Genomic DNA, 144,179 nt, shown 5'->3' on the forward strand with positions numbered 1-144,179 from the left:
TTCAAACCATTAAGTCCTGAGACCTGTCAGAATCAAGAAGGTAACTCAGGACATCCCTGAGATGTATTGTGGTTTTAGTACGCCAAAGAAGATTCTGCCCCTTCTTCTCTGTTCCTTAGGGGTACAGAGAAAGCATGTATATATATATATATATATATATATATATATATTCATATATACACACATACATGCATACATATGTACCTACATACATATATATTTTACTGATATTAAAACACGAAAAGAAAGTCTTCTGGAGATTTGTTATGTAAGATCATCTCTGCCTCCTCATCTGTAAAACAGAACTTTGGACTAAATTATCTTTCAGAGTTATATTTTAAACATAAATAAGTTAATTAACTGGCTGAAAAGTTTTGGAGTTTTTTCATTTTGGAAAAATTCTTCTTTTTAGTTTAACATGTGAAGGGATAAAGCCTACATATCTTCTAGATTGGTAGTACCTGGCATTTCTCTGTTTCTCGGCTATGAAGTTTATGTTTATTTCCCACTAGGATCATATCATTTCTCTGTAGTAGGCATATTAAGTGGATGCACCCCCAAGAGGCTGACTTAGAGAGAAGAAGTATTTGGTTGTCTCAATTGTCTGGGTATCATAGCATACTTTACATGGTGTTGCTCTAGATGATATGCATTTATAGAGGAGGCATTTAATTTGTCATGGCATATGTGCTTTTAGAGAAAAATCCTGATAATTGTGTGACTGGTTCTCTTGACTGTTTCAAGAAAGGGTTACCGAGTGAGTTGTGCAAAGTACAGCTGTGCTTCCTCAGCTTTTGCAAATACTGCTTCCACTTTGTCCGCGACCCAATTTTATTTTATTTATTTTTTAAATTTGAGCTTAAAAGAGAAGTACTAGTTTTGAAAGGGAAGTAAAAGTAAAGGTCGGAGATGATTCTCTTTTGCTTGGTCTTCTTAATTTTGGAATTCTGTTTATAAGAAATATTTGCAAAAGAAGTTTGGAAAGGTAATCGTTTAATTTCCCCTCTCTTCCAAAGATGTGAGATGAAGTAACTGTGTGGGTTTTACAGACTCCAGTTAATATTGTAATTTTCCTACAGTACACACATTTAATTGATTAATTAAATTAATTGTTCCTTATTTTAGTAAAAAAAATCATGAGTTAAAAAAAGCATCTTGGGGGCACCTGGGTGGTTCAGTCAGTTAAGTGTCTGCCTTCAGCTCAGGTCATCATCTCAGGGTCCTGGGATCGAGCCCCACATCAGGCTCCCTGCTCAGGAGAGAGTCTGCTTCTTCCTTTCTCTCTCCCTCTGCCTCTCCCCCTACTCATTCCCTCTCTCTCTCTTTCTCTCTCAAATAAATAAAATCTTTAAAGGAAAAAACATCACTGTGGGTGAGTGGGTGGCTCGGTCGGTTAAGCATCTGCTTTTGGCTCAGGTCATGATCTCAGGGTCCTGGGATCAAGCCCCACGTCTGGCTCCCTGCTCAGTGGGGAGTCTGTTTCTTCCTCTCACTTTCCTCCGTGCTCGCCCTCTCTCTCTCTCAAATAAATAAATAATATCTTTTTTTAAAAAGCATTTTAGCCGTTTGTTTAGATTTATGAGACACTCTGCACGCCTACTGTGTAAGCAAGTTTATTTTTTCCTCTGTTTAATTTCCTTAATCTGTGGACTCTTAATAAATTCAGGTCATTGGAGAAATTATAGGTGGAGACAATAAAGTCTAAGAGTCAAATAAACAGAAGCCCAACCCAGAAACTCAAATTAGAGATAAAGAATACGTGAATAATATTTAGAAAATATTTTCCTTTTGGGGGCCTCCTTTCTCCCTCTTTTTCATGATCTTTTAAAAATTTTCTTTTGTTGCCTTTAAGCTAAACAATATATTTCCCCCATATACCTCTCCTAAATGAGAATCTGCCTTTGGAAAAATAAAAACAAACAAACAAACAAAAAAACCAACAACCCTAGCAGATTTACTTCTCTAATTTGCTTTGTAGATACTTTATATTTATGGGAAGTTGCTTATCTTAAAAATAATCCTAGTGCACAGGGAAAAGCCAATGACTTAGGCTGATTATCGTCCATCTGATTCTACAATCTTCTGTGGGAAATCTTAGATCTTAAGAAAAATCTGTGAGTTCAGAAGGTAAAAAAGAAAAAGTGTGGAAAGAAGTAAAGCATGGATGACCCCACCTTAGGATGGGGCAGTATCAGAGACGGCTGAACAGGAGCTTGGACCTGCAGCCTTACTCAGCCCTAAGGAGTACCTTTTTCCCTCCCTGTCTGTTGGGAATTCAGGAGGTTCACCAGCTCCCAGCTGTGATAAGGTTACTTATCATATCAAGAACCAGGAAAACCTCAACTTGAATTAGGAAAAAATAATCAACAGATGCCAACACTGAGATGACAAAGGTGTTGGAATTATCAGATAAGGATTTTAAAATGGCCATCATAAATAACGTTTCAAAGAGCAATTATAAACAGGGCTTGATACAAATGAAAAAATAGAAAGTCTCAGCAGAGAAATAAAAGATATAGAGACAAATTGAAATTTTAAAACTGAAAAAGTATCCAAGAAACAAGACAAAAAACCCCCAAAAAACATGCAAAAATTTTACTGAATGGGCTCAAAAGGACTATGACGAGAATAGAAGAAGGAATCAATGAACTTTAAGATAAAAACAATAGAAGTTACCCAACCTGCACATGAGAGAGAAAATACACAAGAAAGAATAAACAGGGGCTTAGCTACATTTGGGACTGTAACAAAAGAGCTAACATTGATTTTGCCAGCATCGCAGAAAGAGAGATGAGAGAAGGGAGCGCTGGGAGAGTATTAGAAGAAATAGTGGCTGCAAATTTCCCAAATTTGGCAAAAGATATAAACCTAGAGATTCAAGAAACTGAAGAAACCCTCAACAGTGTCACCCAGAGAAATCTTGGCCAAGACACATCATGATCAAAGTACTGAAATCTAAACACCAGGGAAAAACTTTAAAAGCAGTGAGAGAGAAATGATTCATTACCTACAGGGAAAAAATAATTTGAATGACAGAGAATTTATTACCAGAAATCATGGAGGCCAGAGAATGTGCCACAACATTTTCAAGTGCTGAAAGAAAGTACCTGTCAACCCAGAATTCTATATTTGTTGAAAATATCCTTCAGGAGTGAAGGGAAATTAAGCCATTTTTCAGATGAAGGAAAACCAAGAGCATTTGTTGCCAGCAAACCTACCCTAAAATAATGGCTTCAAGACGTTTTCTAAACAGAAGGGAAATAATATAAGAAGGTACCTCAGAACAATGAAAATGGACAATGGGAAGAATAAAAATATGGTCTGTACAATTTATATTCCGCCTTCACCTGAGTTTCCTACTTTATTTTTGGTGGTTTTCAATGTCTGATATGGCTCTCATTGTATGTAGAGGAAATATTTAAGACAATTCCCTTATGAATGGGGGAGAGCAAAGGGACTTAAAGGGGGTTAAGATTTCTCCTTGTCACTTGTACTGTTAAAGTATCAACACGAAAAACTGTGAAAGTTATGCATGTGAAAGAGTGTAATACCTAGAGCAACTACTAAAAAGCTGTACATGAGATGCACCCCAAAAGCACTGTAGGTAAGTCAAGATAGAATTCTGGAAAAGGTTCAAACACAAAGCAAATGAATAAAGAGAACCATTGAAAATTATTCAAGGAACATTTAAGAAGATAACAATTATTCACACATAATGGAAATGATCAGTCAGTTATATTGCTTTCTTCCTAAAACCCAGTTAGAGGGTGCTGCATAAACCGTGTGAGAATTTTACTGGAAGTGGGATAGGGAGTAGGTAGGTTTGGAACTGAGGCCACTTGGAGGCAGAGGACTGGCTTCCTGGGAGCTGTTAGGGTGAGGTGCTTTGTGAAGGTTGAGCACGACTCTAAGCAATGGAGGAACAGGGCTGGAGACATTAGATGGAAAAGAAACACCCAAAGGACCTGTAAGCAAGGGGATTTTGCTTATTTCACATTTTTGCCTGGCAGGAGACTTTCACCCACATTGGAAGGAAACTTCCTTTCTATTCCTTCTTGTACTTCTTGTATTTTTACGTGTGTTATCATTTTCTACTTTCTTAAAATTCAAAGGTATTGTACATTAAATTATATTATAGGCTAAGTAGATTATTGTGGAGGGACTGTGGGCCAAGCTGTCATGAAAGCATTCCTTTTTTTTTGCTAAATAAGTTTTGAGTTCCAAACAACAGACTTAACACTTCTCTTTTGGATCTGCTTTTCTCATGGTTGGGTTCTGCTGAGATTGATGCTCAGCACTAATGTTCAGAGAATGTCCTTTCATGGGAATTTATCAGCAAGGAGGGAGCAACTATTTCATTTAGATGATTATAATGGAGAGTCGAGTTAAAGATAGTTTTCACACATAGATTCAGTGGCTTCAGTGTTCTGTAACATATTAAAAGAAAAAGCCAAATCTTTGTCTTGGGGTCCAGGGTTGGGGTAGAGGCAACCCTTTGCATTGAAAGAAGTGGATCCCTCTGTAGGCTAAATGTAAAGAGGAAGTAAAGAAACACACACGCACCTCTGATGAGGATAATTTTTCTTTTAAACTACTTTGCCCACCAAGCGTTTTTAGCTTAAGTAAAGTGTACAATCACAGAGAACAGCTGTAATTTTCCTTCTCTTTTTCTTTCTTTCTTTACTTCTCCCTCCCCCTTTCCTCCCTTCCTTTCCATTCCTTCCTTTCTTCTAAGAGAAAAGAGGCAACACCATTTTCCCAATCTATGGCTTTGGATCTTGGGTCCAGTTTGCTTTTTTGTAAAACTCAATAGGTGCTTTCTTGGACTTAATCAGCTAAAAAAGAACTTTAGGCCTATAGCATAGTATGTCCATTTATGTTGAAATCCACTTATTTCTCTGCTATCATTAATGACAACTGTCCAGTAAACTCTATTATTCTTTTTAACTGAAAAAAATATTGTGAATTAGTTTTCATATGACTAAGATTCTATGTATCAATATGAGTATTTTAGTCTTATTTCAATCTGGATTTTCTGCTTGAATTCCACAGTACTAGAATGACAACTAATAAAGTAAGGAAAAAGCAGAGTATAAAATATTTGTGCTCTTTGTGGCCTTAGAATCATTTAACAAAGCACAATTTTTAGATATACAATTACTATGAAACTTACTAAATGAATTTCTTTAGAACACAAACAATCATTTTGTCCTGCATATCTGAGAAGCCCAAATAACATAATTAGTCAGTCCTAGGTAATTTCAAAATAAGAATGTTTCAAATTGAATAGAAGAGAATCACTGTCTTGAATAATGGGTGTGTACAATTTCGGTTTCTTTCAGCATAGAACCAACCCTGGAGAAGAAGTCCCAGGGTGTACCCTTGCATTTACACTAATTAACTCCTTCGGCACTAGTGCCCTGTTGGCTTCAGATCAAGTTTGTGACTAAAAAAGGAAGAGATTGTTTACTAATTATGCCAGGCCAGACATCTTCCCGAGAGGGGCATGGTCTTGTTTTGTGAATTAATCTAGAGATGAATTGTCCATAGTCTTCCTCAGTATATTGTCTTTGAGTGGTCTTGGGCACTCAGACCATAGTGTTGAGGAAGTGATTGGCAGGATACTCAAATATTTTAAATGGGTATTTTGTATGTACATTTGGGACAAATAATTATTTTCATATATTTTGAAGAAGTTCACTTGATTCACAATGAATAATCACTAAAGACACTGCACAACTGAGTATAAGTTGACCTTTTGTCAAGTTCAGGGTTTTTAATATGGGAGAGGACTTTGATAAGGGTGAGAGCTAGACCTTGGAAATGCTAGGAGAACAGTTAAAGAATATGGTATATTACATATTAATGCTTCCACTTAAAAGACACATGCATTTCAAATTACATTTTTGAAATATAAACTTTTAAAAGGTAGTTTTGTTGATGGAATTGTAATGGCTCGTCAAAGTGTAAGAAATGGGTCAAGCAGGTTCTGTCTGTGCCCATTGCACAAGCTTCTATACACCCTGTATGTTGCATATGAAGTAGGGATTTGGTTTATGCTGGTTGATGTGGAGTGAAGTCCTGTAAGAACTGTGAGGAGGAGGTCTTCTTTCCTCATGCCAGTCATTGTAATCTACTTATAGCAATTTTTCCTCACCCGAGCCCCACCCTTGTGGGTGTCGGGTGTCATGTTATGAGTATGATTTATGAATACGATTTGAGTACTTCCTAAATCAGATGAAGTGGAAAACAAGAGAATTTGTGAGTCAGTGAAGAAGAATTCATTTGCCTGTAATATTACTGTCTTCTAATCAAAGTCTTATATTTAAAATGTGGACATAACATCAGCGACACTCCAACCATTTGCTGCAGCTGTTGCTATGGCCATGACTGGAAGTGGGCTCTGACACACAGGGGCTGCTGAGTTAGCAGGGGCATAACAGCCTCTCACCTCCCCCCCTGCCCCCTGAGGAGAGAGGTAACACTGTGTTCCTCCCGCTTCCCCCTCCCCTGCTCTTGTAGGGAGTTCGCTTTATGTTTCCAAAAATTCAAACATGCTTCTTTTCCTGGGGGCAATCTCCTTGAGTGAGAAGTGTAGTTACAGGTGTGGCTATAGCATCTGGGTCGGAATGTGCTACAAACACAACTGAGTATTTTTTTTCTCTTCCTACCATAGGATTGGTATTCGTTTAATCTTTTAAAACAAAGCTACAACATGGTTTTTGATTTTTCTTTAGCATCACCACATGTGATAAATGACATGGTGAAAATGTAAATGTGTTTGCAGCGGCATTAACTTTTTAATTTTAAGTAATAATGAAATTTGTTTTGCAGTCACTAGTACATGCAGGGAAATGGTCTGGACGAAGATATTTTGCTTGAGACTCAAGAAACTGATAATAGGTGCACAATTTAAAAAGTGTTGGTGCATGTCTCATTTGGAATGAGTAAAAGTGAAGGAACTGGGAAAAAAATTAATGCAATTAAGCTGATTAAAATGTTGTATCACCCTCTTTTAAGTTAAAGCCATTTGTTCAAAGAAAGAAATATTACCCTGTGAAGAGAACGGGCTTCAATAAATATTTATTGAACTGTAATGTCCCATTTGATAAGAGTATCTCTCAGCCAACCTCAGCATTTTAAAGGCTCTACTCATAGCAGAATCACTTTACTATGGAAATGTAGCAGGTGAATTGTAATTGTCCAGCCCAAGTTGGAATCAGTTCAATAGGACTCTCCCCCATGTTTACGCAATTGCAAGTAATGTCAAGAGGTGAGGTGTTTGATGAAGGAGATATGATTTCTCATCTATGAAATGCTATTCTCATTTGTTCCTTTGGGGACTGTAGCTGTCAAAAGAAAAAAAAAAAAAGACAAGCTGAAAAAAGAAAATCTTTATCCAAAGAGGACCACAGAAATGTCTATTTAACTCATATTTTTAAAACAATTTTATAAATCTTGACTTAAAAAATATAAGTACCTCATCCTTTTTTAGTCAGCCACGTGTAGTAAAATATAGCATTGGAGTGAGCAACAGGTATTCTGTGAGTAACAAGTTGGTATCCATCACTCCTTATGAGTGCAGTGGACTGAGAGCTTTTGGGTAGTCACATTTCATGGAAAAAAAAAAACACTGACTCTTACTTTTTTCCAGCCTCCCATCTATAGATTTAGCCCCCTGGTAGCTCTAGAGTGTCTTCTAGCCCTCTTAGTTTTCCAGTTCTCACAAAATACTTTTGGTGTTCTCTCCCAGGTGAAATATTTTATTTTACAAAATTGTATGCTTCCAAGATGATACTATATTGACAATGGTAGAAAAAATACGTGTGCAAATGTTATCTAGACAGCTCAGTTTCACAATTAGCTACAATCAAATGTACTTGGTGTGTGAGCTATAATTAATATTCAATAACACTGAAAAAACACACTTTTAATGTCTAATCTAAAAAATAGTTTTAGTATTTGGATCCATTTAGAAAGCAGAGACCTACCTAATTGTTGTGGATAACTATTTTTTTTTTTTGGTAATTTTTATTAATGATGTAAAAGATCACCTAGGCTAATGTTTATTTATCTGGAGGACTTTTAGCAATTGATTATAAACACACATTTAATTAACAAATAAATCACATGGATAGGATTTATGCTGCCAAAGGTTTTTTATTTTAATCATTTTCAAGTCATAATACAAAGCGTTTAAAGTTTTATTTAATTCTTTGCTGCAGTTTTGAAGATAAGTGTTGGTGGCAATGATGGTTAAGCTTTTTAACTGGCTTGGGTCTGGTGCATGGAGCAGCCCCACAGTAATTTCATATTGGAATTGTGTGTGTATGAGTGTGTGTGTGTGTGTGTGTGTGTGTGTGTGTGTGTGTGTGAGAGAGAGAGAAAGAAGGAGAGAGCGAGAGAGCAAGAGAGAGATGAAGCCATTCTTGTCATTTGCCTTTTGAATAGCACTTTATTCTAGTCATCAGCAACAACACAGTAAAAACAACAACAACAACAACAACAAAAAAACATTGAATGCTAAAGGAAGAAGACATATGTTCCCTGTTTTTATGACTAAGTATTCCAATAGCGAACTACAGGGTAGTTCACAGAGGTAGCTTCTTATTTGTATCTTTAGGACTATTTAGGTGCTTTCATAATATATTCTGTAACCACAGCAGGGGGTCTTCATCTCCCTATTCCCTGGAACTTTTCCTTCATTTTTCTGTAACTGACTAAGCCATAAATGTTAAGCATACTTTAAAATATTAGTAACCTAAAAGATGGCCATTAGATCATTTCTCCTCTGGGTAAGGTATGCCCCCCTCAACAAATTTTTTTGATTGGATGAGGACATTCAGTGAGCTAGAACCTTCTTATGGGTGATCCACTCCTGAGGGAAAAGTGGGGAGTTCTGTAAATTGTAAATTTTTTTGTTTATGAGCAGCCTTGTTTAGGGTAACAAAGCAGTGATTGGATAAAAAAAAAAGTGAACACAATCTCAAAACACTTTCTTGTGCAGACTCTTTGTAAGCAATATGTTGGGCAAAAGATCAAACACATCAAAGGCATTTTATCCCTTCCCATTAAGAGAATAAGCTAGGAAACAAATAACATGGGTTTATCTACTTATTCCTATTCTGTAGTCAACCTCCAAGGACTGACTTTTTTCTAGTAATGTTTGGGTTTGGCACAGCAGTGAATTCTATAACAACCTTATAATTGGGCAAGGCATCAGGAGGAGGCAAGAAGTGAGGCAGAGGACACATACTTCATTGGTGGGGAGAGCATGCGTCAGGCTGGTAAGGGTGAGCTAACTCTGCAGGGCATGGGGTTGGGAAGTGTTGGGAACGAATAGAACAAGTAACTCTCTGATAGTGTTTAAAGGATTATATAAGAAGCATGGAACCCAGCTGTTCTCTACTTTATGAAGGCCAGACAAGAAGGAATGGACTGAACTTGAAGTAAGAATTGACAAAGGAGGTTCTTAAGTACTGGGAACACTCATGAAAGGAGGTTCTGTGCTTGTCTCTTCACACACACATACATGCTCAGCTGTTAATCTCAGTTGACAGAGACCAGGCTGCAAGACCTTTTGAGGCCCTTCACAGTTTTATAGAAATTTGAAAACTTACTGAATTGGATTATGAGACTCCATGAACAAAAAATTCTGGTAAACTATTCTGCCTTTCCAAACCCCAGGTCTTAAAGTCCTTTCAAAACAGTCGGGATATGTATAGTATCACTGGAAAGATAGTCTTCAGAAGTCTGTTAATTTCCTCTATTGTGAGCCAAATAGAGCGTTTACAGTTACTACGCAGACATCTGGTCATTTGCAATTAGGAGCAGCCATTCACTCATCCATTCTTTTATTCATTTTCTTTTAAAACATTTTTTTGAATGGTTATTTGGCTGAGAGAATCTAGCTATGTATCAGTAGTATCAGCAAAAAAGTGAATAAACATTTCTAAGTACTCGCAATTATGTATACACATATATTTTATAAATTAAGATTATTTTCCTCGTTTGTAAATAGCTGAGCTCTCTGTCTCAGTTAATGTAGATAAGCCTAGAAAGAAAGAAATGGATGAGCATTTAGGATTATGTTATATGGAGAGTTTTGTATTTTAATTTGTTAACATAATTTTTAACGCATTGTCTATTTCACCAAACTGACATTGAAAACAAGATTTTTACTTGGTGGATACTAATTAGTGCTTTTCTCCATGTTAGAGATTAAGTTGCTTTCATTTTTTTCACTGTAATGAACAGTCCTTAGAATAGAAACTTAGAAGGAGAGTTGCTAAACCAAAGGGTAAGAACATTTTTAATGCTCTTAATGCTGCCGGATTGTTATCCAGAAATTCCATCAACAGTACCTGGGAGTATCCTTTTCATTGCACCTTTACCAGTCTTAACTGTTGACAGCACTCAAGGTTTGGAATAACATTAAATGCTTTCTGCTTTGAATTGGATTGATGAAATGATTAAGATGCAGACATGTTATCACAGGCATATGGGACTACCTCCCAAGCTTTACAATGAAATAAATCCTTCGAAAATGTTTTTGACTTCATTCACTCACATTCATTCACTAATTTGACAAATATTATGTACATATTCAATAAGCTCCTACTATGTGCCAGGCTATGACCTATATTAAAAAAATGGGTGGTGAAATTTCTACACTGTTTAGCTCACGATAATGTCGTACCTTGTTTACTGGGCCAGCTTTTCTTGTGTACTCCCTGGATTCATTCTTTCAGTTTTTAACATTTGCCACTATGATGGTTAATTTTGTTTGTCAACTTGAGTTGGCTATAGGGTGCCCAGATATTTGGTCAAATGTTATCCTGGTGTTTCTGTGGGGGTGTTTTTGGATAAGATTAAATCAGTTGAGTAAAGCAGATTGCTCTTCCTATATGGTTTGGCCTCATCCAATCAGTTGAAGTTACAAACTGGCTCATCAGCCCTCAGCACCTCAGAATAAGAGAGACTTTGTCCCGCTGAACTACCTTTGGCTTAGAGCTACACCATTGGCTCTCCTGGTTCTCAGGCCTTTGGACTTGGACTAGAACTACATCACTGGATTTCCCAGGTCTTTGGCTTGCAGAAAATGGATTGTGGGACTTCTCAGCTTTCATAATCTCATAAGCCAATTCCTTATAATAAATCTGTCCCTCTGTCGTCTCTCTCTCTTTATAAATACACGCACATGTCTGTCTTATTGGTTCTGTTTCCCTGCAGAACCCTGACTAATACAACTAGTATAGCTAGAGTGATCTCTCTGCAAAAATCTAATAATTCTGCTTTCCCCTTTGAAATTATTCAGTGAGTTCCCTTTGCCTTGCAAGGAAACTCCAACTTTTTAACATTGTTTCCTTCATGATTTAGCCCCTGCTTTCCTCTCCAGCCTCAGTTCTTTACAAATTTCCCTATCGTTATTATAAATTTATATTCCTGTGAACACTCCATGCTTTACGCTATCCAGCTTCTTAGTCATGCCATTCCAGCTCCTTAGTCATGTTCTCAGTGTCTTTTCTCTGCCTCATTTCTGCTCATCCTTTAGGTCTTAGCTTAGAATGTCTTCTAGGAATCTCTATAAATCTCTTAAAACCAGTGAAAGAGCCCTACCTCCTTTCCCCACGATAGCGTGTACTATGGATAACACTACATATAGTTGTACTATATATAGCACAACTACAGACCATAGTTGCCCAGTTCCTTACCTGATATTGCCATTGGCATTGAGAGTCCATGAAGGCAGGGATGCTTCCCTCACTTTTACCCTTGAACCCAGCTTCTGACACAGTGCCTAATGTAGTCTAGGCTCTTAATAGACACTTATGAGGGGTTGCAGTTATTGAGATTTTAGGGTTTCCTTTATTTGCTATATGATATTGTTAAGTTTGCAAATCAATTACTTTTTGCTTGGTGAGCCTGGTAACTCATTTAATAGATATGAGTCCTGCCATTGACATTGCTCACAATATCAAACACATACAACTGTAGAAAATTAGCCCCCTATCTGGTAGGTGGATTGTTTAGGTACAGTATTCAGTGCATTCTGCTGTTTACCTGTGATTCCTTTTCTGTAACTATGGTCTATTGGTCTATATCAGTGACTCTAAACTCTAAATGATTTTATCTCCCAGTGGACATTTGGTAATATCTGGGGACATTTTGATGGTCATGGCTTGTGTTTGGAAGTGGAGGTGCTGCTGGACTCTAGTGGGTAGAAGTCAGGGATGCAGCTAAACATTCAACATGGCACAGTGAGGCCCCCACAACAAAGACTCATTAGATCCAAACTGTTTATGAGGCCATGGTTGAGAAACACTAGTCTGTGAGTCCAGAGAAAGTTTATGAAGAGTAAGCTGCCCCATGTGATGGTCATGTGGTAGTTGCTTGATACCTGTGGTCTTTCCTGGTTACTGCATATTATTTGATCATCGGAGGAAAAACAAAAGATGGGGACCAGGCAGCCAAATGATACACTGTATTATTGCATGGGAGCTGTTTTGGTGCTGTATTTTAACTCATTAACATTTAAAAATTGTTATGCAGCAGAAAAATAATTATGTCCTTTTAACTGTTGAAACAGAATCCATTTTTCCCAGCATACTTTTTTTTAAGGGTATATTGCTAAAACACCAACTGTTTTACAAGCACAGTAATCACATTGCTGTTGAGTATATTGTGTTTTGTTAGGACACACTTTATAGTGTGGAAAATGCATTTTAAAGTAATTCTTCTGGGCACAGCTATGGAAAAGAACAAAGGTGTGCTTTATTTTAGTAAGTGAACAGTTAGCTGCATAGTGACCCCCTCTGGCAAATGAAATGTGCAGTGGTTTCTCCAGGTGGTTTCTGGAAAGTTCAATATCTGAGTCTTTGACCTTCACTTGAAGGAATGAGGAAGCTAAAGAAAGGAAGTGGGAAATGGAAAAAAATTTAAGAGGCTCCGAATTCTTCAATCCCTTTCAAGAGAATAATTTACCTTGTTCATGATCAATAGTTCTGTTGTGGCCCTTCACATGGACCTACATATCCACATGTGGAATTTCAGGGGGTTTCTGAATCCCTGGAAATGTATACAAGATTGGTGTGTATGTAAATTTAGGAATTTTTCTCAAGAGAGGTGTTCACAGCTTTATTAGAATTGCAAAAAGAGTGTGACTTGAAAAAGTTTGAAAGAGCTCTTTGGGAAATGCATATACCCTACTGTAAATGCAATTTCTGTATTTGGGTGGCTTTAGGAGAAGATGTGGAATGTTCAAAATGGAGCTGTTTCATCACTAATGAGGTCTTATTGTTACTCCCCAATTTGTAGAGCTGGTGTGGGATGCCTGGATGTAAGATTTGCTTTGTCCTTCTTATTCTATTACTACACAAATGGACCTGGAAAGTCATAATTCCTACACTGATAGATGACTTCCACACTTCTACTTCTCTGGTTTGCCAAAGATGAGTTATAACTCACTCAGTCCTGCCTTCATCTGATTTTTCAGCCTTGAAAATAACCTCACTTAAAATAACCCATAGCTTTCTTATATTGACGTAATGTAATTTGGGATTAAATATAAGGGAAATTTAGTAAATAAATTTTATTAAAACAAAGCTAATAAAAAGAGCAGTGCAACTTCATGTATCCTTCCTACACAAGGAAATTCTGGTCTGGTCTTGATGACATCGATGGCCTTGGGCTCATTCATATGTTTCTTAAAGGGTTAAAGCTGGTCTCCTTCCAGCTTTGTACGGTCAGGTGCACTGCCATCTCGACACATTATCAGCCTGTGTGTGGCACAGAGGGGAAGGCAACGCTGGCTCCTGTTGTTTACTTTGGAAACGTGCAAATTATTTTTTCTCTTATGAGATAATTACACAATAACCAGACATGTATGAATCCTCAGTTTCCCTTTCTTTAGAAGTTGCTGCTGTGTCTGACTCTGAATTCTTGTGCAACTTGAACAGTCACGTTCTCTAGACTGCTTGCATTGGGGGTGGGGCAAGGCAGAAGGGACTGCTGTGTTATTAATATAATATTTTCCTACCCTCGACATTTCTGTGTTCTTGAGAGAGGATTATGTGATTTAAGTTTGTATAGTCACAATTCAGTGAGGGCTCCTAGATTCATAAACAGGTAAACTCTGGTCAACAGAATAATGAAAGGTGGCAAACATTTTAAAACACACTGATGTGGAAAGGCCCTAAAAAATTATATTTTGAAACGGATGCATTCTACCGTGAGCAATATTCATTGTAGATAGGAAGTACTTATCCATTGCTAAACTCAGATTTTTTTCTTCATACATATTAGTTTCTGATTATAAATCATGGATTCACAATGTTTGATCTATGCAGAAATTTAAAAAAATATAAATATTAAATTATGATGCTCATATGGTATTATATGTCCTCAATATCTTATTAAGGAAGTTTCTTCTCAGGATATTGGAAGGTCAAGGACCAGATATTCAATGGTCTAACATGAAACTGAGAGTTAAATGTGGGCATCAGCATGAGAATTTAGATGCAATCTTTCTTTTAACTTAAACATCCTTTAAAAAAAGCTTAAAAAAAAACAATTTCTAGTCATAAGGACCATGGTTCAGAATATTTTATGGGTCCTGTAAAGTTTGAGGGGACTTTTGTGTTTAAAAGTGACTTTAGCTTAGGACAACATTGGAGCTTTGGAGAGAGCTTGATCCACCTTTGGAAGCACTTGGGAGCAAAGGTTAATTCTGGTAATAGCTGCATCACCATCAAGTAACAAGTAATAATGTTCCACGTTGTCTTGATTGTTCTACTGGGCATTGCACCAAGTTGGTTAAACAAACGCAAATGGAGCCACACCAAAGTATCTACTTAAGGTCAGAACTTTCCCTTTTGATGTATAATTTATATCAGTGAAAGTAGTATACCAAGAACATACTAGTTGTAGCAAAATAGTACTCTTAGTCCTTAGTTGGGGTTCATATTGCTTTAAGAACACCTTCTTTCAGATCACATTGTTCTTAAACGACACCTACCTAAGGAAAACTTTTTTGAAATCTCTTCTTTAATGTATAATTCAGCAAATTCTTTAAGTATTCATTGAATGCTCCTGATATGTATATGCTACACAGACCGTGGCGGCCCATGGAACTTGCTTTCTGAACAACTTCCCAAGTAACTGGAACATACACCGTGAGAAACTCAATAAAGCAACACTTGAAGGTACTATTTAAGGTAACAGTCTTTATGATGACAGTGCAAGAAATGTGACAAAGTAAGACATGCTTAAGTGCCATGAGGATTTCAAGGATGGAGAGGGAGAGAGCTTCAGGCTATGATAGAGAAGATTTTTTTGGTGTGAGGAGGTACATTAGAATTTACTTTTGAAGAGTGTGTAGGCTCTCAATAGGCAAAGTATTGTGTTTTTTTAAATATTGATTGATTGATTGATTTTTAAGGTAGGCTCCACACCCACCATGGGGCTCGAACTCCTGACCCCGAGATCAAAAGTTGGATGCTCCACTGATGGAGCCAGCCAGGCAGCCCTTGTGACCTTTCTGTTTTAGAACAGTTTGTGCAAATGACATTGCACCATGTGTTTGGAAGACAGTGACGAAAGGAGTTTCATTGCAGTGAATAATTTCTGAAGCTCATTCAGCCAAGGTAGACTGGATTCTGGCTAGAGAAGACCTTGAATGACAAGGTAGGGTGTTTGCCGTTTAGCTTCCATTCAATTCTGAGCCACTGAAGATTATTCAAATTTCCTATGCCTGCTGGTGTCATTCTCTTGGCCACCTTATGCATCTCAATGTCTCTTCTTGATACTGGAATATAGACCCAGAGAAAAGTACAAAAATTGCTAAATTAAATGAAGTTAGGATTCCATGTCAGCAAGAAATAACAATGAAATTACTTTTTCCTAATCTAAAACACTTGATAGCATATCCTTCCCAGGAATGAGCTAACTATGGGTTCGCTGTTCTCTAGCAATCGTTGTCTAAACACACCACTCCATTCACCGAGGTCTCTTGTGTACACAGTGCTGGTTGAGGTGTTTGTTTTATCCCACAGTTAACTGCACATTACACCTGCCATCAATCACCAGTCATAGGTGTGTCTCTTAATTGCCATTTAAAGGTCTTCTGATTGTTACTTATATATATTATTTTTCTCCTTTTTTCACAGGTGACAATCTTTGTTTAGAGTCAGAAAAGGATGTTGAACGTGGACCATTACATTCTTTTTAGAGTTGCCTCCTAATTTGAAAGAATCAAGAGTTGTCGCTGCCACTCTGGATTACAGTTACGTTTGTGAGGGCTTGTGATATACTTCCTTAAAATAGGAGGATCAGTGTTTTTCTAATGGTAGGGACCAGATGATCTCATGACTTCATGTCTGATTTTTTTCATAAACAAGAAGATGAATCCTCCAGATTATAATCTGGTGACTACGAGGTTATTCCTAAGCAAAATTCTAGAATGACTCATTCAAAAATAGTTTTGTGAGTGTTTAGAGGATGAGCCCTTGATCACTTTCAGCTAATTTACTAGAAATGCCTTATTGCAGACTGATCTTACAGACTGTTTTTCTTTATTGAAATCTTCTTTTCTGGAATTCATTTATTTACTTAACCAATATTTGTAAGTCCAACTCCATAATGGGCTCAATACTAAGACCCTTCTTGCTATATATCTTGTTGCACAAAAGAGGCAAGGGCCCTGCCCCCATGAAGCATATGTTTCACTAGGAGCTAATGAACTCAAACAAACCTGAAAACAAACAATAAGAGCGCCCTGCAGAAGGAGACATGTGAAGACATAAAATAATTTTAAAATGCCAATGATGTTTGCAAAGGAACCAAAAAAGAATGAGGAAAATGTTGATAGAGACCTATATGTGTAGGTGCTCAAGATCATTGGTCTATTGAAACCTGCATGTTATTTAGCGTCCTTCTTAGGGTAAGCTGGTTTGTGGTAATAAATGGACTAAAACGTCTTAGGTTTAACACAGCAGGAATTTATGTCTAGCTCTGGTAATGGTCCTGGAGAGTGCTTAGGCGGGCAGGGTAGCTCTGCTCTGTGTAGTCACCCCAAGGACCCAGGTTCATCCAATATTAAAGCTCTGTTATCCCCTAAAATGGTGTTTCTCAATCTTGGCAGTACTGACTTTGTTTTGGGGGCTGTCCTGTTCATTGTTGCATGTTTAGCAGCATCCTTGGCATCTAATCACTAGAAGCCAATGGCACCCTCCACTGCCCCTTCTTGACAGTCAGAAATGTCTTCAGCCATTTCTAGATGTCCCCAGTGGGGCAAAGTATCCACTGCTCTAAGGCCTCATTACCATTTGCATTCAGCAGATGGAAGGTAAAAGAACACAGAAGAGACATACCCATTCTCTTTCAAGCTCAGATCCAGAAATGGGAGATATCTTTTCCTCTATATTCCTCTGGGGAGACCTAAGTCATACAACCACCTTGAACTTAAAGTGGGGCTGGGAAATATGGTCAATCATGTGCTCAGCTACAATCTTGTTAGTATGAAAGAAAAAAAAAAACACATTTTGGTGGCTACTAGTGGCCTTTGAAACACATTTCAAAAAATTAAAAGCTATAGTTATCCCACAGTTTGGGAGCCTATGAACTAGCTGTCGCTATCAGCTTGTTATGCTTGTGAAATAGTTGTGTTATACTTAATGGATGCACAGCCTTGTCCTTGGATCATCCATCGTTCCTGTCTCTTCACAGTGTTAGTGAACGAAATCACATGGAGGCTACAGGCTTAGTGAGGGTCACCGCAATCCTGAGGGAGCTCTCCAGAGTGTGTGATGTGGTACTCTCACACTGCTTACAATTTTACTTTGAATAAGTCTGGTTTTAACTATTGCATTTTAAAGATACACAGAGAAAACGATAGAAGGCTAGAGGAAAACAACAACAAGCATTACAGGAAAAGGAAATAGGCTCACCAAAGGAGGTTAAAAAAATCTTTGGATAGTTAGCTAGTAGATATCTTTTGTTATGTAAAGGAGTTATATTTTTTTAAAGCTGCAGATGTAAAAGTACTCCTCATGGAAAACTAAAGGATGATACTTACACAAATTTTGGAGTAAGTAGAATTTTTTTGTTAGATTTGAATGAAGACTTTAAACATTGAGGCAATAAAATACTAGAGTGGATCATATCTGAGAACAGAGAGAGAGAAAGCAGAAGCAGCAGAAGCAGGAGGAGGAAGAGGAGGAGGAAGGAGAGGAGAGGGGAGAGTGTCTCCTTTGATGGTATGTTTGGCTATTTATCAAGGCAGGACTGAGCTCATTCTTCCTTATTCCTTTCTACCTTCCTAGTATAAATAGGGCACACATACAGTGACTCGAAATGGAGTTAAACAAGTATCTCCATGCTGGTCTTTGTAATCAAGCCAGAAAGTTGGTTCCTTTGAGAAAAATAGACTGTCCTGAGGGATTTGGTGTAGTTCCTGTGCTTTCGAATCAGATTTCTTGGAATTAGACTTTCCCTTCAAGAAATTCTTCCAGATATAATTTTTAAAAATATTAATGGAATTTTATCATGTTTTTGTCAGGTAGGTTGTAGGACACACTCTTAACTAAACATTTGGTGTCTTTTTAATAATAAAAATGTAAATTTTGGCTAAAGTGGCTTCATTGTGCATTTCCAAAGAAAGATTTCACATCACATATGTTCAGACACTCATGCGCCAGAACTTCAAAATCAACCTCTATTCCACTTTTGATTTAGTATGTTCTCTTTGGCAATTTGCTTGCTCTAGAAGCCTACTTCCTAGATCTGCTCTTTCATCTGGAACTAAGTTTCTTATTATGAAACTGTGCTACAGACCCACCATTGGAAAACATCCCTCTTTAGGGCGTAACTTGGCACCTGCAGACTCTTGTACAGCAACAGGATGTGACAATTTAGGACGAGAAAACAATGGTATATATTGTCCTACAATAGAGTTCGACATGACAGAAGCAATTTGAAGGGGCCAAATGTAGCTTGCCAAGACTTTTGTTCTCTAAGGAGTCAGCACTGACTTTCCTGATACACTGGTAGCACGTTTAATTAAAGCAAGAAATAAACACTTGAGTTTTGTCTTTAAAGTGTAGTAACTGGTTACAGTTTTTAAACCTCTCAATTTGTAGATGAAGAATGGGTACAAGTTAGTTCCTAGTCGCAGAGTATAAACTTCAGTGGGCTAGCTTATTATCCGGGATATTATTTATCTAAAGATTTTGAAAGCAAATCAGGATCTTAAATGAAGGCCGGAAACACGTGGGGAAAACTACCTTCTTACTGGTGGGAATACACAGTGATAGGAAAGTTCCCAGTTAAAATGACTGTAGTACTCTTAGCTCCCTTAGGCCATGTTCCACATTTTCTCACTTGCTTCAAGACCCCAGCCTGTGCTCAGTGCCTTCCCCAACTCCGTGTCCTCCCATTCCAGCTCAGCTCCCCCCGCCACCCGTTTTACACCCTTGAAATTCATTTTCTCCCTCTTTTTTGGTCCTGAGCATCAAGTGTTTTCCCCTTAATCCCCTTATTTGTGTTTTTAATGTTATAGTGAGTGCATCTGCCAGGCATGAGCGCTGTTAATTTCTCTTTTCAACGGTCTCCCCCCATCCTACAAGATGGGATGTGGAAGATTACCTCAAGTCCTTTAGGCAGACTTTTCAAGTTACTCTGCCTTCTCTCTCGTTCTCTTCTTGAAGTTTGCAGCCTCCAGTACCACATCATTCAATCACTTCTTAGTCTTTGCAAATGAACTTCTAAGTGGTACCCTCCTAGGTTTTTTATACACCTGTTAACCATTGTTTCATTCCTTTTCCTCTTCTATATCTTCAAAGTAGGTGTTTTCCGAGGTGCAGGTCTTCATCATCATCAGTCTCCTTACTTCTCCATATCGACAATATCAGGCACACACAACTCTTACCTTGAAGTCGATAATTAGTGATGATGTTATCGTCATGCCTCTGTCTAGATGGAGATTATGTTCTACGTTGTCAACTGCCTGTTGCAAATCTCTAAATGTGGTATGTTCCAAAATAATGAAAACGCACCTTCCTCTCCATCTCCCCAAACTGCCTCATGTTTCCAACTGTCCCAGTTCTTACAGGCAGTCAATTGCTAAGTTCTAAAAAGTTTACGTCCACTACTTTCCCATCATCCTCTTCCTTTCTCTTGGCACCTCTTAATTAGAATCAGTACTATTTTACTAGTGTTCTAAATAATCTTTATGCCTTCTATAATCTTTTTCTTTGAAGTTATTTATTTGTTTTTTACTATCATCATATTAGATTCCAAGTTGCTGTTTCACATCAAAACTTTCAGTGGACCTTTCTTACATACTGAGTGTATTTCAAAACCTCTTAGCTTGGCATCAAAGTTGTCCCTTCGTGCTACAGTGGGAAAGAATAAGACTTCTTAAGTGTCCTTAGGAGATTAACTGACCCTCTGTGAAATCAGGAAAACGAAAATTTGAGTTGACTAAGACTGTTTTCTCTTCTTGCTCATGTGGAGTGGTTGTTGTAATTTGGCTTTGAAATACTTTATAAAACTATTCGTTATAGAATTTCAGGTGAAATGGATGTCAGTTTGGTACAGATCTTCAGTGTTCATCAGTTTAGATTGACAAGTTTTCTTACTGTTTGCCCTCAACCATAATTGCATTTTATTGCTACAGTAACTATTTAAATTCCTTTTAAAATATAAAAACAAAACATTATCTGCTCTAATTAGGACGGCTGTCTTCATTTGAAATGAAATTGCAGCTGAGATGATCATTGTCTTTCCAGGAGAATTAACAATGATGAAAGTAATGAATGATACTCAGATTAGGATCAGATGATTTTTCTACCAGTTAGAATGAGTTACGGTTTTGGTAACTGCCATATTGCCATTTAGAAATCAACTAATCCGAAAGCTAGAAAATGTTTATGGGCCCATACAACCTTCACTGCCTGTTTATTTCGAAAGCAAGAGCTAATGGAGGTCAATTAGAAAAGACAATAATCACCATCACTTCAACAGCTTTCGCATCCTCTTACCCACCAAACGTCCTAACCAGACAAAACTAAAAATACAATCTGGAGAGGAAGCCTTTTCTAAATCAAATTACATGAAGTATTTAATTCCCTGCGTTTTTTGGTAAATGGGTCATAACATTTGCCTCAAGCGGTCACACCTTGAAAATGTACTTGTCCTAGACAAGGTTGCTGATGTCACGCTTAGGTGTTCATATCCTAGGAGAGGTTTGCTGTTGAAGCTGAGGTGCATCTGATTCAGCCCTGAGGCAGCAAAACTGGATGAAGCAGTTTTTTCCCCCCTTCCCCTTTATAGTGTGTGATTTGTGCAACAGCTTTGGCTTGGCAAACAGGGAAGTGTCACCACTAAATCGGCTTTACTCTAAGGGCACAGTGTGCCTGTTTCTCAACTCAGTGACATCCAAATCCAGGACCATTTTACTTCAAGTGGAATACACACACAGAGCAAACATTCCCAAGGTCAGATGTGTGTGTTCCTTATTTTCCACTGCAAGAACCATTTCCCTGGTTCAGCAAGAAGCACAGAACTCATTCATGCTACAGAACAGTAAACTCGGGCAGGGGGAGGGGGAGTTCAAAGGATCACTCTTTTTTAAAGAGACGATATTAGGCAATCAGGATTTATGGGATAATCCAATTTGGAGGAGGAGGGGGGCAGCCCAGGTTTACCTTCCCGAGTACACAGTTGACAGTCTATCTGGGGGACAGCCAGATGGCTAGGGCAGAAGGAAGAAGACAAGTGAAGCAAGTAACTGTGCAATTCCAGCAATATGCCATGACTTTTCAATTTCACTAGTTCAAGCAGCGGTAGGGTTGGGAACAAAGTCGTTCGGATTATTCCTTCCTTTCCTACGTTCTCTTGATGGAATAAGGAGTTGTACAATGATGTGCATTTTGTGTGTGTGTGTGTGTATGTGTAGGTGCTGTTACTATTATTTTGCAGTTTTCACAGCTTATTTGTGTGTAAACAAGATTTGCTCAAGGGGACCCTAATTGTCTGGATGCCTGTTGGGGAACGGACAGTGTGGATTTTTCTTTTCCTTCAATCTCCTGCTTGTAAGAGACAGCATCACAATTGCAGATAGACGGCTCAGCAAATACCTCCGGGCTCCCCTCCACTTCTCAGTGATGAATGCTCTCCTATGGTTTCCTTTCGGGTTGTGCCCCTCCGTATCTCTTACCTTTTTTCGCCTTAGTTTTATGTAAATTGTGTGTGGATAATGGAATGAAATGGTTTCCATGGAGCTGAACAAATATAGGTCATAGTGTAAGGAACTCTTCCTCTCTTGAAGTACACAGGTGAATTTGCATACAATTTTAATTATTCAGTTCTATAAGTAGGACTGAAACCGTTGAGCTTCTTGTGAGGTAGACCTTCATTTTCCCTCATAAAATATGTATGTATAGATACAACAAAAAACTCTCACTACACAAAAATGTTAGAACTTAGTAGAGAAAAATCAGTTGGGGAATCTGTGTTTTCAAATATATTTTTATGACCTATTAGCTGAGTGACTTTATGCTTTACTTCTCAGTGCATCAGCTCCAAAACTCTAAATACACTTGTCTTTTTACGCCTATCATACATCTAGGCTACTCCCCTTCATTTATTAATGCGCTAATTAATTCATTCGATAAATGCATAAGCTTTGGAATCGGACAGACCTGCAATTTAATCCCAGTTACACTTCATACTGGCTTTCATTTGGGAAAGATAGTGAAGCTCGCTGACTACGAATTTCTTCAGGCGTGAACATGGGATGATCATTACTACCTTACAAGGCTGCTGTGATGCAGAAGTAGATGTGTGTATACCCTACATGATCCGGGGTCTACCACCTGACAGGGACTACAGCGGCCGTGAGAAAGCAACCCACAGAGTTCCAGCAACAGGGAACATTTCTGATCAAGAACATCAGCTTTGTGATCTGAAATTCATGAATGCATGGGCAATGAAGCCATGTGTAGGCTGCTCCCAGCCAACGACTGTGTACATCAGGGATAGTAAAGCAGGGTTATTCCTGGAAGACAAGGGCCTCCTTAGCATGGGTTGCTTTGGCTCAACAACACCTTGATCTTGGTCTTGAACCTTCCTCATGCTGCAGGGCAGCCTTGGACACTTCCACATAACCTTCCTTCTCTTTTACTTGCATTGTGGTCTGAAGGCTCTCCCAGACTTTCCCAGCTCCTTCCTCATGTTCTCTCGTAGATGTTTCTCCTAATAAAACCCTTGCATCTTGCTGTCTGCTCCTTAAAGAACCCACACTAATACAGGTGCTCATTAATAATGGCTGTTTTAAAGATTATGCTTATTACCTGTTATGTGCAAAGCACTTTCTTGGGCTTAGTGTGGGACACAAAGCTGAATTAAACATATTTCACTATTTCGAATAAGTAGGTTCATGATACTGATGAGCTGTGTAATAAGGCTAAAAGATATAATATTGAAAACTTTTACCCCTTAGATGAGAAGTACCATAAAAATTAATGATGGACAAAATAAAATTAAAGGGCACCTTTTAAAGTAGTCATTTAGAAATGTGACACCAGTGCATTTCTAGTCTCCTAATATCACTTTGCTCTAGCATAATGCCTCAGGCTAATGTTTGAGACAGAGATATACAATAAAGGATTTACAATATGGGCTTAATTTACTCTAAGATAGGCTATGTAGTTTGGTAATCATAGCGCCATCAGAACTATGAACAAGTTGGTAGTGGAGAGAGAAAGAGGCTTTGATTAAATAGACTTCTCCCATTATTGTGATCTTGGGTCCTTACACTTCTTATTTGTCAAAGTAAGTTTGAACCAGATGAGCAAAAGATCCAACATTCTCTGAACTAGGTTCAGTAGCTCCACACCCTTTCAGACAGATTGATAAGGTGACGATTGGAACATTGAGATGCGTCATTTTATGAAGGCTTCCATAACTGAACCAACCATCCCCACTGCTAACCTTTGGAGAAGAGTTTCTGGAAGGAAAATTGGCTTTCTTCTTCCTCTCTTTGCTGTCTCTCAACAAGTAAAGATATGTGTATATGTGTATGTGTTTATATTGGCATGGATGTGTGTGTCTGTTTTGGAAATAGAAGAGAATTTTGTTTTTAGTTAGAAAAGAGTTATCAAATACTGCTTTTAAACTTTCTTTATGTTTTACTTTTTAATAATTATTTTAAAAAACCTATAGACCACTGTAGACATAACTCATTAATTTTCACTCTCCCAGGCAATGGGACAGGGAGGCATATGTTATTATTACAGTTTTACAGATTAAGATCTTAAGAAACCCAAATTTGAATCACTTTTTCAGCCTCAGGAATAGATCTAACACATGCTGATTTCCAATTTCCATTTGACTCTACAGATATTTCCTATAATTGAGGAAAATTTTATTAACAAGTCCAAATATCTTGAATTTTTGCCTTTCATCACAATTCTGCTGGATACCAGAAAAAAGCATTAATAGCTTGACTGTGTAATACACATACCAAAGGGTGGATTAATGAGAATTATCATCCACGAGACAAAATAATTCAATTCAGTTATTTCAATCAGAGCAATGATTCTTTCTTCATGTAAACACCAAAGTTCATAAATAAGCTGTTCAGTAAATTCATGTTGGAGGCAGGAAGTTTTCAATTTGTATAACTTTCCTGTCTTTTTCTGCAAATCCAAGGTAATACTTTGCATAAAATCTGAGATCATTCCTGCTGCTTTGGTTACTGATGACAGTTCTTAGGACTGCTGAGTCTGGACTTGAGTACATTTCAGACTTACCTTGCCTAGTGCATTCCTCCTGACCAGACTTCACGAGGCCCACGGACCCTAGATTGCCTGCCTGCTTCTGTCTGCATCATCCTTGTAGATTCTGCTTGGGTTTTTTCACAGGATGTACACTTTTTTTTCATACTGAATGTTAGAGTTTTGTACTTCCCATGTCCTCCTCCTACTTTTCTGGCCATGCTAATATATAAAGTGTCTATGGATTGATGCTATCCCCACAGCACTGATATTTAGTTCCTGGAAGCTCTCTCAATAAGTCATTTGTGTAAACCTGAGTTGTTCTTAAATATGTCAATATTTTTTTTTCAGTGAACGTATAAACCAGAAATACACCTGAGGTGCTACTAGCTTAATTTTAATGTGGAATTATGTCCCTTATTCTTTAAGCCTGTGGTTCATTCCAGAACTTTTGTATATTCTTTTCCTAAAGTTCTTATATCCACCTTAAAGTTTCCAGCATCCTTCTGCTCTTATGCTCAATAAAGCTCCAGACTTTTCTTCCATCAATATGTACACAGAAAAGTGATAAATATAGCCTTTTTCAATTTTAAGGTTTTTTTTCTATAAATATTCCTTAAACTTGTATCAGCTGCTTTTGCTTGAATTTGTGTGAGACAAGATCTGAGTTGGCACAAAACTGCACTAGTCATTTGAAGTTTAGCATCTCAACAATTTCTGGTGTTCCACGTAGAGCAATAACTCTGGAGCATCTGTTATCTGAAGGGTGAGGACCTCTTATTTGGAGAAGTGTGCCTCCCAATTTATCCACAGTCACAGACTTGACACCCTTCTCTGAATATCTACAGGTCAGCTCTTGGGATATTTCAGGGGGAAAAAAGCTTCCATGGCCAAATCATTGTAAGAATTGTTGTATATTTGAACTCTTCAGGCCTTTGTTTTTTAGAGGGACCTGCCCTCAAACTTTGATTAGGAAAAAAAAAATTGTCCACAGCCTATTTTCCACCATTTGGGGAGAGAAGTTCCCATGGACTCCTTTTGTAATATTGTTCAGCATCTTAGAAAATTTACTGACCAGAAATTCTAATATTTGATCTAAGCAGCCCCTGTTTTGGACCTATTGTTGACTCCAATTTGCCATTGATTAAATGCTGTTATTTAAATTGTTAATGTCTTGAGGGAAGAAGGAATATCTTTACATGACTTCTGTGGCATGTTGACATACGTTAAATATGTAAATAAAATTGGTACTTCTATCAAATACATTGGTGTGAACCAAATAAAAATAGAATACTCTTGTTATATATGTAGCTACTTGGGTAATGGGAAAGGCCAGCATCTCTTTCTAAAGACCCTATGCCTTAACATGGGAATTTTTTTTTAAAGATTTTATTTACTTATTTTGAGAGAGAGAGAGAGAGAGAGTGCAGGCAGGGGGAGGGGCAGAGGGACAGGGAGAGAGAGATTTTCAAGCAGACTTCTCACTGAGTGCAGAGCCTGACTCGAGACTCTATCTCACAATTGTGAGATCATGACCTGAGCGAAAATCAAGAGTCACACACTTAATTGACTGAGCCACCCAGGCACCCCTTAACATGGGAATTCTTAATCCTGGCTGTGTAATAGAATTACTTGGAGTGATTTTAAAACTTGTGATGCCCCACAATTACATTGTCAACTGATTTTTGACAAAGCAGGAAAGAATATCCAATGGAAAAAATACAATCTATTCAACAGATAGTGTCAGGAAAACTGGACAGCAACATGCAAAAGAATGAAACCAGACAACTTTCTTGACCATATACAAAAATAAATTCAAAATGAATGAAAGACCTAAATGTGAGACAGGAATCTCTCAAAAGTCTAGAGGAGAACACAGGCAGCAACCTCTTTGACCTCGGCCTTAGACACATCTCTGGAGGCAAGGGAAACAAAAGCAAAAATGAACTATTGAGACTTCATCAAGATAAAAAGCTTTTGCACAGGGAAGGAAACAATCAACAAAACTAAAAGACAACCTACAGAATGGGAGAAGATATTTGTAAATGACATAGCAGATAAAGGGCTAGTATCCAAAATCTAGAAGTAACTTATCAAACTCGGGGCGCCTGGGTGGCTCAGTTGGTTAAGAGTCTGCTTTTGGCTCAGGTCATGATTTCAGGGTCCTGGGATCGAGCCCCCACATCGGGCTCTCCCCTTAGTGATGAGTCTGCTTCTCCCTCTCTCTCTGTGATCTCTCTCGCTTTTGCTCTCTCTCAAATAAATAAATAAAACCTTTTAAAAAAAAGGAACTTATCAAACTCAATACCCAAAACCCAAATAATCCAGCTAAGAAATGGGCAGAAGACATGAACAGACATTTCTCCAAAGACATACAAATGGCTAATAGACACATGAAAAGATGCTTAACATCACTCATCATCAGGGAAATATAAATCAAAACCACAATGAGATACCACCTCACACCTCTCAGAATGGCTAAAATTAACAACACAGGAACCAACAGATGTTGGTGAGGATGCAGAAGAAGGGAAACCCTCTTACACTGTTGGTGGGAATGCAAGCTGGTGCAGCCACTCTGGAAAACAGTATGGAGGTTCCTCAAAAGTTAAAAATAGAATTACCCTAGGGGCACCTGGGTGGCTCAGTTGTTAAGCGTCTGCCTTCTGCTCAGGTCATGATCCCAGGGTCTTGCTCCGTGGGAAGCCTGCTTCTCCCTCTTCCACTCTGCCTGCTTGTGTTCCCTCTCTCTCTGTGTCTCTCTCTGTCAAATAAATAAATAAAATCTTAAAAAAAAATAGAACTGCCCTAGGACCCAGAAATTACCCTACTAGTTATTTATTCAAAGGGTTTAAAAATCTGATTCAAAGGGACACATGTACCCCAACATTTATAGCAGCATTTTCTTTTCTTTTCTTTTTTTTTAAAGATTTTATTTATTTATTTGACAGAGAGAGAGAAACAGCATGAGAGGGGAAAGGGTCAGAGGGAGAAGCGGGCTCCCCGCTGAGCCGGGAGCCCGATGTGGGACTCGATCTTGGGACTCCGGGATCATGACCTGAGCCGAAGGCAGTTGCTTAACCAACTGAGCCACCCAGGCGCCCGCAGCATTTTCAACAGTAGCCAAATTATGGAAAGAACCCAGACGTCCATTGACTGATGAATGGATAAAGAAGTGGTGGTGTGTATATATATATATATATATATATATAATGGAATATTATTCAGCCATAAAAAAATGAAATCTTGCCATTTGCAATGACATGGATGGAACTAGAGTGTATTGTGCTCAGTAAATAAGTCAGTCAGAAAAAGACACCCTATGATTTCACTCATATGAAGAATTTAAGAAACAAAACAGATGAACACAGGGGAAGGGAAGGAAATAAAATAAGATAAAAACAGAGAGGGAGGCACACCATAACAGACTCTTAATGACAGAGAACAAATGAGGTTTGCTGGTGGGTGGTGGGTCGGGGGATGGGCTAAATGGGTGATGGGCATTAAGGAGAGCACTTGTTGGGGTGAGCCCTGGGTGTTATATGTAAGTTATAAATCACTAAATTCTACTCCTAAAACCAATACTACACTATATGTTAACTAACTTGAATTTAAATGAAGTCTGGGAAAAAAAAAGAATTTGTGGGGATTTCAATTCTGGCTAAACCTTCAGGTTCTTACCTCAGGGGACATCACAGTGAGAGCTGAGGTTTTTGTACCCAGGCGGTTTTTCCCCTTTGAGTAAAATAACATCAAAAACAAAAACAAAAAACAAAACAACAAAATGTGATGCCCTGGTCCCATCCCAAACTAGTTAAATCAGAATCTTTGAGGAACAGGAGGATATGGGGCCCAGGCATCAGCATTAAAACTCCCCAGAAATTCTAATGTACAGCCATTGGTTAAGTAGTGAGCCATTTGTTGGTGAAATATGAACTCATTTCCGATGATTTTCTTTATGAAAGTTGGTGCCAAAGAGTTGGATTTTTCTGCTTAAGGGTCATCTGAGGAATTGTTGTGGACTCCCGGGACTTAAATTTCCCAAGGCACACCTTGAGGTATGAGATGACCTCTGTGTGTGCTGCCAAAGAGCTGACTTGACCAGCTGGGTAAAAGCCAATCCATGGGCAAACAGAGCCTGCGATTACCCCATGGTAAATGTTCTCTGAGCTTTAGGTTCCCAGGATGGAGAGAAATCAGTTTGGACTCCCACAGGCTTTAATGTCTGAATAGAGTTAAGAGAAAAGAATTTGTGGGTCAGCTCCCTGCTTCATTCACATACTTGCAGACACCTCTTTCTATAACCCCAGGGTCCAGGCCACTCATTTATTTCTCAACTCCCTTTGGCAGTTAGGTCTGATCAACATCTATTGGCCAATTGAAGATACAAGTATGGTTTGCCAACATCATAAAGCATTAATGACAATATAATATGTTTACATGCAAAAAACCAAAACCATAAAAAAAACCCAACCCTGCAATCCATTAACACCCGAGTAACATACATTTGGGTGAGTAAGCAATGGATAGTTTCTGTCAGATCACCCCCTGTGAAATCACCATCTTCCCCCCGCCCCCATGCTGTTGATTTCTTTCTCGGTGCCTCCATCTTGGTTCTGAGTGTGGGGGACCTGTCTACCTTAGTCTGGTCACAGGGACCTGTCACTGTCTTGTCTCTCCCCACATGGGCAAACACCCAGGTCACATGGTAGGGGTGGCTGAGTGGTCTGTTGAGATTTTCATCTCCTCGACCTCCAAGGAGGCTGGATGGCCTCGGGGTGGCAGATGACACAGGGCAGCCTCCTCCTGGTACTTCAGTATGTTCTGCAAATATGATCACTTTCTATGTGTCCCACGACATGAAAGAGTTTGGGAGGTATATGTTTTCATGTCCAAAACTGAATTATTTTTTTTGATTTGAGAATATATATATATAGGCATAGATAAAATATTATATCTACTTAGTAAATTCCATTTACAAGAAAATAAAAGTCTATATTTTATTATATCACTTAAATCTTGACATGTATTGATTATGTGTTGGGCCATAATGAGACCTAATTTCCATGAAGGAATTTCTTCCAGACATTTCTCAGGTAATTTGTCCTTTTTGAATCCTCAATCTTCAGAAAAATCGGTTGAGAATTCAGGAAAATTGGAAGAGGCATTATGATTCTCCTGTGAAAATTAAAGCTTAATAATCAAGAAGTTATTGGTTTGAAGGAATCCACTGATGTTAAATCAAAAGCAGGAGCAGAAAACACTGACAAGGGAGTTGGAGTGTCTAGAAACTGGAATGGGAGGAAGGGGGAGAGAAGTGGTCACCATCTAATCAGCCAGTCTTGCTTGGAGTTGTTGCCTGATTGTGTGTGTTTGTGGCCTTGTCTGCTGCTGACACAGCCAATCTTGCAGATGAAACAATTATTAATAAGTCCATGCACATAATACATTTTACACAAGTCCTATGAGTGGTCCTTCATGAGATAACAAGTTTTGGAAGAAAATAACTCTTTAAATTGGAAATTTTGACATGTGAGACTGTGTAGTGCTGTTAACTTTGCTAGGTGATCCAAATGTTTCCTTCTTTTAATACTACCCAATAATGTACTCTGTAGTTTTCCAGCATCTGAATATTTGCTGGAGGCTACAGTTCCTTGTAAGTACTTTAGCAGAAAAAATACAAGGAAAAGAAGTGAATTCAGTACTCAGATAAGTAGGCAAAAACCAATCTAAATCTAAATTAGAAAAAGCAATATCAATTTCAACAGCAAAACCAAAATCAGAGCAAGAAGACAAAATATTTTCATCATTCAAAAAGGAATCAGTTCATATGAAGTAATTTGCACCCTAACACCCAGCTTGAATGTACTTTTGGATGTACTCTTAGCATTGCAAAATGAAAGCTTTTCTACATCTTTAATATTTGTCATGGAACAAAGGTCAAGACTATTGGATAAGGTAATTAATGCTTTGTATGTTTAAAATTTCATTTTAAGAGTAGCAGCTCTTAAATATTAAATCTTTATGGTAATGTTTTTTAATTTTTTAAAATGAATTTTTATTGGTATTTTTGTACTACTGATTTCTTTTAATGTTTCCAACTATCAGATGTTTATATCAGATAGAGATCATTTTTATGTTACTGAATTCTATAATATATATTGTTTTATAATGCTAACAAGCCATGCCTTTGTTACAGCATGTTTTGTTAACAGAAAAACCTCCCAAAGTTTAATAGAAAAACTCAATCAGAAAAATGATTTGCTATTTGTTATTATGGTCACTCTTTTTTAATTAAAAACACATAAAATGTTATGAAAAATACATAATGCTATGATTTGGGGAATCCCAGGGAACTTTTTGTGTCCTAGTATTGAAGATTAATATCAATAATTAATATCACTAAGATATAAATGTGATATCCTAGGGACCAGTACCAGGGAAAGAGAAGAGTTACATGATGCTCCGGCAGGGAAAAGTTGGAGGGTTAAGCCAAGTTCAATTACAGGGTGTCAGGACAGAAGCCTCTAGGAGCAGAATGGCGTGGACACCAGAATTGGAATCCTGAAGACACATCAAAGTCAGGAAACATCAGAGGCAAATGAGGGGGCAGAAGGGGAGTTAAAAAAGAAACTAATTCCAGGGGTCAACATCTTCTGGAATCAAGATTGCTTTAAAATGGCTGAGCATGGATCTCTGTGGTCCTTGAGGCAAGAGATCTTAAAGGAACAGCCTATTGTCAAGTGCTGTCTCCTGCAGAGTTTAAGGATTTAAAGATACACATTTGATAAATTTACCTTCTGGTAATAGACCAGTGAGAGATGGTGCTAGGAAAGAAATCTATTTCTATAATCAGAATTTTCCTCACACTTCATGTGTTATGCCAAATAATAACCTCTCCCCTTTCCTAATTTCTAAGCAGAGGACTAGGGGGAGCGGGAAGATAGAGAAGAGAGGGGACAGGGCTGATGGCTGAAATCTGGGGAAGTGAAGTCATTCATTAATCTGAGCAGGAGAGAGAACTGAGGTTTTTATTCTTTTTCTCTTCTCATAGGAGAGGGAAGGGAAGTATTCTTTGTCCAAGTTAAGTGAGAGACCTTGACACAAACAATGAATCATGGAACCCTACATCAAAAACTAATGATGTAATGTATGGTGATTAACATAACATAATAAAAAAAAAAGCGAAGGACCTTGAATATACTTGTAGAAATTGGAGGTGCCTAAGAGAAACAAAGATTGGCCTCCTGGTCCTCTTTAGACTTCTGTTAATATGATCTCTGTGACTACTTGGGCAGGAGGAAAAGACAGTTAGAGAGAAATGTCAGGCCAAGAGAAAAGATGAATAGCCCTGTGTGGTGCGGCACAGTGGTTGTCTGCTCCTCTGGGCCCCTGCAGTCTATACTAAGTGGCTAGACCTGATCTGATTGGCTGAAGACACACCTAAGAGGACTGGAGGAATAATCCTCCTGCAAGAAGCAGGGAGGAAACCTACCCACTAGGTTGGAAAAGGTTGATACAGGGACATCTCCCATATTGGGTGTCGGTGGAAGGGGGGATCAGCTGCACCTGTGCCCACATGGAGCTCCAGCACTCATGTCTAGGCCACCGGCAAGTCTTCAGTTACCCAAATCAGCAGAGCCGATTCCAACTGCACATCTAGGGTCTTTCCTCTAGTTTCTTCTAGGCAATCATAGTCCAGAGGTGTTTCATTGTCATTCCTGCCTTTCCAATTGTATTGATCTTTTCAAGTTCTTTAAATACACCACACCTCTATTTGTTTCTGGACTTCTATGTATGCTGTTCCATTTGCTCAGAATACCTCCTCTTGCTCAGTGACTAACAACTCTTATTAATTCAAAGTTTAGTTTAAATGTTGCTTCTTTAGGGAGGTCATCCTTAAATCCCTAGTAGTTTTGACCGCCATAAGATATGCTTTCTTACCACCCTGAAATTCCACTTTTTAACAAATATGTCAAGGATCATGCCTGTCTTGTTCAAAACTGCATTCTAGGATCCACTACTGAGCTTAGTGGTGTATGGGTAATTAATGTACATTCTTCACCTCAACAAACGAAAGAAAGTAACTATAGTCACAAAGGGAAGAATGAGAAACCAGAATTCATACTATGAATAGAAATCCGTTGTATACTATAAACCACTTGCACTTTGGGAACATTATAATGGCCTGATAAAAAGTCAGTTAAGTTTTTGTCTCTAGCCATTTACCTATAGGCCATCACAATTCCTATATCAGCATTAACAATACCGACTTTGATTGTTCTGTCTGTCTATCTATCTACCTACCTACCTACCTACCTACCTACCTACCTACCTACCTATTGGCATGGCGCATGGTTGGGAAGGAAGTTATGATTACACCCAAGCAGGTCTTTCACAGAGATGAAGTGAGCTGTGGTTGGTTTATATGACATGTGCTGCAGCATCTTGAAGCATCGCTTACCTTAAAGATCTCTACCTCCTTAGTCCTCATTGTGCTAGAAATCCCACAACTCAATTAAATACTCCTTTAAAGTGAAGGTACTAGGAAGAGATGCATTGTGGGAGTGTTGGGGTTAATATGGATTATGAAGCAGGTTTCCTTTGGTCATCTTATGTTCACGTACCATTTCTCCTCAAGGTCTGAATCTTTCCTGAATGGTGAGCAAAGGGGCCCTGAAGGACATTAGGGACTCCTTAGCTTCTTTCTTGGGTTCGTCTCCATTAGCTTTGGCAATCCATGATTTCACCTAAAATGGGTCAAAAGATCGAGTCTTTTGTCATTAACAACCTTGGGGAGTGTCTGGGTGGTGTAGTTGGTTAAGCATCTGACTCTTGATTTTGGCTCAGGTTGTGATCTCAGGGTTGTGAGACTGAGCCCTGCATCAGGCTCCATGCTCAGCGTGGAGTATACTCAGGATTCTCTCTCCCTCTCCCTCTTTCCCTCCTGCTTGTGCTTTCTTTTTCTTCCCTCTCTAAAAAAAAAAAAAAAAAAATCTTAAAAAAAACCCAATCTTGGATGTCTGTTAATTTCTCTGAGGTACAGTTTATTCCTCTGAAAATTAAGGGTTGTAATTTATGATGTCTCAGGACTTTTCCAACCTTATCATTTAGTAAATGTTGATAATTATTCCCAATAACAGAATATAAAGTAATGAACTTTGAAAATTCTCTTATAATAGTGCAATTATTCCATCTATTCATTAAAAGCATGGGCAATTGGTAATAAATATATTTTAAAAAGGAAGAGAGAAATTTATCTAGAACCCACCAAAGTGTATTAAAGAAGAAATCTCCCAAACATGATTTTTTATTACAATGTCCAGCTTTCCTTTCAAGGAAATCAAAGGAAGCACCCAGCATTTGAGAAAGATGATCCAAACAGCAAAGTCTCTGGCTGGTTAAGAGAAGGAGAGGGAAAAACAAGATTACCTTTATGAAACACATTTAAGAGAGAAATTCTAGATGACTTTGGCTTTGACAAAAATCTCCCCAGGAGTTAAAGGTCATACAAATTTCTCCAATAGATCTATGAATGGATTGATGTGTTACCATATTTCTATTACTTCTTGAGTGAACCTCACAACTCCAGGTTCTTTACTTCCATATTAGGAGTTGAAAGGGATAAGAGGGATTAAGAAAAAGTTACCCTTTTGTAAACATTTCAAACCAAGTTTGCTCCCACCATGTACAAAGAGGTATTAGCGAGGGCTTACTCCCTGTGTGAGAAGTTGCTGCATGCTGCAGAAATCTGTGGCTGGGTTCTCAAGATGTCTCGTTTAAGCCAGAGGTCCCGTTTCTCCTGAAATGCAAAGGTTATACTTTTGCTATAGGAGAGAGGCACACAAGGAAATTCCTCCACAAAAGGTTGGGTGTTGGCCCTTCCTCTGAGACAGATACCATCACAGGGCAACAGGGGGTCTCAAGATCAGTGGATTGAATTGCTAGCCTCTTTTTAGGGGCCTTCAAACTTACAACAATTAATCCTTTTGATTGACTCTGGCTTTTAATCTTGAAGATAAGCTCAGAACATTTACCAGTTTTCAGCACTGCTCCCCAGGCCAAGTCTTAGCACCAAATTATGAATTTTGTCATCAGTGACATTTCCAGTCTTCCCTTTTTACCTGCCCACTTGGTAGCTCAAGTCGTCCTCCTTCTTCCTCCGTGGAAATTTATGTCAAAGTGTTCAGGATTGTCAGGGATTTAAAGAGATCAAGCCATTCAGTCATTTCATTTTTGGAAGAGAAAACTAAGATCTGAAGATGTTAGGTGACTTCCCTAAAGATATGTTTTTAAATCCTCTTCAGGGTTTCAACATAAAGTGTCTGAGTTAGTGACTGACATTGGGGGAATCATTATTCATTGGTTTGACATGTAGGTCACAAAAATTTTAACTTGGTATCACCTATCATTTCTAGATATTCAAGTGCCAATGCAGGCATGTTTCAAAATAATTTAAATATCTTTGAATATTTAAATCTTCTCCTGTCATTCATTTTTACAGCTTCTTAGCAAAAACGCTTTTGGGATATAAGTGTTCTTTGCTACTATTTTGAAAACAGTTGTAAACTATGAATTAAAAACTGGTTTCCACTTAAAGAGCATCGTATCTAAAAGAGAAGGGGTAAATACAAGAGCAGTTTGTGAGCCCACATTAATGAGTGACTTTAGTGATTCCAACACAATAGAGTAGGAAGACTCACATCGGGTGGAACCCTGTGAAACTCATGGTTATTTGCTTCTCGGAGTAAGCATGTAGGTAGTCTTCTTGGGGCTAATATGCAAGGATGAATAGACTGGAAGGCGGAGGCATCTGACCTAGGATTTCTTTTTTTTTTTTTTAAGATTTTATTTATTTATTTGACAGAGAGAGACACACAGAGAGAGGAAACACAAGCAGGGCGAGTGGGAGAGGGAGAAGCAGGCTTCCCACTGAGTAGGGAGCCCGATGCGGGGCTCGATCCCAGGACTCTGGGATCATGACCCGAGCCGAAGGCAGACGCTTACCGACTAAGCCACCCAGGCACCCCCTGACCTAGGATTTCTAAAGTGCTATAAATCTTGCTCAAGATAGCTATTACCAGGATCTCAACACTTTTGTAATCCTGCTTGATGCAAAATGGTTCCCTGGAGACTTGCACTTGCCAAATGAAGGTCAACTTCTTTATAGAATCGCTAACATCAAACATCTTATGAGTAGGCAATCTCAGTGGAACATTTTGTCATAAACAGATTGGCTTCACTGCTTTGGGCTCCACCCCCCATCCTTATTCTCAATGTAAAAATTTACCCACCTGCTGCGTTACTCTTCTCAAAGGTATTTTGTCAGCGTTGTCAAAGAGAGTTATGATAGATTTTTAGTGTGGAAAAAAATTGTCGGTCTTTTAGGTAAATGACGTGTCTATGGATATATTCCCAGTAAAATATTCCAGTGCTAAAATAAACAAAATTGTATAACTTTTGTGAACTTAACATTTCCCTCTAGATGTCAAATATTATTAATTTCTTAATATAAACATTGAAACATCTATAAGTTACTAAAAACATGTTCTTAAAATAATGAGAGGTAATAATTTAACACTAAAGAAAATATTAAACTTCAGCACAGTATGTGATTCTTTTAATTTAATGATTATTTTACACTCATTTTTAATACCCCTTTTGAAAAAGCCAGCATAAAAATTGTTGGTTAACATTCTAATCCTGAATGGAATACCAGAACACTCAGGCCTCTTGCTTTTACCACATCTTCTCTTAGGGCACTTTTCTTTCCTCAAGCACAGTGGGCTAGAAGATGTAGCTTCACAGTAGAACCTTTTTCTGGTTGCTTTGCCCCCCGTCTGCTATTTACAACCTCTGGTGACTCCTGTACCCATTTTCAGAAGTCACCTTTGAGGAAATCATATTTCTTTTTTTTATGGAATAGAGACAATTTGAAAAGATAAGTAAAGCCTACCAAATAAAACCATGGACTTTCTGCTTTTGGTCCATATCTGTGAGGAAGTTACTCTCCCTTCTTTCTATTCTTGCCATGAATGGGATGCGCTTGTATTACAGGTAGTTGTATTACTTTCCTTGAAGTCATCTTCTCACCCAGTTTCCTAGAATGTATGTGGTGCCCATGCTGGGTCTGATGCTACGGGTTCACTGCTGCACAGACGACCTTGCTCTATTCTCGCTGAAGTACGAGAAGATAATGTCCTGTGTGCATCCAGGATTGAGAACAATAGAAGGTTAGTCTTCTCTACTGAAGGGGACTTAAACATCAATCCATGGACAGGAGGTTTCCAAACTTGGGACTGCCAGGGACCAAATGCTACCATCTAAGACCAGAAAATCGGGACATGTTCCATTAATAATTGACTTCAATGGTGCTGACTCTCCATCGAAAGGCTAATGAAGAGGCTTTCAGAAACCTTGGTTCATGTGGGACACCAAAGTGCCAGTGAGGATGAAATTAATAACTCAGGCTTTTTCAGGAACAATGATACCTTATCAGATCTTAAGCCCTGGACCACACTCAGAACTCTAAATATGAAGGTACCTGGGTAGGCTTGGGGACAGGGCTTCCAAATTCTGCTTTCTGTATTGCTGGCTATGCCACACTCATTGCATCCATCCTGTGTGTGTGTGTGTGTGTGTGTGTGTGTGTGTGTGTGTATTTCTACTTCTTTCTCTGAAACTAGCCTCTGTAGCATTGTTTTTCATATAGTGCTCGGAGCCTTTACAAGGGAAGAAAACCAAGAATTCTGAATAATTTGAATTTCTTCCTATATAGTAGGTACCTTCTGGCGATTCAGTAGTACCCACCATATGCAAAATGCCAAGTTGAGGCAGAGTTAGGGGTCACGGGGGAATAAGATAGCCCAGTGTTTGGGGGATATTATCATCTGGGATGGGGAAACAGGCAGATCTATAAGTATTACTTGTGCAAGGCAGACCATGCTGACCGGTCCAAGAGAGGTAGGGATAGCATTTAGAACATGAGCTCTGGCTTCAGAATGTTGTGCAAATCCAGTTGTTGTTGTTGTTGTTGTTGTTTGAAGATTTATTTACTTTTTGAGAGAGAGAGAGAAAGCAGGAGCAGGGGTGGGAGGTGGGGTGGGGTTCGGAGGGGCGGAGGGAGAAGCGGACTCCGTGCTGAGCAGGGAGCCCAACTCAGGCCTCGATCCCAGCACCCCCATCCCAGGATCCTGAGGTCATCACCCGAGCCGAAGGCAGGCGCTTTAACTGACTGAGCTACCCAGGCGTCCCATAAATTCAGTTTTTATTGCTTAACATGCATGTGATTTTGGAAAGATTATTTACTCTCTAGCAGCCTTAGTTTTTTCATCTGAGTAACTAACGGTTAAAATGGGATCTACCTCATGGAGTCATTGGGAGGATAAAGTGAGAAATTACACTGAAGTTCCCTTTTTAAAACCCAGTACCTGCCACACAAGCCTTACAGCTCAGTAAATGTGAGCTGTCATTATAAACAAAGTCCCATGGAAATAAGGGGGGAGATAAAACCCACATATCATTGAAAGCATTAAAAAAAACCTATCTCCATAGAGGATTATAATTTAAGGCTACCTAGAGGTGGCTTTAACTTACACATACTGGTAAGTTATGCAGGTTTTACATGTCTGCTCAGTCTGTTAATTCAGTGACAAAATATGTACTTACAAAGGCAATTAAAGCAACTTAAAGTAACACTGTAATACATCATAGAATACCTCTGTAAGGAAACACAGTTGCTATAGATAATTTTAGATGGTTATGATTTTATGAACATTTTAAGAAGTAAAAAAAAAATCAGTAAGGTGTAGTGCTATTATTTTTAAACACAGACTTCAGAAATCTAAAACTGTGTCAAGGAAGAGCTCTAAAAAGCACTTTTAATAAAGGAAGATGTCTCACTGCATGAAGGATTTACCTTTGAGTACACGGATTCCTGGATGAATGGAATTTGGTAACATCTCAAAAAAAATACATCTCAAGCATTGTTTTTAATGTTTCAATAAAAATTTGCAGATGTTAGCTTTTTGTACATGAAGGTCATAGCCAGGCTGAAAACACAGAAGGACAGACAATGTTGAGATGATATGAATAAATACCTGTTTTTGTTTTTGTTTTTTTTTTAAAGTTTGCCCAGGGAGAAGTCCAAAAAGGAAGTCTGACAGTTACACGGACTCTATCACCACAGGAATTGCTAGTGATAGAAGATGCTAAGAGAAGTAGGTTTGTTTTCGGTTGTGGTTGAAGCAGAGGAACTCACCTTCCTCAGAAATTAATGGAGGCTTTCAATCTTGCTGGCACTGCTACTTTATCATTCATATGACTAAACAGACAATCAATTTAGCCGCAATGTATGGGAATGAAGGGAAGTAGCAAATAAGCTATGAATGATGAGAACAGAAAAATCAAAACCCCCTTCCTTATTCTTTTTTAATGGCTAATACCAACAGGGACAAGGCCAGTAAAAAGAGGTTAATGAATTGCAAAGATTCTTTAGAAAGTGATTGACTGGTATTGAAGCACAGTCAAATCAGTCATAAATATTTACTTTTATTAGCAACAGTGGGTTGCCTGTTATTTTCAATTGATTTTTAAAATGGGCAAAAACCTACCACTGTGACTATTATCAAATGTTCCCAATTTTGTCAATATTTCTCTGCTCTAAACAATTCCAGAACACACATAGCCTCCTAGACCCTTATTTCAAATGTTATTGTTTTCAACACCCTTTCCAAAGGATTACAAATGACAAGTTAAAGTGAGTTTCCCTATATCATTAAGAATAATTCTAATCTTTTCATTTTTACAGGTTTTTCAAGTGGATAGAATGGCGGCAGTTGTGGGATGAACGTTCTTTGAGAATCTATATTCTACTAACATTGACTTGCTAACCTGCGGTCGTGATATTTGCTTTACCAAGTGAGAATGAGCCATAAGAGAAACCTTTTTTTTTTTTTTCCTTTTTTAATTTCCAGCGACTGGGAGAGCTACAAGAGTTAACAGGGCAACATCGTTCCAGTTCTGAACAGTGTGCGATACTGCTGTTTGTTTACATCACTGGATAAAATGCTGCTTTATTTTGTAAAATCCAATCCAGTATAAGGACATTTTCCTGAAACTTGCTGTCTAGACCATGAAAAAGATGGAAATCATTTTTAACAGGGCGTTTGTAACATGAGGATCCAATAATTCAATTCAAAGGAACATAACAAAAGGAATTTCCTACAGATAACAACAAAGAGTTAATATTTCCCAGGGCAGACAAGTTTCCAATTCAATTAGTTTTAATGAACCTTCTGCTCACTGGTTACTGAACTAGAAAGAACAGCAATAAATGCCCAGAGGAAAGAGGGAGAGGATATTAAGGGAGGGCCAGTGTATAGTATATAAATTTCCAACTTGACTAAAAGAGTAGCCTTGATGTAGTTTTGGGAGCTAAAGACAGAGAATCAGATCCCTCTTCCAAGTTTAGTGTGCAGGGAGAGCAAATCTCAGCCGGTTCTGTGCCATGAAACAAATGTACTAGTTCATCCCCCCGTCTGATGCTAAAATAGATAATAGAATAGATAACACAATCATACAGTTTCTTAAAAGAGCTGAGCATATTCTATATGGAAAATACAAAATGAATTCTTTACCAATAATCGGCAGACTGGATTTGTTACTTTATAATAACAAATGCATATATGTATATATGAATAAATGTGTATATATATCTTCCAATATATTTTTTTTCAAAGAATTAAGGTAGATTATTTTTTCAGTTTGCATGTAACAAAAATTATATACTCACTTGTATAGGGAACCATGTGGACATAACACTGTGAAAGTAAAAACTGCCATCCACAAGCAATTTCCTATTTGAGATCCTGAGAACGAGTTTTATCTGAAGAATGTAATGGATTTCATATTTTTATTTGATTCTGATAGTCACCTTAAACCTGTACTCTAGCATGGCAAACTTATATTTCCAGGATCAAGCTGCAAGTCATACTCTGTGGTTAAACATGACTACCTTCACAGATCTGATTGTATAAATATACAAATCCACTCCAGTTAAATATTTGAAATAAAGAGTAGAGTCCAGTGAGAGCCTCCGTGTCGATTATTGTTTCAAGTAAGCATTGTCAGCTATTTTTCCATTTCTTACACTTCTGAAACATTTTTCATTCCCCATCACACCCTTGTTATATTGAACTATGTTTTTATTTTTAGTTCCAGCCTAGTTCCCACCCATGCAGTGGAAATCTTTTTCTGGATGCTGACTCTGGAAAGTTCTGAATGCATGGTACTAAATGGCCCCGATGTATCCCATAAGGTGCACAAGGATCCACCTAACCCTGGTGGGGCCCACTTTTCCTGGTGTCAGAGTTAAAGGAGCACAAGTGCGTTGTAAAGGTGACCCCCAGGTTGCATCCCTGTCAGCTTCCTCAGGATCGCACTTGAGAATCTGGCTGCAAATCTGAGTAGCGGCTACAACATTTCAATGACGCATATTCTTCCTTGCAGATGCATTTCTCTTTGAGTTTAAAGTCAAGCTTGTGTTTGTGGATGGCTGCTTTGTCAGTGAGGGGTTGGATTTTGAAAAGATAGCACCTGGGTTGGTTTTTGAAAGAAAAATGATTTTCAGCTCCATAATCATACGTTTAACCAACCCCTGGACAAAATTAGGGTACAATGCGACCAAATTGAATGCAAAGTTTTAGTTTTATAGCACAGCGTCTCTCTTTAAATGTTCTTTAAGGAAGCTCATCACGTAATTGAGAGAAACATCGAAACAGGTCAACTTCTATCTGCAATGCTATCGTCCAGTCCAAGCAAAGACTGTTTTAATACTTTAAAAGTTGTTATCAAATTGTTGCTGTTATTCAATGGCCTTCATTTATTTAATTTTAGTATTGCATTTTTAACATGAAGAGAAAATATGCGCTCATTGCATAGTTCCTAAGAGATGACTTCTTTCAGTGGGATGAAAGTGTCGAAAGAAAGGAAATGATACGAAATACAGAGCACTAATTTCCAGTACGAATCCTTTGTCTTGCGATTATCTTTGTCCTGGCCAGATAAAAATTATTATAAATAATCAAGTGACCGCTAGCTAGTTAAAAAGTAGAATATGATAGGGCTAACCTCTTTGAAAATATTCATATTCGTATTTATACGAAGAGGGTTAATTCTAGGGGCGAAGTTTAAAAATTCATTTTCAGTTTGGACAAATGTTTTACTTTGTCTTAAATTCATTTGAGGTTCTTGTTGTACATAAGTGGTTGGGTGAGTTTTTAGAGCTTCCGAAGGAAAAGGGTTTGGGGAATATAAAATTCATTTGCACTTTTGGTAGTGGCATAGGAAATGACACTTATGGGAAAGGGCAAATTTTTTATCAAATGGTAATTTGCATATGAAGTGTGATTATGAACACATCAGTGGAAAAACAACCTTACTTCCACGTGAGGGGGCCTCAAGGTAGTGGGATTCAGAGCCTACTGTTGACTGGCAAGACAAAAGCAGAGGAACTCTTTCCACAGTACAATAGAGACACATGAATTGGCAGAAGTAAGCACAAAAGGAAACAGATATTAGATGAAGGCATTTAATTGCAAAATAAGAACACAAGTGTGCAAAACACTAAAGCCCTCCGATACCCAGTTTTCTTAAATAGCAAACAAAACTCTAGAACTTTGCCTCTGAGGTATTACAAGAAACTTTGTCAAGTTGCACATGAGAAAATAGAGCCCACAGCCATATAGTAAGCAAAAAAATTCTGTTTGAGTATTGACATGACAGTTTTTGAAAGTTCAAGCAGAAAACCAATTATAATGAGCACTGGAAAGCCTGGAGCCCTGCTGTTCAATAAATAAAAAGTACAACAAACTATTTTCCAAAAAGGTTCTAGAGAGTTTCTTCTTGTCCCACTACTTACAATCTGATTACATAAATAGTCTCTATTTGCTGTTGAATTGCCAGGCAGCTGTATTAAAGTACAAATCAAATCAAGTCAGGATTAGAAAGTAAAAGAGCATGGTTTAAAGTAATCTATCCCCCAGGAACTGTGCTCAGATTCATCAAACAGAGCTTAAAGTACAGTATATCTTATACCCTCGTGTTTCCATGCTGCATTGCTGCAAAACCAGTTATTATTTTTGATATCCAGAGAATGTTGCTTGTTGCTGAAGAAGGCTCACTTGCTTATTTAAAGGTACTATCCGAATGTGCCACTTGTTTATTACTTCTTTTGGTTCAGATTCGTGGGAAGGACATAAATACCAAAGACTAGTAGTCTCTTTATTGACCATATCCTATCTGCCTCAGCTGTGAATTGTCATGAATATTTCTTGCAGACAGAAGGATGACTAATTTATTCCAGATTTGGAGTGATACACAATTGTGATGATATTAAAGAAAAGCCGGTCTGTCCTTAGATGCTATTGGCTATTAGGTATTATGTACACCTGCCCTTGCAAATCCTGTTCCATCCAATTATTACTGAAGGAGAAGACGATTTAGTCATTTCAACCCGTGATTGTTTCTGATGGAGGGCTCTATATGTACTTGTCAATGGACTCCTCAGTCTTTGGTATTTACAAAATTGTTGTCACCTTCAAGTAGAAGGAACACAATTCAATGAACTTTTATCCATGACCATTTTCTACTTTCCTGATCTGACAGGACAAACTTGTTTAAATCTACAAATATAAGCTTATATTTCACCACATTCCTTGTATTTATATAATGGCCAAATATCTATTCAGAGATGTTATATTGGCTTCAGTTATCATATTCAACATTTATCTCCAAAGGGCATAAAAGCAGGCTGTGAAGATAGCTGGATATTGATTTATAGTGATAAATTTATATTTTATGTGTAACATGGAGGGGGAAAACAGACAAAAGTGTGATTTCTGTGAGCTGAATGGCTTCAAGAAAATGGGTAATGTGTGTTTTAACCAGCCAGCCCAATGATCATTTTTCTTCCCACATCCCTAAGCTAAGGGAGAAAAAGTCGACGGTTGCCATTAGTTAACATTTCTCATGTAAGTAGCTCTACTTGCAAATCATGCCACATTAAAACAAGCATTCAGTGTCATCATTGGGCACCAGCATATTTGAAATGCTGGCACCTCTCCATTGCAGTCTGAGGCTCCTCAGCCCAATTTAAAGTTCAGTTCCCTGCACTTTGCTAACCTGATCACTACCAGTGACGCAGAGCACCTGCGGTGAGAGGTAGCCAGGTGACCTGGGCAGCGATGGGAGGGGACGTGCATTCTTACGGGACTCTTGGAGGTTTCTCTGTACGGGACAGAGATTCCTGTCGGAATTGTTTAGAAAAAAATGGGGAGGCTTAATAATCTTCCCTTCATCATCCTCTTCTAGGTTTATCATGAAAAGGTCAAAACCGGAATTTGCTATTTATTGCCCCTCGAAAGCCCATATGGTGAGTGAGGACCTTGCCAATTTACCAGGGAGGTGACTGCAGACGAAGATCTCCTACACTAGGTATTTGCGAGGCGTTTGTGGTGCTCGCAGAGTCAGGCCGGACCTCCTTTCTGAGAAACCGGCTGCCAAACCGGTTTGGCTCTGCGTTTGAAACAAACAATTTTTGAAAATCTTTTAATGAAATATTGATTTTATCAAGCACATCAAACTAAAGGCAAATGCACCATGGTGTCATGATTAAAAAATAACAATATATTACAGGTAAACTAAGATAAATGAGTTAAGTGTTCAGTTTGCGGTGCAAATTGAAACCATATATCACCACCTTTCATTATATTGCATTACTGCTGGAGTACAGAATATGGAAGTTGATTGAATAGTAATATCAAATTAGTAGGGAGCTTTACCCTGCTTCGGTTGATGGAGGACTTTGGAGCTAAAAGGGGATTATTTCCATAACAAAAGTTTCTTAAACATATTTTTGAAGTGAATGTGACTGATAATCAGGAAGACTATGGCATTCTGAAATTGCCCTTCCCAGATCTCACATGAAGAAATGAAGGGGTCTGTATTAATTTTAAAGCTCCCTTTGATTGGGTGAACCTGTCTCCGTTTTGTATGACATTGTTGCCACAGGTCATTGCCTGGTGCGGTGTACCATGAAACAAACAAATAGAAAAAGGCACCTTCTGGCACTTTAAGTCTCCCTGCCATCTGACTACTACCCTAGTGGTTCAGAATGATGAAAAGCAGAGGCTGGGAGAAATCTTCCTATGGTTAGATTGGGAAAAATGAGCATGATGATCACATGGGCTGGGAAGGGCAGGAGAGACAGCCGAAGTCATCTCAGAACTCAAGAGAAAAGGAGAAGACAAGAGGTCACAATTATATGCTAGTATCAGACTCCTTTTCACAGAGATCTGATATATTCAGTTTGTTCTTGTATGGTGCTTAGGGAAGTTCTAATTAAGGGAAGAAAGAATTTTGACACATGTGAAGCAGAGATCAATATTTAGCACTATAATCAGCAATTCCTGATGGTTTGACAGTGTCACTATACACATTGTAACTATCCATTATTTTCTCAGGGAGGAGAGCCAGGCAGAGGCTAACAGGCTTATGGCAAGCTATCATGAATCACATAAAGCAGTGTCTCATTCGCTTCTATTTGTCTTGCTTTTCATCTTCATTCATCCTTATAAAGGAGGCTGTGTTGCCATCAGCCCCGAAACGCCACCCTACCTCTGAACTGCAACAACAAAAAGCAAAAACAGTTTCTAAAATTGTCTACTGTATAAAGTACAATAGCTACCTTCCAGAGAGATTTAAAAAAAAAAAAAAAGGAAGTGTTGGCTGTTTACCCTCTGAAAACATGCATGGTATGCTCCCTTCATGTTTAACCTAAAGGGACTCTATTAGCCACTAGAAAAATATTAATTTAAAACACTTTTGGGGGAGGTTATGTTTATAATAAGTTACAGGTTTAGAATATATTGATCTCATTTTTCACCCAGACTAAACAGTGTCTGTTCTACAACAAAGAAAATCCCACCATCACAGAACTGAACCAAATTCTGTATCAAATTTTGGGTTTGGCTCTTGAGATGAAACTGTAATACAATATCAGAATAGCTAGTCATCTTAACTTGAGGGGTGCAAGCAAATGGTAGAGCTCTGTGTTCGGGTTTTTATCCCGCGAGAGATTTGTCAAGCTGTAAATCTTTCTTTATGTTCACCGATGTGAAAAGTTTAAGTTGATAAAGCTCAGATTTTGGCTAAGAAGTTTGTTAGTTACCTAGTCTACCCAGATTCAATTTGATTTCTATTTAAGTTACATAGATGATACCATGATAATCAATGATCATTTTAGCACATTTGATACCAATGCAAAATAAAATGCAAATCCCAAGGCTATTGTTCAGTTGATTTTAAGTTAATTGCATTCCATCGCTCCAGTTAACTAATTATAAAGTGTTAGTCTCTGTGTTTTTTTTTAATATTAAAAAATTGTGCCAGGTCTGTCTGGTTAATTTTTAGGATTTCGTTGCCAGCAAGTGAGTTCAAAATTTATCTTATTTCTTTTTGCCCATTTGCTTTTGATGGAGAACATGGACCGGATGACTTAAAGAAATAAATACCCTGTAAGATGTGATGGAATAATTTGACTCCAATTTACATACAGAACATTATTTCCAACATTTTTCCTACCATTCACAGGCATGCAGCATGCAATGTATGACTGTAGGTGGAAGTGGACCTGGTGTCTCGCATCTCAAACTGTCAGCTGATTCTCACTGCTCTATTCCTGTTTAAGTGAGATGCTGACACAAGCTCACACACTGACTATCCCAAGTAGCACTAATTAAGGGCTGTCCAACTGTGCTTTCTGTTGAGCAGTTTGCTCCAGTGGGTGACAGGAAACAGCCTGAGCTCTGTCTGCAGAATGACATAACAAAGAAGGTTTAAAAAAAAAAAAAGAACACAGATCTGGTGGGCTGGATAAAAAGACCTAAGAGAGAGCTAACTTGCCTATTTGTTGCTATGAATATATAATTTTGGACGAAGAAAACTTGCCAAGTCACTGTTTATTGTCCATTTATTAGGGCACTTCTTGCTAGAATTAGGAATAATTATAGAAGAAGAATATGGATTAATAAGGAACTTGGGGACAGAGCATTCCTCTTATCCAAAAGGTTATCAATAAATCTCTTTTTAAAAATGGTGGTCAAATGTTGTCATTATGGCCTAATGGCATTATTTGTAACTTGGAGAATTTAGCTTAAAAAGCAAAGACTTGAAGGGAATGACTCCCTTGGGTATGACTGTGAAAGTTAATTTATTAACAGCCAGGTTGATTAGGAATGTGTTATTAAAATAAAAGAGAGAGAGAAGAAAAAAAAAAGAAAGAAGAAAAAAACAGAACAAAACAAACATTCCTACAAATGAGGAAGTAATGAGCAACGTTAACCTTCAGTTCCTTCCCTCCATTCGTTTTTCTTAAAACTCCAGTGAATTCGAACCCGAGATTCTGTGTTTCTCTCTACTGGCTCTAAAAATAACCCCATGTAGAGTCTTAAGAAAAATATATATAAATGAGCCAACTGCTCCCCCCACCCCGCCCCGGGGTATTATATCATTACTTGAAAGTATAATAGATCAGCATGGGTATATGATCGAAACTCAAGGGGAGGAAAAACACCGACTTGTGTTCTCAAGGTGTTACTGTGTATTCTCATGAGGATATCATCACCATCCTCATCATCCACCAGCAGGCATGGGACTTAGAGCTGAATGCATTCGATTTCTTGACAGCACTAAACGGTAACGCCTCCTGGCTGCTATGGTGTGCTTGAGGAATTGGCTGGCCCACCACTGTCCTTTTACAATGGTTTCATTTAATTGTAATCCAAAGATCAAAGGTCTGTAACTCTTTAACCAAATTCCAATGTCTGCCAAATTCAATAGCTGTCATTCTTATAGAAAAAGGCAGTGTAATATGTGTGTCCTGATCTAATTTTATAGAAAAAGACCCAATTTACATACTGTTTATTTAGTTAAGTCCCTAAAATCAATACCTTTGTCTGTACCTCTTTTGTTTAAAATACATCATGACATGGCAAACAGCTATATAAATGAATTTTTCTAAACCACACGCATTGTTAATGTTTCTCTATTGCACACTCAAAAAAGAATAGTTGAAATCAGAGCATTTTATAGATCAACCTAAATGTATTTTAATATTAGATTACTAAAGAATGTTAAGTTTTACATTTCTAAAATTATAAATTTCGTTTGAAAAGGTCAGTCATTTTCCTGAGCCACATTTACCAACAGGAGAACATATTTCAACCATTGGAATAAAAGGAAAAGTGATTATGCTCACTATTAAGAGAAAATAATTCTTAAAAATGTGTCTCTGTAACAAACAAGTAAAAACCCAAACAAATATGAGCTCCTGAAAAAGTTTCAGGATAGAATGGCAGGATTCTAAAGGAAGAAAAACCACTTTCTGTTGATAAGAAATAAATCCATTCAAATAGTTATCTTACAGATTAATCCATAATTCATTACACCTAAGAAAAGCATGGTTTTGCTTTGTGTTACATTCACAGACATCCCTTTACTGACATTCCTATGGTCACGGTAATATTTCTTTGAAATGTGAAGCAAATGACTATCTTTAGAACAATTTTTTTCCCAACTCTAAGAATAGCTATTTGTGTGTTAATTTTGCATTTTTAATGACATGTGGCTTTTATATTTTGATTAGCTCTTTAGAATAATTTCCTTCCTTCATTGTCTCTGGTGTGTAACCATAATTAGTTGGCAAGGTTAAGCAAGATGGATCTAAGTGACACATGCCCTGTGGTTAGGGGTAGCGATCACGTGACAGTGAATACTTAAATGTGTGTGTGAAGACCTGAACAGTCTCTCCTTTAGTGAAATTTGGTGATTTTGTGCTTTAAAAATGTAAAGTTTTCTGTTATTCCCCTTTCAATTAATCAGAGTTAAAAAGCAAATGTATTTATATATTTTCTCTTTTCACAAGAGAAAATCGGGACATGTTCCATTAATAATTGACTTCAATGGTGAGCATTTAGTTTCCTGTCAACTTTATTTTTCTAGGAAGGATTTTTCCAAGCTGAAATGAGACTAAATCTTTTAGGACAGGAAACCTAAACCATGTATTTTCCACATAAGGACAATTACTAAACCTAACCACCCTGCTTTTCTCATGGGAGGGAAAGGACTTGAAGGCTCTTGGTGAAGGGAGGGGCCCCAAGTCCGAGGTCTTAATGTTTCCATTTATACTTCAGATTTGTAATTGAATTACTTTGCACTTAACCTTGATAAAACAGCGCTGCTATTTTTTAGTTCATTTTCATAGATTCTACACCCTCACTATATTCTAGTCCCTTCATTTCAGTGCTTTAGGGTTTCTGGTGTTTAGGTTAATACTCTGGCTCGAAGGTATTCTGTAGCTTTGTCTGGAGAGCAGAAATTTCTCCATCTTCCAATAGGGAAAATCTTTTAGGCGTTTCCATGCTTCAAGAAAGAAAGTTTGCCTGGGAACTGAGGAATGTAAGTCATCTCTCTTAACTAAAGGACATTTCTAAGTACCTGTCATTGCCACAACTCACCCATGAATATTTGCTTAGCCATTCATCTTCCTCCCTGTCCCTCCATCTCAACTAGACTGAATCTCTTCGCTGTGTCAGGGACCATGTTCAGAGCTGCAAAATCAAAGATGCTTGTGTAGCAAAGCCGCTACTTTCGAGGAATTCCTGCTAGAGTGAAGGAGACAGTCACATAAAAAACTAAACCAAACCAGAACGACCAAACAACCCCCACTTCCAGCTACAGCTATGTTTTCATGTATCTTAAAAAGAGTTTCTATCTTTTGGTAGCCGGAAGTGTCAAACCTGTCTGAAACCTCGGGCATACACCTCCTTCCCTGAATCTGAAATACTGAATGATACTAATGTGGAGAAAAAGATGTTAATGGTTCATTCCTGGCTTATGAGTTGACTTTGGGAAATGAATATCTCATGGTAACTTGAGTAGGATAGTTGTGTCTAAGGATTCCAACAGGTTGCTGATTTCCCCAGCCTAACATTGGAGGAAATGATCCTAATACTGAATAGCTGTAGTGTTTATATTTCACGTTCATTATGTCGTTTGCCATTTGTGCTTCCATATCACTTTTCATAACAACAGTAAGGCCCTCCTCCCTCATCAACAGCACTGTGCCCTCACCTCCCCTGCTGCCCTTATATGCCATTTCCAAGGGCAGTCTCCCGAAGCCCATCTTTTCTGTGACTGTCTTAGGTGATGTGTGGCCCCCTCCAACTTTTAGCAAACAACTGCCCATCCCTGATCTCCTGCACAGTCTGCAATATGGGACCTACTCTGTTTCTTGTTACTTATGACCTTGTTTAAAGAAAATAAATATCTTCCAACCTTAAAAAAATTTCCTGGACAAATATATTGTCCAAATAGTTGTGCGAATACATGGACAATTGGCAAAACCTTACATCATTTAATGATGTGCTAAGAGTCGTGCAATTGTCTCTGGCTTTTGATTCTATTCCCTGTGACATACATATGCTTTGTTTAAAACATTTTTCTAGGAAAACTGTCAGGGCACCAAATTGGAAAAGGGGTAGTTCTTGCCTGCTGGGTTCTCATACTCTGTGAGTAATACTGATAAATCCTCCTAAAACAAAGTAGATTAAGAAAATGCAGATGATGCCATTTTTATAGCATCAACAAAATATCAGAGTATGCTGAAGTATTTCTTGATGAGTCACTTATATCCCAATCTCCTTTTCAGACCCTGGAACATGAGCAGCACATGTCTCCTTCAATGTCACATGGCAATGGCAAACTCTCCCTCCTATACTCAGTGCAATGTTTCATTCATTAGACCACATAGCCTTCTTTTTGTGATCCAGTGCCTTCTTGCTCCTGCTCTTCCTCCTCCTCCTTGTCTTTCTTCTTCTTCTCTTCAGGGATCCATGTTCTTTTTATTAGACATGTGCTCAGTTCCTTGGATTTTTTAAAACTTAATTGGTGAATTAGTTCTTACTGCTTGTTCTGGGACCAATCCATCACATGATTTGAGAGCAATTCTCTTCATTCCCAGTAGGCAATAAGAATGAAAGAACTAATACCACTGAAAATATTTTTTTCTTTGGAAATTAATTCACATTTTAATTTTGCATGATATAGACTATTTTGTCCATTACTTTGATATAATGCTATCATTATTTGGAGCTTGACTTAATGCTTGAAGTGGGCAATAGAAAATTGGATTTACTGATCTAACCAGGAAGAATTGTTTCCTGTTGCCATTAATAATTCAAAAAAGAGGACCATGTTAACTGAGAAGACATTCCTCTGAGGGTGGAAGAAGGGCAAGTTGGGGTCTGAGTGTCCCCACTTATTTGATCCATTTGACAGATTGTTTCAAATCTAAAGTCTTGAGACTTTGCTGATTATAAGCTCATATTCAAGCTGGAAAAAAACGTTTTAATTTATATCTTAGATGCTGGCACATGATTATTGCAATATAATTACATGCTGCACTATCTTAAAACAAAGAAGGAAGGAAGGAAGGAAGGGAGGAAAGGAGGAAGGGCAGGAAGAGCAAGTCAACCATTGAGCTGGGCATTTCACAGGCATTATTTCTAAGCAAGGTTAGATATTATTATATTCATTTTACAGATTAATAAAGAAAGACTAGGTAATTTAAGTAGTTTGCCCCAGATTACACATGTAGTAAGTGCTGAACTGAGCTCTAAAGTTAGGTTTGACTGACTTAAATCTGCATGCTTTTTTTTTTTTTTTTTGGAAGTAGGATTCATGAGTAAATGCTTTGAGAGACCTGGTAAGTAAAATAGGTGTGTGAAACACTCAAACCAAACAAGAGACCCCTAGTAAGTTGCAGAATTCTGCATAAAGATATTTGGTTTCAGAAATTTTGACAGTCCTATGCTGGCCAGTAATTAAATCCAAATAACTGCAATAGTCACCAGATGGGCAGCGCGAGTGAGTGAGCAGCAGCTGTGGGAGCCATATTCTATATTCGCGGTGTCCTCTGCTTTCTGCTAAACTCTCCTTTCAAATGACTACCCTGTTTTCTAGATTTTTATTTCGGAAACTCATAACTGGAGGATATACTCATTGCCTTTCAATAATATCTGCTTTCACTTGTGGTATAATTTGCTATGCGTTGGAAAGAAGTCAGAGATGGCTTGAGTCCTGTGGGGATTCATAGATGGAAGAGGAGGGACAAAGGGCAGATGTGGCAAGTGGGGGAGAGAAGGATTATTTTTTCTTCCATTTACATAACACCTCAGTAATTCCCATTACGCTTTTGATCTTGGCTTAGGCATAACTTCATTCAAGAAGCGTTCCTTGATCCTGCTAAGGTTGTATTCTTCTGTAGCACCTTATTTTTTCACAGAATGTTATATTCTCTATTCAATTGCCTATATATTTGCTCTTTTCTCCTCTTACTATCAACTTTGTTGGTAGGAATAACACCTAACTTGCTCATCGTTGACTCTCTAATATTGTATATGGCATCTCCAACAGAGCTGGTGCTCAATAAAATATTTGTTGAATGAATGAGGGCATAAGTAAATATTAAATGTTATACTTTTCTCTTTATGCACATTTATTTATATTGCTTTGGAAAACATTTAACTCTTCCCATGACTGCTAATTTGTAGAAATGAGAGCCTTGTACAATTTGTGGAAGCAAAATATCCTGTGTTTATTCTAAGTAAGCTGTAGGACATTCAGAGCTTGGGTGTTACTAGTCAAGGTTTGGTCAGGAAAACAGCGCTTCAGGTGTTTCAAACCAGGAAGGGTTTATTTTGTTTTACATTTTTAGGAAGGGTTTAAATTCAGGAGCTTAAGATCATTTGGGAGAGCTGAGGATGTGGTAGAAGTCATGGAAAGCTGTTGCTAGGTTTCAGGAAATCAGAAATTTGTGGGAATTGCAGATGCCCACTGCCAACGGGCCTCGCTGCCTTCAGCATGAAAAGCTGAAGTATAGAACAGGTCCTAGGAGCCACTGCCAAATCCTCTGTGCCTGAACATTACCGTTAGAAGGGTAATAATGACTTAGATTCTCGACCGTGTCCCAAATTTCATGTGATTGCCCCCTCCCAAAGAGAGGGTGTTTTAGTTTTCTGTGGGTGTAACAAACTATCAAATACTTGGTGGTTTAAAACAATGTATATTATTCTCTCAGAGCTCTGGAGGCCAGAAGTCTGACCCAGTTTTCATGGGGGTGGAAATCAAGGTGTTGGCAGGACCATACTTCCTCCAGAGATTCTAGGGACAAATCCATTTCCTTGACTTTTCCAGCTTCTGGACAGCATCCCTATTCTTTTGTTCATGGCCTTGCATCACACCACTTTTTTCCCTTTTCTTGTTTCCCTTCATCATACTGACTTCTTGTGTTTCAAATATCCCTCTGCCTCCCTTGTCTAAGGACATGCACGATTACGTTTAGGGTCAACCTGGATAATCCAGGATTGTCTCCCCATCTCAAGATTCTTAATTTAATAACATCTGCAGGGTCCCTGTTGTCAGACAAGGTAACACGCGCAGGTTCTAGGGATTAGGAGCTGGATATCTGGAGGTGAGGGGGGAGGTGTGGAAAGGGGATTATTCAGCAGTATAAGGGAGAGCATACAAGGAAGTGAAAATGAACGATGGCTATAAAACAATCAATATCCAGCACAGAATTCAGTAAGAGTAAGTTGTCAATAAAGTTAATGAATTTTTATTTTGGGGCATAAGTGGAAGGTATGTGTCCTGAACAAAAGAGGAGGCCATATTTCTGTTCTAGTCTGTATTGGTTGGATCACATAGAGATCAATGGTTTTAATTCTGAATATAAATCTTTTTTTTTTCCTCCTGAGTGATTCTAAGGTAGGAAGTAACTAGAAGCTTTAGTTCAAATGAAAGAAGGACTTTCTAATGGTCAGAAATTTTCTATAATGGAATATGCTGCCTTGTGAAATAGTGACCAAGATATTGAAATTAAGAGAGTGTATAATTACCATCTATGAAACCCTTCAACTTCTATTCATACCAGTTTCACTTAATGGTTCTGCAATTCATAAAGAAAATATTTTCAGATTCATTTGAATTTTCAGGTTTACCAGTTTTTGAGTTTCTAATGAGCTCCTCATATTTATTATTTACTGAGGTAAGTACAATTTCTTCTTAGTTTGCTCTAAATTTAATGGACTTAATTGTCAATGGATATCCCTTGCCCCATTAGTTCTGAATTATGCCAATTACGACTTTGGCATAATATAGCTATCAACTAATCTCTCAAATCAGAGTTGTTCATAACTTCTCCTTTCTTATAATATGCACATACTTTTCAAGCAAATCCTATGGTTTCTACCTATTAAACCTATATTTACTTGATTGATATCTTTATACTTTTAATGAGTTCATAGGTTTTACTAGTGCATTCTTTCAGTTACCTGTTATTCACACAAAAAATGTGTAACTATTTTACTTTGATTTTAGTATAGAGTGAATGTTTGTATGCCCCCCAAATTCATTGGTGGAAACCCATCCCAAAGGGATGGTGTTTGGAGGTGGGGCCTTTGTAAGGTGATTCACTCATAAAGGTGGAACCCTTGTGAATAAGATTAATGCCCTTTTAAAGGAGATTAATGCCCTTTTAAAAGAGAGAGACCCCAGAGAGCTCCCCCACACCCTTCTGCCATGTGAGGACAGAGGGAGAAAGATGGCCATGTGTGAACCAGGAAGTGGGCCTCTCCACATACCTCATCTGCCAGCACCTTAATCATGGACTTTGTAGCCTCTAGAACTGTGAAAAATAAATTTCTATTGTATATAAGCCACCCCACCTATGGTATTCTGTTATAGCAGCCTGAATAGACTAAGATATATTGCTTTCTCTGACTTCAATTTGTGTTTTAATTGGTCTCTGAAATTATTCTGGTTCTACAACATCATTCTTGAGGTGAAAAGAAAGTATTCTAAAAGAGTATTCAATATAACTTATTTTTAAGTGTTTGTGTTTTATTTCAGTACCTCTCTTTTTTTAAAGATTTTATTTCTTTATTTGAGAGAGAGCGAGAGAGAGCACAAATGGGGGCAGAGAAAAAGGGAGAAGCAGATTCCCTGCTGAGCTGGGAGCCAATGCAGGTCTCGGTCCCGGGACCCTGGGATCATGACCTGAACCAAAGGCAGACCCTTAACTGACTGAGACATTCAGGGCCCTGTATTTCAGTACCTCTTGATGCCTACTGATCTGTTGAGCAAAATGTAGCATAGTGAATATGTTTCAGGTTGTGACTGCAGAGAAAGGTTTCATTGTTGGGGTATCTTTTTGCTAAAATATTTATAGGTGTCATACAAAAGAAAGACTGAGTCCCGATTTGGTATACACTTATGAAATTTTGTGGGTTGTATTATGCATTACCATTCCAGAATGTTGCAGATAAGAGACATTTCCCCAGATATGTTACTCTTCCTGATGCTTCTTATGTTTTGTATACTTTCTAAGTATAGGTCTAGTTACAGTGATTGCATGCACCTAATCAGAGCCAGAGAGACAATGAAAAAATTTTTTGAAAATCCTGGAAAAGAGTCTTTGCCTTTTTCTAAAATCAAAATTAAACATCTTGTCACACCAAAGGCACAAACAACAAATGAAAAAAATAGACAAATTGGACTTCACGAAAAATTTAAAAATTGCGTTAAAAGATGCTATAAACAGGGTAAGAAGGCAACCTACAAAATGGGAGAAAATATTTGCAAATCACACTGATAAGGGATTAATATTGAGAATATATAGATAACTCCTAAAACTTAACAACAACAACAAAAATAAACAATCTGATTCAAAAATAAGCAAAGGACTTCAGTAGACATTTCTCAAGGAAGCTATACAAATGGCCAATAAGCACATGAAAAGATGCTCAACCTCACTCATCATTAGGAAGTGCATATCAAAACTGCAATGAGATACCAACAAACACCCTTTAGGATGGCTTTGATCAAAAACAAACGGAAGGATTGGAACTCTTGTGCTCTGTTGGTGGGAATGTAAAATTGTAAAATGGTGCCTGGATGGCTCAGTGGTTAAGAGTCTGCCTTCAACTCTGGTCATGATCCCAGGGTCCTGGGATTGAGCCCCGCATAGGGCTCCCTGCTCAGTGGGAGGCCTGCTTCTCCCTCTCCCACTCCCCCTGCTTGTGTTCCCTCTCTCGCTGTGTCTCTCTCTGTCAAATAAATAAATAAAATCTTAAAAAAAAAAAACCAAAAACAACAACAAAAAATCCCCACAAAAGAATTACCATCTGACCCAGCATTGCCACTTCTGAGTATATATCCAAGAGAAGGAAAGCAAGGTCTTGAAAAGATAATTGTATACTTATGTTCATAGCATCATTGTTCACAAGAAGTAAGATGTGGGAACAGCCCAAGTACCCACTGATGGGTGAATGGATAAGCAAAATGGGGTATATGCATACAATGGATTATTATCTAGCCTTAAAAGGAATGAAATTCTGACATTTGCTACAATATGAATGAACATTGAGGACATTACACTAAGTGAAATCAGCCAGTCACAAGAAGACAAATACTGTATGATTCCACTTATGCGAGGTACTTAGAGTAGTTACGAAGGTGGAGACAGAAAGTAGAAGGGTGGTTGTCAGGGGCTGGGGGAAAGGAGGGATTGGGAAGTTAATACTCACGGGGTCGAGAGTTTCAGTTTTACAAGATGAAAAGAGTCCTGGAGATGGATGGTGGTGACAGTAGCACAACATTGTGAATGTGTTTAGTACCACTGAACTGTACCCTTAAAAATAGTCAAAATGGTAAATTTTGTATAAATGTGTATTTTCACACAATACAAAAATCGAAAAAAAAAGGTCAAATGAGAACATAAGATAAAGTACTGAAATGAGGGCATAAAACCAAACACCAAATTTCGGTACCTTGCTGCCACCAGGGTAACCCTGAAGCTGTCAACAGTCAACATGTTGTGCTTAGTGATGGAAGGCAGCAAACTAGAAGACAGAGACAAGAGAAAAATCTGGTTTCAATGGCATGATTTGAACTTCTGAACTCCTGCTGTGTCCGAAGCCCAACGTACTCCTTGGACCTTTCAGTTATATGAACCAATAAATAATCTTTGAGTAAGCCAGCTTAAATTGGGTTTTAGAAATAAAAAGACTCTTAATGGATACATCCTGGTAGATATCGAAATCACTGTGCATATATCAACTGTATGTCACAGCTTTATTTAGACTTACTTTTCATTTATCCACTTACTGCATTCCTGGGCTGCCTTCCCCAGGATCTAGCTAACCATTCCTCTCTTCACTGCCTCACCAGAACATTCTGCAGTTCTCCTCCCCCTTATTCTTTATCTAACCATATTCCCACAGCATCTTGACTTTCCTGACATCATTCTCTCCAATAGAAATAAGCAAAGGTTGAGTAGCTTTTACATTTATTTCTGCCACTTCCTCCCTCTGAAATCAAGTGTAAGTACTGAGAAGAGAATTTCCTAGAACATTTGAAGACAGAAATTGCATAAAAGTGTGTGAATGGTCACAGTAATTATGGGAGTTCCTATGGGGAAGATCTGGGTTCTCAAGAGTTACAATAAAAGATGGATGGTAGTTTATTAGGGCTGAGTATCTTTGGGGGTGGTGGGGATTACCGAATGGCTGTTCCATGCTGATTTAAATTCTGGTTTGTTTCTAGTGAAGATGTTGTGCTTTTTTTTTTTTTTTTGTACAAAGGGTCACTGAAAAGGTGGGTATTCCTTACTACACAGCATGCATGAAAAGCTGATGCTTGGTTTCAGGAATCTTCAAAGAAACTGCTGTGCACTCTCTTAACTCAAAAATGTGTGGTCACCTGGAGTGCTGGTTTGGAAAGAATATCTCTGTTTCTTATGGCTACTTATCTGGAGTATCTTAGTGCTGCTACTTGTTCCAAAAGTTCACCAAATGTCTTGTTGTTTGAAGCTAGTACTTTTGTGTGTGACTAATGTTCTGCATTCCTCTTTCTTACGGTTGGCCTATTTCTTTTTGCCATTTTATAATTTGTTGAAAGCATTTTATTCTTTGCAGTTACTTGGTCTTTAAACATGCTCATTCTTCACCTAGGTGATGCATACTTATCCCTCTGCCATAAGGCACTTCTACGAGGAACATTCTCTAGCCCATTCCCCTACCTCCCAGTTCCAAGGGTGGGTTATATGTTCCTTCTATATATTTCAGTATCATACTGCACTCTCCCACTTTAAAGCATTCAACACACTGCAGTGTGTTGACCTACCTATTTATTTACCTCCCCACCCAGTGACTGCGAGCCTTATGAGAACAAGGATTTTATCTTGTATCTTATTTGTGCCAGTGCCAAACACAATGCTGAATGTTTGCATTTGTCGAATGAACAAATGAATGAATGAACATATGATTATTTGAGTCTCCTAAATTATTTAATCTCTATTTTAAGGGATTGGGTCCAGTGGGCATTTTTGAGAATGCTTACTTACCAAAATTTTTCATAGAATTCATTTGTAGGAAAGGCATATTTTTTTTTGATTTTGGGAAAACTATTAAATATTGAGGATTTCATAGACTAGTTTAGTTTTAGAAAGGTACTTTGTGGATTATCTTGTTGCTTAATCAAATTCTCTTCTTATATATGTGAAATCATCTTTCTTCACCTCACCACACAAACCAGACAAACCTTATAATGGTCAAAGCCTCCATTGCTGACAAGGCCTGGAAATTAACATAAATAATTTTTTTTTAAAGATTGAACCAACATAAAACATTGGGAGATTTCACATCAAAATCGAGATTTCTAGCTTATTTTGGAAAACTAGAAATTTATCAACACTGAGCCCCGGTTCCTACAAAACAAAAATTGGGTGGAGATGGGAAATGGATTCGCCTCTGGAACAGAGCACATGCCCATTAACCACGATCCCTGACATTCATATGAGACACATCTGCCATATGGAAGTGTTACAGATGTCAGTTAGGATACCATAACAACCCACGTAAACTCATCACATGCTTGAAATATGGATAGACAATGGTTTTTGTTTATTGTTGAAAACCATTCACAACAAGTTTTTCAAAGAAAATGAATTTTGTTTCTACTAATTGCATAGAAACCAATTCAAGACAAATGTCTAAAGTTGTCAGCAGAAAAAACAAGATTTTCATGGCATTTTTATACATGGCTGGCATTGTTTCCATTGTTCTTCCCTCTTCTCTACTTGCCCTCCTCAGAACTCTCTTTGGTGTGATTGTTTCATGTCATAAATCTGAAAATGCCTTTCCCCTAATTAAAACAATTGGCCTTGGGGACCTGCGTCCAATGTCTCCTACTCCTCTCTTCATTTTCTCCTGGAATTATTCTCCCCATTTCTCACCAAGCTTCAACTCTAGCTCTTTTAGTTCCATAAATTAGTCAAATAATTTCCTCGCAAAGCCTTCACACATGCTCTTGTCCCCCAGTTCACCAAAAAGCTTCTTAGAAACTTTCTAGAAACTTTCCCTGACCACACAGTTTGGAGTGGGTCTCCTTCCTCTTCCTTATTTCCAAAGTACTCATCAGAATTTATAATTACGTATTTATTTGTATATTTACTTTCCACCCTATAATATTTTAAACTACATGAAGGTAAGGCTGACACATGTCTTACATGCTGCTCTACATAGCATATCTACCAGTATATAAGTATTTATTTTGAATAAATGAATATGTATTATATAGCCAGGTAAATGTGAAGTTCAAAAACAGTAAACCTTGCATGAGTTTGAGTTCTAGTTGCTAGTATTTATCACCATAAATGATTTCTAAAATATTGAGTATGAATTCTGAGATAGGCTTATTTTGAGATGTGTGGAATAAACAAATGCATGTTGAAGTAACTCCTGTTTGAGGCAGTAGGATGTACCGAATCACAGCATACCATTTCCAGGTGAATGCAGTTCCGTGTTTCTTCCTTTTTCAAATGGGAAATGTAATCTCACTTGGGAAAACACTGCAAGAGTCTATAAGCATGTGCATAATCTCCGTCTAGTTGTGCTCATAAGGGATTTTCAATTTAGCTGCTAGGTAGATACGCCTTTTTCCATTGGTTGGGATTTTCTCCTATAAAACTGAATCTTTTCCTACCAAGGAATGCAAATTTGATTAAGGATAGCTATGCACCAATATTCTGTATTCTTTCTTTATCTATGGTGATGGAATTATAAAACAACTTGGTTGGGCTAGACTTTTACTGGTAGGTTTGTTGATCAGCATTGTTTCTTGAATTCTGTGAAATTACATCACTGGCATGTAGAATCAGTTTTTCAAGGACAGCTGCCATGGACAAAGAGTGAAATATGTTTACATTTCCTGGGGGGGGGGGAAGACCTTATATATGTATGCATTTGCACTTAGGCTTAAGATTTTAGTGTTGATTACAAAATATTTACTTTGATTAACATTTTCCATTGATCCCTGAATGCATTGAGGTGTTTTCGTTTCTCAAGGTGTTTTCCGTGAGTGGAAATTTGGAATGAGAAGATTTAAGTTTAAATCTAAATAAAAGACAAATTAAATGAAAGTCTCTTTGACCTTGTTGCTTGCAGGTGTGATTTCATTTAACACATACTGCTAACCCTACATTTACTCACATACACATATGCAAATATATGGTTGTATGTGTCATATATTCTTTTCTTGGTTTTGTAACATGAAGAATTTTCAATAGACATTAAAGCAACTTAAGGTATTCCTTTTGGGGGAAGAACTGTCAGAAAACTGTTTAGTTTCCCATTACAACAGCATTCAAAATTCAGAATAGTTTGGGAGAAATCAACTTATTTGGTGACCTCAGTTTTAGACTGCTAAATTGTGGAGGTTTTACTATAAGCTAGGTCAGTAAAATACATATAAACCCCACCAGAGCAGTGGCTTCGCTTTGGTCACTGTTGTATTCTCAGTGCTTAAGAGAATGCTTGGCCCATAGAAGCCACTCAGCACATATTTATCGAATCAATGAATCTTTCTTCTATTGCCCAGACTGTCCGTATTTGTTGGTGATACTGTGTGATAGTAACAAGCAGCAAAGCTGAGAAAATGCATTTCTTTAGCTGACTGACCAGACTTTCCACAGATAATAACAATCTGGTTGAACTGGACTGAGCAAACCATCCTGGGAGTCTTTGGGAACATCTGGAGGGAGAATGCTAATCTTAGCTAATGTTTGTATAGCAGTTTACTCTTCGAAGGGCTTTACTTATATTAACTCGTGGTATCCTCACAACACCCAAAACTAGAGGTAGGAAATATTCTTCACTTTACAGAAGAGAAACCAAAACACCGAGAAACTAAGTAACTTGCCAGAAGTCTCATCTCTAGTAAGGGGCAGAAGTAGGCTCTAAAATTTGCTTTCTTAACTCACAGTGCTATTGTGTCTCTCCAATCTGAGTAATATATTAACTTCAATGCTGAAAGACAAGTGGATATATTTTGAGCCCCAGGATAAAAAAGGATATGTCATTACAGGCACTTTTTGGGTGCGAAAAATGGGTTAACTTTGTGATGACTCTGTTTTGTCATTTTCATGCATGTTGATCCAGACACATTGTATATGCATACATGCATACACACCCACAGATATAAAATCAGACACATTGTATATGCATACATGCATACACACCCACAGATATAAAATCAGGCATGTATATAAGATTTCTTCTATTTTGTGTTTGATTATAGATATGACCTTTTGTTTCTCATTTAGTTTTGTGTGTATAGTATATCTTAACTTTACTTTTAAGATTTTATTTATTTATTTTAGAGAGAGAGAGGGAGAGTGCAAGCGGGGGAGGAGCAGAGGAAGAAGGAGAGAGAAAATCCCAAGCTGACTCTCTGCTGAGCGCAGAGCCTGACGTGGGGCTCCATCCCATGAACCTGAGATCATGACCTGGGACAAAACTGAGAGTCGGACTGGGACTTAACCCACTGAGCCACCTAGGTGCCCAACATATTTTAGCTTTTTAAAAAAGCTTTTAGATGCAGATTTTCAGAGAGAGAAGGGAAAACAAAAGCTACCATCATCTTGCTTAAACAATTAATTCTTTTATTAAAACATTAAAAAAGAGGTAATTGAGTATGTGTAGAAAATTAAAATGATTCAAAAAGGAAAAAATAAAATTGAAAACTTCCCTTCCCCTCATCACAGACCCCTGACTTTGCTCAATATTTAGCAGGGAGGACTTTATAAGGGAAACAATAGATTGCAGATTCCCAAGAAAATACTATAAGTAACAGGTGGGTAAGCTAAACTAAAGAAAGGAGGTCTAATTACATGATAATTATTTTTGGTAGTTTTCCATTGTTTAGATTTGACTACCACTTTTAATTACATTTTGGCACATACATTTAAAAAAGTAATACATTCTTTGTCAGGTTCTCTCTAGACCTGTTATTATTTTTTAAGCTGAGACTTTCGTGGGTAAATTCTCCATGTTTACTTTCCTTTTGACTTCTAAATTTTGGGAAACCAGAATTAACACGAGAATTTCTTAAAAGATTCCATGGGTAAGACATGAACAAAAATATTCCATACTGTGCTCTGATTATAATGAAAATAAATGCTCTTCCTTTTACTTATAATTTTAGCTCTGAAGAAGCAACTGAAGCAACTGAATCATTTCCTTTTTTTCCATTTTTATGCACTATAAAAATTTCCATATTATTCTTGGTAAAAACATGAACAAAAATATATCCATCGAATCCTTAATTTATATAGTTGTCTCTTTAAATACTTCTTTTTAATCCTAACATGCTCCAATATTTTAATTCTAAAAAATTTTTAAAAAACTCATGGAAATCTGAATTTAATTTTTTTATGTGTAGTTGATATTAATTACTCAACAGTGAAGATATTTTTGGGTAAATGTGCCCCCATAAGAATCCATTAGTAAAAATATTTATACAGAACATATCCATATATTTCAATTCACATATATTTAATAAACTCCTTTTTATGTGAATCTATCCTTTAATATTAATCCTGGGAATTTTTATTGCTGTACCATATCAAATTCCTGAATTTCATTGAAATATGTTAGTTGTTTTCATACATTAGGAAGCCTACCATGATATTTATTTTATCCTTCCTGATTTCATTCTAGAAACTATTCTTTCTCTCAGTGTCCATGTTGTCATTGGCAATCCCATAATTTCAGGACATCAAATTTATTTTGAAAATTGGATCTTTTGGACTGTTGTCAATTACTCAAAATGTATAATTTACGCAGGAGCAACTAATTGGTTCCAAATAATCAAAATTATTCCAGCTTTTAAATTCTGTAATCTATGTTTACTTTCTAGACATTTCTAAATTTCACCATAATTTCAGGTTTTACATGATTTCAAATAATTTCTGTATGCATTTTTCTCTTAAATTTTTTAGTTAGAACTTGAAATTTTGACTTATAAATTATGACACTTTAAGTAACAAAATTAATTTGAAAAATCAAGCCAAATTTTTCCTAAAAATGTATAGTGTTCAGTCAACATTTATATTTAGGAAGTTAACATAGAGAAAAGGGATAATTTTTCATATCGCATTTAGAAAAAATTGTTGCTATTATAAAGATCTTAGAAATATACTCTAAATGTAATTGTTAGAATCTTCATTTCTTCTCGTATTAAAACACTAACAGCATGCATATTTTTAAAATACGGAAGCTATGGAACAACTTCTTTGTGCACTTACAAATTAAAAAATATTTCTGCATGAATCAGAAGCTAAAAACTTACTACACTGTGCACATTATTTACTGAGTTTCTACAGATGCTAAGTGACTTTTGATTAAAAAAATGGTATTAAGGAGCTTAAATTTATAGTATTGTTAAAATAAGGAAGTGGATTCTTCTGTGTAATCCAGATCATTGAATTAATGACCCCTCTCATTGTAAAACATCATATTTTAAATGCACCACTGATTGTATTACTCATTCATTCATTCATTCATTCCATAAAGATTTGCTTACTCATCTGATGATATATACTAAATATATATTATGTACAAAACAATGGGAATATTGACGGGAAAAAAGAAAAGATTTCTCAACTTGTGGAAAAGAAAGAAATATAAACGCTTAAAATAATAGTATAGTTGAGGACAATGACAAAAGTGTCCATGAGAGTCATAGAAACCAAGGAGATGTGCATCCTCCTTACCAAGAATACTAAATATTAGATTCAGGCAATGGAAGGGAGAGGCATGAGAACAGAGGTAATATTTTGTGTCCGGGAGAAATCTCTACAGATTCTGAAATATAAAAGGCAACTGACAAGTGTGAGGAGAGAAAGAGACAAAAAGAAGTAGCAAAATCATCAGTGCCAATTAAAACACATTTTAAAAAATGCCCTACATAATTTTGGGAACATCACCTCATATGCCCCACTATTGCTAAAAGTTTTTGCTCACAAAATTAAAGCCGTATTTTTCCCTAAGAGAATGAATCTGTAGTTCTTCATTTAATTTACTTAAGGAATAAATATTAGTAAGGAACGTAGGTGGTCATTTCAGCTTTGGGATATCAGGGCTCAGAAATTTTCATCTTAAAGAAATAAAATGCCAAAATGTACAGTGAAAGTTAACTAAGACAAAATGGGAGCATTAGATCCAGTCACCTTGGACATTAAAAGTCAAAGTTCTTAAGTTTTGAGGACACAAAGTTCTGCTGGCTGGCTCTTTGCAATGTTAATTGGTTCTCAAATGAAATAAATTTTATAATGCCTAAAGCTCACGCCTAATTCTTTTGACATTTGAGAAACTAAAGTATTTGTAAAGATACATTCCACCTGCTGACTTCTTAGTAATACCTTACCATTCAGTCTAGGTGTTTTTTTTTTTTTTTTTTAATTGTGCTCCTTCAGTCAAAAGCTGACACAACTGTCAAAATATAGTCACTCATACACTAGTCAGTCACACTCCGATAATGTGTCTGTCATCATGTTAAAACAGTCATTTGCTGACATATTTTATGGCCATGAACATGTTTCAGAAACCAGCAAAAAGGATTGGCCTTTAAAAAATAAGCAAGAGTAGCATTTCCTTCTAGTGAAACGACATATAATTTGAAATAATAGTGTGTCAATAGTGACTATAGGAAATTGCTAGAAAGTGGACATTTCCACGTCCACTTTTATCTGGGAAAAGTAGTTCTTTTAAAAAATTTTTTAAAGTAGTTCTTTCTAAACCAGCACACACTTTATTGAATTAAAAGCATCTTTGTCAGATTCTGAAAATGTTTATTGCACAAAGCATGGAGTTCTGAACTTCTCTAAATATGTGGAATAGCAAGTTTTTAAAGAATAAGTGTAAATGTTGTACAAGATAGCATTCTATTCTCAATACGTTTTCATTTGTATTAGAACATATCCGAATTGAGTTTTGCATTTAATAACCTCTCGGCAAGTGTTAAGAATAGTCAGGGAAAATTTATACGGAGAAGCATAAACATTCACATAGATCAGCTTGTGTCCAATGGTTTACTCCCAAAGTTTTTAAAATATGTCATGGATAAACTCCAATTATGTAATAGGTAGGAAATAGTTTTGAAAATAATAAAGCTTAGACAGGTCCGACAAGCTTATATATATACAAAAGCACACTGATTTTTTACTTGCCATTGAAATTGGCAAAATAAATACTTTAGTGGATCCCTAAAGAGTTATAAGAGTAGTAGCTCCTTAGAGTGAAGAATTTACTTGTTAAAAATGCCTGCTATTTCCCACTCTGCATTAAAATTCATACAAAGAAGAGCTCACATTCTGTTCATAATACTATTATGTTTTGATTCACCGGAATCTTCATATATAATTCTAAGATCTTATTTTTGAAATATGAAAACCATTAAATATGGAACTATGAAAATGATTTACTTACTTCCTAAAATGCTCGCAAAATTAGGAAACTGATCACAGTCCTGAAAACTACTACGTCAGCATTGGTACCCTATTGAAGTTGTGGGTAGGAAGATCATACACTTCTATATCAAACGTTCACGAAATTGTAGTGACTTTCTTTTTTTTTTAAGATTTTATTTATTTATTTGAGAAAGAGAGAATGAGAGACAGCACGAGAGGGAAGACTTCTTATCCATCAAGATTTATTAGTTTTTTTTGTTTTTTAATTTTATTTTATTAAGTTATGTTAATCACCATACATTACATCATTAGTTTTTGATGTAGTGTTCCATGATTCATTTGTTAGTTCTCTGAAAGCAATTATTTAAAAGTATTTCAGTGTTCCTTAACACAGACAATTAAATCTATTCTCAGCTCCCTAGCAAGCATGGAAAGCCAAACTCTCTTTCAGATGCTATATCCACAGAAGCAGTTTTTGTAGAAGAAACATTATTTCACTTCATTTCACTACCTGGCTTCTTTGTTCATTAAGCTAATTACTCTAGTCTACATTCATGCCTTTCATCTACCTTGTTTCTTGAGCTTGATCCTTTCCCAACCCTGAATCGACTGTTACTGAACAGTTGAAGCTGAACAGGAAGGAATTGCAGGTGTCAACTCACAGTTTACAAATATGACATCTCCTCTGGCATAGCTGGAAATATGAAATATTGATTTATGTGCAGTAAAAGGTCTTATAAAAATGATCACATACACATGAGAGATTAATGCGCAGGAGATCAATAGAAATTTCATTCTTGACGCTAGACTGTCACCTATGGTGAAATGCTAAAATACAGAAATCAATATTATCTATGAAATGTCAAATTTATTATAATTATGAGGATGAAAGCTGGCCAAGTGGCTCCCAGGAGAGAAGGAAGGATAGGTTACTGGGCTGAAGCATCCTTCATGTCCCTTGTTCACTTGCTGCCAATTTGAGAGCAATATTGGTGCAGGGGGTTTTCAGGCATTATGTACCGCTGTGTAGTAACAAATTCCTGCTGGAATATTTAACTCTTGAAACTGACAATAATACAACTGTCCACATAGTCAAAAGGTGCAGAACTTTTAGCTCCAAAATGTGGAGAATGTTTTAAGCATAGATCTTACTGTGGTATGTGTACCACAGCCCATTGCTTAAGAAAATTGAGCTTTTACAGACTGAAGATTAATAAGATCTTGGTGCAATTTTATTCAAGCTCATGTTCTGTTCTCTCCACTGGTGGGTGGGGGGGGAGAGGGGAAATCCTAAATTATCTATTAGTGGGCTTCACATTTTCTATAGTTTAAGCCATTAGCTTGATTCTTAGAAATTGCCATTCAATTTCCACTGCTAGGCAGCAATTTTTTGAAAAGATTTTTATGAGTTTGTGGCAGCCTACCAGTCTCATGTATCAAGTTTAATAGAGTCTTTGAAAAAGTAACACAAAGCTAAAATTTTATGAGCCTATAAGAAAACAATAAAATGAGAGTATTTTGTCTTGCCTTTTAAGTGGGGAGGGGGATTTTTCGAAGTTGAAGTTAAAAGCATAAAAGAAAAAAATGATTCTTTTTACATATTCTCCATGTCTACAGAAAAGCAGAATATTAAACCCTTATTAATAGCATTATTCCTCATAATAAGTATAGGTTTTACAAATTAATGTTGGTGATGATACACTGTGATTCTTGCAGGGATTGGGACCTGGTGTGGGTATAAGAGAGGATGAATGTCTCTGACCAACAAATGAATTAGGAATCTTGAAGGAAAATCTGTATTCCCTTGTAGGTAGTATAGGTGATGAATAGATTGTGTTATTTGCTGTCATTTAACACTATTCATAAAGCCCTTCTGATTCAAATTTTAATGATTCAGTTTTAAATAAGCAGTGTGCTCTGCCAACCATGCTTAGAGGAAGGCACAAAGAGCCTGTTCATTTTGTTACTCTGTTGCCTCCACATAGAAAGTCCTTAGAGATTTGTGAAATGAATGAATGAATGAATGAGTGAGTGAATGAATGAATGAAGGAATGAATGAAACATTACTTCATCCTATGGTGCTCTGGTACCACACGAGCGGTGGGGGATAGAATTTCTTCTCATTTGGACTTAACATTCATTTATTTTTAGAATTATGATTCTCTTTTCTTTTTATACCCTTCTCAGATCTAGACAGCTTTTTGGTAACCAACACTTCTACTTGGAACATGGGCTTGAGTACTAATTGCTATATATGAAAATTTCAAAACATAACATCAGCCTTGTATAGATAGATGTCTTTCACCACACACCCTTTAACGTATGGTCTATCACTGAGCTCTTGCCTGGAATTACATACAATATGGGAAATTTACTTTCAATTAGCAACATTAATTTGTTTTGTAATAACTATCATGAGTTAACAGTCTTGTTATTCTATGTTTCTGTGCATCTTCCTAGGTCTAAATTAATTTTAGAGCTTTGTCTTTAATCTGATCCTTAGGGAGATGTTTCTTGTCTAGACTTGGATTTAGTTGAGGACATTTTGACTGAAAGGATTTCTCAACACTAATATCTTGCATTTATTCTTGGTTTTTAGGTATTGGTACAAAATATGAGCAGTGCCACTTCAATTAGCAACAAACAGGCCCCCGTCCCACAAATAAATTACCATTTTTCTTGGGTTTCGGTTTTTCAGGGCTATTGTCTAAATCGACTGTTTTTGTTCAGGTTGTATATTTTCCAAGTAATACTTCTGTATTTGTCATGGAGGAGCACCTACCAGAGGGGCCACAGAACTGGCAGAGTTAGAGATCTCTCACAGAGAAGCACAAAGAAGAGTCACAGGGAGGTTCTATAAATGCTGAGAGAGACCCCATGTGCATGTGATTAAGGTCAATAAGCATAAGTTGAAGGTCTACCGTATACAGGACACTGGGATGAAAAGATGTAAAGGGCACAGATAGAGCCCTCAAGGAGTTCACAAAATAGTACAAACTGGGTGATATTTAGAAATGGGAAATATTTAGAAAAGGAAATTGTAAGACTTGGAACCTATACAAGATATCCCGAATCCTTGGATTGGTGTGCTCTCGGCTCAAATAAACCCATTTCCATATCCTTTAGAGAAGAGTCAGTCCCTAGATATTCTGGAGACATAAATACAAAGTTCTTTCTCATCTATTATTACTGAATTATTTACTCTTCCTAAATATTATCTCTTTTGGCCAGAATTGTAGGATTATTATTACTGCCAAATATGATGGAGGATTCATAAACTTTCCTCCAGTTGGTAATATAAACACTTTTTTTTTAAATCTGGAAAAGAGATAAAGATTTATTTACTTTTTAAAAAACACTGTAGCATTTACACAATTTATAAATAGAGATTTGGGAAGATTTTCCACTCTACACAGCTTCTTAAGGCTTTTCCCCCCTGCCTTCTGTACCTCAAGTACCCAAAGCAGTTCAAGTTAATACTTAATGCAACCTAGTTGAAGAGATAGGCATTTCTTGCAGTCAGGTCTCAATTAAGAGATAAAAGACAAAAAGTGCAAAGCGCTTGATAAAGCTAAGAATACAAGGCCAGCCATGGATGTGCTTGAAGCTGTCCATAGCGATAACTGGATAGTCAGCTGGAATCTTCTTGAATTGAAGTGGGTGCTCTAACTTATCAAATTCCACATATGGGGAAATTATTGGTGCCTACAGTGGTGATTAACACTAACCCACTGGGTCAGAAACAAGCTGGGATAAAGGTGAAAACTGTATCTGACTATCAACACCAAATACATCCATTTAGAGAAAGATAGCAGAGGGTTTTTTTCTCTTTTTATATCTTCAGTTGTGCAGGTTGTCAGGCTGGTCACACAGTTAACGCTGCATATAGAGTGCTCTCTATAATGTGCAAATTGCAATGCACATTAAAATGTAATCTACTTTAATAAGTCACATGAAGATTACATTTTAAGATAATTGTTTGTGTGTTTATGCTATACACCAAAAATATTTTCCTGCTTTGTTTACAGTATTTTCTCTTTGCCTTTAAACGTAATGATTGCAACCATTAGCACTAAATAACTCCCTTCTTCAAATGGTTGGGGGTAAAGTTATGAAGATTCAAATTTTGGATTCCTGGAACCATGGTTCACGGGAAAGTGTTCAAACTGCTTAATCTTACTGAATTTCCCCAAATTAAATTTGTTATGATGTTATGATCATCAAATCCTTACTCTGCATCAATAATTAGGACACTTGACTTGAATTATCCAGATAGTTTTGTAAAGTTGCCCACTTTCCAATTTCTGTGTAGACAAAAACATGACAATTTTTGAAATTCTTATAATGAACCAGAGCTTTCTGACAAATCTATTCACTTGGAATATGGCCAATTATCAATGATTTATTAAAATGGGTGAGAAGGAAATTAGAGGAAAATGGAAATGACAAATAATCTCCAAATTTCTCATTGTTCATTCATTTCAAAGTCCTTTTCCATTCAGCCACCAGTAAAATCATTTACAGGTGATGACATTTAACTGAAAAGATTTTCATCTCTTTTTCTCTCTCTTATCCATCTTGCAAAGGAAGTACCAGTGAATACTAAAATAACCCATTGGGTATAAGAGGCAAAATAAGTGCTTATTAATCTATGTAGATATTGTACATTCAGCAAGAAGCAAAATGACTGGCCTACAAACATTCTTTAAATGAATAAATGAATGAATGAATGAACAGAGAACTGAAAATATAACTGAATTATGAGTTGACTGAACTATGTGTTTTTTAAAATCTGAAATTATTATACTGCTCAAAATTTGCTGCATTTATTTTGATTGGCTTATGTTTATCTTTGAAGAATAGGCACATGACTTAATCATATGTGGCCACTTATTTAATTGTATTAATGTTACTACTATATATCATGTTAACCCAGAAAGATTGTAATAGCCTTGCTCTGGAGCCATGGGACACTAAGTTAATGCAGTTGTTCCTTCACTAATCTCTGGATTAACAGGTAAAATTTCCAATCTACTTTCTGTTGAAATAATTCGGTGATCACTGTTTTTGTCTGTTTGAATATTATGACAGGAGATCCTGACATTTTGGAAAAGTAATGGAGGAATATACTGACAGAATCTTTCAGTCCCAGATGATAGAAAACTCAATTGAATCAGTCTTCAGAAAAAAAGAAATATTAGTTTATATATGCAACCAAAAATTTGGCAGGAGGTCTTCAGGAATACCTAGATACAGGAGGTCAAATAATGTCATAAGAATTCATAATGTCTTTATTCTTGGCCATGATTTCCTCTGTATTAGCATTCTATGTGGGCATCTCTTCCCACAGGAAGGTTAGAAAGCTCTCAGGAACTCAAGGCTGCTTTATTGCTAACCTCAATCCAAAGGAAAGATAATCTACATTTCAATAATGCCACCAAAAGATCTGGTTGAGCTTCATTGGCTTGCTTGGGTCCTGTGCCCATCCTTGACCCAAACACTCTGGCCAGACGGGTGAAATACCCAGTTGTAACATCTGGATCACATCTCCTTTCCCAATTCAATTTGTGTTGTCAATGGGATGTGGTTCTCTGTCTTGAGTCCTATGTCTAATGCTTGGATTCGGAAGAGGATTAGTATAAACTGAACCACAAGAACTGAGTGTGAAGGAAGATGACTCTCTAGAAAACATAAAGGTACATTTGCAGGGGAAATGGATCTTGGGAGTGACAGGAACAATAGATGATATTGCAAGTAGTGTAGACGAAGAAATAGAAATATTAGGAGAAGGATTACAAAGAATGGAAGACTTCAGAAGCTCTGAAATCGTATCTACTAAATGACTGAAGTTTTCTGGAAGGCTCTCTCCTACTGCTGTGCCCCAAACTGTAGAGCATTACTAAAGATCCAGGTCTTCCAAAATATTTTGGAATATATTCATTTTTTTTTTTTAGTTGAGAAATGTGATCAATACATTGTATTTTTATTTTGGTTCCTAAGAAAGGAACCAGCATAGATTTTCCTGTTTATAATTTAACCCGGACTATGGTTTTGAAGGCAAATGAGAGTCAAAGCTGGGGATGAACAAAAGGGGCTCATTTTCCCCATATAGTTGACTCTTCATCTGGGGGCATATGCTGATTGCTCACATCACAATGAATTCCACTGCCCCTAGAGGACATTATTTTTAATGTCAGGAATAAAATCACATTATTGAATGAGAATGGAAAGAGAAGAAAAATGATTGCTTTGATGAGTTTCAGTAGCTCAGCTAAAATAATGTTCAGATATAAGATCTCATCAATAACATTAAACAGCATTTTATTCTAGACTCTTAATGTGACTTAATGAGTTAAGTAAAAGATGGCATCTGAAAATTTTGGGACCTAGAATAAATTAACTTAAATTTAATGTAAATTGTGAATGAACTCTTGTATATGCTCTACTTTAGTTTGGAAACTTTGCTCTGTCTTTTGGTAACTACTATTGAAAGAAGAACTTACTGTTTATATGTATATTCCACTGTTTCTAGCAAAAGAAATTGTTCCTCCATCCCAATTCTAAGCACTATTTTACCAGAATTTCTAAATTCTAGACTTTAGAACGACAGTGAAGTCTCTGTGATCTTGGTATGATTGAACAGACTCAGGGTTATAAATCTGTTTTGTAAATGATTTTTCATAATTCCTTCTTGATCTACTATTACAAATATGCAGTATTTCTCTTCAACAAGCCATTGTGTTTTACTAAACTGTGCCAAACTGGGTAACCTATTGCACTTCTTAATCATTTTCTAAATGATCTCAGGTCAAAATCTATATGATTTTGGAGTACTTGTTTACAGAATTAAGATAATATTACAAGATTTGCATTGAATTTTAGATAAGGCACTACATTTCAGTATTTCATGAATTGTTTTCACAGTTTAGTCTGGACTAACTTTATGAGCAGGAACCCATGTGCTATAGTTGAGGGGCAGCCAAATTGCCCTCTGGACTTACAAAACTTCCTTCATCACAGCGTCTCTTGAAATAAGCACTGTAATTCCTATCAAGTGGGGTGCCTTATCATTAGCTCATTTTTCCTAGAAAGCCCTGTGAGGATGACATATATGGCCATTAACAGAACCATTAACATTTGAAGCCAGGGAAGGTATGGTTGCTGAAGAGGGCATGGGTAAAGAATAGGGTCTCAATCCCTGTGGTTTGAGGAGGAAGATCCTGTTTAATTGCAGAAAAAGAACTAACTTTACAATTTTGTCTTCTTTGCCACTTTGTATAGACTAGAATCTAAGCTGGGATTGTATAAAAAAGAGAAATTGGCTTGAGATATAAAGATTTTACACAATATTTAATTCATATAGTTTTGGAACATATAGTTTGTTGTTCTAGTGATATTTTGTTTATTCATCTGTTCATTTTTTATGTAACAATAGTTGTTTTTCAAGTTTACTGTGTGTCAAATTACTATGTGTAATTGTATCACATGTATTATCTCATTAAGGCCTTCTAAACAACACTTTGAGATAGGTAGTATTATTATCCCATTCTACAGGGTAAAATGACTAGCATAGACATTAAATTAGCTACATCCCATGCTAGTAAATGATGTGTGTAGGAGTTGAGGAGTTTGAAAGACAGCAAACAAATAACAAGTACATGAAAAACTAGTACATGTAAAAAAGAATCAAAATAGGCGATGTGAAAGAATAATGAGATTTGGGTGCAGGAAGGTAGAGATTATAATATGTCAGGTGGTTAGAAAAGTATTTTGGAGAAGGTGACATTTTAGAGAAAGCCTGTAGGATAAATAGCAATGAGCTATGCAAACGCTAGTGCAAACCTCTTAAAACAGTCAAAGCTTGGTGTGTTTGATGAAAAGAAAAGGGAACCATGTCTCAAGTATAATGCTTCTCCTACAGAATCTTTGTCTACTTAGAGATCTATCAAGATCAGAGGAAGAACAGTAGTTGTTTCTTAAGTTATGTTCAATTTTATTTGTTCTCCCCATATCAGCAAGTCCTGGGTACTAGAGTATCTTCTGTCCTTTTGGATTTCACATGGAATTTCTCTTTCTAGTCTTCCCCATCCAAATCTTTCTCCTATAGGTGTACATACTAAGGTTCCACAGCATTGAGCTGAGGAGCAACTTCTTTCTGTATTCAGTCTCTGTTAAGATCAGAGTCTGGACTAGGTTAAGAAAGAATTGTATAAGACTGTTGAATCACAGACCTGTACCTCTGAAACAAATAATACATTATGTGTTAAAAAAAAAAGAAGAAGATAGCAGGAATGGAAAAATGAAGGAGGGGAAATCGGAGGGGGAGATGAACCATGAGAGACTATGGACTCTGAGAAACAAACTGAGAGTTCTAGAGGAAGGGGCGGTGGGGAGATGTGTCAGCCTGGTGACGGGTATTAAGGAGGGCACATACTGAATGGAGCACTGGGTGTTATATGCAAACAATGAATCATGGAACACTACATCAAAAACTAACGATATAATGTTGGTGATTAACAAAATAAATAAATAAATAAATAAATAAATAAATAAATAAATAAATAAATATTCTTCCAGAAATGTTTTTAAAAAAAGAAAGAACATGTTTCTTTTATTCACTTAAACACTAATTCAAGATCTAGTTAATATATATACTCAGGTTAATACTAAAACATATTCGTCATAAACACTATCCTTAAGAAGTTTAAAGTCCAATATAATAAATATTAAAAAATATTTACTTTTAAATTTTTTATATCCTATCAATCATTTTGTCTTGTGATTCCACTATCTTTGGAAACTGTGGACTATTCAGAGAAAACAAAGAAAGTAGTTATTCATGCTTAAGTTTCAAAAATGATTTTAAGTTAAGGAAACAAGAATATTAAAAACACGAACTTTGTTGAGAAGCAAAATGGTGTTCAAAGTCTCAGAAGTTTGTCTACATATAACTATAAATATAGTTTTATATATATATAAAATGAGCAAAGCTTGGAGATCTTAGAGTCTTATAAAGGATAGTGTATGGAGATTATAAGACATGTAACAAAAGTTCTTATCCAAGCAGCAGGGGAAAACTCTTTTTGTTCCGGTGGTATGAAGGTACAGAAACCTTAAAGAACTGGGGGAAAGAGAGATTACCGAGGCAGCTCAAAGGCTCTCTTTGGCTTAGTCCTAGTTATAGAAAGAAGGAAGAAATGATGACAATATATAATTGAGATAGAAACTATGGGGTTTTGTGCTTCCTTTCCTCTTGGGAACTCTGGGAAGAAGACTGTCACTATAGGTCACCATGTACCTGTGAGCATAACACAAAGTTGGGGATATTAGTCAAATTATAGTCTATCTCAATTGTGTCTCTGGAGTTGTACATTGCTTAACTGTAATTCTGAAAATGGTGTCTTTGACTACCTGCTCATCCCAGAACAGAAATGGCTGCATAGGATATTTAGGTAAAGAGGGACCAAAAATAATTCTCATGTGACTCCTTCATTCACATGTGATAGAAAGGATTTGAAAAATTCCACATATCTCCAGTTGAGGAATGCAGAAGGAAGATAATGTTGGGGATTTAATGGGAATCATGGCCAGAACACAAGAGATTTGTAACACCAATGAGAAAAAAAGGGGATCTTGGAGAACAGTTGGGTGGACAAGTTTCCTGGGAGAAATTACAGTTCCTTTCCCTTAGGAGGGAACAGAATAGGTAAATTAAACTACAGTCGCTTCAGGACGAGCCAATGAGGACAGAGGCTGTTTGCTCCTTGGAGGCTAGTGGGATGAAACACCAAAAGGGAAGTAGAGCACAAAGTCCCTTTTTCAATGCCATGAGGTGTGGCCAGCTTCTCTTCGCACCCAGATACCATCTTGGGAAGGAAAAGATGCCTTGAAAGGAAGTTGAACTTTGATTTGTTTTCATAATTACCAGAAATGAATGATTCTGAACCAGAGGAGATGAAATTAATACTATTTGATAAGATGGAGTGTTTTATTACTTTTTTACCTCTGGATCCCTCTCACAATAAAAATAGTTTCTTTTTTTCTCCCTTCCACCTCCATATATGCATATGTTGCTAAATATAATACAGAATACCTAACAAAATTTAAATGAAGTTATTTTGAGTTCAGAGGAAAACCAGATTCTTTATAGGTGGAAGTAATCTAGTTTTATTAAAATCTGTGGGCTGCTTTTGTTTTCTTCACTTTAACAAATGATTTCCACGATGGATGTTCAGTTAATTTATGTACTTGGGGCTTTTTATGCTTTATTGATCAACTTTTAAGATTCATTTGGATTTTGAATAGATAGTGCTTTCAACAGTTAAAGAGGGATTAGTTTTATTACTGAGAGCTGGAGTCCGTTTTGTTTTCCAAATGCATTAAATTTCTCCACTGTGTAAAGAAAGTAGAGGCCTAGATAGATTTTCATGGCCTCAGTGGGTTAGTTACCTAGTGCCAACGAAATTGCTTTAGGGTTCTCCATAGAAAATGGGGCAAATGAGATCTTTTATGAGTATCTGCAATGACCTCAATTTAAATTTCTAGCAATAAAATTTGGTTTATTCTAGTAAGGTTTGGTTTCATCTTTTCTTTCCTGTTAATTCTTTGGAGAAATCTCCCAAAATTGTGTTTTTAAGGTGAGCCACAAGCAGTATTTAAAATGTTTATCAACTATTATGTCTTATTACCAACCAATTAGACCCACCATAGACTGAAATGAACCAATATGGCTCTCTGCACTAGGGCTAGTGGATTGTTAGCCCTGGTTCGGGCTAAAAAAATTCAGCTTGATTTGTCGTTTATTAGAGTTGACACTAGTAATACCAAAAAGTTGATATTATTATGAAAAATGGGGTTTTCTGATACTCTCTCGTCACTTTTTGGGGAAAGGGCACATACCCATCCATTTCTGAGGTCCTGGGCCATATGTAACGAGGAAAATCAAGTTATTTGTTTTTTCTCCGTTTAGCTTGGTAATGCAGACAAAAGAGAAAGATATTGTTGTAGCATAATAACAGAGGAGTTATGTAATGGGGACAACCAATCTCAGCAGGAAAGGGCTTGATTTGTATTATAAATTATTTTCATGGAAGCTATACCAGGAAGGACAATTTTCCTTCATGTCCTTCATCAGAATCTGTTAGTCTGTTCCCTTTCCCTCAGGTCACTGGTAGATAGACTACATGGGCCAAAGCATAGTGGAGGAAGACTCAACCTTGGTGGAACCCAGAGGGAATAAAATACAAGGAGATTTCAGAGGACAAGGAGAGGAATGCTCAGAGAGGGAAGTGATCCTCAATGTCCACAGGAAACACACTGTCACTGAGAGGGAATGGCAGGCATACATCTATATTCTGCACCAGCTCTTGGGCACTTTTCATGCTTGATTGTCTAATAGTAGTGCTTTTAGTAATGGACTGCATATTTTCATTCTTTCTAATATTAAGGGCATAGCTTAATAATGTGTGTGTTTGTCTTCCCCTTGAACTCTGTGACAGAGTTTGAGGATTGCTTGAATTGTGTTTTCCCATCAGCACCTACCACAGTATCTGACACATTCTCAGTAAATGAACAAATTACAGTGAGTGAAATTCCAAAATTATATATTTGTTCTTTATGACCCTGAACATCAAATTTTCATCTAGTTATTGGCCAATGGATCCCTCTAGGGCACTTGAAGATCCAAGGTGATCAAGATGCAATTTGATACAAGTCTCTTTAAAAGCAAACTCCAGGGCACTCCAGGTAAAGAGGGCAGAGCGTAGTTTCGGCTTTTCATTGACTACATTCAGCCCATCTGGTAGACTTGTCCAGATTGAATATGTTTTGGCTGGTGTAGCTGGAGGAGACCCTTCAGTGGGAATTAAAGCTGCAAATGATGTGGTATTAGTAACTGAGAAGAAACAGAAATCCATTCTGTAAGATGAGCCAAGTGTACACAACGTGGAACCAATTACCAAGCATATAGGTTTGGTGTATAGTGGCATGGCCCCAGATTACAGAGTGCTCATGCACAGAGCTCGAAAACTAGCTCAGCAATACTATCTCATTTACCAAGATCCCATCCCCACAGCTCAACTGGTACAGAGAGAGAGTAGCTTATGTGATGTAAGATTACATTCAGATAGTGTCCACCCATTTGGAATCTCTTTACTAATTTGTGGTTGGAATGAGGGGTGGCCATATTTATTTTAGTCAGATCTACCTGGAGCTCACTTTGCCTGGAAAGCCACAGCAATGGGAAAGAACCATGTCAATGGGAAGACTTTCCTGGAGAAAAGATATAATGAAGACCTGGAACTTAAAGATGTTATTCATACAGCCAGATTAACCCTAAAGGACAGTTTTTTAAGGGCAAATGACAGAAGACAACACAGAGGTTGGAGACTGCAATGAAGCCAGATCCAGGAGGCTTACTTCCACTGAAGTTAAGCATTACTTGATTGTCATAGCATAATAACGACTCAAGGGACTCAAAAATCCGGAATTTCGGATAATCCTTCTACTTAAACATGTTTAAAATACATTTTGTTTTGCAGACTTCTTGCATACTTTTTTCTGCATGGTTTGATGTACTGATGTTTTTTAGAATGACACTTATAAATCATAATTACTTGTTAAATAAAAAAAATATATAAATAAAAACGAACTCCAAATATTGTATGAGGTTTTCTTTTTTCTTTCCTCTTTTCCAAATTATAAGGAAAAAGTAACTTGAAAAAAATCTCAAATGACTTAGCTTATTATAGAACAAAGATCAAATGAGCTCTTGTGTTTATAGCACATTGTTGTAGAACTGTGGTAAAATGTACTGAACTTTTTCCATTAGGGATAATCTTTTACATAGTAATATACTGATACAAGATCATCTTAGCTGCCTTCCCTTTGGAACACTCTTTGGCCACTTAATTTATTCATTTCACAAATAATGTGCCTCTACTATGTGCAAGTCACTATCAGTCAGGCTAGCAATAGAGTTAGAGTAGTGAACAAGATACTTTCCTGCCCTGGTGAAGCTTAGATTCCAGTGGGAGATATGGGAAATAAACAGAGTAAACAAGTAAATTACAGGATATACTATGATTACTCCTATCTAACATTGTAAAATATTAACTCAAAATGGATCAAAGAACTAAAATGTGAGAGTTAAAACTGTAAAACTCTTAGTAGAAGACATAGGAATACATTTTTATAACCTCAGATTGGGCAAAGAATTCTTATATATGACACCAGAAGCCCAAGCAACAAAAGAAAAGTAGATAAATTGGTTTTCATCAAAGTTGAAAATTTTCATGCATCAAAGGACATTATCAAAATAGTGAAAAGATAATCTGAAGAATTGGAGAAATATTTGCAAATCATATATCAGATAAGAGTCTAATATGTAGAACATATAAAAAATTCTTATCACTTAACAACAAAAAAAAAGATGAACATCATAGTTAAAAAATGGGTAAAAGAGTTACACAAACATTTTTCCAAAGAAGATATACAAATTGCCAACATCTATATCTAAAGATGCTCAATGTCATTAGTCATTAGGGAAATGGAAATAAAAATCACAACAAGACATCACCTCACACCCACTAGTATGGTTATAAAAAGAAAATAAAAAACAAAGTAAGTGTTGGCAGGATGTGAAGAAATTGATAATCTCTGTATACTGTTTGTGGGAATCTAAAATTGTGCAGCTACAGTGGAAAGCAGTTTGACCGTTCCTCAAAAAGTTAAACGTAGAATTACCACATGATCCAGCAACTCCATGCCTAGGTGTATACCCCAAAGAATTGAAAACAGGTGTTCAAACAAAACTGTACAGGAATGTTCATAGCAGCATTACACACAATAGCTAAAAGGTGGAAGTAACACAGATGTCCATCAACGAATACATGGATAAAGCAAATGCAGTATACCAGAACAACGAAGTATTGTTCAGTCACAAAATGGAACCAAGTACAAACAAAAGCTACCATGTGGATAAACTCCGAAAACATGACTCGAGGTGAAAGAAACCAAACACAATAGACCACATCTGGTATAATTCCATTTATATGAAATTGCCCGAGTCGGCTGTAGCATAGGTGATAGAATTTGATGAAGGATTATATATGCTATATTAGAGCAAGAAGAGTGATGAATGACTCCAAAATCTTTGGTTGGAATAACTGGAAAGATGGAGTTGCCATTCGTTGAGATGAGGAGCGTTGGGGGAAAATGAAGAACTTGGTTTTGGAGAGAAGTTCAAAAGACCTATTTGATGCCCCAGGGGAGGTGTTGAGTAGGTAGTTGGATATTCTATTCTGGTATCCAGGGGAGTGGTCTGAGCTCGATTACATTTAAAACTGTACAACTTGAATCAAGTCACCAGAGTGGTTAGATGTGAGGAGAGTTACAAAGACTGAGAGCTGGGACATTTTCACCTTTAGAGCTGGGGAGCTGAGGGGCTGCAAAGGAGCCTAAGAAGAAGCCAGCTGGGCTTTTGTCCCATTCTGATGGCTCTAACAATCATTTTTCTTCAGGTAATTATTAAATCTAAGTCACCAGCTCCAACCTCTCCCTAAGCCCTGGATTGCATTTTTTTGCTGTCATTCGGACACTCTAACTTGGTTCTGGCAGAACCTCTAACTCAATATAGTATGTTGCTGATTCTCTGTCAACCCCTCTGTACTATTCAGTCCTCATTCCTGCTTTTCGTGTGCATTCCATGGGGAATAGCAGCACCATTTTCTCAACGACCCGGGCTTGAGACATCAAAAACGCAGATGACCCGTTCTCCCTTATCCCACATCGTAATTCTGACTCTCACCTAGACACTCACCTGGACCTTTACAAGAGGTTTCCAGGATATCTTTCCTTCCTCTCGCTCTCCCTTCCAACCAGTCCTGGGTACTGTTGTAAGTTTGAAGCCGATCTCAGTAATGTTATTCTTCTCGCAAACCCCTTAATGTTTCCTCTCTGCCTACCAGATGAACATTTCCAGGCCTTTCCAAATGCAACCACATCTTTATTTACAATCTTGTGTTCATTTACCCTGTAGACACACTCCTGCAAACGCCAAACTCTTCTGCTTGTTGTCCCTTTCCTATCACTCTATCTTCCTCCCTAATCTTTATCTAAATCCTAACCATCTTTCAAGGCCCATTTCACATGTGCATTCAAACCTGGAGCACATAACTTTTATTATCCCCAGGCCACATGCTCCTGAGAAGGGTTTACATTTGATATTTCTTATAACCCAGTGAGGTTTGGTTCGTTTTGTCAGTTGAGAAGCTAGGCCTCTCTCTCGTAACAACATCAGGAGTTTCTCTTGGGGGAGCTATTTATTCCATATTCTTCTCCTGGATGATTTGGGGGGTACCAGGCGTATTCTGTTTGGTAGAGAGACAGTGATGGATTCTAGGCTTGCCCAAACCATTCTGCTAAAGCTTCAGGGATGGACAGGCCACACAAGCTGGGCAGGTGAGTCACTTTTGATCCTTTACCCTGTTTTATTTTTTTTAATAGCCCTTATCATGAATAATTTTACAGACTTATTTCTGTATTTGTCTAATATATGTTTCCCCTCCTAGAATATGAGCTCCATGAGGGCAGGTGCCTTGTCTATTTTGTTTATAGTTACTGTATCCTCTAAGTCTGGAACACTGCCTAATACTTTCTATGTGTTTAATATTTGCTAAGTGAATAATGACACCAGGTTTACTGCAAGAACTATTAGGGAAAAGACTTGCTTAGCTCTGGGTTTGACGATCTGGCAGAAAAAAGTATGGAACTTGGAGTGGTGATTTTGCCACCACATAGAGGAACCTGCCTGAGAATGAAGCCAATCCTGGGCCAAGATATAACCAAAAGACGGATATCTGTCAACATGATTTGAATGCCTGAACTCAGCTGGGTGTGGACTTCCTAACGCTTGAAGAATTTGCCTTTTGTGAAGCAATATATTCATCTCTTCCCCACATTTTTTTTTTCCTTAAGCCAGTTTTAGTCATCTGCAGTAGTCATGATATACCATTTATATTGTACTCCAATTTGTATAGTGTATCTTAGAACTGGAAAATTTTTTAGCTCCTCTGTTAGATGTCAGCTGCCTGAGGGTAAAGACTATATCACTATACTCATCTTTATATTCATATAACACTGACCCACTGATTTCCTGTAGTCACCTGGTAAACATCTGATCAACGTTAGTTGAATTAAAATAAAATTATCTGTCTTCATGTGGAAGTCAGAGATATGTTTTCTTACATAATATCTTGAAGAAAGGTATTGATATTCCTGAAGAAAATGTTTGCAGTATGTCCCCATTTCAGTGTTCTTGAAAGGATAAGCTTCCACCTCTTGAAAATATTTTCACTAACATTTTATACTATATTCTATAATAATATATTAATCATGTTGGAATTTTGGATGAATCAAAAAAGCTTGTTAAAATTTGGCTCCTTATCAAAAGCCTGGGAAAAATTACTGAAATATCTCTGAGTTTGTAACTTAATATGGGTGCTTCTTCGGTGTGCATGGATTAAAAAAGGGGGGGTTCTACTCATTTAACAGAAAGCATGACGTGTTTTTGGATTCGTAGATTCATGTAGTCCTAATGGTCTGCTCTCAACATTCTCATATTTTGGCCTATATTTCTGCCTATGAAATTTGGGCCAAATGAAAGGTTATGGCTGTGCCCGAGTTCATTAATTCTCTCTCGCTCTTGCTAGCGACCAGCAGTACCTATGGGTCTGCTGTCCAGAGTTAGAAGTCAAATGATCTCCCTCGGCAAGAAATCAGCAGTTTTGATCTCCAAAGCTCAGGGTCTTAAATGAATTAAAATAAGCAGCCAAAGATAAGAAGGTAGTCTATTCTGGTTCATTAGTATTTCAAGAAAAAGGAAACAAAGACCGTATGCTCGAGCATACCCACATGCCCATGCCTTGCCTCCTCATTCTCTGCGTCCTTGTCACTTGAACCTTAACGCACGTACGCCTGAAATTGTATTCTAGCCAAGAAGTCAGAGAAATGTTTGACCCAGAAGGAGATTAGAGATCCTTGGGTGCAGAGCACAGACCTGAGGTGTGCTAGACACCCGTGCTCTAGGGAGAAGCCTGAAGCATTAGACCACGCCTGCCTTCTATGCTCACAGGCAGTGTCTGACACATGGTAGAGGCTCCGCAACCTGTTATTTTGATGAGTAAATGAATAGAGCCCAGCCACTGTCCTTGAGGCAGAATTATAGTCTATAAAACTCAACTTGTTTTTTGTTTTGTTCTGTTTTGTTTTATTCTTTGAGGTTTTTCTAAGTGGATTTGGTACTGCTCACTGATTTAACAATAATTAGAGTCAAGATTTTTCGTATTACATTTCACTGATACATTTACTGTTGCCTGTCAAGATTATTATTATTGTTATTATTTTTAGGGCAGTGCTCCATAAAGTCAGAAAACAGCTGCTCAACACCTTTTTTTTTTTATAATTTCAATTTATTCATGTAGAAACCTCTCAGACTTATTTTCCCCTCTAGGTTAAGAAACCGTAACTCCTCAGAAACCCCCAGCATTCTTTTTTTTTTTTTTTCCTAATTACCTTTCTCTGGATAATCTCCAGTTCTTCCAAGTGCTTCTTTCAAGGGTGTAAAAATCCATTACTGCAGGCTTTCTTGGACAATAACAATTCTGTCCTTGCCCTTTGGTTGACGGAGTAATGTGCCCAACGTTATGGTGATGTGAGGGCCGAGGGACCCGAGAGTTGTTTTCTCCCCATACTCAGTTGCCAGTTTAAATACTATCAGTGTTTCCAAATTTACTGCACTGTGGTCTCACGTTGACTGAAAATTCTTATATGGAAGCAAAAGTTTTTTTTTACCATCGTCTACCAGTTCTTGTAATATGAGAGGCAATTTTCCAATTCTTGCAAACACATCTGTAGAGTGGCGCCTCAACGTCAGGTACCACAGTTCAAGCTTGTTTAAATGGAAGAAGCTGGTCAAGTACCAAGCACCTGCTCTAAGTATCCCACATGGTTTTCCTCCCAGAAGGAATGACCCATCTGAAGCAGCTGTGGGTAATTTTATTCGCCAAAACAAGCTGGAAGCAAAAAGGAAAAATAACATAATTAAAATCTTAAATGGAACTCAGTACAATCTCCTTAATAAGCTACAAAGCATTTAAATAGCTAGTGTGCCTATGTTCTTGCCAGTATTACCACATCATCAAGAAAGTGAAAAATGGACATACATGTTATTCATTAAATCCTCAAAGGTAGGAAACTTGTGGGCTGATTAATTCAAGTAGGTAATTGAAGCCAAGACGTATGGATCACTTGATGGAAAATAACCAAGTAAATCCATCGCTAGCTCACCTGTCTGCTCGGTGTATGATATAGAAGATACATATATTAAATATATTTATTATATATAATTAAATATATATTTAATATTCAATATTTTATTTATTTGAGAGGGGAGGGGCAGAGGGAGAGAGAAAATCTCAGATTCCCCAATGAGCATGGAGCCCAACACAGGGCTCAATCTCACAACCCTAAGCTCATGACCTGAACCAGAACCAAGAGTCAGATGCTTAACTGACTGAGCCACCCAGGTGCCCCGAGAAGACATATATATTAAAGGATGCTATTAGAAAAGGATACATTTGCATCCTCATAGAAAACTCAGAGCAAAATTATGGGAGTTATCAAGTCAGGGAACATTTCCTGAATGCCCACTCATTGTTGTGTTTCAGGCACATTGTTGATTGCTGGTAGTATTCTCTCAACTCCAGAATGCTAAAATTTAGTAAGGAAAATGTTCAATAGAAAATCAGAAAATTCCAACAATCAGTAAGCCAGAAACAATTTATAGTAGGTAACTAAAAACTCCTCCCGTTCCTGTATGGAGATGGCTTTATGACATGATCTTGCTGGTCCTCTCAACCAGTGAACTTTATTTCTTCACCATTTGAATCTGGACTTGCCCTTGTAACTTGCTTTGGCCAAAGCAACGTTAGTAAATGTAATTCAAGCAGAGGTTTGAAAAGTCTGTACGTTGAGACCTGTGACGGTTGGTTGTTTTGTGTGTCACTTGATTGGGCTAAGGGATGTCCACTGAACTTGTTAAATATTATTTCTGGGTGTGTCTGTGAGGATGGTTCCAGAAGAGATTAGCATTTGAATTGGTGAAAGACATGGCATTCTTCAATGTGGGTGGGCATCATCCAAACCCTTGATGGCCTTACCTGAACAATAAAGAAGAGGATGGGCAAATTCACTCTCTCTCTTCCTGAGCAAAGACAGCCATCCTCTCCTGTTCTTGGTTCTCAGGCCTTCAGATGCAAACTGAGTTATACATTTTGAGAACAAAATGGTTCTCCATTTTGTAGATGGCAAACTGTGGGACTTCTCCACCTCTGTAACCACATAAGTCAATTCCTATAAAAAAATCCTCTTATATGTGTATCTCTATATATCCTATTGATCCAGTTTCTCTGGAGAACCCTATTCTAGGGTCTTACTCTTTCTCCCTGCTGGAAACCCTGAGAACTCCAAGTGAAGAAGCATGGGCTATTCTAGGAGAGAGACCAGAGAGAGAGAGAGAGAGAGGGAGCAAGAGAGCAGCTCAAGCACTTCATTCTCTCTATTCAAACATCATGCAGAGAGAGGCTCAGCTATTTCACCCATCATGGCCACAGCCCCAGACATTTCAGTGAAGCCAAGGTTGACCACCCAGCCCTCAGCTTAACCACCCTAGACCAGAATTGCCAAGACCCCCACGGAAACATGAGAAATAATAAATTGTTTTTGTTTTAAGTCACTAAGTCAACAGCAAAGGCTAATTGATACACAACAAAATAATTATTTACATAATTAAAATTCAACTGTAAAATGTGATATGTGGTGGTGGAATGATTAGAAGAATTATACAAAGATGAGGTTGGGCTAGAAAAGCCTCAAAAGCCAGTGAGGTTTGGTGATTTTGTGCAGAGCATTTTGCAAGGATTTTTTTTTCTGCTTCATTTTCATCCCCAAACCATCTGAAAATCCTGGTCACTTTATATTTAGATTCCTGCAAACACCTTCTTATGCATCTTCCATAAGATTTGTCGTTTTGTCCATAATCCAAATAAGTATGCTTAGAGCCATTTGAGTTATATATAAATTCTTTGAGGAATGGAACTATATTTAGTATCAAGATTTTTTGATTGTTCAAATAGAGTATTTCAGCTTAGAAGCTAAATAGAAAATGTGGTGACTTTAAAGTACGTTCACTGATTCCTTGACCACCACCCCCCACTTCAAAAGATGGAGCCCATTTGCGAAGTAATTAGTTTTCCAATCAAGCTAATCTGTTTAGTGGGTCTCTGCATAAAATTTTGTTTGCCTCTTGCTCAATTGAAAAAGGCTGGACTTAGGGACTTGCTTCTCATGAATAAATTATAGCGGAAGGGATGCCAAGTGACTTCTGAGGTTAGGTCATTGAAAGGATAGAGTTTCTTTCCATCTTGGATCATTCACTTTGGAGGAGGGCAGCAAACTCAGGGCCATCGAGTAGTCCTATGGAGAGGCCCACCTGGTGAGTGACTGTATCTCCCCCCAACAACCAGAACCAACTTATCAATTCATGTGAATGAACTACCTTGGAGAATGATTCTCCAGCCCACGTCCCAAATCACAGCCCCAGCCATTATGTTGACCACTACAAAATGAAGGGCTGCAAGGCGGAACCATCAGCTCAGCTGCTCCTTAATTCCTAGCCCTAAGAAACTCTGAGATTTAAAATGTTTCTTGTCTTAAGATACCAAGTTTTAAGGTAATTTGTTTTATAGCAATAGATAACTAACATGGTCCTTTTAAAAATAAAGATTATAAATCAATCAATCAAATTTTGGTCCAACAGCTACAGCAAGGAAAGTTCCAATCCTTTACCTTAAGAATCCAAACGTGGATTCACACACATTTTTAGTATTTTACAATGACATAATGCCATTATCTAATCAGCAGACCTTATTCAAATTGTGGCAAATGTTGCAATAATCTCCTTTAAAGAAGGACATTGATCACACATTACAGGTAGGTATTATGCCTCTTTAATGCCCTTTAATTTTGAAAAGTCACAAAGCCTTTATTTTTCTTAAATCGAAAACAGTATTTGTTTTCTTTTTCAACTTTATTAAGGTACATTTAATATGCAAAGAGTTGCACATATTTAATGTATGTACATTAATGTATATATTTTGGGTTTGGCTATTCTGCATATACCCATGATACCATCACCACAAACAGTATAATAAACATACCCATCACCTCCAAAAGATTTCTTGACTCCCCTTGCTTCCCCCTCACCCCTTCCCGTGGTAAGAACACTTAGCATGAGAGTTCAGGATAGATAAATATATAATGACAGAAAGTAGCTTACAGGACAACTAGGAAGTGATTGCTAAAAGGTATGGGTTTCTTTTTGAGATGATGAAAATATTCTACAATGGATTGTGGTGATGGTTGCACATCTGTGTGAATATACTGAAAAGCATACACTTTAAATGGGTGAATTATATAGTATGTGAATTCTATCTTGATGAAACTGTTACAAAAAACTTCAGCTAACTGAACACTGACAACATGCTTTCAGACTCTTTTTTAATTTTTTAAAAAATATTTATTCATTTATTTGACAGAGAGACACAGCAAGAGAGGGAACACAAGCAGGGGGAGTGGGAGAGGGAGAAGCAGGCTTCCTGTGGAGAAGGGAGCCCGATGTGGGGCTCGATCCCAGGACCCTGATATCATGACCTGAGCTGAAGGCAGACGCTTAAGGACTGAGCCACCCAGGCACCCCTCTTTTTTAATTTTTAAAAAATTTTAAAAGACTTATTTATTTTAGAGAGAGAGAGACCCTGTGGGAAGGGGAGGGGCAGAGGGAGAGGAAGAGAGAGACTCAAGCAGACTCCATGCTGAGCACAGAGTCCGATATGGGGCTTGGTCTCACGACCCTGAGATCACAACCTGAGCCAAAACCAAGAGTTGGACGCTTACCCGACTGAGCCACCCAGGTTCCCCCAGACTCTTAATTAATGTGTATGGTGTAGATACTAACCATTTCATCTGTGATTGTTAATTTTCAAATTTATGTTTCATGTTAGATTTGTGTTAGAGTATACATATCATAAACTTCAGGAATAAAGTTTCCCAAAGAAAGTTTTATTAGAATCACAAGACTAGAGTTGGTGTAAGCAGAGCAGGTTCTGGATTAGAGTTTTTGCTCACACTAACCGTGGATCCACTCTTCTCATACAAGCCAAGACATCATAACATCACAAGGCAAGAACAAGCTACATCACTAGCTAAATGAATCAAATCTTGAAAAGTTAAAGGCTTTTTTACTTTTCAAAATAAAATAGATGGAACACTATTCCAGAACTCTGGGGACAAAATCTTAGAATACAGATATTGATGTTGTTATTTAAACCATGTTTAAGCATGCATGCCATTATAATGGCCCTACACATCACCAAATCAGCTCAACCCCAAGACACTTTCCTGGATGGTTTCTCCATGTCTTTTTGTCTATATTTTCTTTTCTACAATCTATCACTAAAGGCTTCTTATCCATTCACTACAGTCTACAAGCTATCACTTCTATCTTCTATAATATATCACTAAGCATTATTAATTATTCCTTAATAATGTATTAAAGGCTATTGTATTTCCTCAATCCACAAATATGTGGCCTACTTTAATGTTGAGAGACAGCTTCTCTTGGTGTATTGTCACCCACGTATGATAGGTTTATGTACTACTTAAGGCCCTTCAGGTCCAGAGATTCTTTAAATTAGTGTAAGATTGGGAAAAGAGGCGAAGATGGTTGGAAGGACAGGCAGACTTGATTTGGGGAGGCTCTAGGGAGAAGAAGAAGGGCGGAAAAATGGCACAGAAGAAAAGGACTGGGGTGTGGGGGAATGGGGCATGGCCGGCAACTGCTGTAGTGGTTTCTTTTTCTTTTCCTTGCTACAAATCCTCGGTGTTGATGGCAACCTCTTTCCATCACTCCCTTCCCAAGACACTTCCCTTGCTTAGGCTACACTTGAGATTCCTGGGTGAGGTGAGCCAGTAGAGGTGATAATCCCCAGGAATGTTCCAGAGGCCAGAACGCTCAAGTGCCTGAGGAAGAGGGCGTGATGATACACAGCCAAGATCAGGTGCTTAAAGTCTGCAATCAGAAGCCTGGAAGTGCTGTAGCCTCCAATTCCCAGACAGCAGAGCTGGCTCTTAACAGACAGTCTGGTAGTAGATCTTTGTTCAGGTCAAAGTTCTACAGTTTACTAGCTGTATAATCTTGGGCAAGTCACTTCACTCCTGTGAAACCGATTCATTTTAACTGTAAAATGGGGATGATAGTAATATCCACCTCATACAGTTATTGTGTGAATAACAATTCTTACTACTACTACTAAAATAAGAATAGTGTCTGATACATAGTTAGCAGCAAATAAATGATAGACATTTTTATTATTGTGTTTAGACATTATGCATCCAGATGGAAATGAATCCTGGAGGTGGGGCCCTGAACCTTATTTTTCTGTTCAGCCAACCAACAAGGGTTGAAACTTTTTGATCATCTTAACATCCTGACTATATAGCCATCTGGAATACTCACTGGAATTATTTTGAAAGACTTGATAAAAGCTCTTGTAATAGTTTTTTCAAATGAAATGACAGCTGTGAACAGATAAGAAGCCCTTTCCCATCACATTTTGGGCAGTTCTAAAATATATAATGTTTTCAAAGAAGAATAAAATCTGGAGGTCACTTTAGATAGCTGTTCAATCTATTGAGCAATGCCAATTTGGTCAGAAATTAATTCTCAACATTTCACATTTCCTTTTTTAAGGTTTTTAAAAATGTATTTAAAGGAAAGAGAGAGCATGAAAGCATGAGCGGGGCGGCGAGGGGTGTGGGGAGAGGCAGGAGCTGACCCCCCGCGGAGCAGGGAGCCTGACGCCGGACTTGATCCCAGGAACCCTGGGATCATGACCTGAGCCGAAGGCAGACACTTAACCGACTGAGCCACCCAGGCGCCCCAGCGGTTCACATTTCACTGAAGGAAGGTAAGTATCTTTTGGCCTTTTCTTCCATATACCCACAGGATTTGGGATTTCTTGATACTGAGTAAAAGAGAAAATAATTTTATTGACAGACATTATCTCATATTGTGCCAAAATAAGTGGCATCATGGTTAATAGTCTTGAATTAATGACTGGTCATAAATAGTTCTATGCTTTCAGTTGAGGAATTATTTTCTGGTGTGCGGTATTTGAATTTGTAGTTTATATAACAGCAAGTGTTAATGGTTTTAATTTATGTCAATGACAAAATGTTTTAAAAAATCTATTATTTTAAAGTGAGTTATTTTAAAGAACAAAAGAAGAAAATATAGGTCAGCTAGTACGTGGATATGGTACCATATGGCACCATACCCAGCCACCATATATCTGTGTCCCTAGTTCACAGCACCTGGTTTACCATGTACTTAGCAAGTATTTTATGAGTGAATGAGTGAGCAGGATTCTGCCTCCCTTTCCGGGGCATCCCTAGCATGTTGCCCAGTTCTAAGAAATGCGCTTTCTCTGAATCTGCCAATTTGTGTGCGTGCTTTTACTTCTTGGATTTGGACCTGCATTTGAGTCTTTCTCTTTTCTTTATTATTTTTAAGCATTTTTGAACAATTTGAGATCTAGGGCAGTTCTGTATTGTTCTTTGTCTTTGCTCTTTACCCTTTTCTTTTCCCACGCATCGAAAGTTCAAATATCCAGTTTCTAGGACTTTTGCTGCTATATACTTTTTGTATTCTCCAGGACATGGCAGCGTCTGACATGGAAGTGCTAAATACAGGTTTAAGGTGGATCATAGAGTTAACTGAGTGCCTCCGTGCATTCCAACCTGGTAGAACTGTAAGTGCTGCTTGCGTATGCAGGTTGGCCAAATCTTAGTTCTCACCTTTCCTTATCTTTCCTTATCTTCCGATTACTTGCCACCCCTTTCTTGTTATTTCTTTCTTAAGACACACTTTTCACTTTTCTTCCAGGAACCCAATTCTTTCCTGATTTTCCTCCTGCCCTACTTGCAAGTCCTCCTCAGTCTCCCTTACTTGTTCTCCTCTTCTTTTCAGACTGTGGTTGTAAGTGTCCTAGGGCTCAGTGTTTGGACTTAACTATTTACCCTCACTTGACAAGCTTATCAATTCTTCCAGTTGATAAGGCCAAAAATGTTGGAGTTATTCTTGAGTCCTTTCTTTCTCTGTTAGATCACATATCTAACCTTGAGCAAACTCTATTGACTCTATCTCCAAAATATAGCCGCACGTCTACAGTGCAAGCAACAATTATATTATGCTTAGATTATTGCATTAACCTCCTGAATTAAATGTTTACTTACATTCCTGTCTCTCTGTTCTTTATTCTCAAAAGTCATTTAAAAAATCAGTAATATGATGTCACTTTTCTTTCATTTTACATACATAATATGTTTTAATTGTTCTCCAGTTCTCTTATCATATTTATTTCTAGCAGCAGTATTGATTTTAGGTCTAGGGCAGCTTTGTGTTCTTGATATGTATAGGTATTATAATTTATATGTAATCTGTACGTATTTAAAGTGTCCAATTTGATAACTTTTGACATATGTGTACACCCATGAGACAATCACTACAATCCAGGTAATGAAGACATTCATTACCCCTAAAGTTTCTTTCGGCTCCCTCTTGTATTTCATCCTTCCTGCCCTTCCATCTTCCACTCCCATTTTCCTGGCAGCCACTGATCTGCTGTCACTATAGCTTGTTTGAATTTTCTAGAATTTCATATATGGAATAATATGGTCTATATTCCATTTTGGTCCTAATTCTTTTACCCAGTATAACTGAGATTCATCCGTGTTGTTCTGTGCATCAATTGCCTAGTCCTTTTTGTTGTTGAGTACTACCCTCCTACATGACTATACCATGGTTTGTTTTTCCATTATCCATTGACGGACATTTCCAATTTTTGGTACTGATACAAGAGCTGCTGTGAAGATACTTGTGCAAGTCTTTGTATTGACATAGTTGTCCGTTTCTTTTGGGTAAATATCCAGTCATATGATAGGTGGCTATTTTACTCTTTGAAAGACCTCTCACCTGTTTTCCAAATTGTTTTACTAATTTACCTGTCCACCAGCAGCATATGAGAGTTCCAGTCCAGTTCCTCCACATTCTCACTAACATTTGGTGTGGTCAGTCATTTGATTTCAGTCATTCTAATATGTGTGTAGTAGTATATCAGTGTGATTTTAATTGGCATTTTACTGATGACTAAAAACGAACAACATCTTTTCATGTGCTTATTTATCACCCCCATATCTTTGGTGAAGTGTCTTTAAAACCTTTTGCCCGTTTTCTTACTGGGTTATTTTCTTATTATTGAGTTTTGAGAGTTTTTAAAAAACTATTTTAGATAAAAGTGTTTTTTTATCAGATATATCATTTGCAAATATTATCTCCAAGTTGTGGCTTGTGTTTTCATTATTTTAACAGTATTTTTTTGAAAAGCAGAAGTATTAAATTTTGATGATCCAATTTATCTATTTCTCTTTTCAGAGTCCTACCTTAGGTGTTTAAGAAGTCTTTGCCTAAGTCAAAGTCACAAAGATTTTTTCCTATATATTCTTTCGGAAATTTTATAGTTTTAAGGCTTACATTTAGGTTCTATGATCCTTTTTAAGTTAACTTTTATGCATGGCATGAAGTACAGATTGAAGTTCCTTGTTTTGGCATATGAATATTAATTATTCAAGTTCCATTTGTTGAAAACACAATTATCTTTCCAATAAATTACTTTCTCATTTTTGTAAGCAATTAGTTGTCTGTTTATGTGTGGATCTATTTCTAGAATCTCTATTCTATTTCACTGATGTATCTATCTTGAGGCCATATCCACACTGTCTTGTTTATGCATCATATTCTAATGGAACAAACTGTATTATTTCCCCATTTATTTAGTTTATCATCTGTTTTCCGCAACCCCTAGGAAGCAAGCTCCACGAGGGAGATTTTTGTCACTTTTCTTCTCTGCTTTTTCCCAGACCACTGCTTGTTACAATGTAGGTACTTGGTACTTTGTTAAATAAATAAATGAATAGAGAACTCGAGTGAAGAGATGATTAGCTTTTGTCAAATTGACGTGACAGCAGAACCTCTAGGGAGAGCTGGCTTTTGAAAATATGAGACAGATAAGAGATAGACATCTGGGAGATATTCGTATAGAGGAGAAAATTCTTGGGGTCTTTTTATTGTTTCAGATGACTTAAAGACAATAGCAAGGATATTCAGATTCTGGGTGTTGATTCTCCGGGAAAGCCAGTCACTGGTTTCTGCATGGCATAACGAGTGGAGAAGGCAGGATTTCCCCCTTTGAGGTGCTTGGTATATGAGACTATGCAACTCTCGTACTTGTCCTGGTTTAAAGCCCACACTACTAGCTTGACATCTGACTGAGGCATGATCCCTTTCTTTTCTTTTCACCCAGCCTTGATCTTCCAATTGGCCTTTGACTGCTGACTTCTGTACTTTACTTGGTTCCAGACTGTCTGCTTGGCTGACCCTGTGCTTAATTCCTGACCTCTCCATGACTCTTAGGAACCAAAGCTTGAACCCTAGACGGACTGCTGTCCACAGTTCACTCAGAAGATGGAAACCTTTAGAATAAATGAATCCTCGAAGGGAGGAGAATATATATTAATATAAAAATAGGTCCTTGGGTCAAACCTTGTGAAATGTTCAAAGTAGGGGAAAGGAAGAAGGGAATAAAGAGGGAATAAAAAAACCTAGAAAAGGTGGGAGAGCATAAAAGAGAGTTTTAAAAAGAGAGAAAATATTTTCATGAAGAAAAGATTAGTCAACTGAATGAAATATCATAGAAAATAAAGAGTCAGTCAAGTCCATTGGACTGTGCAAACAGGAAGTCATTGGTGACCTTTAATTGCATCCTGAAATTTACTTGCTAGATAATTTTGGTACTGGTTTGAATGTGCTTCTTCACCATTTAGAAATGAACATATGTTTCTGTAAGTGTAAATGTAAGCGTTTTGAAGAGATAATTTGGCTTAATCCTTACTGGAGGTAAGACGGAGTAGTGTGTGTATGTACTTGTGGGTGTGTGTGTGGGTGTGTGTGTGTGTGTGTGTAGGTGGCTATAGGGAGGAGAAGCACTTAGAATTTACTCTTTTTCCCCTTTGTTTTCTTTTTCCTTCTTCTTCCCCAAATCAAATGACACAGAATTAGGAAGCCATGGTCTGGTTTGAGGGATTTGCTTTGGGTCAGGCAAGTATTTTCATGTTTGCTGTGAAGAAAACAACCCCAGTTTTTTGTTCACCCATCTCAAACTGTAATTTACTGCTCTTCAGGGCTAGCAGCATTTGGAGATCTGTGTTCTACTTCATTCAATGGACTTAGACCATTCAGATGGTTTACATGACAGAATGGTTGCACGCAGTTCTTTCGAGAGTTTAAATCTGGGCTTAGGAAGCTGAAGTTGGGGGTGCCTGGGTGGCTCAGTTGGTTAAGCGACTGCCTTCGGCTCAGGTCATGATCCTGGAGTCCCGGGATCGAGTCCCGCATCGGGCTCCAGTCCCGCATCGGGCTCCCTGCTCAGCAGGGAGTCTGCTTCTCCCTGTGACCTTCCTCCCGCTCATGCTCTCTCTCTACCATTCTCTCTCTCTCAATAAATAAATAAAAATCTTAAAAAAAAAAAAGAAGCTGAAGTTGGCAGCAAGATGTGATTAAGCATATCGGAAGGACAAAGATAGTCTTGTCTTTCCACAACAGCCAGGATTTAAAGGAGTTTATTCCAGAAACTTATATGCATATAAAGTTTATATATATGTAATATACATATCATATGTATATAAGTTATAGCTCTCATATTAATGAAAATATTACAGCTTGATAATGTAAGAGGATGACTAATTTAAAGCCAAAAGTATTTGGACAAATACATTTTAGTTTTTGTAACTGAAAATGCTTTTGACCAACACTTTGGTGACCCAATTTACAGGTTGCTTTTGCAGTATACAAGACACACACTCACACACACATTTAAGATATGGGCTAGGAGAAAAAAATTCTAGTTTTGGGGACCTTGTTTAATTGCATGCCACAATTCAAGGTAAGCAGGTGGCCTAGTGCAATATAAAAGGCTTGCTAAACAAAGAATTTTATTTTCTGGTTGGTGCCTGCAGGGGAGGAATTATGAAAGGAAAGCAGAAACCTGACAGCCAAAGAGAGTCCAGACTTTTGAAATGAAGTGTTTTTATTGATTTTAAAAGGTATGCAAATTAATTACAATTTACAAACAAACCTAAGCTTTCGAAAATGATAGATTATTTTTAAAAAAAATAGTAACTGGTGGAAACAAAACGTTCATTAAACCCTACAAGAAATCATAGGTCTAGCTCAATAGAAGGGTGTTACTCTATTTTACCATAGCTAACAGATTTTGTAAGAAGCCAAATAAGTACACAATTTGAAAGAAAGCGTGGTTATATTGCTTAGCTACCTATTCTTTTGTATAAGCTATTAGTGAATAGATCAAATAGGAAGAAAACATCTTTGGGGGACTACACCGTGCCAAATTCTGCAGTGTTTTGTGCCACAAACTCTAGCTTCAAATTATTTCTAATAGGAAAAACCATCCACCTCAAGCTAAATAAAATCTTCATTTTAGTAGTCATACTGAATAAATACTGTGTGCTCCTTGCATTTCTGAAATTAATAGTTACTTGGAGCCACAAATGCCCACATTTGTTTTCTTATTTTCATAGATGATTTCACTAAGCAGAAGCCCTTGTTAATCCCACATTCACATAGATAGAAGGTCAAAGTTGGTCAGTGAGCCAAGAAATACCTTATCAGGGTTTCTTTCCTCTTCAATTGAAAAAGGTATAAATTGTGGAATTAGTGTATTGATTGAAGGCTACAACTTCAAGCAATCAGTTTTTCTGGCTTGACAAGATTATTTTATCCTACTTTTCTTTTATTATTATGTGTAGTATTTGAGTCATCCTTCAGGCAGATGAAGTGACAGCTTGATTTAACTCAATAAAATCCACCAGTTAGGTAACCTACTGAGCTGAACAAAAGATGAAAACAACTGCAAGGGGCAGGTGCACTGTTAGTTTAAGCGAGCAGAGGAGTCTGAAGAAGAAGAAAATATTAACAGAAATTATGCTCTAATCAATGCATTTCTATGGAAACTTGAGAGAAATTTATAAAACCTCCTTGCTGGACAATTGGAGCAGATAATGCCTTTGCTTTAAAAACAAAACAAAATAAACACATCTTTAAAACCAGACTACATGCATGAAAAGCAATGCCTCCATAATGGCTGTGCTTTTGTTTAATTGCAGCAAGTCAAATAATCTTTAATTTCTTGGTATATTTGAGATGAAAACACTGCATGATGGATTTGAGGTAGTTTGGAAACTAAAACTATAATTTGTGCATCTTTCATTGAACCTTTGCTTTCTCACACTGTATCCAGTTGATATCTTTTATGATTTCTTAAGATGTGAGTCTTTGAACATTTACAAATAACATCAATTTGAATTTTCCTAAGACACCTAGACACACAAGTCCTTGTGGATATTTTGTTTGCAGAACTGGAATAAGAGTCTTATCATTTTAAATGTTGACTTAATGGAAACAAAGTTTTTATTTTAAGCTCTTCAGACCTAAGAATGCTCATTGTTCTTTGATTACATATAAGGCTTTCATTAATGAAAGTGAGAATATCTCCATGGGCAACTGGGAGCAATGTGTGTGAACCGAAGTTTGCTTTTAAATTAGCAGATTCATTAATGTTCACATTTTGGAGTTTTAGAGACCATGTTATTTATTGTACTGACTGGAATAATATGGGGTTGGAAATCATGGAGAAGGAGAGGTGAGATATTTGATGTGGTTGTGGGGTGGAAGATGGGGAGTGGCTTCACTATCACAAGGAACATATTGGGAATTCCTTTCATGGCAGAACTCTTAGGTTTTATATGAATCTGGCCTGGTCTTTGTAGAAAGAAATCATTTCTGATGTAGCCCAGATATGTGAGCCCCAACTCTTTCCATGTCTTCCAGAATTCTCCGCAATGAATAATTTGCAGAAATACTTCTTATAAAGCTAACGTAAAACTTGCAAGGAATAACAAATAGATTTTTCCCTGCATACTAATTTTGACCAGTTGGTAGTGTTTTCCTGACAGTATGAGATGTGGATAATTCTAAGGTTCTCTTCAGGCTCAACCAGAACAAAAGAGGGAGGCATTGGTGACAACTGCCTTAAATGCAGAATGGGGAAGTCGTGGCACACGGGCTGCTACTTTTTAACTACTTTTTTTTTTTCCCAAAGAGGTATGTCATATTTATTTGTGAAATTAGTGTTTTTTTCTTTAACTCTTATCTTTGTTCTTCTCTGACTTTTCTTTTCCACACATATTTCTCTCACCAAAACTTTCCACAGGTAAGAGGGATTTCTGACAGGTAAGGGAAGCGGTATTGAGACTGTGTGATTGCTTGGGTTGTTAAGGTCTGTATTCACTCCACTGATGCAACAATGGCATGTTGGCGAGTTAAAACTATTGGAAGGGGAACAGGTTGTTGGTACTAGCAGGGCAGGTGCCCATTTACTGGAGGCACTGACATTACAAAGATTGATTATTTTCAAATACTTTTCATTTCCTTTATGACCCAAGGAATTGGAAGTACCTTGGAAAGCTGTGGTTAATATAAAGGAAATTAAAATCGCATGCCTAAGGATGTAAGCTTTTTATACCGTTAAGTTTAGGAGAGAGAGAGAGAAAAAAAGGAAAGGAAATATTTTGTTTAGAATCCATATGGGATTGCCCTTTTAGAGCCAATATAGTGACTTTGTCTGAGATATAATTTAGAAGGTACTATTAGATCTCCTTCATCTAATAATTCAGCTCCTAGTTGTGTAAGATGTTGAAAATAATTAAGGTTAATTTTATTTTAATAAACTACATTTAAGGAATGAATAACTTGTCAAGGAAATCATGCCTAATGCTGACTTTTTAATCCACATTCTCCCACATGTGCTCCATTTTATGTCTGTGGTCATTGTGGGAATGAAGCAATTATAGAACCCCCATTTTAATTTCAAACTTTGTATAGATTTTTTTACGTTAGTTTTATTTTATTTTATTTTATTTTAAATTGAAGTATACTTCAATATTCCATTTGATGAGTTTTGACAATTATATACTCCCACGTTATGATTATAACAAGACATAAAGTATATCTATCACTTAGTGAAGTTCCTTCTATGTTCTTTTAAATTTAATTCCAGACTCCTCCCCAACCATGTCCATAGGCAATCAATGTTTTGATTTCTAATATCATACACCACACACACACACACACACACACACACACATACACACAGCTTTTTTCTTTCCTTATTTCTGGACTTAAAAATGAAATCATATAGTAAGCATAAGTTCTGTTTTGCATCTGTCTCCTTTTACTCAAAATAATGTTCTTGGTATTCATTTATGTTGGTCCTTCTTATTTCCGAGTAATATTTCATTATATAAAAACACCACAGTTTATTTATTCATTCTATTGTAGAATGTTTGGGATGTTTCATTTCTGGTGACTATGAATAAGGCAATTAAGTACCAACCTTTTGTAAACATCTGTTTTCAATTATCTTGAGAATACCTATGAGTAGAATTGTTGGGTCATAGGTTACATGTACGTTTTGTTTTTAAAAATTGCTTGAAAATTTACATACATACATTTCTGTTTTATTCCTTTGGTGTACAGTTCTGTGACTTTCCTCACATATATAGATTTGTGTAATCACCATAATATTCAGGATAGAAAATGGTTCCATTGTTCTAAAAACCCCTTCGTGTTGCTTATTTGTTACCAAGCACTTCTTCCTCCTCTAACCCCAGCAATAACAGATGTGTTCTCCATCTTCATGGTTTTACCTTTAACAGAATGTCATACAAATAGAATCATACAGCTTGTAACCTTTTGAGACTGGCTTCTTTCACTCAGCACACTGTCTTTGTGATTCACCAATGTTGTGTGCAACTATGCTTTGGTCTTTTAGTGCTGAATAGTATTCCTTGTATGGATGTACCCTAGTTTGTTTTTCATTCAGCCACTGAAGACACTGGAACTCTTTTACTAGTTTGGGGTAATAGTAATAGAGTTGCTGTACATATTCAGGTGCAGGTTTTTGTGTGAGTGTAAGTTTTCATTTTTTTAATGTTGATGTTCTATCCTCCTCTAAACTTGCTAAATTTACGTATTAGTTCAATGAATTTATTTTTTTATTCCCTGAGATTTCTACATAATCATGTTATCAACCAAGAGAAGTGGTCTTATTTCTTCTTTTCTAAACTCTATTTATTTAACTTTTTTATTTTATTTTATTTTATTTTATTTTATTTTATTTTATTTTATTTTTTTACTTACTACACCTTCTAGGGCTTTCAATAAAATGCTGAATATGAGTGATGAGAATTGATATTCTGGCCTTATCACTGGTTTTAATGTGAAAGCATTTATTCTTTGCCACTAAGAACAACGTTAGCTATGTGTGTGTTTGTTTTGTTTTTGTTTTATTTTTGTTCTTAGAATTTTTTTTTCAATTCCATCCAGTTTTTCTTTATCTGAGTGAATTTTGTTCACTGACAAAGAAGGTAGTTACCAAATTGGTTATGAACTTGCTTTTTTAAAAATTATTATTATGTTATGTTAACCACCATACATTACATCATTAGTTTTTGATGTAGTGTTCCATGATTCATTGTTTGTGCATAACACCCAGTGCTCCACGCAGAATGTGCCCTCTTTAATACCCATCACCAGGCTAACCCATCCCCCCCACCACCCTCCCCTCTAGAACCCTCAGTTTGTTTCTCAGAGTCCAAAGTTTCTCATGGCTCGTCTCCCCCTCCAAATTCACCCCCTTCATTTTTCCCTTCCTGCTTTCTTTTTTCTTTTTTTTTAACATATAATGTATTATTTGTTTCGGAGGTACAGGTCTGTGATTCAGCAGTCTTACACAATTCACAGCTCTCACCATAGCACATACCCTCCCCAAAGTCCATCACCCAGCCACCCCATCCTTCCCAACCCCCACCACTCCAGCAAATCTTAATTTGTTTCCTGAGATTAAGAATTCCTCATATCCATGAGGTCATATGATACATGTCTTTCTCTGATTGACTTATTTCGCTCAGCATAATACCCTCCAGTTCCATCCAAATCATTGCAAATGGCAAGATTTCATTCCTTAGATTTTCTTTATCAGCTTAAGGAAGTTAATTCTATTTCTTGATTGCTTGGAGTTTTTTTTTTTAAATCATGAATGGATGCTAAATTTTGTCAGAATTTTTCTCTGCAATTGATATAATCACATAGTTTTTCTTCTTCAGTCTGTTAATGTGATAAATTACAAAAGTTGATTTTTTTTTTTGTTTTAAGATTTATTTATTTATTTTAGAGAGAGAGAGGAGAGAGAGCAAGAGGGAGGGGCAGAGGGAGAGGGAAAGAGAAACTTAAGCAGACTGCTAAGTGCAGAACCAGACATGGGAATCGACCTTATGACCCTGGGATCATGTCCTGAACCAAACCAAGAGTTGGATGATCAACTGACTGAGCCACCCAGCCACCCCATCATGATGTAATTTTTTAAAATTTACTGCTGGATTTGATCTGTTAGTATTTGGTTGGGAACATTGTAAATATTCATAAGGAATATTAGCTAGTAGTTGTGCTTCTTATGTTCTGGTCTGTTTTGTGGGTAATGCTGGCTATATATAATGAGTTGGGAAGTGATCTAGCTTCTTCTGTTTTCCTGAAGAAATTGTATAGAACCGATATCATTTCTTCTTTATATGTTTGGTAGAATTCAAGAGTGAAAACATGTGCTTCAGAGACAATTCTCTTACATGTTTCTTACTTCTTGAGGCATGAATAGCCATTTACATGTTTTGTCTGATCATTCCAATATTGGTGCCATCTTAAGTTTGGCAACTGTTGACTATGTTAAATGTGAGAGGCTAAAATTTTCCTGTACTTGTATGTCAGATTATTTTGGATTGTATCTTAACATTTTAATACCATGTTGTGTGACTCTAGCTCTTGTTTAGTACCATGGAGAATATCACTTGTGTTTGTTTCAGCAAACCCAGATCCATGCACACTCAGCTTAGTGGTGAGCCCAGTGGCTCAAGCACGACTTTATGGAATCACTTCCTTGAACTTGGACCTTTCTGTAATTTCCCCAACACTTTTCTCTTTTTCCTCAGCTGGAAATCGTAGGTTGTAGTTTTCGTGTTTTGCCATGCCCTTGGTGTGACTAAGCCTGCTTTTGGGGTTAAGCATTAAGGAGAGAGGAGAAAAGATCAGAGAAAAAGAGAAAGGGGGGTAGACAGAGAGGGAAGCTGAGGAGGGGTTGGGGAGTGGGAATGGGAATGGGGAGAGAAGTGCAAGAGTCGTTCTACCAAAACTCTTAAAAGAACAGCTTTTCTGGTCATTGAGAAAGGTTCCCTATCTTAGAGTTTTAGCCACCCGACCATCTACTGCTGCCATCACCCTCCACTATAGCTACTGACTAGGGAAGAGGGAACTGCAACAAACAAAACCCCACAAGATTTCCCATACTGTCTGTGACCCATAGAGGCCTCCTTTCCTACTGCATGGACCAGAAATAGGAAATTTCTCTTGGAACATTTTCTTTCCTGGAGAATACCTGAAGGTGTTATGATGCTTTTGAGACCAGGCCAGGAGATACTGTGGAAAAACATGTTAAACTTACTACCGGTTCAGTGGCATTCAGCTTCTGGTTTTCTTCTTTTATTCCTTCAGTTGCCATTTGTTTTTTTAGAGTCCTCAGATAGCTGCTACATGCATTCTATCTACTGTTTTTTGTTTTTGTTTTTGTTTTTTATAGTCAGTAGGAGAGAATTTTGGAACTGGAACTTGTTAAAGATATTCACAGAAGTATGTGCAGTAAAATAATCTGAAATCTGGAATTTCTTTTAAAACACTTCAGTTTGAAAAACACAAAGTGAGGGAGAAGCTGAGACTGTGCAGGAACTCCTTTTTTCCAGCAGGCAATTATTTATGGGTGAGCAGGGGATCTGGGGAATTAGACCTGGGCATAGTACCACTGAAAAATTGTGAGATTGGCCTATGTTTAACTTTATAAGAAAACTGCCAAACACCTCCAATGTAGTTGAAACATTTTACACACTTACCAGTTTTATATGAGAGGTCTAGTTGCTCCATATCCCCATCAACATTTGATACTGTCATTTGTTTTGATTTTAGCCAGGCTAATGGGTGTGAAATGATATCTCCTTGTCTAAACTTGAATTTCAGTGACTAATGATTTTGAACACTTTTTCATGTGTTTATTGGTCAACCATACACTTACTGTTGTGATGGATCTATTGTGTTTGCAATGATTGACATATTTATGGAAGAATATGATGAAGAGAGAAAACTTTACTTAAATAAAAGGATATCAACCCTAAGAATAGAAGTATAAAAATAGGCTACTAGGGAAGCAGTAGAGCAAAATGGATTAAGCAACATGACCTTGGGAACATTATTTGAACTCTGTGTTTCAGCTCCCTCCCTGCAAAATGGGACAATAAAAGTGCCAACCTCATAAAGTTATTGTAAATAAAAAAGCATAATAGTTGGAAATTCCATGGAATCATGCTTGGTTCATTTTGAATGCTGTGTAAGTTTTGCAAAAAAAAATATATAAACAAAAGTAGAATTAATTTTTTAATTGTTTCTCTTTCCAGTGACTATATACTGATCTTTAGCATTTATTCATGATTTATATGACTAGTGAATGATCTCACATATATAATTTTTCTCAAGTTTTAGATCTATAACAATGAGCAACAAATTCTCTACTGATGCATAGCATCCTGCTAGAAGATACTCTTTTAACAATCACCATTAAGTAAATTTTATTTCCCTGTTGATGCTGTTTTCTCAGTGAGACCTGTCTTTCAGTCCTCCAGATAGACTAAGCACACTTAAAAGTCGACAAATGGCCTCATTATATTTAGATAATTTTCTTTGTGGGGATAGAGATTAAGAAATATTTTGGTAGGGTCACCTGGGTGGTTCAGTTGGTTAAGCATCTGACTCTTCGTTTCAGCTCAGGTTATGATCTCAGGGTCGTGGGATTGAGTCCCACGTCAGACTCCATGCTCAGTGCTGTCTGTTTGTGATTCTCTCTCTCTGTCTCCTTCTGCCCCTCCCCTTGCTCTCTCCCTTTCTCTCTCTCAAATAAATAAATAAATAAAATCTTAAAAAAAAGAAATACTTTGGTAGATTTTGAAACAAGTTGTTTATAAGCTTTTTTGAAAAATAAATTTTGAAAATTTAAAAAAAATCTTTATTTCTTAATCTATTTATTTCCAAAATTATACTAGTGCTTTATTTTACTTCCAGCTAACATAATTGAGCAGTTATTATATAAATACATTTTGAAGCTTTGAACTAAATTATTAGGAAGAATAAAAGCAACAGAGGATAATGAACGTTTTCTTAGCAAATATTTCTACCAAAATTTACAAGATAATTTGAAGTTTATAAAGCATTTTATATAAATGATTTAATTAGGAAATCATTAAATTCACTTTTATGATCTTAAAATGAGAAATAATTGGGTAATTTTAACAAAAGGAATTTAAAATGTAGATCAAAGACTTGATCATTACCCTAAAGTGGGTTTTAAATTTTTCTTTTCTGATATCTACTAGAAAGAGGAAATGTAAATTACATATTAAGTATTTTTCATGATCAGTATTACATTTATAATTTCAATTACTTAGAGACAATTTGAAGAGCTCAAATAGTGCACTTGTGTTTATTTTTGAACTCCTTATTCTTAAAAGGAAATTTTAAGATTTAATGAGTGCTATTTTGATTTCAGAAATTTTGTTGATATACATCTTTTAAAAATGGTGCATGCTTTTATTTTGTCTGGTAAAAATACTATTGAAAATAATACAATATGAAAAAAAAATAATACAACATAGAGTTATAGAATAGTATAATATAAAAGTTATACTATAGTATAACGGTTTTGTCATCCTAAGAGACTATTACTTTTTGTATTTTAATTATTTTCAAAATAATACATTTATTTGGTATTAGTGGTAAGTTTTAATATTTTAGGTGTTTTTCTATTAAGTTCTTTAGACTCTATCAAATAGTGCTCAACTATGCCCATGTAATCAACTTCTTAAACATTTTGAACAAAATTGTGATGTCTCCTGGTTAACACGAACTTTGATTATGAATAAATCTTGCACTAGAATAACTTTTTATGAAACTTCTATGGTGAGCTAATACTGCACAGTCTTTTTTATACATTATATCATTTAATCTTCACAATAATTCTGGGAAGGTATCACTCATTATATGCTACTAAATATTATCTATTTATAAATTAGGGTGTCTATTCCATTTGGGCTGCTATAACAGAATATCATAGACTAGGTGGCATAAGAACAACAGAAAAAAGAAACAATAGAAAATTTATTTCTCACAGTTCTGGAAGTTGGGAAGTCCAAGATCAAGGTGCCACTAGATTCAGTGTCTGGTAAGAGCTCACTACCTGGTTCATAGCTGGCTGTCTTCTCCCTGTGTCCTCACATGGGAGAAGGGAGAAGGGATCTCTCTGGGGTCTCTTTTTAAGGGCACTAATCCCATTCATGAGACATCTATCTTTATGATGTAATCACTTCCCAAAGGCCCAACTCCAAATACCATCATGCTGGGAATAAGGTTTCAGAATATGAATTTTGCAGGGGATAAAAATATTCAGTCTATAGCACTAAGTGTTACATAAAAGTGATTTCCTTCTACTTTAATTTTTACCTTTGTTAACTTTCTGTAATAAGCTTTTTTTAAAAAAGATTTTATTTTATTTATTTGAGAGAGTGAGAGTGAGAGAGAGAGCACAAGAGGGGGTAGGGTCAGAGGGAGGAGCAGACTCCCTGCTGAGCAGGGAGCCTGTTGCGGGACTCGATCCTGGGACTCTGGGATCATGACCTGAGCTGAAGGCAGTCGCTTAACCAACTGAGACACCCAGGCGCCCCTCTGTAATAAACTTAATAAAATTTTATTTTCATGGAATAATTTAGTAATAGATTGCTCCACAAGTAACTATTTGAAAATACTGCAAATTCTTGATTGATTTTAGGATAACTAAGTAAGCATAAAATAAGAAAGTGATAGGTATTCCATTGATTATCATAGTTAGGAATTAATTAGAAATAGAAAAAAAAAACAGTGAACTTAAGCAAAACAGCATTGAGGAAGAAAACATACTGGTGTGGATAATAAAGAGAACATGGTAGTAGAAAAAGAAAGATATGAATGTATCTCTTCAGTTTTTAATATACAATATCAGTGTTTTAAATATGAAACTTACTTATCAAAGTAAGTGAGAGAGGCTGGCACATTTCTGAGATTTGGTACACACTACTGAATGGCCAGGAGAAGCCAAAGTGATAGAAAGCACATTGTTCAAGTCTGGGTTTAGGGTGTTAAAATACATGGGGGATATACATCAGTGCATGTCTACAGTCAGGAATAAGATATGACAAATGCAAAATCAAAAAAGAAGAAATTGGGCAATTCAACAGAAGAAGCATTACTGTTTAATTTAGTCATATTGCCTTCTGTTAATTTAACTCTAGCCAACATTGTTTGCAAAGTAGTGTGGAGAGAAAGAGCAATGCTTGACTCAGGCAATAGAGTTTACATGCATGTCATGTATCAAAGTGTGATAATCACAATAATCAGAATTTGGAAAATTCATGAAGTAGTAGTTGACAAAAGGTTAATGCCCTAGGATCTTACTCAAATTTTTTTTTACTTAAATAATGGCAGTTTATAAAGCATGTCATTTGCTTCCCCCCAATGTATAATAAATTATAAAAATATGAATTCAATGAAGAACACATAAAATGCTTGCATACATTGACATCTTGTATTTTTGCTAGATCCATTCTTTTCATAAAAATAAACTTTCTGCTAAAAAGACATATAAAAAGAAAAAACTAAAGAAACTCAAACAGGATTATACTTTTTCCTTTCATCTGAATTTGTTATAATCATGTAATCTGAGTATGTTCCAGGGCATAATGCTAATTGTTAATTTCAATTATTCTTCATTTATTCCTTCATACATTTTCCAAGTATTAAGTGCCAACTTTGTGGCATGCTCTATTTTAGAATCTGGAGATAGAGTAGTGAATGATAGAGAAAAATCCTAGAACTTATGGAGCTTATATTCAGGTGGGGAGAGACAGATATGCAAGTAAAATGTAGAATATGTTAGATAATGACTAAATCAGGGAAAAAGGTGAAGTACTTGTGGGGGTTGGTTTGTTTCTTTCTAATAAGTTGGTCAGGGCAAGCCTCCTTGTTACAGAGACATTTGTTCAGAAGCCTGAGGAAGATGAGAATATAAGCCATGCTGATATGGGGCGGGGGCGGGGGGCAGCTTTAGGCAGAGAGACCAGCAAGTTAACAGGTCAAAGAGTGTGACTGTATGTTTGGGGAATGAGGCCAATATTGCCAGAGCCTCATGAGTGAAAGAGATATGGTAGCAGATGAGATCACTAAGGTAGTTGAGGCCAGGTCATGTAAAGGTGATTCTAACGGTCAATGAGAGAGAAAACCATTAGAGGGTTTTGAAAAGAGGAGTTGTATGATCTAACTGATGTTTTTAAAAGATCCCAGTAGCTGCTACATTGATAGTAGAATGTGCTATATTGATGGTAGTTTGGTACATACATCTGGATTTCAAGGAAAAGATCTAGGTTAAATTTATATATTTCAATGATATCAAAATTTAGGAACTGGCTAAGATTATCTTGGAAGTATGTATAGATATCAAAGAGAACATTTAGTGGTTAGGGATGATAAGGAGGAAGCAAAGGAGGTTGAGAAGAGAGTCCAGGAAGATAAAAGGGAAGTAGTCCATATTATTTCTAAAGCCAATTGAAGAAAGTATTTCAAGAAGATCACATGTGTTTTAACAGGAGCTCTTGCTGCCTGATTCACATCATTTGGATCTTACTATTCTGAGTGTTTCTGCCAACTTTCAGCTGTCAATATCCACATCTTCATACCTGAGGTTTGTTTCCAAAACCAAGGATAAGCACTCTGCCCAAGTATAGGCCAGGCCAGAAATGCTAGGAAATTAATGCAACCCTTCCACTCAGGAGTCCCTAACTAAGGACTAGAGAGAGTGGGTGTAAAAATACTTCAGAAGCTCTAGATCCATAAGTGGGAATAATGCTGAGGTGAGTTTCTATACTGTTTCTACAAATGTCCTTATGGTACTGAATTCTAGTGGCAGCTGTTTTAATAATATACACTTTATTTGGCTGGTTTTCCTTTCCTGTACCACTTTCTACTTACCTACTAGTGTTTTCTGAAATTTCTAAATAAACTACTTGTATTTGAATGCTTGTCCCAAGTTTGCATAAAATAGTGGGCATGGTGCATTCCAGTAAATCTTATTTATATAAAAATACAAAACACAGTTTTCCCTTCCTTCTCTTAATATCCTCCATGCTCTTCCTATATACCAGCAATGAGCAAGTAAAATTTGAAATGAAAAGCACAATATCATTTACATTAGCAACCCCCCAAATGGGACACATATATAAATCTAAAAAAAAATGTCCAAGATCTATATGTGGAAAACTACAAAACTCTGATGAAAGAAATCAGTGAAGAACTAAACAAATGGAGAGATATTCCATGTCCTTTGGTAGGAAGACATTATTGTCACTTCTTCCCAAATTGATCTTCAAATTCAATGCAACCATAATGAAAATCTCAGCAAGTTATTTTATGGGCATCAACAAACTGATTCTAAGGTTTATATAGAGAGGTAAAAAATCCAGATTAGCTAACAAAATATTGAAGAAGAGGAACTAAGTTGGAGGACTGACACTACCAACCTCAAGACTTACTGTAAAGCTATAGTAATCAAGACAACATGGCATTTACATGGCACTGTAAAAGAATAGACAAATGATCAATGGAACAGAATAAAGAACCCCATAATAGACCCACATGAATACAGTCAACTGATCTTTGACAGCGGAGCAAAGACAATACAGTGGAACAAAGATAGTCTCTTCCACAAACAGTGCTGGAGCAACTGGACAGCTGCCTGTAAAAAATGAATCTGGACACAGACCTTACACCATTCACAAAAATTAGCTCAAGCTGGGCCATTGACCTAAATATAAGGTGCAAAACTATAAAACTCCTAGAGGGTGATATAGGAGAAAACCTACATGACCTGCAGTATAGCAATAACTTTTAGATACAACTTCAAAGGCATGATCCATGAAGAAAATAACCGATGCGTTGAATTTTATTAAAAATAAAAACTACTCTGTGAAAAGTAATGTCAAGAGAATGAGAAGACAAGCCACAGACAGGGAGAAAGTATTTGTAAAAGCTGTATCTGATGAAGAGTTGTTCCCCATACTATATAGAGAACTCCCAAAATTCAACAATAAGAAAACAAAAATCTGATTAAAAAATAGATGAAAGACTTGAACAGATACCTCACTAAAGAAGATATATGGATCGAAAGTAAGCATATGAAAAGATGTTCAACATTATGTGTCAATAGGGAATTGTGAATTAAAATAACAATGAGATATCACTACACACCTGTTAGAATAGCTAAAATTCAATACACTGGACATACCAAAGTGCTGACAAAAATGTGAAGCAAAAAGAACTTTCATTCATTGCTGGTGGGAATGCAAAATTGTAATGGCTACTTTTGGAAGACAGTTTGGCAGTTTCTTCCAAAATTAAACATACTTTTATGATCCAGCAATCACACTCCTTGGTATTTACCCAAAGAAGTTGAAAACTTATGCACACAGATATCCTTCACTAAGTATTATTTAGGGAGTGAATAAATAAACTGTGGTGTATCCAAATAATGGGATACTATTTAGTTCTGAAAATAAATAAACTATTTTCAATGACAGCCTAGCTGGATATAGTATTCTTAACATATATTGCATTATTTGTTTCAGAGGTACAGATCTGTGATTCAACAGTCTTGCACAATTCACAGCCCTCACCATAGCCCATACCCTCCCCAATATCCATCACCCAGCTGCCCCATCCCTCCCACCCCCACACCACTCCAGCAACCCTCAGTTTGTTTCCTGAGATTAAGAATTCCTCATATCAGTGAGGTCATATGATACATGTCTTTCTCTGATTGACTTATTTCACTCAGCATAACACCCTCCAGTTCCATCCACGTCGTTGAAAATGGCAAGATCTCATTCCTTTTGATGGCTGCATAATATTCCATCGTGTATATATACCACATCTTCTTTATCCATTCAACTGTCGATGGACATCTTGGCTCTTTCCACAGTTTGGCTATTGTGGACATTGCTGCTATAAACATTGGGGTGCACGTACCCCTTCGGATCCCTACATTTGTATCTTTGGTGTAAGTACCCAGTAGTGCAATTTCTGGATCATATGGTAGCTCTATTTTCAACTGTTTGAGGAACCTCCATACTGTTTTCCAGAGTGGCTGCACCAGCTTTCATTCCCACCAACAGTGTAGGAGGGTTCCCCTTTCTCCACATCCCCGCCAACATCTGTCGTTTCCTGACTTGTTAATTTTAGCCATTCTGACTGGGGTGAGGTGGTATCTCATTGAGGTTTTGATTTGGATTTCCCTGATGCCGAGCAATGTTGAGCACTTTTTCATGTGTCTGTTGGCCATTTGGATGTCTTCTTTGGAAAAATGTCTGTTCATGTCTTCTGCCCATTTCTTGATTGCATTATTTGTTCTTTGGGTGTTGAGTTTGATAAGTTCTTTATAGATTTTGGATACTAGCCCTTTATCTGATATGTCATTTGCAAATATTTTCTCCCGTTCTGTCGGTTGTCTTTTGGTTTTGTGGACTGTTTCTTTTGCTGTGCAAAAGCTTTTTATCTTGATGAAATCCCAATAGTTCATTTTTGTCCTGGCTTCCCTTGCCTTTGGCAATGTTTCTAGGAAGAAGTTGCTGCAGCTGAGGTTGAAGAGGTTGCTGCCTGTGTTCTCCTTTAGGATTTTGATGGACTCCTGTCTCAGATTTAGGTCTTTCAACCATTTGGAGTCTATTTTTGTGTGTGGTGTAAGGAAATGGTCCAGTTTCATTCTTCTGCATGTGGCTGTCCAATTTTCCCAACACCATTTGTTGAAGAGACTGTCTTTTTTCCCTTCGACATTCTTTCCTGCTTTGTCAAAGATGAGTTGACCAAAGAGTTGAGGGTCCATTTCTGGGCTCTCTATTCTGTTCCATTGATTTATGTGTCTGTTTTTGTGCCAGTACCATACTGTCCTGATGATGACAGCAGGAGGAAAAGAATGAAGGGGAGCAAATTGGAGGGGGAGACGAACCATGAGAGACGATGGACTCTGGAAAACAAACTGAGGGTTCTAGAGGGGAGAGGGTGGGGGGATGGGTTAGCCTGGTGATGGCTATATGTGGATTATATATAGTGAGTGAATAAATAAACTGATTAATAGACGCACGTTCTGCGTGGAGCACTGGGTGTTATGCACAAACAATGAATCATGGAACACTACATCAAAAACTAATGATGTAATGTATGGTGATTAACATAACAATAAAAAAATTTAAAGAAAAAAATAAACTATCAAACCATAAAAAGATGTAGAAGTAACTTAAGTGCATATTACTAAGTGAAAAAGTCAGTCTGAAAACGCAACATGCTATGTGATTCCAACTATATGACGTTCTGGAAATAGCAACACTATGAAGACAGTAAAAAGACTAGTGGTTGCCAGATTATGCAGGAGTTAGGGATGGATAGGCAGAGTACAGAGGACTTTTATGGCAGTGAAACTATTCTATGCAATACTGCAATGGTGGATGCATGTCATTATACTTTTGTCAAAATTCATACAATGCATTATACCCAGAGTAAGCAATTTTGTGCACTATGGACTTTGGATGATAATGGCATGTCAGTGTAGGTTCACTGAGTGTAATGTAACAAATGTACTTCTCTCGTGACGGTTGCTGATCGTAGAAGTCGCTGTGTGTGGGGTGTGGACAGGAGGTGTATATATGAAAAACTCTGTATCATTTGGTCAGTTTTTCTGTACACCTGAAACTGTTCTCAAAATAAAGTCTATTAAAAGAAAAACAATGACTGGCCCATGGGCATAATTTGCCATCCTCTGGTCTATGGTATGCCTGTGAGCCTGGGTCGCTGGAGTAAGCTGAATGACAAGACTGTTGAAGAAGAGAAAGTCAAGGAATGAAGGAGCTGAGTATTGAAAGAAGAGTGTGGAATCTGACATTACTCAGACCCATGAAAGTGATGTTGGAGAAGGTGACAATGAACCAGTGTTGTGTTTAAGGAATGAAGGGGAGTGACTCTGGTGTTAGTACTTGGCTACACAAAAGTGTGATAGAATAACCCTTTTTTTTCCAACACAAGGAAAGGTCCAACTATTCTGACTATCTAAACTTGAGTATTATTAAAAATAACATATAAAAGCAAAGAGTCTTTTGGTAAAGATTAAAGAAATGTGGAACTATAACCAAGAAATCACATTTATCTTAAAGAAAAATGTTGTTTGTCCTATACCAGATCAGAATTTGTTTGTCTATCTCATTGATATCCGTGACCACTGATTAATCTTGGTAAACTCTGATAACAAACTTACTTGGAAACACGTTGCTTCAGGTGCATTTGGTGTTAATTCTTAATAACTTGCTTACCTTGTTATTTGTTCTCTTTGTATCTCACATTAATTTCACTTCTATTTGGTTAAATTTAAGGATCTGCTAAATAAAATAATTCTTTAAAACCATAACTAACCAACCTCCTGTCTATTTTAGATATTATGCTCGCTTCTCTATACTCTCAGAATCCGGTTGATTGGACTGAGTCTATGTCTCTTTTCACAGCCTCTGATTTGCAGAAACGGGGCTTCTTCCTAAGCTGATGTCAGCTACAGCTGGGTAGGTACTGTGAGAGCGGGAAAAGGACAAGAGCCACTTAGAGGAGCTTTTGTTTCCAAATGATTACTCATAACCATAAATTGTAACATTAAGATGACTGAGACTGTAGATTAATCTTTTTACCAACCTGTATTCTTTTGTCCACACATCAACTTTTTACCATTCATATTCTTATATATATATATTTTAATTTTTTATTGTTATGTTAATCACCATATATTACATCATTAGTTTTTGATGCAGTGTTCCATGATTCATTGTTTGTTCACTAACACCCAGTGCTCCACGCAGAACGTGCCCTCTTTAATACCCATCACCAGGCTAACCCATCCCCCTACCCTCCTCCCCTCTAGAACCCTCAGTTTGTTTTTCAGAGTCCATCATCTCTCATGGTTCGTCTCCCCCTCTGACTTACTCTCCTTCATTCTTCCTCTCCTGTTATCTTCTTCTTTTTCTTTTTTCTTAAAATATGTTGGTTATTTGTTTCGGAAGTACAGATCTGTGATTCAACAGTCTTGCACAATTCACAGCGCTTTTTTTTTGGTCAGAATCACATCACAATCTCTTGAAATTATAGCTTGGTAAATTACTTGTTTAGAATTTAAGCGAATGCATTTATAAATAAGTATAGTTTTCTTATATTCCTCACTAGATGTCATTTACTTTGACTAAATTTACTCAAACCATTTTAACCTTTCAGTGAAAGTCCAGGAGTTTCTATTTTTTTAAATGCTCAGCTGACATTCTGATTTACCAAAAGGACATCACCATTTCTCCAAAGTGCATTTGTTCAAAATCGGGAGAAAAGAAAATAAAGGCTTTCATATTCTATTTTTTTCATATTACATTCTTTTCAGTACTTTTTTTCTTTAAGGAGTTAGGGGAATTATAAAATTATAGGTGAATCATAAAGTTCTTAAATTCTATAAGCTGAACCCGCAATGTACTAAATGCTGTCCAGTGCATTAATAATAAAGTCACTCAGTGTCAAAATAGTCATTGTTTTTTCATTGTGCACATTCAGATCTACCTGAGTACTTCTCACATGGATGCAATAATATACCATCCTGTGTATTAGAGGAAGATGCTCTTGCCCACTGGGGGGTGGTTAGGCTCTCAAAGAAGGGTTTCCCGAGATCCTCCCAGGGTAGAGCCACATTTACTTTTTTGGGCCCTCATGTGACCAGTATATTGACCAGATGGCTGGAAGATTTCAAAAACTTGCAAGACTTATTTTTCTTCTTAGAAGGCAGGTTTTTGGTAGACACTGTTAATTAAATTTTTTTTTCAAATAATCTGTTTCTAACTGCATAGTAAAAGGAATTTACTTTGGAACGAACATGAAATAATCGGTGGAAGAATGTTCGCTCTTATTTTATACAAAAAACACCTTTGCTATTATTTTATACAAAGGAAAAATCTCTTTTTGTTCATTTCAGTCTTTGTAGTGGAGAACAGCATATTCAGGAAGAAAAGCCTACGTTTATGGGATGTGTGTGTGTGTGTGTGTGTGTGTGTGTGTGTGTATTGCATGCATACATGTCTGTACAAGGACTTAACACTCATGACAGATAGAAACTCATTAGTTACAATAGCAAGTCCACATATCTGTTCTTGAATAGAATTACTGGCATACAGAAGCTTCTAAATAACTGGCTCAAAGATTTTAAATGATATCTATAGCTATTTGAAACCAAACTACTTACTGGACTAAAAATGTATGAATTTCAGGTCACTTTTGCAAGTGTATTATAAAAATAGTTTAATCCTAACCTATATTACATTCTGTTTTCGTTCTATACTTGTTAGAAGTATATTAACAATATTTGATTTTCACTTAGCACACAGTGGCTTAAATTCTGTCTCAATTTACCTTGCTTGGTGGATGACAGAAAATGAGCATGCTAATTTTCATGTTTCAATTACCTATTATTTAGAAGAAGGATCTATTAAAGCAATCATAATGTATATGGTAAGCCTTGAAGTTAAAATCACATTTCTAAAAGGTACACTGCAATTCTAGGAATGTGTGTGTGTATGTATGTATGTATGTATGCATGTATGTATGTGTTTACTATTCATAGGCTAACTGCTAAGAGCAATTTTGTATATTACACAATCCAGAATTTATAAAGAAAGAGAAAGCAGAATAATTAGAGCCATACTGTATGCCTTTCCTTTTTATTTGAGGATGCTACCTTTCTCTGTTATTTTACATATTAAGGTAAAGTCATGCACTTTTGTAGTTTTCATTAGACAGTAAGTTATTTGGAGAATTAGAAAGAGGATTTTACTTTTTTATTTTCTACTCAAAGCACTGTGCTAGGCGTTAGGATGGCAAATAATACAGATACGAATGAGCAGATCTCAAATAACATTGGGAAACTGAGCACATTATGTAACACTCTTGTAGATTTGTGACAAAAATTATCATATTAAAGCATATTCTGACAATCTCAGATGGAAATCTGTTTAACTTTGCTGTTGGCCCTCCTTCCCAAAGACTCTTCTTTTGTAAAACAACCGTTAATATCTCCAGCAGCCTCTATTTGATGGAGCAGACTTTGGAAAATGCTGGGTCGCAGTAACATTTTTGCCTTAGTTCAAGCCCCAACCCCCTCACTTCCTGTCTAGTCGCAGTTACACACCACAAGGCAGGATTTCCTTGAGCAGCACATCAGCAACCCCAGGTAGTGATTGGGATGGATATTTCTATTTAGTTACTTCCTTGTAGCCAAAGTGGATAAGCTTGCATCACTTTCTCAGATTTTAGATTTGGAAGACTCCTCTGACTATATGAGTTGAACCTTATAAGGTGTACCAATAGGATTTCAATTGTTAGTAAGTTCCTATCTTCTGACCCAGGTACTGAACATATTCATGGTTCCCATGTCACCATGACAAACCATTAGAGATTTGGAGCAAGATGAGGCATTTCAGAACTCCAATACCAAGATGCATGTATAGTTCACAACTTGGCCTAAATCATCAATTTGCCCTGCTCTGAGGACAAGTTATAGATTTTTTTTTTAGGATTTTATTTATTTATTTGAGAGAGAAGAAGAGAGAGAGTGAGTGAGCAGGGGGAGGGGCAGAGGGAGGAGGAATCCCAAGCAGAATCCAAGCTGAGCACAGAGCCCTACGCGGGGCTCAATCCCTTGATCCTGAGATCACCACCTGAACCAAAACCAGGAGTCAGCTGCTCAACTGACTGAGCCACTCCGGTGCCTCCACAATTACAGAATTTTTAATTGGCAATCTTATTTTAAAACTGACTTGAAAAAATAGAGCATACTGTTTTTTTCTTTCTGCAAAAACATTTTAAACCACCTTCACCCTTGGGTACTCGTTGTCTCTCATCCAAATTACCGCAAGTCTCATAATGGATTTCCATGTTTCTGCCCATACTTCCACCCACACAAGGATTTCACAGTGAAAGGATCCTTATAAAACAAGTTTGATCGCTTACTGCTATATTCAGAGCCCTCTCATGACTTGCCATTTCAGAGAAAAGACCAAGTCCTCACAATATTCAAGAAGTCCCTACACAACCTGATATCTTCATTTCATCTCCTTTCCCACCTTCTCCTCCTTACTCTCCTTTATCCAGTTATACTTACCTTCTTGCTTCGTGTTCTCTCTGAATGAAATGGTCTTCCTCCAAAATAATACATGGGGGTGCCTGGGTGGTTCAGTCAGTTAAGCTTGATTTCAGCTCAGGCCATGATCTCAGGGTCGTGAGAAACTCTGTGCTGAGCTCCGATTCTGCTGGAGATTCTCTGCCTCTGTCTCTCTTGCTCATGCTCTCTCTAAAATAAATAAATAAAAACTTAAAACAAATAACACATAGGTAACTTCCTGCTTTTTTAAAGTAATTGCTCAAATACTAGTTTCTCAATAAAACTTACTGTGACCAAATATTTAAATTTGCAACCTTCCCAAGTACTTCCAATCCTCCTTAACCTGTTTCTTTCTCCATAACATGTACTGCTTTCTAAAACATTGCCTAACTTATTTACTTTATCTATTGTTTATCGTCTGTCTTCCCTGCTAGAATTTAAATTCGGTGTGGTCAAGGTTTCTTGTATGTTAGTTTTTGGTTTGGCATCTTTTATTAACTGTATTCCAAGCAACTAGAAAGGAACATTGCTGACACATACCAGGTGTTCAGTAAATTTCTGTTGACCAAGTGGGTGAATGAATGGGTAAAATAATCAAAACAAAATGTTTTCCACTTGTTTGTTGAAAAAAAAAATCATCAACCTAAACCGTTTCCTTTTTTTGTTAAAAAAAAAACAAAACAAACCCTAGTGGTTTGCAAGATAGAAAAATCTAGCTTTAACCCAGCTAATTGTATTTTTGGTTTCTCTTTAGATAAACAAATAGAAGAATTATGTAATTCCTCACAATTTCAGTCCCTGTGTAGTTAAAACTTTATTTTGGTATTCATTGTTGATTTTGAATTGTGCTCTTTAATCTCATGCCAATACCTGACATCTAGAGAAATGTTGTAGAGTCCTGAAACCAATATCCTTCCTTCTTGACTTGGGCAGCAGATACTCTCTGCAACATTGCCTCAGCCCACATTAGTCGTACTGAAAGCCAAGATTTCAGAAGGCAGCAAGAGACATGGGTTTTGCACAAGTGGAGAGCATAGAAGTTTCAGTACTACATATTTTCTCCATTTTTTTCCCCCAAATGTTGCTTTGAAAAGCAGCAGAAAGAAAACACTCTCACTGACTGTGATGGCAGGTTACCCATGGGGGCAAGGGTGGGAGAGGCAGGTTCCAGGCTTAAACCATGCATTCTCCGAGGAGGATTAGAAGGGCTCTGAGCAACAACTGCAGGGTGAGGGAGGTCAGAGAGCTGGCAAATCTGGAATAAAATAAACCACCGTGTGCCAGATCTGCACAGCTGTGTCCACCACTGATAATCCTTCTGTAGGAACAAGCCAGTTGCTTTCTAGAGCATCCTGGAAGGGGACTTATTAAACAGGAAAAAAATAGAAAAGTCAGAGTCTTCATTGGAAGTTCTCTGCTCCTTGTCTTACTATTGTCCGTTTTAACAATACTTCTCTACTTCCTTCATTGATTGGTCTTCCTTATGTAAAGCAGTAAACCTAAACTCTGGGTAAAAACCAGAGCGCTGTGAATCGTGTAAGACTGTTGAAAATCACAGACCTGTACCTCTGAAACAAATAATACATTATATGTAAAAAAAAAAAAAAAGAAGAAGAAGAAGAAGATAGTAGGAAGGGAAAATGAAGGGGGGCATCGGAGGGGGAGAAGAAGCATGAGAGACTATGGACTCTGAGAAACAAACTGAGGGTTCGAGAGGGGAGGGGGTGGGGGCATGGGTTAGCCTGGTGATGGGTATTAAAGAGGGCACGTTCTGCATAGAGCACTAGGTGTTATACGCAAACGATGAATCATGGAACACTACATCGAAAACTAATGATGTAATGTATGGGGATTAACATAACATAATAAAAAAAAACAGACTTTTACATATCGACTCACTTCTCTTTTGCTCTTACATTTGAAAAATCTGTTAGCTCATTAATACCAAGAAGAAAACTCAAGGAATGCCCGAGTCATATATTCCCTGGCATTCTGAAGATATAATTCCCTGTATTTCTAACCTGAAACGTCTAATTCTAGTTCCTCACCTATGCTGCTAGTATCTTTCTTTTCCATCACGTTCTTTCTAACCTTGACAGAAAGAATATTGATTCAACTGTGCAAGTTTGAAATCTATATTATATATTTCAATCTGGTAGGTTAAATTTAAAAATATTAGCTAAAACTGTATTCCTAAAAACAAAACTAAATTTTTTTTAATTTTTATTGTTATGTTAATCACATAGTTGGTTTTTCAGAGTCCATCGTCTCTCATGGTTCGTCTCCCCGTCCGAATTACTCCCCTTCATTCTTCCCCTCCTGCTATCTTCTTCTTTTTCTTTTTTCTTAACATATGTTGAATTATTTGTTTCAGAAGTACAGATCTGTGATTCAAGAGTCTTGCACAATTCACAGCACTCACCATAGCATATACCCTCCCCAATGTCTATCACCCAGCCACCCCATCCTTCCCAGCCCCCACCACTCCAGCAACACTTAGTTTGTTTCCTGAGATTAAGAATTCCTCATATCGGTGAGGTCATATGATACATGTCCTTCTCTGATTGACTTATTTCACTCAGCATAACACCCTCCAGTTCCATCCATGTCGTTGAAAATGGCAAGATCTCATTCCTTTTGATGGCTGCATTATATTCCATTGTATACATATACCACATCTTCTTTATCCATTCATCTGTCGCTGGACATCTTGGCTCTTTCCACAGTTTGGCTATTGTGGACATTGCTGCTATAAACATTGGGGTGCACGTACCCCTTCGGATCCCTACATTTGTATCTTTGGGGTAAATACCCAGTAGTGCAATTGCTGGATTGTATGGTAGCTCTATTTTCAACTGTTTGAGGAACCTCCATACTGTTTTCCAGAGTGGTTGCACCAGCTTGCATTCCCACCAACAGTGTAGGAGCGTTCCCCTTTCTCCACATCCCCGCCAACATCTGTCGTTTCCTGACTTGTTAATTTTAGCCATTCTGACTGGTGTAAGGTGGTATCTCATTGAGGTTTTGATTTGGATTTCCCTGATGCCGAGTGATGTTGAGCACTTTTTCATGTGTAACAAAACTAAATTTTATCAATGACTTTAATTTTAATTTTCTTCTTGAACTTTTATATATATGCAAAATTTGCATAATGAAAATTACTGCATAATAAAATATCCTTCAGAAATTTTAATTAAAAATTCTTTATGCTATTTATTATTATTATTAACTTTTTCTTACTCCAAGCTACTCTTTATACACCAGGGACCAGAAATCAATTTTGTATTCTTACTTTTAGCTCCTTGTGACATTCACCTCTCTCTTTCTTTTTTTTTTATTTTGAAATACCACCATAATGTGTTCATATACAGTATTATACAAATATTGTACAGGTAATATTACTTACTACCAAAAATTCAGAAAATTTGTACTGCAGAAATTTACAAATTCAGAAAACTTACAAGATATAATATAGAAAATGGATGTCACCTGTAATGGCCTAAAGCTGATGACCATTATTTACATTTTGCTATATATACTAGAATTTTCTCTAAATATTTACTGTATAATTGTGGATATACACACATCCCCATACGCATGAGCATTTTTTTTTAAGATTTTTTTTTTTTTATTTGACAGAGACACAGCGAGAGAGGGAACACAAGTAGGTGGAGTGTGAGAGGTAGAAGCAGGCTTCCCGCCGAGCAAGGAGCCAGATGCGGGGCTTGATCCCAGGACCTTGGGATCAGGAGACATTGCACAATTTCTAATGCAAAGATAGCTTCTATAATTGACAAAGAATAGCGAAGTGAAAATGTCTTCACCTGGGAGTGAGGGACTCAATTCTCACCTTGGATTTGCTGTAGGCAGCTATCTAATTGTCGGGAAAACTGTTTACACATCAATAAAAAGTTTGGTTGAGCTACCCTCTAGGTTCCTTTTTAGTAATATAATACCATGTTTTAATGCCACATTTTGTTGTTGTTGTTGGATGGCTATCGATAGAAGTGGAAGTAAGATAGATTTGGCTGCTGCAAATCATCATTTTTCACTAACAAATTCTATATAGTATACTGTGACCAGTATATAGTATAATTGGAAATTTATTCCCAAAAGCTTCATTTCCAAGAAAACTTCGTAGATACATTGTTGGTTTCAAGCAAATATCTGTTGATTTACAGATTTTTTACAGGATTCTCCTGGGAAAGGCAAGATGGAGTGAACCAGAATAATTCTATGAATTTTGGGTTGTTGTTGTTGTTATTGTTTAAATAAATCTCCATATGAAGGAAAATAAAAGAAAGGCCAGAGTCAGAGACATTAGGTATCTTAAAAAAGTTTGCACATCTGGTATACAGCAACACTAGGATATGTGGTCTGGTGTAAGTTATTTAATCTTTTTGAGCCTCAGTTTACTCATCTTTAAAACTAGGAATATAATACAAATATTAGAATTAGTTTGAAACAACTTGGAGAAATATCATATGCATGTTCCTTAGTGAAGCATCTGGCATGTAGCAGGTTCTTTATAAATATTAGCTCCTTTTGCCTCCTTCTGTTTATCCAAAGGACATACGCCAACACTTTGAATATAAAAGGTGCTTGATATATAATGAATTCCTGCTTGATGGAACCTAGATTATCTGATTGGCTCTAACTGGGTAGTAGTTGCTGTGGAACATGCTGATTGAGGTACAGGTGACCCTCCTAGTTACTTTTATTTTTGTTGGCCATGGTTTTAAGAACTTGACTGTTTGGAGTCCAGGTGTGATTCTTGACTCTGGCAGTTATAAGCTGTATGATCTTAGCCAAAGTCCCTCTACCTTAGTTTTCCCATCTGTAAAATGAGTATAATGATGTAATGATGATGATGATGATAACAATGGTAACCTCCTGTTAGATGTGAGAGTGTGTGTGTGTGTGTGTGTGTGTGTGTGTGTGTGTGTGTGTGTATTGAGGAAGTCAATGGCCTACAAACACTTGAATTAATACTTGGCATAATCAACACTTAAAAATTGTTAGTTTTTATTCTTCTTCTGGTTTTTAAAAAAGATTTTATTTATTTATTTGAGAGAGAGTGAGCAGGAGGGAGAAGGAGAGAGAATCTGAAGCAGACTCCATGCTGAGCACAGAGCCCAACACGGAGTTCCATCCCACAACTGGGAGACCATGACCTGAGCCAAAACCAAGAGTCAGACACCTAGGCGACTGAGCTACCCAGGCTCCCCTTATTACTCCTCTGTTTTATAGCAAGTACTCAGATTGTTTGATAAATGTTTATCTCCCCACACAGACACACACACAGACACACAGACACACAGGTTCTCTAAACAATTCAAATGATACTCCTCCCAAGAGTGACCCCCAACAGTACAGTATCAAAATGTGTCGGCTTCCCAAATGTCATTTTATAAATAGGCACCAGATACTCTCTTAAGCAACAGAAAGGAAATCAAATGCCAAAAACCAATTAAATAATATGAAGGGTGAAACACCATCTGACACAATCAGACGGCAAAAAATGAAGGCCAACATAGCGTTTGCAGCTGCACACTCTGGTGCCCTTTTCCCCCTCGTAACGGGGTGAGTTAAGGTGGAGTGTCATCCTTAACTTTGAATTTTGCTGCTTTTGTCAGTTTGTGTCACAACCTTAACATTATTTAAATGTACTTTTTTGTATTTAATATTCATATTCAGGTGTTCAAGCCATAATTTCTGTTAGTAAAAGTGACATTTCTTAAAGTTCATTATTTTTTCCGCATCGAAATCTCAGACATTAAAAAAAAAACAGACTTTAAATAATAGAACAGAAGTGTCTTCAGGCTAACAGCCACCCCTTTGATTTGTCATTTTAGTGCTTGAGTACTTGGAAGAAATAAGTTTGATAACACCTGAGTCATTTAGCTTTGTGATTAGAAACCTGGCAGTCAGAGTTGCATGTCTCAGGCAGCCCTTCATGTTCAGTGGAGAGCTTATATAGACTGTTGCTTTGACTTTTTTTGCTTGACATTTGCAAGCCAAGATGCACTATATAAAATGTCCATTAAATTTGCCAAGGATTTCAAGTTATCACGGCAATGTATCTTGATGATAATCAAGAATGTGGCAACAATTATATGGCATCCATCCGTGGAGTTTAGGTAAAGGACTCAACTGAAATCTTCAAATTAATTTGCTTACAAAAAGCAAAATGAGTCATTCTTTTTGCTGAGGGAGAGAGAAAAGAAGTAAGACTTGTTGAAATGAGAAGAAATACAAGAAAATCCCAACTTATTATGAGGCCAATGAAAGTGTCTTTCTGGTAGATTTTATTGCATACATATGACATCAGTTTTGCCTCTTCCTTTGAATATGGCAGACATTTCTGAAAGTCCTTCCAAAGAGTACTATTTCACACTTATCCAATGGCATTGAATGAAGGAGACTGTTTAAGAAAAGCATGGTGTCTTTCAGTTATTAGAGTTTGACAAATACCATTTATAAGCAATATTATTAGTTTACAATAATGGAGAGGAAAAGAGAATCTGATATTACTATCAGATTTGCTAGAAATACACCCAAATTCTCACCTTCAAATCTCCACTCTCTGCTTTAGTAGTCTATAATGCTTATTTATATCTCATTCTCACTGAAGGGTTTATGTTTGTTTCTTGGTTAAAGAGAATGTTGTGTCATATTCAACTTTGGTAACATTTGGCATCATCTAAAACTTCAAACAGAAAAAATTAAGTTATGCATTAAGCATTTAAGAAATAAAAAGAAAATATTCTCTGCTTTATTTAAGGATTTACTTCAAATAGTAGAAAGACCTAACTGACTAAGATTTGTATATATAACTTCCCAGGAACATCTAAAACGTCTGTATCATAGTTCCAGCAAGTGATGGATTTCATGTCTTATCCAAATTGTGTAAAGTTAATGAAAAATAAATTTTAGTAGAACGAAGTAGAAGACACATTTTTTAAAAATAACTTTAAAAAATGTTTAATTTTTGCTGGCATTTAAAAAACATGGTATTTTGTATTGCTGTTTTCTCTGTTGGCTTACATTTATAATGTACCTGTTGACTGGAATTTTTAACCTTTTTATGAAAGTAAATTGTTGCTCAACACTTGTTTCAAACTGGGTCAATATGTTTTGGGTGAATGCTTGATTCTGCCTTTGATATAGACATTTCTTTTTATTTTTATTTTTATTGAAACTCATCTAGTCTCTCCTTATTGCTAAGCAGGATATAAAAAGACACAGATCTTGGGGTGCCTGCGTGGCTCAGTGGGTTAAGCATCTGCCTTTGGCTCAGGTCATGATCCCATGGTCCTGGAATCCTGGAATCCAGCCAGGTGTTGGGCTCCCTGGTTAGGAGGGAGTCTGCTTTTCCCTCTCCCTGGGGCCCTCCCCACTGCTCATGCTCTCCCTCTTTCTCTTTGTCTCAATAAATAAATAAATAAATAAATAAATAAATAAACAAATAAAATCTTAAAAAAAAGACAGATTTTTTTTCTGGAAGAAAAAAGATTCCTCAACAGAGAGAATATCATTTTCCTAATCTCTCCTGGGACTTTAGGACTTCTTGGTGAGGCTTTTCCTTTTTCTAGACAGCAAGTGAGAATCCAGAGAACCTGTTCTGTTTAATGAGGGTATTCTTCCAAATTTCCTTTACCTATTCAAATTCCAGCCAATTGTTTGAGGCCCAGTTTACATTTTACCTCTTCCTTAAATCTTTCTTTATCTGTGCCAGTTCTCTCTCACCTTCTTACTCAGGATTCCAAAGGTGTTTTTGTAGTTTTTTTATACCTATTTTTGCACATAATTGTATACTTAAAATATTATTTACCTTTGTAGAAGCTCATGAAGGCAGGTACTAAGATGCCAAAGCACAAGACTAGGTCTTCAAAAAGTATCATTAGACTGATTATTTCTCATCATGCTGTATTGGTTTTATATAAAAAGTATTATTTCTATATCAAATCTTAGACAATTGCAAGCATTCTTTTCAGGATACAGTCTCTAGAAGTTGTGTGTGCTATATCTTCCTCAAAACTCCTTTACAACCTTTAATAAGAGCAAATATTGTATTTTTCTGAACGTATGATTGTGTACAATTTTTTGAAAGAGATACACTGGCTATTTACAAAAGTTCCAGGCAATAAATGAGGGGAGCAATGTAGTTTTAATCATTATAATTGGGTAACAACATTGGGTCATGGTTTAATTACTAAGGTAAAATATGGGCACCAAAAGAGATTTTTACTTGATATCTAGAACCATTTAGCTCCTCATATCACTCACATAGTTTGGGTCATATTATTTGATTTAAGCTTAGTTGTGGAATTTTCAGGTTTTAATCCTCCAGGAGTCTATAGACTGAGTGAGCCTCCAAGCTGTGAAATGCAGATTACTAAATTCTGTAAAACAGATTTCTATGTTAATCTCTTCAATGACAATCATTGGTGGCTAACTCCTCTAACCACACAATGGGCCAGGTATATCATTCTAATATACATACAAGCTAGAATGGAGCTGGTTTTACACACTCCGTTAAGGCAAAGTAATTGAATCTCTTATTTAAGATCCAGTCCCCTGCAGTACGTGTTCAGGTACTTCATGAAAGAAATGTCTTTATTAACTTGAGCCCGATACTCTTCTGGGAGCTTGTTTTTGACCTAATTGAACCTCAACATGACCATTTCCCTCCATATTTGGTTAAAATTTTCTCACTGTGGCTCATAGATAGATATATTGTGTTAAGATATTGCTGGGTAAAATGTGCTGGGCTCCACTGGAGGAAAAAGGTGATCAAGGTAATGAGAAATTATTTTCCCACAAAATTTAATTGGCTGAACAATATCTGGCTTTAGGAAACACATGTGATAAACAATCCCTTTATATATTGGGTTTCTAACAAAGCCTCAAAAAATGAATGTTTTTGTGATCCAGTGAGCCCCTATGGCATAAAATGATGTGATTTTCCAATAAATTAGAATATGAAATTAAATTATCACCCAATTCTTCTTAGACATAGAAAAGGATTATGGGTTATTAGACTTCTCCTAAGAGTGACTTAGCTTTCTTAATTTCTTATGCCTTTGTTATAAAAAAATAACTTGATACAAATTTAAGTATTCTTAGCACATTGGAAAACAACAATTACAAAGATATTTTCTTAGAAAGAACTGTTCCATGTTTCTCTCTTTTCCTGTTAATAATGTAAGATGTGGTGAACAAGATGGGGGAAACATGGGGGCGGGAGGCATAGGTCTATCAGAGCTAATAGCCCCAGGAAGACGGGTGGACAAAAGGAAGAAAAGATCCCATTTCTAGTGTTCCTGTTTTCTCTGCAATCCATGAGTTTCCTCAATATCGCCATTATCTTTTTTCTTTTTTTTTGTGTGTGTGTATATATATATAATTATATATATATATATAATTTTTGCCATAAGACCCTTGTATAAAATATGTCTAGCTTATTGGGTGTTTAAGAACTCAAGGTGATTTTAATAGATGTATATAAGGTGTATGTTTGCACCATTTCACTTCTATTACATATATAGGGAGGATTAGAATGACTGCCAGCTGGTGGAAATAGATAGAAGTTAGTAATTCTGTTACTCATCAGAGATTTAAGATATCTAACTCCTTTTTTTAAAAAAGATTTTATTTATTTATTTGAGAGAGAATGAGAGATAGAGAGCATGAGAGGGAAGAGGGTCAAAGGGAGAAGCAGACTCCCCGCCGAGCAGGGAGCCCGATGCGGGACTCGATCCCGGGACTCCAGGATCATGACCTGAGCCGAAGGCAGTCGCTTAACCAACTGAGCCACCCAGGCACCCTAAGATATCTGGCTTCTTAAGATACTCCTCGGAGGACTCTATTGTTCTGTAGAACAGAAGAACTAGATTCTAAATGGAAGACTTAATTGTGTTAAGTATTCTGGAACAGTGAAAAATATTAAGCAAATATTGAGGGGATGCAATGAGTAAATTCAGTTTCAAGTCATGTTGAAGGATTTAATTATTGGATTAGATTGGAGTTACCTGGGTGAAATGACCAAAACTTTACATAGAGAGCAATTACTCAATAATCAACTTATTTTCAAAGTTTCAAAGTGCACCGTAACTATCCTCACTTCCTATTAAAATAGTAATTAGTTTCTTTAGTGTTAATCTCACCTAGAAAGATGATTTTACTGGATGATAAACTGAAAGACACATTTGGCTTTTTTATTAGCAAAGACATTTGGTAGCATGGACAGCATATCAGAACCTCTCTAGAAGGAAAAAAGTAAACGGCCTTGTAATCATGAAATAGGATTCTATTTCCGTGGTAATTACTTTTAGAGTAATTACCTTAACCACTTGGCATTTAGCCTTTATGAGATAGTACCTGCCACTTATGGTCACCAGGAGTTGGCTTCACCACATTTTTTACTTTTGATGTTAAAGTTTTCATTTAATTTAGTTTAAATTTTGCTAAGAATATTATCACCTCTCCTTGGTTTCACTGCCTTTGGTTGTTGAGTGTCTAGTAGTTGTGATACAAAAACAGTTAAGTGTTGTTTGATTATTTTAAAAAATCAGAGAGAAATATCTATAATTTCTAAGATTAATAACTCTCTCTAATAAATGAATTCATTCCTTAAACATTTTTACTGAGAGCATAATACATATGAAGAACCATTCTAAAGGCTGCTGATGAGAAATGAAAAATTAAGGAGTACCATCAAAAGTGATAGAGAAAACATGATTCAAAGAAATAGTAAATCTGCAGCAGTTAGAAATATCAGGACGTATATACTCACGTGCACAAGAATGATCACATCTTGTTTTAAATTATCTCTATTTTGACTCTGCAATCCCATCCAGCCCAGTTGGCATAAAATTTCATCTGAGTCATCATTAGGGCTCCTGTTCTCTATTGAAATCTTGGGAATTGAAGGGCACGGTCTAGTGTCCGGAACTGGCAGACTACTGTAGGATTGCTGAGGTACCCAGGTCCAATCCTGGGTGGTCCCTTGAATCTAAAAGTTCTCTGCTTTGATGCCACCCAAGCTTTAGGATAATCTTTGCCAGTTTGGGGAACACTGTTTTCACTATTCAAGAGTCATAAAGCCTTTTAATTCATCTATCTGACCTGCAGCGGAAGTGGGGCTCAGCTGACTTTACCGTTCCTCCCACGCCAGGAATCCACCAATGTACCCTCTCTTTCTCTCTTCTCCCTCATTGCTCCTTTCTTCTCTACCTTCCCGTCCCCTCTCCCTTCTCCTCTGTCTTTCTCTGGGGCACCTCATTTCATCTTCTCAATCAACTTTGGCTTTGCAAGAAGCAGGAAGAGCTCTTGATTCAGATTCCTTCCCTCTTTCTGCTTCCTAAGCTCAGGAGAACAATTGCAGAGAACATACACAGAATAGTATCTCAGTGAATTATATGGACACTAGATATATAGTCATGTAGCAAAGAAATTGGTGTTTATTTATTTTATATTCTCTAAGACAGAAAATTCCAAACTTCAATGAGTGCATTTGGGGCATAGGACAAAAATATTAGCATTTCTATTTTTTATTTTGCATAATTTTATCCTTTATGCTTAAACAATTACGTTTCCTATGAGCATGCTGTATTAATACAAGAGCAAGTATATGCATATAAAATTTATAAATGAATAAATATGTGTTGAGAACGGGAGCTTAAAACTATATGAGTACCTGACATGTACTAAACAATATGCTAAATATTTCAGGGCCACAGAATGTCAAGACAGATCTTGCTCTTCTATATTTTACTATTTAATAGGGGATTGCAAAAATGTAATTCATATCTACACCAAAGACCTGTCCTGTAAAAAAGGATCTTTTGAAGAGACTCCTAGCATTAGGTTTCAAAACACACACATCCAACTGTGTGTTTGTTTTGTGGGGAGAGTGGGTAGGACATGGATCATGAAAACTTCATGAATGCGGTATTTTTAGATTTGCATGTTGAAAGTAAGGTAGGTCTTACCCTTGAAAATAAACTAAAGAAGGGTAATCCAGGTCAGGAATCTTCAAACATGGAAGTCTTTGGGTATACCTGAAGGCATATGAAGAATTTGTAGGAGGTACACAGGAATTAGTACTTACCAAGAAACAAAATTTCAGAATCTAGGGGTACCTGGGTAGCACAGCCAGTTAAGCATCTGACTCTTGGTTTCAGCTCAGGTCATGATCTCACGGTTGTGGGATCGAGTCCTGCATCTGACTCTTTGCTCAGCGTGGAGTCTGCTTAAGACTCTTTCTCCCTCTGCCTCTGGCCTTCCCTCTCTCTCTCTCTCTCTCTCTCTCTGTCTGAAATAAATAAATAAATAAATCTTAAAAAGCCCACAAAATTTCAGAATCTCAATATATATATTCCTTCTTCTCCTTCTCCTCATCCTTCTTCTTCTTTAGTATGTATTCCTTCTTAAAATCATTCTGCTTACTTTTAATAATCTCTGGAACACAAAAGGGTGATTCAAGAATCAATGCTCCCTGCCCCTGCAAACAACATGGCCCCCTATATGTGGGGAGGGATCGTTGAATATCCATGAGAAACATTGCAACTGTTGTTTTTCCAACATCCTTATGAAGTAGATAGGACATATCCCCAAATTACACAAGAGGAAACTATGGTTCAGGGAGTTGATGCAACTGGACAAAGACTGTGCACTTGTGCACAGAGGAACTATTACTCCAAACACAGGCCTTTGGGATATATCTTATGTTATTTTCATACAACTATGTGGCATTTATTTATTTAGAGAGGAGAGAGAGAGAGACTGTGTGTGTGTGTGTGAGGGGGAATGGACAGAGGGAGAGGGAGAGAGAAAATCTCAAGCAGACTCTCTGCTGAGTGCAGAACTTGACCTCACCACCCTGAGATCATGACCTGAGCTGAAATCAAGAGTCAGATGCTTAATTGTTGGAGCCACCCAGGCGTCTCCCACTATGTAGTCTTTACGCTTGCTTTATCCTTACAAGTCTGCAAAAAATATTGAGTAAATTGGGTAAAATGAAGTTTAGAAAAGATAATTTACCCATCATTAAATATGACACAGACTAGATCCCCAAATTTTGAAAACCATTCATAACTTTGGTCTGTAGTTCACAGACAAGCAAAAATGACATCACTTGGGAGCTTGTCAGAAATGCAGAATCTCAGGCTACCCGCCCAAATTTAACTGAATTAGAATTTTCATTTTTAACAACATCCCAGATATTTCTTTAAAGTTTGAGAAGCACAAGTGGAGATGACAAAGCCAACCTTTCAAGAAAGGTACAATGGCTTATTGGACATTTATAACAGTTTTTACTGGTAAATGCTTCACACATCTGCCTCAATATTAGAAATTCTTGTCATCCATAAAATTTCAAAGACAGAAAAGGTAATTTCTCATCACTTCTCTTCCACATAAGGGAAAATAGTTTATTATGTTTAAATCCAGCATCACCTTATTTTAAAATGTTTCCCTAATTCAACTGCACACTATCTCAACCCAAAGATCACAAATTAAATATCAACTATGGGCAGATTGGCTATTGAATATTCGGTTGTTCCAACATTTATAAATGACATATATGGAAAGTCATAAATTGTATTTTGAGCTTCATGTTATCTCTTTGTTAGAAACAGAACATGGACAAATTCAAAAGACAACCACAAAGATGTGGCCCTAGAGTTTGTTTCCCTAAATTTCGATGTACTGCCTCATGCTTCCAATACTCATCAGGGTTTTGTTTTTTTGTGTTTTCTTTCCATCAAGTTAAAAAAATATTTATAAAGTTGGTGGTGGTTTGTTTAAACTCATTGCGCTTTTGTAAATTTCAAGTGACAAGTATGTTCTGCCATTAATAGAGTTTTTGGAGCCATTCATACAAATGTGCCAGCACATGAGAAACCACACATTCTTTGTTAAACTAAACAGTCCTAAGCATTGTGTGGACTCCTGGCATACTATGGCTAAATATTCAGACACATGCCTATATAGTACTGTGTGTTCTGCCAAATAGAGGGAAAACAAAAGAAAGAAAATCATATAAATATACTGGTAAACATTGACTTTGTAAGGAACAGCATAAGCTGCTTTGGGAAAAAAAAATTGTGGAGCATGATTCAAAGAATACATTTAAATTCTTCTCCTTAGGAAAATGTATCTAATTTGTTTTTCATGAAAACATGTATTTAGCAGTAGGGTGTTTTTCATTGGCTAGGATATTTTGGCATATTTATAGTATAAAGGTGATTGGAATAATATTTGCATTCATTTTGCACTGAAATTTGAAATAAGTATAAGATATACACTTTGTAACATAGAATCATTGCTAGTCAGGATATACTCCCTTTAAGAAAGCATAATTCAGTACATGAAAATTCAAAGTGACTAACCTATAAATATGGGAGAATTATTCATGTTACCAAAGGATTCTTCCTTTAACAAACATCTATCACAGGATATCTTTAAATAACTAGTTTCCTTTTAGGACATTTAGAAGTACTAGATTTAAAATTTTTGATGTTTAAGGAATAGCTAAATAATATACGTATATATCGGGCATGAGCCTAAGTAGATGATTTTAAAAGTCCTTAATGATCCTGATTTGTGCTACAATTATTAATCATTACCAGGCAAGAAAGAAATTGAAAGGCTAATGGCCAAGTCGATGTGATGTTTCCTCAAATACTTTTTGTACCCACAAAAGAATAATACATCTGAGTTCATTTTTTTTCCTCCTCATGTGATGACTTTCTAAATGGCATTCTATTATGCCTATAATTATTTATCCTGGAACAGGTGCTGACTTTTCAAGGGATGTTTGAAATCCATCTCTCTCTCCATAAAAATAATGCTCTGCTCTCCTTTCTTTCCAAACACTTCCTGCAAAATTGCACAATTAAATCTCCTTCTGACCAGACTCCACTTAACTTCTTCTGGGTCCTCTCATAAGCTACACTATACCCTGGCAAGTACACTGAGGGAAATGGTTTAAACTGTTGGAGCAGCTTGAATTGGTTGTTGCTAGCTCAGTTTTTCATTCTCATTGGCTCTGCACAAAGTAGCAGCAGTAATCAGCTATTAATGTCTCCTTCTTGACTTTATTCCTTGTACAAACCATCATTGAAGTCATGCTGGTTTTCGTTCACTCTTGATGCATCATAGAACCTAGTGGTTCTCTCTACTCTAGGCCTTTCTTTACACTGTCACCAGTGTTTATAGTCTAAGAAACCAATCTGGCCATACTATTTTTAAAAAGCCTCCCATGGGAACCTAGGGTATTATGTCAAGCGAAATAAGTCAGTCAGAGAAAGACAAATACCATATGATTTCACTCATATGTGGAATTTAATGAACATAGAGGAAGGGAAGGAAAAATAAAATAAGATGAAAACAGAGAGGGAGACAAACCACAAGAGATGCTGAACTCTAGGAAACAAACTGAGGGCTGCTGGAGGAGCAGTGGGTGGAGGGATGGGGTAACTGGGTGATGGGCATGAAGGAGGGCACTTGTTGGGATGAACACTGGGTGTTGTATGCAACTGATGAATCACTAAATTCTACGTCTGAAACTAATAATACACTATATGTTAACTAAATTGAACTTAAGTGAAGAAAAAAAAAAAAGCCTCCCATGATATTCTGCTTAACATGGGAATTTCCTGCCTGCAGAGAAATGATCCAATGACTGGGCCAAACTGAGTGAATGGTTCAAGTAGTCTCAGAATAAGATCGTTAGAATCTGTAATAGGTACTGTATGGTTTTCTGGCAGCCTTCCGAACGTGGGAAAAAGGAGGCAATAGTCTTTTTGTTTAGACCCAGTCACTTGGATTCTCATCCCTACCTTTTCAAATACCTGCTATTGTGTTCATCCCCTTTGCACAGACACAGGTTAATGCACTCAGTTTAGTCCATCCAATGCTAACCTCGGGGACTAACATTTCTTCTTCCGTGTACCGTTTTAATGTAATGCTATCTGTCCCTTTGTGGATGTAAGGTTTGCTTTATCTCCTCGTTTCTTTTCCAGAATTTTGTATCCTATTCCTTTCTAACAAAGGCACCTGCGGTTTCTCTGCTCAAGAAAGTATACTCTCCCGATGTTGGCAATTCAGTTGGCACGTTCCTACGGCATGTATTTTGTGCCCTTCTGACCACGGTTATAAGGCAGGGTGGAGCTAAGCATATGCAGACTCGGGATTTTCCGAATGCTATTATTTAGAGGGTAAATTCGCATTGGCTTGCAATGACGCTGGCTCCTACCCATCATTACCCCTCATGTATTTGATTCCATAGCTGCTCAGAAAAACTAGTCATTTCCTGAGTACACGCTACCCTTGTAGGACCACATGCTTTTACACATGCTATTCCACAAATTGGAACTTTTTTGCCCCTCCTTTTTTTTTTTTTTCACTTGGAAAATTCCCATGCGTGCTTCAGAGCTCAAATGTCATCCCTTTAGTGAAGCCTCTAAATCTCTCTGGGCAGAATTATGATTTCTCCCTTGTGCTGTAGTGTTTAAAATTCACATTAATATCCATTTTTTAATTTTTTTATGGAAGTTTTAAATTCACATTAGGATCCATAGTAATGGGTTACAGAGAAATCTAGGGCTCCAGTCATACTACAGTCAGAACAAAAAATAAACTACTGAGAGAAAATTTTGAACATTTTGTTCATCCCTTCCTTTCTGCCTAAAGCAAGATTATCTCTAGGACAAATAGTTCTGTCATTTTAGGAGAAAGAGGAAGCATGTAATGACACTGGGTATATAACTTAGAGAACTTTATCTGCTAAAATTATTTTAGTTGTCCAGCTATCAGGAAAAGTCCAGAAAAAGATGTAAGCTATTGCAGCCAGTGAACTAGCATATATTCTTACTTGCATTGACAGGCTACAAACTTCAGACATCACCTCTAACATTTCAGCCAATACATTCGATGTTCCTGAGCCAATTTCTCTACTTAGCTAACTCATTGAAGAGTTACAGGTTGGGAACTTGTCTCATTAATATTTCACACAGGTGTACCATATGAAGTTCAGTTTTTCAGCTCTCTGTTATTTAGTATTTGCAGAAATATAAAAAATGCACCTTTTCAAAGAACAAGGCACATGCTTTCCCTTAATCTGCTTCCATACATCACCTTCTAACTTATTTTGGGGAGAATTTCATTAACTTTGGAAGAAGCATTGGGAAAATTTCAAAAGAAACTAATGGTATTTATTTTTTTAAAAGATTTATTTATTTATTTATTTGACAGAGAGAGACACAGTGAGAGAGGGAACACAAGCGGAGGGACTGGGAGAGGGAGAAGCAGGCTCCCTGCTGAGCAGGGAGCCCGATGCAGGGCTCGATCCCAGGACTCCAGGATCATGACCTGAGCCGAAGGCAGACACTTAATGACTGAGCCACCTAGGCACCCCAAAACTAATGGCATTTAAAATAAAAATGATTAGCCCACTGAAATTCTATATTGGGATTTATAGCTAATAAAATGAATTAGAACCCACTTGAATTAGGACTTAAGGGAATCTTTTTCTGTTTAGGAAATTTTTTTGAAGTCAAAATTATTTGACTATTTCAACCAGAAGCATTCATAATGGTCTAGATCCCTTCGTACCTGCTTTGCTCAAATTATAGTAACTTAAGCAGAATCTGTATTGTGTCAGCGCTCAAACCAGCCACAATTTGTTTTTACAAGTCTGATTACTATTTCTTCCTTTGTTAAGCATATTTCCCAAAGTATTGTGTTTGAACAGGCAACCCACAACTTGTATTTTCAGGACGAGCCTGTAAGGACTATATTATTTAATTAATTTTTGTGTGACAATTTTTTTTTTCAGGTGATCTGTGTAATTCTTTTGCTCTTGTGTCAGGTGCCAAAATATTTCAAAAAGGAAGTTTATTTCTGCCATGGGTGATTTCTGACCTCTGATTTGTTTGGTTGTCATTTTGCATTGCATAATGTGAGACCACTCTTTTTTATTTCTGGGTGTCTGTTGCACCTAAAGGAAATCTGAATTTTGCTTTCTGGAAGAAAAGAGCAACTGGGAGGCATCGGAAAAACTTCCACCCCCTAACATGGATAAAATATTCTATTGGTCCTATTATTACATTGAAGTGGGAGACTTTAAAGGGCAGCATACCCAGTTAAGGAAGATATATTTCCATTTGTGATCAATAGCATGTGAAGAACAGCTCCTCTCTGAGTTTTATTCAGAGCAAAATTACCCCAGTATTTCCCTAGACTGTGGACACTCCACAAGTTTCTAAGGTTGAGCAGCCATGGGGAGCCATACCTGATTCCAGCAGGGGAAGCCATTCTCTTTGTGAGGTCCATGGACCATGACTCCTCCCCCTGCAGGACCGCTTTTGGAGATGGTATCTTCTATATAGACTACATAATAAGCATGAGATAAATAGGTCCCAGAAAGCATTAGAGAGGGGCTAGCATGACAAATCTTTTCTCATGCCATTCTGCTCCTCCATTCCTCTTTAACAGAGAGATAATTTGGTTTCCTGATTGATTTGGGGGAGTTGAATATGTTTTCCAGAAAAGAACCCAGAGCATCTAGTTCTCTTTAGTCAAACAGAATGGTATACCCTGGACCAGGTACTTACACCTCATGTTGCTCTCTGATTTTTTTTCTCTCAGATATTTAAGGCCATATAGAAGCTTAAAATGCCATGGAAGCTTCATAATGAAGTTTCTTTGTAAAGCTATATATAATCTCCCACTTTCTAATAGTAAAGTCCCGATAAATTCTGAGATGTCTATTTGGTGCTATCTATCAGTTTTTCTTCCTCTCCTCCCTCTTTTTTTCTCCTGATGAAGGGAGCAGAGTTATCCCTAGAAGGTTTTCACTCATTTAAACACAATAATTTCTTTCTGTAGTGCATGAACCTAATCAGGTCAGATCGTAGTGGGTGTACATCATTTCAAATGAATTTCTCCACTTGGGCTAGGAAAATGCAAACCAACAAAAGGCATAAGAAAGAAAAAATTAATATTTTTGTCACTTCTGTATTATATCCATTTTTTGAGTTAACTTTGAGGTTTTCTCAAAGAAAGATTTTCCTTCCTGGGGTTGCCGGACATTGGGACTGTTTCCCCAAAACAACTGGACCTGTCATTCTTAAAGGGCATTATAATGGTTTCCTCAAGAAATAAGAAATTAGGACTGGTCACTGGTAATCTTTTTAGTCTAACCTTAATGAATTCTCTTTAAGGTTATGTCTGAGGGGGCATTATGGGGCTGCATCATGGACAATAACAAATTGGGAGGATGTGAAGAAGCAGGTTAGAAAGTAGAAAAAGCAGGTATGGAGAGGTTGGGGAATGTTTGAATGTGGGGAGTACGCAGAACCCAGGGTTCAAAACAGAGCAGTGTTGAAGACAGCACAGTACCATTGATAGAACATTGGGCCAGAAACACAGGGCAAGCCCTGACACTAATTGGCTGTGACCTTAGATAAGGAGGAGCATTTAAATCAAATAAAGCATTTCCTTTTAGTAAAGCATGGGATGCACTAGTGTTTGAGGGAAGCTGAAATTTTCTGTTCAGGATGGCGAACTATCTTAGTAATACTGCGAAAGTGTTAGTCCACACATTTCTAATTAGCCTTTTCTTTAGGGGAGTACAGGTAGAATAATTTTTTGTACGTTAACTTATTTGTGAATCTACAGATATGCCTCAATTTCAAAAAATATTATAAGGTAATTACCCTAAAATGACATTTACTTTTATGAAAAATATTGCACTATTTCTTTAGAAAGAATAGAGTATATTTTTTAAAAAATATATGATTTATGCACATTTCATAGAACATATTTATTGGAAAAAACATGGGACCTATCTGTGTTTTCTAAGCAAAACAGCTTCTTCTTTTTGGTAGGCTTGCCAGTCGTGGTCTGAAATGCAAGTGTTGTTCCGTCAGGAGACAGACAGATGGACGAAATGACCCTTTACCTGCCCTTCCCAAATTTTTTTTTGTCTATATCACTGTTAGAAGATGCCTGAAAGAAATTTAAACTATTTTTACCTTTTATGCCTGAAATATATTCCCTGAATGCTTTCTACTTGATAATTACAGCAAAGGTGGTTCCCCCCCCCCCGACTCTTCCCCTTGTGAGGATATCAATAGTCTATCTAGTTAGAATGATGTTAATATTTGGGGACATTTCTCATGTTTCTCTATGAGTCAATGATTAGTCAGATGAGATTAATTAGTGTGTTGATTATTCGAGCCCCTTAACTCTCTTCTTTTTCCTTCTTCTCCTCACCTTTTGGTTAATTTCATTACTCATTAACAAGCTTATCGAAGAGTGGGCAGGGAGAGGAGGTGAAACTCAGAGTTTTCTGCCATGCTCCAGGACTGTTTAAAACTTTAAAGTGTGGGAGTAAGGGTGGTTGGGAAGAGAGAGAGAAAAAAAAAAAAAAACTATCAGCTGAAATAAGTTAAAACATTTTTTAAAATTACTTATTTTATCTTTTCAAGTGCAATGGAAAGATGGATGTACTGTTACCTTTCCTTCTAAAACCCGTTTTTTAAAGAAAAACATGTTTTTATGAGAACACATACATTGGCATCTTTCTCAAAGATGAATCAGTAACACTATACAGAAAACAGAATACAAAGTCTAGAAACTTCCAAGTGCACTTAACTGAAATATATGGGGTTTTTTGGGGGGGGACGGGGAGTACCTTATGAGTAATATGGCAACCTTAACCCCTAAATTCCCATCTTCCTTGGATATCCTTTTCCTCTAGAAATTAGAATTAACTCCTCCATTACTCTCCAGTAAAGTTCTTTCTATGCCTGGTATTACTCTGGTAGTCACCTCCTGCTTGCTTTGCTGCCCATCATATCCTGCAGTTCTGGAAAAACTGACCTTCCTTGGGAAGATATTGTTGTAGATATTCAACCTTTAGGGGGAGGAATAAGGATGCTCTTGTTTTCACTACTTGGACCCAAACACGGACTGCTCTGAATGCTCCACAACACAGATGAGACCAGATTGTAGTATTTAATGAATTGTTCCTTAAGACTTAAGGATAACAAGATGGTGCCCAAAACAGGGCCATCTTACACTGGATTCAATACTGGGTATGACTCTTCGGGTGCTGGATCTATCATAAAGAGCAGTTTCTCTCACTGCCACACTGGGAAGACTTTAGTATATGTGTACACTGAATAGTACCAGCCCCTCTGCACACGTCTAAAGCCCCCCAAGGGGAGACATCTTTCTCCAACCCAGTAAAAGATAAAGTCCTTAGTTTTTTATTTTTATCCTAAATCATCTCCATTTCCGGATTATCTACTCACTATCCATCCCCTATTCATAGAACTTGTCCTTACCTTTAGTCTCCAACAATGTACTCATGTTAGAATGCATAATCTGACCTGAGTTTATTGCCTAAGATCTGTGTTATTTTCCTTGGCATAAACTTTATGGACCACAAACTGTCCAGGTTCAGTTGCAAATCATCAAATGTAGACATTTCTTCTTATAGGTTGTCCACTTGCTTGAAGAGAATATAAGGTTTTGTAGTCTTCTTAGTCTTAATTCCCAATCTCCTAACATCAACTGTTTGAATAAGAACACACACACACACACACACACACACACACACACACACACACCCCAACAAGTAATAATTTCCAAAGAATCACTGCATTGTATATCATTATTCCAAATGTTTCTTAAGAGGATACATGGACCTAGAGATGCCTTATTTCTTACAACAAAGCAACTGTTTCATAAAGTCATACAGAGCCGGTTACTTTCTTGGAGCATAGCAAAGTCCCTCATTTTGTATTTCTTCTACTAGAAATACTATGGTGGTTTTAAAATCAAATCAAAGAAAGTATGTGAATTCAAGTCTCTCCTTCTTTCAAAGCCTTTGAAAATGAAGTCATTCCTAACTTCCAGTATCTCCATTAAAAATTCAAAAATTTGAGGGTCAAATTTTGTCAGATCTCAAGAAATTTGTACTTCTCCCAAGGAGTCTTTTCCAGAAAATTATTTTTCCCAAGCACCTATACCATAAATAGTTGCTTAACCTTGAGATCAAGGTGGTAGACAACCTGCTTTACCCCTCCTGTATATAATGTCAGTGCTTTTCTTGCTCCGAGCAAAATGCAAACATACATTTGAAATACTTTATTGTAACAACTTTGCTTTTGCGGTCTTTATATCAGTTCGCTCTGGTTTTGTTTCAAGCTTTGTTTCTGTGTTAATAACATTTTATTTCTTTTCTACTTAGGAGGCTGTTTTAAGCAGTAGTGTTTTGGTCTGCTTCTTTCTTGGATTGCAAGTCATCAGTTTCAGTTTATTTGTGTCCTGTTTTGTCTTCTTTCGGTAACTGCTTATGGTAAATCTCTTTTTTCTCTGATTCTGCTGTGCCTTTCATAGGGGTGTCATGTAATGCCAATCTGTCTTATTTGATTCTAATTAACACGCTTCCAGACCCTCTCTGGGTGACCTGTCCTTTTGAGGAAACCAACTAATTGGAAGAGCCATCATAAATTATATACAGATACGTCATTCAATACCATAATATAAATGAAACATAAACTGATATCTTCACAAATCACTTAGTATCTAGGGTTATGAATAAAGGAAAGGCCTGATTACATTTGAATTTTCTCTCTTTTCTCTTCCAAATGATCAGCAAAGAAATGAAAATGCTTGCAGATTTTCTATTTTTGTAGCATAAAGATTGTATTCAAAGAAGTGTCTAGATTTTGCAGCAACCTTTAAGAAAGTTACATCCTCCCATATGCACTTTAGCCTGTATAATGGGTTGAATTGTGTCCCTCCAAATAAAATTATTATGTTGAAGTCCTTACTCCCAGCACCCCAGAATGTAATCTGAAATAGGGTCATTGCAGATATAATCAGTTAACGTGAAATCATACTGGAGTAGTGTGGGTCCCTAATCCAATATGACAGGTATCCTTCTAAAACTGGGAAATCTGGACACAGACATGAACACGGGGAGAACATTTTATGAAGATAATGGCAGAGATTGAGGTGATGCTTCTACAAGCCAGGGAATGCCCAAGATTGCTGGAGAGCTGTCGGAAGCTATGGGAGGCATGAGCAGATTTTCTCTCACAGCCTCATCAGGGAAAGCTAGGACCATAAGGGACAGCCTATCCAGTGAGAGCCTGCTGCTGCCGCAGATGCTACCTGAAGAAGAGAGGAAATGTGACCCACACCCCGGCTTCTCCTTTCCTCCTGCGCTCTTGTGTCTCATCACTGCCTCCTGTGGGCTGAACTTAGCACTCAGCCAGCTGGCACTGGAGTTGGGAAAATCTCATTTTCAATGGACGTGTTGAAAATATATTTTCTGTCCCAAAAGCAAGTAACTGATGTGGCCAGAGTGGAGTGATGTTCAGACATGGTGACAGGATTTGGCAATTTTTCAAAAATGGTACCCACATTTTGTTGAAAGGGGCATTAACACTTACTGAATACCTTCTGTATGCAGGCACTGTGGGATGTTTTAATATTTGTATGCACTATCTCATTTATTCTATACAACAAGACTACGAGGCAAATATATATATTCTATACAAGACTACGATGGAAATACATATACATATATACATATATATATACACACACATATATATTTAATACATAAGTATATGTATTTAATAGCCAAGGAGACTAACACACAGAATATTTAGATATTTTGTACATACTTATATTTCTAGTGCCTGGTAGAACACTTTGAACCATTTGACTTGTCTGATCCCAACCCCAAGTCATACAAGCTCTCTCTGCCATTACACATTTTATCTCATTAGGCTGTGGGTCACATTTGGAAAAGAAGGCCAGAGACTGGCAATAGATGAAGAGGCAAGTGCCTGCCCATGAAGAAGTGAGAGCCTGTGTAGGCAACAGAAAAATGGGCCAGGCAGTAAAGGGCAAATTTATGTAACCAGAATTGATGTCAGGTAGCAGAGTAGCTGAGAAGGAGATTTGGTAAGAATAGGCAGTTGTTTTTAAAAACCTAGTTTATGATACTGTAATGGATGCATTGAGATCAGAGTTTTTTTCCCTATACATTTTAAATATGTAGATAATGTGGAGAAATTTTCAGAACCATTTCACTGTAATAAGAGAGTGGGTAAACCTATAGAGTTTGAAACCTCCAGAATGTAAGATGTTTATAATAGTGAGGCAGATTAGTAATTTAAGTGCGGCTATGGCTGACACTAAACATTCCTAGGTTCCAGCTATAAGGAACAACTAGGCATTGTCATCCTCATGTGTCTCAGAGAATGCTTGTATGGCTGTGACCGTTGTTGATATTGACAAGGTATATGGAGGCCAAGGAAACCATTTACTTTAGGATTTATGATTTAAGAATTGATGGTCTAGAATTATAACCTGGTAGATGAAATTTCTTAGACATGTGATAAAATCTGCAAATTTTACACAGACTTAGCACAGTTCTTTATAAACTGTAACTCTACCTTGACCATGGATGACAATGGCATACATGTAGATGACTTATATAGCATTGCAAATGCTGGGAAGACTTGTAAGTTCCCATATTCATGCTTCTATGGGAGGGGACTTCTGCTCTTCCCTCTATTAGGAATGGGGCAGTTGTAGAGAGAATCTCCTCCTCTTGCTTGTGTCTCTAAAAGAGGAGTGGCTAATATGTTGATAAAATGGAGCAGACCTTGACATCCACTGGACTAGGTTTTTTTTCTTTTCTGGTGGGTACTCTTAGTTAGCCTCAAAAAATGGGACATGGATCTCTGTCACACTTTTGTTCTCCTTCCCTTCTGCTGTGCCCTTCCCTTTCTCCCTTTATCATTTTTATCTGCTTAAAGACCTGGTACAAAGGGAATTGGATGCTTCTTCACTTCTTCTTTCTACATGTAAGCATAATCCGGTCAGAAAGTCACCACTCTCTCTTTTACTTTCTATTCTGTTCCTGACTCACTTTGATACGAAAACCCAGATGGGTGAGTCAAAATCTGCTCTACAACCTTAATACTCTCAACAGGTGGATCACAAAGAGTATCAGGGCAGATAGTTGAAGGCCTTCACTTTGGTCTCAGGTGCCAGCACAACATGATTCTCTCGTGAAGTTGGGCATTTGGAAGGCAAGGCACTGTTATAAATGAGCTACGATTTTGATCCTCATTGGCTTGTTTCTATCAGCCAGAATCCCAGGGAAGGGGACAGTGGTTGGCACCCTGAACTTCACATTGACAATTATAAACTTCATGAATTTTGCTGTTTAGAAATTTTCTCCTGCGGCATTATCCCGAATCTACTCCATCAGATAAATCCTAAATTTTAGCATACTAATTGTAGTGTGCTAATTTCTCACTGGGACCACCTTACTCTTTAGATGTCTCACTCTGCTTAATCCAGGGCACCTGTTCTGACATAATTTGATGTCCAGTGCTTTATGTCCATCTTACCACTTCCTGTCTCTCAGCATCAAAGAGTTTCACTTCCCATCTTCTTCAACTTAAGTTCTGAGTCTCTTTCTTTCAAACACCCTCAATATCCACTCTTCCATGTCCTTCTTCTTTTTTTTAGATTTTATTTATTTATCTGGGAGGGGAGAGAGAGCATGAGCAGGGAGAGGAGCAGAGGGAGGAGAGGTAGAAGCAGACTCCCCGCTGGGCAGGGAGCCCCATGTGGGGCTCGATCTCAGGACCCTGGGATCATGACCTGAGCTGAAGGCGGACTTTTAACAGACTGAGCCACCCAGACACCCCTCTTCCATGTCCTTCTGCAGGTAAATGTTCTTTGTTGGATTAATACAACCATCCACCTTGATGCTCTCCCATCTGCCCTATTGACAGCTAATAACATTGATCAGTTCCTTGTATCAATTTGTGTTCCTTGGTTTTGCCTTAACTGCTTTTTATTTTAACTATTCAGCTTAGGTTTTACTATAGCATGCACATATTATATATATTTAGATTCTAAGCCTCTGGAAGACACAGTCTGGGTTTTCAAATTCTCAGGTGAAACTTTTTTTTTCTCATCTAGATCTTAGACAAAAACAAATTTCTTTGTTTTCCCTGAGTAAGTGGTCAGATTTTTTTCCCCTCTAAGATCTTCTTTTATTGAAGATGCGGTCTTTTGAGGGTCTCAGTGAGTAAGAGGTGCTATTTCTAATTCCATGCCATTTGTATCCCCAGTCTTTCATAATCTTTCCCTGTGGGCAAAACGATCTGAACTCTTCTTACTCACAACTACCTTTGATAGTCCCACCTCCCCACTTAAGAGCTGTTACAAAATCAGACATTGCTGCTATGGCTCCATTTCCCCCTTAGTTTCTGTCTTCTGAGATTTCTCCGTTTTCCGGGAACTAAGCTTTAAAATATGTTTGTCATAGTTTATCTAGCACCAATTTGTTTTCTGTCTAGTCCAACATGTCTCCAGCTTTCAGTTTATTTTTATCACAATCCCGTGTCACAGATATTTGCTTACCTTGTCTTAGAGATGAGGAAATCAAGGCTGCAAAGTAAAGTGACATTCACAAATCCATGTGGCTATGAAGTGGTCAAACCAGGATTTGAATTCAGAAATCACATGTGCTTATTTACAGGCCCTAGAGTGAGATTTTAGTTCCCCAGTACCACCTTTAGAATTCTTTAATTATCATCTTCTTCTACTAAAAATAAAAAACCTAAAATATAGGACAAATATCCACTTGTTATTACAATTCAGCTTTGTAAATTCTTGAATAATCCCGAGTTGATTTTTAGGGAATCATATCAAGGACATTAAAAATTCTGGGTGAAATGTTAATTTCATATTATTTATGGAGGCATGAGCTGGCCTCATAGGACATATTTGGCAAGGATTTTTCTAAGTTTTAGGTTTTGATATGTTAAGGCTGAGAAGCAAAAATATTGTCTTCCATCTCTTTAAAGCTCAGATAGCAATTCCTCAATGTTTACAGTATAGAGAATGAACTCAAAGAGAAGAAAGAGACACAATTAGAAAAAGTCTCCCAAAATGCCATGCTGTACTTAAGAAAACATCTTGCATTTGAGGAAATCTTTCCCCTCTGTGTGCTTGGCCTTTGCTTTTGCCAGGCACCCCAAGGCTATCATTTGGCCTGGGACCGATGTGTATGGCTATGGCTTTCTGTATCCTTTTCTTTCAAATATATGAGAGAGGAAGGCATGCAGGAGCAACAGAGGTCAAACTCAGAAAAATACACTTGTGCATTTAATGGTGAATGACATTGGACTCCACTTTTCCTTATATTGACCCCAGCAGATTATGACGAAAACTTTTCCCTAGCAACTAGTACGTGGGCTCTCAAATCTAATGGTCACTTGTCGTGGTAACTGGCATTAAACACTGGCCTATACTATTCACGGTTGTTTCTATATTTAGCCTAGATGATTCCATGTGAGAAATAAAACAACAAAATGACAAATATGGAAGGACCTGGAACCATTTTAGGCAGTATTCCCATAACTTACACAACACCCTATATATATATATATATATAGGCCTTGGCATTTTGAGATGTACTAGTTAAGTATGTTGTGGAATGTCCATCAAGTTGGGTTTGTTGGATGTTTTTCACATGAATAGTCTGAGGTTATGGGTTTTGGAGGAGAAGATCACAGAGATGATGTGCCTTTCTCATTGCATCGCATTAGAAGGAATGTCAACATAACTTAGCATTAGTGATGGTAACCTTGATTACTTGATTAGGGTAATGCTTGCCAGGTTTTCCTACTCTAATGTTACTATTTTTCCCTTTCCATATTCTATCCTTCAGAAGCAAGTCATTATGGCCAACTCACACTGAAAGGGGACTGGTAGGTTAAGCTCCCCTCCTGGAAGAGGTGGAGCACCCTGCTTTCTCATTTTTCAATATAGCTTGTAAATCATTCTACATCATATCCATTCAGTCTCTAACTATTATGTCTATATATTAAAGTAGTTGCTTGATTGAATGGATATTCCATAACTTATTCAATGAGTAACCCATGGATGACAATTTAGGTTGTTTCCAATATTATTAAATTATAATATTATAAATATTAGATCATAGCAGATGCTTTTTTCAAGCTAAAGAAGGTCTCTTTTATTCTTAGTATGCTGAGAATTCTTAACAGAGATAGTGTTGAGTTCTATCAAATGTTTCTCCTGTATTTGTTGAGATGTCATTTCTTTTTTTTTATATCTGTTAATATGGTGAATTACATTGATTTTCCAACATTAAACAAATCTTGCATTTCTGAGATAAACTGTACTTGGTCATGATGTAGTTATCTTTTTATGGATTATTGAATTCAATTTGTTAAAAATATGCCAAAATTTTTCATGTCTATGTTTATAAAGGCTGTTAGTGTCTATTTTTCTGTTCTTACTAAATCAAGTCTTCATTAAGTTCTTATACTTTTTCAGGTATGACTAGAGAGTGCCATATGCTCTCTCTTAATTATAATGGGCAATGACTGGGTAGAAAAATAATCACCTTTGTTTTTTTGGTTGGTGAATTATTTCAGTTCTTGTGTCTCTTAACTCCCCAATGAAAAGGAATGGTTTGACTTACGTCAATCAGTTTGATTCCATGTTGTATAGAGAAATTATAATATGACCAAGCAAATTATTAATTCTTCTATTGTGATGCTTTCATTGACCCTTAATTGGAATTATCTGGAAAATATCCTTATTCTTTGTAATCAAACTTCAAGCATTCAT

At 37.1% G+C, this 144,179-nt stretch overlaps 1 pseudogene; it reads left to right on the plus strand.

Moving 5' to 3' along the window:
• Positions 1-22,795: 22,795 nt before the first annotated feature.
• Positions 22,796-78,157, plus strand: LOC112810661 (proteasome subunit alpha type-2 pseudogene; annotated as a pseudogene).
• Positions 78,158-144,179: the final 66,022 nt, after the last annotated feature.

The sequence above is a fragment of the Callorhinus ursinus genome, unplaced genomic scaffold (genome assembly GCF_003265705.2).
Source record: "Callorhinus ursinus isolate GAN/ISIS: 27379988/994484 unplaced genomic scaffold, GSC_fseal_2.0 scaffold2, whole genome shotgun sequence".
Lineage (NCBI taxonomy): Eukaryota > Metazoa > Chordata > Mammalia > Carnivora > Otariidae > Callorhinus > Callorhinus ursinus.